Below are 144,179 nucleotides of genomic sequence, written 5' to 3' on the forward strand. Positions count from 1 at the left end.
TTGGGCAGAAAGCTGCAAGGAGCCGCGCTCAGTGGTGAGCAGAGCTCAGACTTTCCATTCACAGATCCAGGCCTGAACACAAGTCTCAAATCCTCTCTTGCCATGCGCAGAGCCACATGTTTGTTGTTCTAGAGGGGGGGAAATAACAGAAGAGGTACTGGGATAACAAAAGTACCTTCAACTCAGCAGAACAGACACTGTCTCATCCACATAGATGGAGCTGGAGGAAGGTAGAAGCTCTCTAATCAACCCCCAGACTGCATTTCAAGTTTTAAAATGTGGGGAAGACCCAGAGGGACGTCTGTCCCAGCTCCACATAATTTCCTCATGAGTCTCAGCAGCTCTGCTTCTCCACTGCCATTTCTCCCTGCTGGCACTCACCCCAGACAAATGCTGTCAGCTCACCTGCCCCCCTCACCCCTGGCACGTCAGGGAGACAACGCCAGAAAGCAAAACAGATAGGATTACTCATGATGCCGAAAGGAGAGAGATGTCTCATTTCTCTTCCAGCATCCATCCACTCCATTCCAGATGACTTCTCCCACTGGCAATCTTCTGATGAAGGCCCTGCTGTGGTGGCTGCACACAGTGCTGTAGCAAGTCCTGCTATATCCCTGCAGGCTGGCCCCACTCCATGTGAACGTGGCTCCTGCCCTGCTCACTGCTTCAAGGAGAACATCATGGAATCATAAAGGTTGGAAATACCACTAAGATCATCAAGACCAACCTTAAGCACATAATGATGAGCACATGGCAGTCGTGTCAGGCTCTGTTTTTTGGAAAGTTTGCTAAGATCCACTCCTTTCCTGAGGACTGGCAGCTGTTTGAGACAGTTCTGAGAATCCTCAGGTAGCATTTGGCTGTGCAAATTGGAGGGAGAACAACAAAAACAAACGCACCACAACCAGCACAGACATTATGATTGTGGAGCAAAGAAGGGCTGGGCCACTCACTGCCTTTGTGGAAAGATTTTCCTGTTTGTCCTATAAAGTGCTCTTCAGTCCTCTGTCACCACTAAAGAATCTCCTCAGTACATTCATTCTAGAATCAAATCTTAATCTGAAATCGGTGCTTTAGGAAGAGTGAATGGTTTTCTAAGAGGAAGCTCCTTTAGAAGTTTTATCCTGTTTTTCAGTCATCAGTAGCTTTGGACAGCCCTTGAAATTCCTCACCCTCATATCCTGTGTTTTGATAACATTTCTCTCTTACACCAACTCTCCTTCGGTATTTTGGGTAGACACTTATCTGGGTGGGGATGCATCAACAGGGCTGCAGTATAGAAGGAAATAACAGAGGCTGCAGTGACAGGACCAAGTCTGGGCAAGGGAGGAATGAGGAAGAGGAGCTGTCTCTCTAAATCATTACTTCCATGGGCAAGACTGATTTATCCCAGAACCATGCATCCAAAGATGCCTGCCAGCTCTTTCCTACATCCTGCTTGGCTCTGCACCGTTCCACCCGCTCTCACCACCAAAAGCAAGTGTGTCTCCTGGTGTCCCCATATGGGTGGCACTGAGCTGGGCTTGTGAGCGTGGCTGCTGAGCCCACTGCCCATTGCCTTGATAGGAGTTGCAGCTCTGGAGGCATGGTGAATTACAAATACTCATTTTAAGCCCAATGGAGTGGGATGTTTCTCTCCTCTCCTTTTTTTTTTTTTTTTTTTTATGATTACTTGAGATGAAGCAAAGAGCCAAGCTTCAAAATTAATCCCAGTTTCCAAATTACCTTTCATGTTTGCTGTTCTTACCATCAATATTTTCTGTTATTCCCATAGATACAGTACCAGACAAACATACACAGTTCTTGCCCCGAAGAAATTATGGTACAGATCTGAGCTGTGACAACAAACAAGTGCTAACAGAGCAGGGATTGGAAGGAATGAGGTAATGAGCGGGTGGCTGCTCATGTCAGACACATGCACTGCTCAATGGGCTTCTACTGAGAGATTAAATAACTTTTGTTTATTTAATTATTTAACTCAGAAGAATTTCTAGCAACCCTTACGGGACCTGGGACCACAGGTTTGGTTCAGGTCTATTTCTAGCATCTAAATTAAAAGCAAAAACCAGATGGTGAGTTATTCTGTGGCTGCAACAGGAGCTGACAGCCCGTCCTATCCCCACGCGCCACGAGCTGCAGGAAGGGAATGTTGCAATATGCAGCCTTCATTTCTAGCTGTGTTCTGCAGGTGTTGAGCCAGTGTCTCTGCACATAAATGAAGCAGCCAGACACATCCTCCAGCCAGGGCTCTCCATCAGCCGCTTTGCTTTTGAAGGTTACTCACAAAGGAAGAGGAAGAAGATTAAAGGGTACTGCTAATGTACATCTCTGTGTTTCACCGATGTTAAAAAACCCATATTAAAGGCAAAGCAGAACCTGTGTTGCCTGTAGAAAACTCAGGTTGAGTCTTCAGCATTTAAGAAACCAGTATATTATCAAATCCTGCTTTGCTGTAGCTGTTATCAGTAGAACTGATGAAATGCCAGTGATAAAAAAAAAAAAAAAAGGTCTGACTGCAGAAATAAGTGTTTTATGTAGCAAGAAATAAATCAGGTTAACGCACAGGGAGCAGGATTGGGCAGGGCTCTAGAGAGGAAATGGATACAATATCATCCATAAGGAATAAGGGAAGTCTGGTCCACAGGGTTCTGTTATTGGCTGCACAGTATCTCAGGTAACAAAACGTGGTGTCAAAATGACTTGTGAAATCATCAGGATCAGAGAAAATCAGCCCACTCTTCTGTTAAATACACATTTTACACATATTTCACCTTGGCAGAGTGCAGACATCAGACACCCTTTTGGCCTCATGTTTTATTTGTAACCTCTGCATCCCAATCTATTGTGTCAGGCATTTGACAAGTGCTTCAGATGTGACATAAATCCCTACCCCACGCTGCACAGCTAGCAGTCCTTTAGAAGACTTTGGAAACAACCCCCAGAAGCCAGCAGCACTTTCTGGGCCAAGCAGCAGTGCGTACCACCCCGGGGTGATGCTCTCCATTTTGGCTTAGTTAGCAGAAACCCTCGTAACAGGGAAATGAACATCTTTTGGAGTGAGCTGTCCCTTTGAAACAACAAACTCTGCCAGTCAGGTCTTCCCTGTAAAACCGGAGCAGCCTTTCTCCCTTACAAATGGATAATGCCACAGAAAGAACATCCCTGACTGGCGGATGCTGTGCAGATGGATAGAGCACTCAGCACAGAAGTGCTTCAAGGTATAAATACAACGACTGGACACTTCAGTCCCCTAATGCTTTGCAGAATTTTCCCCCTTTCTCTCGTGGCTGACCCTCCATGTGAGGCAGGTGGAGTTCTACAGCAGAGGCTGCTCTCGTCCTGCATGTCACAGCACAATGCATCCATTTCAATGTTCACAGATGTTTTTTTCTTAGCAGAAAAAGGCCGAAACAAACCGAAGACCTGAGTAGATTCCATGGAATGTTTTCTAGAGATGTTGATGAGGAATGTAGGACAGTTTCTCCCCTTCGCCTTCCTCAGAGCGGTGCATGGTACACAGGTTTTAATTCTCCCAAGCAAACAATGCTGCACAGTCACTAAAGCTGCACGTTGCTCCTCACCATGGCGTGGAGTGAAAAGACATTTCGTGCAGTCTGAGAACCATGAACTTCAGCAGGCATTCCCTTCCCTCCCAGCCTCTTGAATGCCTGCCAGGAAATAAACCCATCCTGTCTGTAGCAGCATGCATCTTTTGTTTGCTGCGAAACTTTTGAGAGGGAACATTAAACCTGCCTGAACAAAAAGAAAAATTAACATCTGGAGAGTCTCAGTTTTAAAACAGCAGGTAATGTGCTGGGCAAAGGACAAACCTGTGACAAAGAATTTAATAAGAGAGGGAGATGGGATGGCTCACGGGACATTGCAGTTCCAGCAGGGGTGTGAAATGGTGCTTACAAATGGCAAATGGAGGAATATTGCTATACACTAATAAACTTTGCATCACACCACCATCCTCCTAGTCATATATATATATATTAAAATGTCCATGACTTTCCTGTTTGTGTCTTTTTCTCTGAAAAAAAATCCTGGGAAGAAAGTTCATTAATGGAAAACTCATGCAAATTAAGAATCACATGGAAATACAGGACTGCATTTGTTTTAAAACGTGAATCCATCATCTGTGACCATTCACATTTTCTCAGGGAATCTTCTCCCAAGGGTTGTCGTTGTGTCATGCAAACATGTGATCTGCAGCCCCAGGGATGCTGAAGGGATCTGTGGTGCTCTGAAGTACGTAGCATACCAGGGGTGATGTGTGCACACAGAACTCAGGAACACTTCATCTTGCAGTTTGTAGGTAGATCTATGCAGACTGTATTACAGGAGAAAATCACATGCAGCAAGTGCCACCTATTGCACTGAGTGAAAGTTGAAGTTGCTTCAGACACACCAAAAAATCAAGTATTTTTTTCCGCAGTGTTCTTTTGCAGCTCTTACCAAATTTACATCCTGTTCTATTTGCCCATGGATACCATGCCCAGCAAATGGAAATCTGACTTTAAAGTTTCTGATTTATAATTTCTCTGGACAACAACCTTGGTCCTTTAAGCCATAGATTGCCTGGGACAGCCCAAGAAGGAAACAGCTCAGGTTCTTCCATCCAGAAAATTCCCTGCTAACTATGCCATAGAAGTACTTCTAGCAGCCACCTCTTTTGCAGCTTCTTGCTTCTTTGAAATGCCAGATAAATTGGCACAGCCCTTGTGTATTTAAGAGCCTTGAAAGCACCAGGAAGCTTACAACATGCCGTAAAGATTGCTTAAAATCTATGGACCAAATTCATCCTGGCAGCAATTTCTGGAAGCCAAGAGATTTCCTTGTTGGATCCATTTGGTTCCAGGTGCCTACAGTCATCACCGTGTGCCAAAAAGTGTCAGATCTCCCCGGATCAGATCTCACCAGGTTGTCCACACAGTCTTTCAACAAGAAACTGATTCTCCATGCCCTTTGCAAAGAAGCTACGAACTTCCAGAGGCCATCACTGCAGACTCACTGCAGACCAACCCGCAGGGTGAAGGACAGGTTAGATGGAAGAAGTCACAGCCAAGACCAGCTGCTGACTTGCCAAAGGAAAAGATGAAAACTGCCTTTTCTCCCTCTCCCCTTTCACTGGTTGAAGAGAGGAATAAACTAAATTGGGCTACAGAAGTGTTCCTCAGCCTTGAAGACCATAGGGCAAGAGAAGGAACATGTTGTGCCATCTGAAAAATCAGATTAAATGAAATGTTAAAACCACAAGATTTGTTTACTACAGGAAGCACTTATATTTCCAGACTTGAGAGTAGTTTCTCCACAACCTTGATTAAGATTACTCATCAAAACATTACACAGAATTAACTTCATTTCATGCAGTGAACAATTATAGACTTTGGGTGGAGTGGAACGTACCCATCATGTTATTAGTTAGTGTTTAGCAGAGGCATGTGGTAAAATGTCTTCTTTTTTTCCTGTCTTAACGCTGGATTCCAATGTAGGCTTCCAACAAGAAAAGCAAAGGTGAGTGTTGATGAAGAGGAGCTGTAAAGATTCAGCACTGCAGCAATGAGTAGCAGTGAAGCAGAGTTTTCAAGGACAAATGTTTTTTTTTGCAGTAACCATCTTGGATGTTACAGCACTAAGACTGAACCATGCAAAGTCTCACCCTGTGTCTTGACTTGAAGTCTTAACAGAGATAGGCTTTAAATGAACCATCCTATTCTCTGTTTATGCATATGCATTACTATTGACACATATAATGTTTGAATTTGGAGGAAAAAAAAGCCTTTCCATTTTGATTAAGCTGATCAGTGTGTTCTCCATCACCTTTTCTGTGCTTAGTAAATTAAAGGATTAGACTCCTCACCATCCCCTTTAGCATTTCTGTGTTAAAGAAAGCTTTACAAGCTGCTTACAAAAGAGAGACATAGAAAACAGAACTAAAGCACACTTGGTTGAGGCTGGGACCTAAGTTCTGCTGTGATTTGTTTTAGTTACACAGCACCAGAGTAGGACTTAGTATGCAACACTAATCCATAGTGGATTAACGTTTTATATAAAGTGTAATGGTTCATCATTGTAAATCCATCACAGAATTACAGCAATTATAAATTAAAATAATGATCTCCAAGAAAATAAACTGCAGAGGGGGAAAAGTACTTCTTTTTTTTTCACTTCTACTTGGGCACAAGGCTGAAAAAACCTCATGCTGACAAAGCATGTGAAAGACTTCACGTAGAACTCTTATCATAGCCAGCCCATGTTTGCTCAGCCTTTCAGTCAAATGGGTTTTACTAAAGGATATTTGAACAAGAAAAGAACCCTTGAATCAGGCAGACACTGCGGATGAAAGACAATTTTGACAGAGCTCATACATGCAAGCTTAAAACAAAAGCACGAAACTCCTCCAGATTTAGAGTCAACATTATTCCTTTCATAGCTCAGGCTTTCAAATACGATGTGAAAATATGTTGTCATAACAATACAGTGTGAATAGGCAAATCCATGTATTCCCAGTTGTTGTCCCAAGCAAACAAGAAAAACATTTCACACTTCACAGTTCATACAATGTCCCTTTGTCCCAACACATGAAAAGAGCTATTTAAAACAGCTAAACGAAGAGATAACACCATTTTTATTAAAGTCTGGAATTTCTTAAAATATTCAACTTATTTTCACATTTTCCTTTTGCAACTGAAACTTTTCCACCGGCTCCAACCACACAACATCATTGGAAAAGGCCAGAAAAGATGCAGAACAGCAGTGTGCTGTGTGTTCCAGTTGCCTGACATCAACTGAAAATGCAGGGAGCTGATTAAAAGCTGGTAAACCCCAGGGTCTCTGCCCTACAGTGATGGAACACTTGTCTGAAAGGCCAGACATTGTCCCAAGGTATCAAGTAGAAGTAGTTATTGATATATGTAGCCCTATTGACATACCATCCCAATGGCAACAGCTTTAGCCTCTTCCTGTTGAGCATTCCTGCTGTATCTACCCCCACAACATCACCATACGTGCCACCTAAAAAAGTAAGTTAGGGCTCCATGAGACAGCATGGCCACAAGGAACAACAAGGGCAGGAGGCAGATCACAGGGTTTGAGTTGAGACTTTGGAAAGAGTGAACTCCTCCATCCTTGGGCACTGCTGAACCCTGCCAGACACCAACAGGATGGGATTGAAGATCCCAGAACCAACAAGGAGAGACAGAACTTGATTACGAAAATATGCAAGCAAGCAAAATTGGTATTGATAAAAAGTTTGGCCTGCCTGCATCAGGTCTTAATGTTTCATCTTCTATCTTTGCTTGCTCAATGCATTCATTCTCTTCCTGGTATAACACTCCTACTTCTCTGTTGGTTAATGTCACACTGAGTCCTGCAATCACCCAGCCTTCTCCCCTCCCCAGGCTGCCCCGTAACACAGCACAACTCGTTTACAGCAGTGCTTACACTGTAGGCACAACTCTCCTCCAGGATCTGGTTCTAGAGCTTCTGGGCCATCAGACTTGGCCATTAGTCACCACACATTTACCCTCACCAACTTCCAACACCATTCCACTTTCCTGTGGCATTCCTCTTCCCATGGCTGGCCCAGGAGGCTGATATTTGCAAAGGAAAAACATGGGCTGAGCCAAAGGGTCTGAGCCAAAGGGCTTTCATGAGGTCTTAAGGTTTTGTTCTCTGAGCTGGTGCCTGTGGAAGCGTAGGTGCATAGAGCTGTAAGAGCTGAGTGTCAGCATCGCTGCCACCGTGACGGTGTAACACTTCTGCCCCAAACATTCTGCATCCGTTGGCAGAAGGAATTCCCAGCCCTCTCCTCATGCTCCTCACTGACCCACCCATAGACCAGCAGGGCCATGGGCTGAAGCACGGACGGGGCAGCAGCCGACGGGCCCCTATGTGTTAATTAAGCACAACTCAGCGAGGGCAGCTCAGCGACGGGCCACTACGTGTTAATTAAGCCAAAGTGGAGGGCAGCTCAGTGAGCCGCAATGGCGCGGTCCCGGCCCCTCGGCGGCAGTGGGTGAGCGCGCTCAATGAAGACGCTGGGAGTTCTTAAGACATCTTTTGAAAGGGATTAAACAGACCCCACATTGGATTAGAAAGATGATGCCTGACACATTTAGTTTCCGTTACCTTTTGTGTACCCGCTCAGTGCACAGACCTGGACCAAACAGTGCATTGTAATGCAGATTTCCTTGAATCGATTTGGGATTTCACAGCATCCGCAAGGCCCTCGCAGCTGGAAACCCTATTATTAAGCTATCTGCACATATCATGCGGTAAGCTATGCCTAAGGGCCATCTAGAGGATGCCGAGTTACAAGAAAGCAGAGGGGTCAGGGGTTTGTTGTGAGAAAAAGAACTTTAATCTCAGGGTGCCAGCGAGCGGGGTGTGGGGAGGCATTGCTGCATTCCTCACTTTTCCCCATCCCTCCACCTACCCGAGTGCATTGTGGAGTAAATTAGAGAAATTCCCACACTGGGACGTCTGGTTAGAAAAAATAATTTGCTCTCAGAGAAAACCCATCAACTAAAAATGACAAAGAATAGATAAAACTGAGCGGAACAACCCAGTAAAATAGTGAAAATTAAGTTCCATTTGGTGAAAATGCTGTAATACAGCTCTTTCCTGCGGTGCAGGAGAAAGAAGGCTCAAGCGAGGTCTCCAAGAAAAATGTATGTAATAGCTCTCATCTCTTTCTTGAAGCAGTCCCCTTTTTAAGGAAGGGGCTCAGGAAAGAACCACGCAACTCATTTATCTCACGCGCACTAACGAGAAGGAACAATTCCTGCCCTCAGCTCGCAACCACAGAGTTATTTTGAGGGAGGTCTGCTATTTGAGCCGTGCCGTTCTCTTATTTTTACTGGCACTGAAGAGGCAATAGGTTGTGTGTGGAAGGGAAAAGCTTCGCTGCCTCTGTGAGAAGTGCCAGCGCTCAGCTCCGAGCGAGCAGCGACTCCTGCCACGCAGCCCCGCTCTGCTCTACCCAGACAGGCAGCCAAGCTTGGGAAGAAGTAAACGTGGCCATTTGGAACCCCTGAGCTCCAAGCCCACCCAGCAGCCCTTTCCCCAAGCCCCCAGCCCTGCAGAAATACAAACCGCATGGCAGATGCTCAAATGCTTTTCTGCTGCATGTGCCAACGCAAACAAGCGAAGGGGAACCTATGAAGCCCTCCCTAAAAGTTTCACCTAACACAAGGTCCTTCTGCACACCTAAAACGTCAAAGAAGGTTGCTTTTCAGACTCTACACTATTCTTGCTCTTGATTCAATTCAACGTTCCAAGACCAACTGGCAGGCAGAAATGTTAGTTTAGCTCTGGGGAAAAAAAAAAATAAAGTGGAAGGGTTCATTTTCTCCACTCAGTCTGCAAAGAGACATTGCCATAAACAAAGCTTTAAAAATAAAAGAGCAGAGAATGCTACAGGTATCCATCACTACTAATTGAATTCAATGAGAATCAGAGAAGTTCTTTCTTCAGAATACGCCCATCAAAACCTAAGCAAAATCCAACAGGCCAAAAAATCACAAATCTCGGTAGCTTTGTGAGAGTTTCTCATCACATCTTCACATCTTGGGTACAGATACGTACCCAACTCCTTCATGTGCTGGTTCTGAGTGCCTTCACAGAGATAGATAGAGCAGCTTGATTTGAGGAACCACGAGAGCTACTTTGCTCTTATTCTCATGCTCAAAATGAAATGAACAAAAGTTGAGTGCAGTCTACCAGATAAACATAAATCTCTTCGATAAGTTGGGATTTGCATATTAAGAAGCAAAACGTGGTGATTCTGATAACTCTGTGGTTCTCTTCAGTAGGATGCTAATGAAAAATGTAAAGGTGAGAGGTACAGAAGGGAAGGAAAGGTATTTTTTCTGAGCCGAAGGGTGAGCAGAGACCAGCAGACAGGTAGTACTATAGGTAGTAGTAGTAGATAGTAGTATAGATTTCTACAGATAGCAGTATTACTATAGATAGCAGTAGTAGATTACTATAGACTTCACAATCCAGACCAGGCCTGGAAGAGGATGTAGCCACCACAGATAGTTACACTGCCTTACTACACCATAATAAAGTTTATGAAGTTTCCTTGATAATAAAGCACAATGCATTCATTTTATAATTGTTAGTAACATAGAACCCATTTAAGAATTCCCCTTTGATGTTGTTTTTTTTTTCCCTTTCTGGGTGACTGATCCTTATGAATTACTCTCCAATGACATTGCCCTCGAAATGCAGATTTTGTTTTTGAGACCGTGGTACGTTGCAGATTAGCCCAGTGGAATTCACAAGGGGCTTATGAGGGGTGTCAGAAAAGAGAGCTATTGTACCTTCAATGATTTATGGTAAGACTCCACCTTGGTTGTACTTTGCTCAGGGAAACTGGTGGTAGCCATGAATCAGACAGGGATGTTAGCAGAAACCAAAAAGCCAGGGTGGAGTATATTTTTCTGCCTGCAAAATCAAATCGTGTTACGTGCATACATGACAGCTTGTTTTACTTGCAATTGATTTGCAGGTACAGCAACACCATCTGGGTCTGATAATAAGTAGCTTTTGAAGATAAGAAAACACACAGTGCCGAAAGCAGACAGTGCCGAGAGATACAATTCCGTTCCCTCGAGATGCTCAGTAGGAAGGACAAATTAACCATGTGATATTAACACCTGAACCTTAAACTGCGTTTTCCACCGGTACCTGCAAGACCTTTAGCAAAAGAACTCAAAATAATTCATCCGGAATCTGAAAGATCATTTAGGAGACTAAGAACAGAGGTAGGCTGAGGGTTCAGCTAGTGGCTCCCACCTCCCAGTGACAGTCGATGACACCATGTCCTCCTTCCAGCGTATGGATGAATGGGGGGATTCAACTCAGTCTCCTCTGTAAGAAGGTTTTTCAGTGTCTCTGCAAGAAGCTTCATGCTGACCAAGCTGCCATCGGAGGGCCCTTTGTTTTACAGCTCCAGGAGCTCTGCTGGCAGCCCACGCTCCATCGCTTCGTGGAGCCGTGCCATGAGAAAGAGGGGAGAGAGGTAAAATGAACAATGTCTGCCCGGGAGAAAATCCAAGATTTATTTCTGACACTGGCCAAAGGGAGGAAGAAAATTATTGCTGGTGCCCAAATGGGCAGCACTGTGGTGAAGCAGAGGGCTTTTGCCTTCAGAGTGTACCAAAACAAGGAAACCACAGTGCCCAACACAAACTCCAATTCACTTGTTTGGTGATACACAAGCGCTGGGCAGACCATAATGTTCATTCTATTTTCTCAAAAAAAAATAACCACTGACATCCATCTGAACCCTATTCTTTTTAAAGTCCAACAACACAGCGGGAGAACTGAGGTCTTCATGGACCTGGGCAAGTTCTCCCAAACCACTGGTTCGAGGAAGAATATTATTGCTTCTCCCTAATGACAATCCAACAGAATGTAGCTATGAAAACTGAAATCAGAAAAAAAAAAAGTCACAGTCCATGCATTAGAAAGTAAGGAAACCTAGCTTATTGCCACTCTCTTCCTTGGAGGCACCAAGAAATACAAAGAAAGCTTTAGCCTGAATGGGCTCTCAGGTTCACAGTACATGTCATATGCACGTTGCTATTTTAGGGCTTCCTTTCCAACCTCCCCCCCTTTTTTTTTTTTTCCTTTTTCTTTTTTTAATAAATTGCCCTGTGGGAAAAGCTGGCTGCAAGTCAACACCACAGAAACCTAATTTTAACTCCAATGAATACAACTATTTACAAGGCCTCCTTTCTGCAAAGGAAAAACCCTCCCATTGCTGGCAGTTTTGATGTGATATGAACACATATTTCTAAGACATTCAAATGGACTGGCTTAAAAAAATACTTTTTTTTTTTTTTTTTTTTAACTCATGCATCTTTAATGCTCAAATTGTTCTTGGCATCTCCCAGTCAGAAGTACTGTCATTCAAAATAAGAGAATGACAGACATTAATATGGAAACATTCAAGCTTTGAACCGAGCTGGAACAGTAATTATGCCATCCAATTTTATTGTGAAGAGCACTGACCTCGGTCTCCATCCACACACACCGATCCAAAAGATAAAGAAAGGTGTTCAGGGAAAGAAACAGAAGTATTAGGCCATGGCACATCAAATCACACGGCATCACAAGCCGTGTTTGAAACTAAAAGTATACCACAAGATGGGCATTGAGGTTTTCATATTAGGACACAACAGTGAATCAAGTCTTTACTACAGGAAACACTAATGCTCCAAAAACACTGTGCTAACACATCAAGGAAACAGTCATCCAAAGGGGAACTTAACGTGGTACAATCTACACCACACTTTCCCTAAATGTAAATAAATTATACGAACATATGCTGCGTGTGCTGCTCCCAGATGCTGGAAGTGCAAAGACCAATAATGAAAACCAATGCCAGCAGTGAAAGTCTGTCGTTAAACACAACACTCGGGGAGAGTGGAGGGGGAACAGCTTTAATGAAACAGGTCACGACAGTCTGAGGGAAGCTGACAGCAACAGCGAATGTGGGGCTGATGTCTCCAAGTCTTCTCAGCACAAAACCATGGTTAAAAATAAGAGCCACAAACCCCTCGCAGACAATGAAATTGTGTTTTATTGCACCTATAAAAACACGCATGATTTTTTTTTGCTGAGATAATAAACAGATGGTTGCATTATGTTCAGAAGCAAATGGGAACGGGATATTTTGTATAGAGAGGAGATAGATTTCTACAGGAGAGATGTAGAACTGCTGGAGAACGTCCAGAGGAGGGCCACAAAAATGATCCATGGAATGGAACACCTCTCCTATAAGGACAGGGGGGCTGTTCAGACTGGAGAAGGCTGCGAGGTGCCCTGATAGCAGCCTGTCAGTATCTAAAGGGCAGCTACAGGAAAGAAAGGGACAGATTCTTTAGCAGAGTCTGTGGTGACAGAACGTGGGGAAATAGCTTCAAGCTCAGGGAGGGTAGATTTAGGTTGGATATAAGGAAAAAACAGTGAGGGTGGTGAGACTGGGACAGGTTACCCAGAGATGTGGATGATGCCCCATCCCAGGAGACTTTCAGGATGAGGCTGGATCAGGCCCTGGGCAACCTGATCTAACTGTGCTGTCCCTGTTCATTGCAGGGGAGTTGGACCAGATGGCACTCAGAAGTCCCTTCTAAGAGGTCCCAAGTTGAACATTTGCAAGCATCCTGCCATGTCTGTGGTCTGAGTGACTGACAGCCACCTCACATCACACAGCAAGGTAAGCCAAATGCAATTTTTTCCTCTGCGTGTGCATCTGCATGGCAGTATACATTTATTAATGCAACAGAAATCTTTGTGAAAATCTGTATTTTGTTTCCAAGTTGCGGCACACACAGATTTGTCAGGATTTGGAAGCTGATTCAGGCACTGGCCTTGTCTAGACGAGACTATCGTAATTCCCTGATAAATGGCATTTTTTCCAGCTGCTTAAACAGTCTTCACAAATTGCTGTCTCCTCGTGCTTGCCTGCATCCAGGACAAACTTGAAAACAATTCTGTCTCTCTCCCTTTTTTTTTTTTCATTGTGTAATCTTCTGGTTTGTAGACAGAGACTTAACATTGCCACACAACAAATGTGTGAGAGTAAATCACCAAGAGCCCTAATACTGAAAGCATTTCATCCTCAAGGAAGGAAGCAGTGCCATTTCCCTTCAGGATGCTTCATGTGTTTCAGCATACAACTGAGCATTTTGCAGAGTCAGGGCCAGGATGGACACCTTGTGCATATTCTTCTGTGCAGACACACACACACAAAAGACATTTCTGAGCCACGACTCAATGAAGCTATATTCCATGCATGTGGTCACAGTGCCAGGCTTTCCCAGATTGTCCTATCTGAGCAAACTCTCAGGACTCTGAATCATACTCCCATCACTTCACAGTTCAAGGTGTTCTTTCTCAGTGGTGAGGCACTGGAACAGACTGCCCAGAGGGGCTCTGGATGCCCCATTCCTGTAGGTATTCCAGGCCAGGCTGGGTGGATTCCTGGGCAGTCCAATCTATTGGTTGGCAGCTCTACCCATGGCAGGGGGTTGGAACTAAATGATCTTTCAACCCAAGCCATTCTATGATCTCATGATTTACTCTGATATACTCAGCTCCAGTGAAATTGTCTCTGAGTTTCTAGTTCCCTTTGAAGGCATATCCATATTATCAGCCAGGACAAGGCTCCTGACTCCTGTATGATATGGCAAACCTTTTAAGCCAACACTTCTGGCTCAATTCTACATTGCTGCAAAGCTGGAGGGGAAAATCTCTGCAAATCTCAGCATGCTTTCTATACACTAGAAATGCAGTTATCTTTTTTTTTTTTTTTTTTTTTTTTGTATTAGGAAAACCCTCCTGGTGACAAAAAACAGAGCTTCATCCTCCAGCAGGTGCGTAAAACAGATACCAAAGAGATCCAGGAAGGAGAGAAAAGGGGAAGAAGAGGAAAAACCAACACAGAAGTATTCTCTTGAAATGTTGAGAGGTTTACGTTTCCAGGACTGGAACCACTAAGGGATTACAGACTTTTAATGAAAAATCAGTTTCAATTGTCTGTAAGATTTTATTATTAAAAACCCAGCCCTACAGCGACCTGAAGACTCATTTCCCCCTCTAACCGTAGTTCTTAGTGCAGCTTGAATCTGACCTGATTCTTTTGTCAAACATTTCTTTATAACTGGCAAATAGGCTAAGCATATTTTTAAGGCAAGGGCATCAAACCCCTTGCAAAAAACACTGCTCTAGTTCTGTCACTGCTGTAATTAATGCAGCTCATCTTCATATGGGAAGGAGGGGCATAAGCCCTGAGAGTGGTCAGAAAGCAGTCGGTGTATCTCCTTTTTCTGCTGCTAAAAGGAGGTGCACGGAAAAAATGGAGTGTTTTAACACTTGCTTGCCTGCATCAGCTGCTCTTCTCCTGCTCCCCCAGCTCACATCAGGACACTTCCATTCCACTCTCAGAGCCCGGATATCTTGGCAGGTTTCCTGAGATACGCAGTTAACTATTTTCTGGGAAGGAGGATGGTAATTGGGGAGATATTCCCCTTTTGATGTGCAGGGCAATTAAATCCTCAGTGAATGGGGGAGAAAATGAAGCATTCGGTGTCACTTGAAAGAAGAGATGTGTAGTGCCATTTCTGCGCACCAGTGTGAAATACAGAGGGGCACAAGGGCAGAACAGAGCTCTTTATGTTGCAGCCGGAGCTGCCTGCAGATGGAACAGCACAACAGCCCATTCAGAAGGGAAACTATACAATAGGTCATGAGAAAAACCTGTTGCTCCTGATTAAGTTTGCAAATACTGTATCTGTAGGGATTCGGAGATGTGGCCGTACCAGATGAACGGTCCCAACTGGATCTGGGGTGAGCAGCAATGGTACACTGCTCCCCATTTGACCAAACAAGTATTCACCCTGTCATTCTCTCTTATTCCTTTGAACAAATTATCTAGGCACCAATTTTTCTATTTACTTGCTTAACTTTAAAGTAGTTATAAGAGTTAATAGTATACGAAAGCAAACTACCTGTGGAATGCATTCCACCTTCTGAAACTGTAGTACAAAGGATCAGAGGAATGGTAGCAGATCCCAAGTCTTCATTAGACATTGCAGATAGGATTTAAGGTCTGTGTAAAGCCAACTTGCTTATTAAACAGCGTGCAAATCCAGGAAAAAAAAAACATAGTGCTGCTAGTTTTTATAGGATCTTTAAGTTGCTTCTCAAGCTGTAAATGTAGGCACTGCAGGACAGATGAGAACCCTTGCAAAATATCAAAGGTGTGTAAACCACTTTTATTCTACGTGCAAAGATGAGAGGCCAAATTCACACACAGGACATAGAGAGTCTTTGGAAAGAAAATATGACTGCCAAAGAGACCTCATTTTGGCTTTTCTGATTTAAGCTCAATAAAGAAAAAGAAAAGTGAGAAAAATTTATTTTAAGAATCTGTTTCAAGAGTGCAAATGCCATTAACTCCCAGCCACGGCATGCTAAGTCTTACTCTCAGCATCAAGATTGCGTGAGCACAAGTGCATCTCAGTACAAGGTCAGATTCAAATTCAGCTATACACAGCCCCAGGTACCCACAAACACACTCATCTGAATTTGCACGTGTAATGGGGATGTCAGGAAATGCATGCTATGGTAGCTGTCTTTTCTGAAGCCCTTCTCCCTCCCTAACAAAGACAGCAGCTCCAGCAGAACGACTTGTGCCCTGCCAAGCTGACTTGCACTTTTTAAAATGTTCTTCCACTGTCAAAATGGCACCTGAGCGTATTTGCAAGTCACATCAGAACAAAAGGCCATGACTGTCGTGCCATCACCCTGAAACCAAAGGACAGCCAGCCAGTGCTGCCCAGGAACAGCACAAAGTCAGCTACAGGCTGAGTACATCTGGGAATGAGCTATGGAGAAACGCGGGATGCGATAGCTGCGGAGGAGAGCTGAGCCATAATGCTAGAGATGCAAGGCACGCAGAGGAAATACCACAGCCAGGCAGTTTCTGCTCACGCTGCAGAATGCTTTTCACTGGGGCCTGACGCTCCATGTCGAAACCAGGGGGAGATCTGTCACAGCGTGGAGTGGCAGCGAGGGGAGAGTCAAGAGCGCCAGGCACAAGAAGTGGCTTTGAGTCAACACTGAAAGGGCTAACACAGAAAGAGGTGATTCATTGATAGAAAGGAGGAAAAAATTATTTGTTCAATCCTATGTGGATTGGAGAGCTTGGGCTTTTAAATGGACACTGGCATTCTTATACCACAAAGTATTTACTTTTCCTGTCTAGCTCAGTTTCTTCACTACCAAGGACCCTCAAAGTCTTACCTAAATCCAAGTGGGTTTACACTTTAACTCTCAACGTTAAACATCTTAAGAAGCCTCACCTGCTCTTCACTGCTTCTGACACAGGGCCATGAGCAAACGCACATCCTGAATGCCATGAAAAAATGGGGAAAAATGAGTCAATCACTTGGTAAGTCAATTAATTATACAATTAGAATGAAATCCATCTGCCTCACTGCATTTGGTTCAATGAATCACAATTCTCTATGAGCACTATGGGAAAAGCATCATTTTCTTTGGAGTGTTGCTGCTCTCATTCAGCCTAGATATTAGCAGACAAGAACAACCAAGTGCTGCTTCCCAAAGCAGTTGCAATGAAACTCCTCCTGCTTTTTTGCAGAAACACAATGCAAATTGAAGTCACTGCAATTTGGTTACTTTCACTCATATGTTATTGCGCAACAGAAATGCTACGTTCAAACATCTCATGCATGAACCATGTGTTTATGGGAAACATAATGTCTACAGTAATAGTGTCTACAAAAAAGCACTGTGAGACTGATATTTTATGACGTGTCCTCTTCGTTTTGTACTTCCTTCCTTTCTTAAAATCAATCAGAAGTGGGTCAATATTCAACGGGCAAAAAAACACAAATTACACCATCAACTTGCTATTCTGGATAGCATTTTATTCACCAATCTGTTTAAAAACAGCAGAAAAAGTATGAATAGTGACCTCATTTTCTGCATCCAAAGTGACAAGCTTTTTGGCCTGTGCCCTACAACCTGCCTACATTTTTCCTCTCAAGCACTGCCAAGGAGGTATTCATACCTTTCCAAAAATGACATCTTGGGCTTCTGGATATACTGTTTCATGTACTGGTTAAATAAAATTAAAAATCCAGCCTAAGAGAAATCAAACAGGTCACAGACATCGAGACATGCTATTCCATTACAAAAGTCATTTGGAAGTGCTATGGTTTGATGCTATGGTTCCCTTCATTTAATTTAAAATTACCTCAGGAATGTTAATCATCTCCCAGCAGTAAATCCCCAATATGCCAAGCCAAGGACTTTGTGCTGTAGTTGTAGTACTACAATGCCTTCTCCACATCGACTGGGACCCGCAGGGATTAGGTGGTCTACCTACAGAAAGGCAAAAAGCGAGGGTAATTCCAACTGCTCTTTGAAGATCTCCATGTCTCATAAGCCACCATAACCCCACAAAGTGCTGCACAAACCTCTGGTCAGCGATCACCCTCACCCTGCCACGGATCCCCTCCTGCTGAAGATGACAACTTTCTGAGGAGGGCACCTCGCAGGGCCTGGATGCGCTCTCACACAGCTGCTAAGCTTCAGCCAAAGGCATTCCAGCCATCCACGCCTGCTGTCAGCCCAGTGCAAAGGCAAGTGATGAGAATTAGCAAAACATCCTTTCGTTGCAGCTTACGTGAAGATGAAATGCATCTCTCTTGCAGAAGGAGCGCACACAAGGCCTGCTCCAAATCTGTGTTGACGCAGAGAAATCTGATTGTGCCTGAGCCCTGGCTCTCATGTTAGCCAACACGCACAGTTTATGAACATGGAGTTCTCCTGTACACATCTGCCACGCATCTGAGGTGTGACAGAAAGAAATACAATGATAGCCAATGCTCTAACCATGGAATCTCACATAAGGTTAACAAGAAAACAAGTTTGGACTTGACTGCATGGACTCAGGCTGCCAAACAACTTGAATTTTCAGAGTGAAAACACTTGTGCAAGCAATGAGAGCAAGCACTGAGACTGACTTCAGAGCTCGCCATGAGGGAAAAGAGGAGAGAATGAAAGTCAACTTTCTTTCCTATCTCACTGGGAAGAAGAAGCCAGGAACGGACGGAGTGCCTTTGCCAGGTGGGATATTGTTCCTTTCACACCTATCCCTTCAAAAAATCATGGAGAAAAAGGAAGGAAGCATACTTGCATGGCAGAACAAAGCTCTCTGTTGCTCCGTGTTTAATTTGGAAGAGAAAACGGAGTGCCAAATAGGAGTGGGATCATTTGTAGGACACGGGAATAAGCTGTTCCTTCAGCAGAAGAGGTTTCTGAGAGGAACTGTTCTAGCTTGGAGAAATGCCTCCATGCTTCCATGGCAGCCAAAGAGTCCAGCAGGAGTGATAATGGTGGTTGTTTGTACAGAGCAGAGCAAGGGGCTGGAGAGGAGACTTAATGACTTGGATGTGGAGCATAAATGTCATATTCTAATAGGAAAAGCAGGATTAAAGTCCTAGAAAAGGCTATCCAGCCTTCCAGAAAAGGCTTCCTAGAAAAGGCTTCCAGCAGGAAGATGTGGTTCTGCTTGGGGAAGTGGTCTCCATTGCAGCTATGTGTAGATGAGAGCCCCACAACCACTCTGACCCATTCTGCAGTTCTATTTATCTCAGAGTGTGGATCCATGCCTTGTGCTGAATGATCACAACAGCAAAACCATTCATTTTATGGAACTGGCCAAAATCCACCAAGTGCCACAAGAGGTAAGGTGAGAGAGCAGCTGTGCATACAGCCCAGCTTTTATTTGAAGGAATACTGTAGTACTTTCAGTATCTTAAGGAGCTGATGTCACAATGTAGATAGAGCACTCAAACGTGAAGTGAGCCAAAGCTGAACCACTGATCAAGCACACAGGGGGGTCTCAGAGCAGCCTTTCTGTACCTAAAGGGGGCCCGCAAAAATGCTGATGAAGGACTCTTCATCAGGAGTGTAACAATAGAACAAGGGCTAATGGTTTTAAACTGAAATAGGGAAGGTTGAGATCAGACGTTAGGAAGAAATTCATCACAGTGAAGGCCGTGTGGCCCTGGCACTGCTGCCCAGAGCTGTGGTGCCCATTCCTGGACGTGCCCACATCCATGGATGGGGCCCTGGGCAGCCTGAGCTGGGAGGACAGCCAGCCCATAGCAAGGGAGGGGCTGGGTGGGCTTATGGTCTCTTCCAATCCAACCGTGCTGTGATCCTAAGGCAAAGCAAAAGGCAATATGAGCAGTGTCAGCTCCACCAAATGGCATAGCCCACACCGCTTCCAAGAAGTCACTATAGCAGACAGACACCTCATATTTTTGGAAATATACTTAGTTGCATACCATGCTTCAGAACAGCCTCCAGCTTGTTGTGCATCACCTACAGGGAAGATGCGTAAACCTCACTGACTTCCAGCTATGCAGCAGGGAAAAACTGCAGCGCTGCTGAACTGGCTTGTGTTTGCTTCTTCTGACCTCACAGTGAGAATAAATACATCAAGCATCAAGAGGAGTCCAGGTATTAGTCTAAGCAGACCCTATATAATTACTAAAAATAGATGCTATGGAAAATCCTTGCGCTTTAAGCATCGCAGTTTTGGGCCAAATTCCAGAGGCTGTTACAACTGACAATGTGCACATTTGTTAAGCAGCATTGCAGGCCACATCCAGCCGATTGGGGACTCTAAAAATGTATGTTTTACTAATGAATTTCATGCTAGCTGTGCCAAATCAGCTAGTTTATTTGGGCACATTCATGTAAATTGCACATTGAGTTGGAGCAGACATAAAATTCTTCAACTTTCCAGAGCTGTGGAATAAAGGGGATGTGTGCTCTGGGTTGAGGAGCACATTTGATATATTGAATGAGGGTCTTGAATGCTTTGAGGAGGTTTTATTATGCCTTGCTTAGGTCTCTGGCATTCTAGAATGGATTTTGAGAGGTTTTGTTTGCTGGAAAAGATGCTGACTGGTAGAAAATCATCTGTTGTCACAAGAAAACATGTTTGGAGTCCAATGCTGGGCTCTACCAATTCAAGGACATGTGAGAGGAAGGGCTGCTCCTCTGCCTGGCGCTGCCTGCATCCCTCTCTAATGAAGCACCTTCCTCCCCATGACATGTAATTCCCACATCTACCATTGAGCATGCAGGGAAACTCGCTGCTCATCTTCTTTGTGTAAGAGACAGGAAAATCCAGTCGTGCTGGGGTGAGCAGGGATCAGCAGGCACAGCGCCTGCACTTACAGCATCGCTCTGTTCCCTCCTAGGGACCTCAGCAATCAGCCAGAGAAAAAGCACAAGTGTTATTAGTTTGTGAGAGCAGTCAGCATTTCCAGCCGAAAACTTGTTTCTTAGGCACGGCGTAAGCAGAGAAATGCATCCCATTGCATTCAGTTTGTCACTCTCCTTTGATTAAGTCTTAGTTTTTTCCGCGCTTTCCCCCTCTTCGCCTCTCCATCCCTCACCCCTCCGTCTCTTCTCACAATTCCCAGATTGTGCTGCCAACAACAATGCCACAGCTGAAAGGCCATTATGCAGATTCATGAATACATAATTCAAAACCAAGCCCCCACCAACAGTTGCTCTTACTTTTTAACCCCATTGTTGGCCGAGCGGCGACGTTCTGCTGCGACGGCAGCCGAGGGAACCACGACACACGCAGGTTTTCCCACAGCCTTTCGGCCCTGCTGCAGCCTAATCCCATTGAGAGCATTGATGCCCGCAGCATAATGCTGCATCCCCACCGCAGGCGGGGACGGCCACAGCTCGGCTGTGCCAGCGAATGCCCAGCGCAGTTTGGGTCTGGGTTTTGGAGTGAGATGGACTTCTGGGGCTCTGTCGGGCCTTAACGAGGGAACTGCTGCATTTGGCTGAACGTGAGAAGCTTTTTTTATTCTTATAATGTTTATGGTATTATTGGGAATGGTTTTAAACTGAGACAGGGGAGGTTTAGGTTAGATATTAGGAAGTTTTTCACACAAAGGTGGTGAGGCACTGGAACAGGTTGCCCAAGGAGGCTGTGGATCCCCCATCCCTGCAGGCATTCAAGGGCAGGCTGGATGTGGCTCTGGGCAGCTTGGTCTGCTGGTTGGTGACCCTGCACACAGCAGCAGGTTGGAACTGGATGAGCACTGTGGTCCTTTTCAACCCAGACAGTTCTATGATTCTATGATATAACAATAACAATGATAGAACCATATTTCACAGTTACCGCTCAATTTTGAGCCAATAAAAACCTATTTCTGATTAGTGCCAGAGCAATTCAGCCCTCATAGCAATTCACAGGTTGCCCCAGACAGCTCCACTCTCCTCAGAAGACTGAATAAGGCTCAGTTCTAGGGTAACTTTGGCACTTCAGTTGAACCACAGTAATGAGGTACCTTTTGCCCATTTCCAGACACAGGCAACTACAGACCCTCTTGGTGCTCTGCAAAGATCCCACACAAGAGAATGAGATAACCAACTCTTCAGTGAGTGGATTAATAGATTGTGAAAAGCCTGTCTCAAAACCTCAGCACAAGCAGTTCCGATGGTCCACAGACAAGCGAACGATGGGCCGATTTTTATTAAGTTTTGCACAAAGGTGAATTAGTGTCTTTCACTATGGCAACAGCAATAAAAGGACACAGAATGACTCCGAAATGTCCCGGCTGTCTGGGGAAATTGGTTGACATTCTGCAAGCTTATTCAACCAGGAAAGGGGTTCATTGTGTGCACTTCCCCCAGGTTGAGTGTTGCAGTCACATGTGCCACCATGGTCAGCTGCTGGCCAGGGGTAGGGCAGGAAGAGTAGGAAAAGGAGAGCTCAGATCCCCCCATAATGGGGCTTTAGGAAAAAAAAATAAATCCTATTTGACTTCAATACATCATAGAGTCATTAAGATTGGAAAGATTGGAAAAGACCACTAAGATCATCCAGTCCGACCCATCACCACCAGGCCCACCAGGACTAGTCTTTCCCTATAAAAATTCAATGCCCTTTTCTAACCAATGATCATTATCATCGACAGATCTCAGCACTCAGAGTCTTGGCTATTGACACCAGAACTACCTAGATAGAAATAGCACCCTCATTCGTACTCTGAAAGGAGTAAGCTGGCAATAAACACAAGAGATTGAACATTTCAGTCAGTGAATGCTGTAGTGCTGGGCCAGGCTTTTGCCTTCACTGAAGAACCCTGCACCTGTGTAGCAAAATGCAGCCTTTATTCCCCCCCGCCCCCCCAACTTTAAGGTCAAAATGCCTTTAATTTGCCATTAGGACATGAATCTTAGCTCAGCCAGTTCCCCTTACTCAGCTTTTGCACCCCGTGTTTGTGATGCACCCAGCCAGGCTGCACTGCACCCAGCATCACAGCAAAGTATCACGACAACTCCAGCTCCATGGAACCCTTTGCTACCAAACGATGTTGGAAAACACTTCATCAAACAAACAAAAATCAGCAGCAAGCAGTGACTAAGAAGGGGACGAAAACAAAGCATTCTAGGTCACAGCCCTATGGCATTAATCAATAAAAATAAAGAGTAATTTCCCTCCAAGGAGAAATGTTCTGTACCTTTTCATTTTATTTCTTTTGGAGTTGATAGGAGCTGAGGGAAAAGGCACTGACTTCTCTTTTCAACCTCTTATTTACTCAAACCTAGTTGATGCTGTCTTAGCTCCGGCTTCATTACTGTCTTACCTTACTTGAAATTCTTCCAGACACTTTGATAAATGGATCTGCTAAGTGGTCCAGCATCACTTTTTCTTTCTATCAAGCTATCAACAGAAAACACTCCTGAAACACAGATCTCCCAAATATTGGGAAAAAAAACCTTTCAGAATAGCAGCTGCATGATGCATATGTGCTATGTTTACAGAAAGAGTAAACACGAAAAACAGACACATTTGGTTTTAATTCACTTTGACTGACCCACTGAGTACTCCCTAGAGATGACAGTCAGGTCAGCCCATAAATTTTCAAATAAGTATGCGTTATTTTAACTGTATGTCCTCTATTAAAAAGCCAGAAAGTTCTGTGGTTAAGTATTTCTGAGCAGACAACCAGGAAAAGCCCCAAACTGACACAGTTATAGACTCCTTCACCAGAGCGCAACCATTGCAGCAGCACATCCACAGCACAGTCTTGCATAAAACCTGCTTCAGGAGACAGAAGGACCTTGTGTTGCAGGAGGTGGAGGCTCACACACAACACACTGAATAATACCTTACTCTACAAGGAGCCTCCCTGCAGCCAACAGATGAAATCATGGACTTAGGTGCTACTGAACACAGCTATCACAATTTGCCCTATGCTTACAGCTTGCTAGAGAACATTCCCAGTTCTTCCCTCCATCCAATCCTCAGACAAGCTAAGAAATTTTGCCATTAAAGTGCGAGTTTTCCTTTTATCAGTGTTCTTTATAGCCACAAAAATCTGGAAACTCCTGAAACAAAGGTGCCAGAAACGTGGCCCTATTGATTACAGCCAAAATGTAAATTTCTAAGTCCCCAACAGCAAATTCCAGTGCTGGACCACAGCACAGTGTCCTCCTGGCTCTCACTTTGTTCACCCCATCCACACATTCCTCCCATGCTTGCCTTTCAGCATCTGTTCATGTGCTCTATGAGCCCAAGTATGGTGCTACAAGAGCTGCCCACTGCCAGCAGGTTGTGCAGTCCTCAGTTGGCTGCTGTTCTTGCTGAGTAACGCTTTGATGTGTGGTGGCTTGCATTTGGTGTAATTGTGGTTCTGTTTACCCTTCTGTCAATAATGGTGATTATTTTGCTTTTACTTTAAAAGATGCTCAAACAGTACCCAATTCAAGTCCCTACTTTGCTTTGAAATGCAAAAATGCTACCTTTGCTCTCAACAAAGAGGCAGCTGGAGGCGCAGGAGGACAGCCCTGATGTGTGCCAATTTATCTTAATTCCCCAAACTCAAGCCAACTGGTCTCAGTAATATTCAACTGAGGAGGTGATATTGATGAAACTCAGCCAAATACAAGAGCAAAATTCCTTTTTTCAATTAGATGTTTTTAACATCTCCAAAACGCAGTCCCATCCTATGACAACATCTTGAATTAATTGAGCTACAGGCAATTCTCATTCTCTTTGTGTACTATGAAATGTAGGAAACACAGATGCTGTCTGTTTAAACTGTCAAACAAGTTTCCTGATGGTAGCTATCATGTCTGCTGCAGACTGTTGGTTTAGCAAATGTTGTGAATGCAAAGTTGGAACATGTGTGCAAAATATTCCAAGCTATAAACATCAGAATCATTAGAAGCTTCTTGAAGGTTTGTACCCATGTTATGAGAAGAGCTGTGGCTGCTCTGGCCATTTTGCTGAAGGGATTCAAGCTGACCCGACCACATCTATTGCGAAAAGCCTCATTACCCAAAACACGAAACCCTTACTTAAAATGGCAGGCAGATTACAAAGCTGGTTGGAGTGCAAAGCCTTCCATTTTCCTTTGTTCGTATTCACAACAAAATAAATACTACAGGTAACTCATGGCTTTTCCTGTTGTTATACTCCTTTACAAATACAAGGACCAACTCAGCAAGAAAACAGTATCCAGACCTCACCTGTCCACACTTCTACAGGTTAAATTTCTGAGAAGCGTGGTGAGAAGATCTTTATGGTCTTCAGTTAAAGACCAAAGTCTTTAACTTTGGTCAGACACACAACTGGAGAAGAGAAAAAGAAGCACAGCCATATGAGGGCTATCTGAAAATGCATAATTTTCCACAATTAAGACAAATTCTTGAGCTTATGAATCCATGCTGCACCTCAGCTTTAACCTTTAAAGAACTGCAGGCACTCTATATTTTTGCTGTAGTTTCCTTGGCTTTTCCTTGACCCAGAAAAGTTTCCTATTCAGAGCAAACAAGGTGCAAAGACAGGTAAGTGTTGCATTTGTAGCATCACTATATGGTTCAGGAGGCTGCAGCCCTCATTTTCCCATGAAATACACTAATAAACAATGGTACAGAGAGGTTTGAAAATGATTCCAGATGCTGGCCAGGACAGGAGCAGGAAAACCTCTTTGTTATATCAGAATGAAACTTTTTATGAAGTATCCAACCATTAGAGCATAGCAGCAGTAACTGCAGGACCTCTGCTGAGGACAGACTGCTGGCTTCCCAGACTACTGCATCATTTCTGCTCAATGCAGAGTTTGAAGGAACAATTGCTCTCTGTGGAACCTGTTCAGAAGAGACCTCAGCCTGGCTGAAAGGCAGAGCAGCAGCAACAGATACCCATCTCCTTCTGCAGTGTCAACTAGAGAGAAAAATAATGGAGCTCAATCCTCAGTAGACACATTCTTGTGTCAACACAAAGGTTGGGGCATTTTCTAAAGTGAAGAAGCTTGGGTTTTAATGTGCTGAGGTGTGAGAAAACAGAGCAGCCCTCTCTCATTAGCAAGAAAGGAGAGCACTCCTTACATCCAGCAAAGCTGGCCACAATGCTTTCATCCCATTTCTGAAGCATATCTTTGGCAATAGAACATGCCTGGAGTGCGGACAGGGCATACAACTGTAAAGTATATTTTACACATTTGATTTTCATGATCTTACTTTTAAGAAAAGTACCCTCTAAAGTTCTCAGCACCTCTATAAGGGCATGAAGCCCTTCCACACTCAGTTGACCAGATTTGACAGCAGCTTACCTGCTACTTACACAACCACATGATTCAAAACGATGGGATATTGTGAGACTACCAGAAGCACTTTGAAGTGCCAGCAAACTGAAAAATAAGGTGCCCACGGGGAGAGTCATGACATTGTAAAGCTGCAGCTCTCAGACATTTTGGATCAATGTACAGTGTGCTGTTCATAAGACTTAATGAAACAATTACAGCTCTCCCGTTGATTGCCTTTGTTTTGTACCATAAATCAATAGATTATCAACTGTAAATGTCAATGCATTCTTTGCTTCCTAAGAGGTCACTCTGCAAGGTAATAACGAAGAACACACTGCCTAAATATGCTCTCGAATTGGATGTATCAGTTTCTAAAGAGTCTACAGAAATAAAAGCAGCTTCCATGTGCAGGGGAAAAACTGAGGATGCTGGAAAAAAAAAAAAATCAAACCAACAAAAGTTATGAATGGAAAAGTCAATTCCTAAAACTAAAAAAAAAAACAACAACATGCAAAGAAACTATTCTTGTCTGTACATGGGAAGTATACTTTGACAGCTTTACTCCTCTTGGTAGAGTGGGTTTACATTATGAGAGCTCAGCCATGCCAGGATCATCCGCACTTGCCCATGAACACAGAAGGATTTAAAGAGTTGCCACCTGAAGAAGGTATTGATTTGAAAGGAAGAGTGTCTGTAATGAGACCAGCAGGAGCTCACAATGTCCAAAGCTGGAGCTGGGTCAGTGGCAGACTGAAGTAACTGAAGACTATATGCCACTTTAGTGAAAGAAAAGCATTATTCAGCCCTTGCATGAACAGTTCACTCCTAAATTTGCAGGAGGCTGCTTAGACTTTGGTCCTGCTGAATTCACTGGCAGGGTTCCCAATGGTGGCACTGCTAATGATGCTGAAGGGTCTGAGTGTCAGCTACGTACTCAATTTTAACTAGGCCTCCAAATCTCAAGTGTAAATAACCAGGTCTGATTTCCAGAACTTACAAAATTTTAACCCTTCTTCCTTGTCCGTGTGACTGCACCAAAGGCAGCTTAGAAAGGAGGGTTTGCATCTGGGATTTTAGGGACTGCAAAAATGTCGGGGTTGCGGACAATCTCAGTTTGAGGACACATGAAGCAGCTGTCACTGCTTAGCTTTCCAAGTTTCTGGGCACCAGAATAATTTGTATGTATGAGGAATAATAAATAAAATTTGGAACTTTTTTCTTCTTCTTCAACTGCTCTGTCTTTGCTTTAATCTTGAGCAATAGAGACAAGTATCATATTCACAAAACAAATGGGTTGCAGTGCCCTTGGCAGTGAAGAGAAGCATTGCAGTCTCCTGACCTCTAAGTTCACTGTGTTAATAGAAACCTTATTTTGGCAACATTTCATTCCCTGCTTAGGTGAGAAAGAAATTCTGACATGAAAACAACTTAGGTTAAAAAGAAGAGGCATAAGGAAGAAAGAAAAATAATGAAAATTTGTTCTGGCTTTCACAATCAACACCCTGAAAACCTTGCCAAAACCTTGCTGACAAAGAGATTAATTTGTGTGAATTTTGGGGCAGGCATGAACTGAGCAGTAATCCCTTTTTAAAATACATATATATTAATATACACATATATATTATTAAAAGTCAGCTGCTGAAAAGAGAGGGCATTAGCAAGAGCACTGACAAGATATTACGAACCGAAGTGCAGCTGCTGAGTTAGTTGTGGATGAGTGCAATACACAATCTGTCCTGGCCCAGAAGATGTGAGCATGCAGATAGAATCACATGAATGGCAGGGGTTGGAAGGGATCTCCAGAGAACACCAAGTCCAGCCCTGCTAAAGCAGACTCCCTAAAACAGCTCACACAGGTTGGCATCCAGCTGGGTCTTAAATATCTCCATTGAAGGAGACTCCACCACTTCCCTGGATAACTTGCTCCAGTGCTCCCTCACCCAAGCACACTTGGTTCATTTTTGGAGATAGCATTTTTCGCTTGAGAAGTACTGATTTAGTTGGTGCAGTTCCACTGGCAAGCACAGAGCAGCTGTCAGAATGTATTCAGTCAACACTGTGTGAGGCATCATTAATGCTGCTAACTGCACATGGTCTGAAGCTACGTATCATAGAATCACAGAATGGCCTGGGTTAAAAGGAGCACAATGCTCATCTAATTCCAACCCCCTGCTATGTGCAGGGTCACCAACCAGCAGCCCAGGCTGCCCAGAGCCACATCCAGCCTGGCCTTGAATGCCTGGAGGGATGGGGCATCCACAGCCTCCTTGGGCAACCTGTTCCTGTTTGTCAATACAACAGCATCCAAAGCACTTTGAGGGATGCAGCTCTGCCACCTGGGCCCTCCTTATGTATTTCATGGATCTTTGTTTCGGAGTATATATGTACACATATATATATATACCCACAACATAACTTACTTAATAAATCTGATGTTCAAATACTTGCCTTGAAAATAACTAAAAGCTGTTGTAAAAAATTGCTTCATTCACCTTTGTCAGCCCCACCTGAATCTGCTTTTTCCCTAATATGCCACAATTAGTTCAGGGTAGAAAACGAAGCTCCAAATGAGTTAATAGAAGAGATGTAGAAGGCTCAGGCAGACAACGAATAACATCAGTACTTCACAAGCAGGAATGTGCCCTCTGGTGGCTGCAGAGCCTTAGAGGAGACAAGAACTGTTTCAGCGTTTTTTATTCTTAACATGTTTTACTAAAACATGGCTCTTCAGTCAGGAAGGCAGAACTTGCAATAAGAAGTATGAAAATCAAATGCCAGGCATTAGCAGCTTTCAAGGATAAGGATATCAGTCCCAGCAAGAAGTCCCTCTAAGGAACATAATGACCTGCTATCATTAGGGATCAGGAGAAACAGACCAACTGTCGTCAGTGAGAAACACAGCCCTGTTGGTTCCTTGCCCCAACCCGGAGGGGAGCAATGGGAGGAGCAGCTCAGTGCTTGAGCTCCATCCAGCAATGTTTTTTTGCTCCTACGCAGGCACAGAGGAAGTATTTCAACCTAATTAATCCTTAAATATGAGATTTTTGCCCCCAAACACCTGGGATGCTGACCTTAGCATAGTAGCAAGTTAATTCATAGAATTTCTTATTTAGGAATCCACATCACAACTACCACCTGGGTACTACGCTTTGTAGCAGCAAGAACTACCACACACTCATGCCCTGTAAACAATGGCTTTTGGCTTTACAGTGTATTTTGCACTAGATCCGTATTTCTGCAGTTCTATTCGTTGATCTTCTGTTTCCTAAGTACACTCATGCCCAGCCATTTAGTCATCAGGGGGTTTTAAAACTCTCATAAAAGGATGCATTTCCTATACTCAGCTTGGATGCCATATTCACTTGGCTAACAGCTACTGCTAAATTAGGTGGTGTCATCTCCACAATTGTCCCACAGTGCCTTTTATTTCTCTGGTGAGACTCAAAGCTGTCTCACAGATAAAGGCAAAGCACGTGGATACTTACCTGCTAGCTCTTCTTTGAACACTTTTTGCTCCTCTGCCACCCAGAACCACAAGCAGCCAGCTCAGCTCCTGGCCGTGCCTCCCAAGGGCAGCCAGAGTCCAGGCCTGGAAAGCTGCCACTGCTTCAGCTCACTGAATAAAACAAATTATTTGGGAAAAGTGGAAATGTAATCTGACTTTTCTTTATGCTCGGTATATCATGTTATAAGCAAGCAGCTCTGAAGGTCCAGCTTTATAAACACAGTGGGTACAATATGTGGCTGCAGTGCTTCTGGAAGGTGATGATGGTCTCTGTCCTAAGAACTGTCTGCATCCTTCACAGTGCAGCCCTGCAATGGGATCAACTGAGGGAGGAGAAATGTTAACACACATGGGAAGGCTTGGGTGGGAAGGAAAGACTGCAGAGAAGAACACATCACACATGACTGAAGGATAATCTGGGATGAGCAGAATGAGGGAACTCAGCAATACACAGGCAGAGTGGCTCAGCTTCAAAAAGAGTGACAGCTAGAGAGGCCCACTGAGAAGTAACTGTTCCCAGGACTATGCAGGGACCTGGCAGCACGTCGTGCACTGCATCACTACATGCCTTGGCACACCAAACTCTGAGCCATGGTGGCACTGCGTTTTGATGAAAGCTAACTCAGGAACCCAGAGTTAGCTGGAATTCTGCCCCATCCAGAAGGAAAATGAATCAGTGTTTGGTCATCGTTGCAGAGAATAGCACATAATTCCTATTTCTGGGCTGCTTATTTCAGCCTATTGGAAATAGTATATATAACCTAATTAGTCAGTAGCTCTATTTACTCTCCTTCTGTGAAAAGCCTACAGCTTTATTTTATTCTACTCAGAGGAAAAAAATAGAGCTTCTGCTCCAAGGCATACAAGTCAACTCTTAACTACGCTGCCTACATAGAGGTAAAATTTAGTTCTAAAATATGGGCAAACATTTTGAATTGATTTGCACACCTTCTAATTGCTGCTGCTCTTTGACTTCTCCAGTTCTGCTGTTCACCGGACGCTTTTCAACAACCAGGATAATTAATTCCTACAAAGTAAGATGGAAGTCACACTCAAAGCTGTTAATTATTTATGATAACTCACAGAGACTAGAAATAGCTTTATTTGCTATACTTACAAGTCAAACAGGTCTGCTGAAAAGCAATTACAAACTCAACATGCAAATTCTTTTGCATTCACTGAAATGTGTTGATGCTGGAAATGCATAAGCTCCCCACTTATTTCCAATTAAAACAAAGCATGATATTTTTTTTAGCATTGGTCACAGCTCTGCATTTTCTTACCACCATTTTATGCTCATTTAGCAATAGATAACAAGGCAACCTTACTTTAGATATTAACTCTCACAAACTAATTACACTAAAACAAATCCTTATAAAGTATTTGGTACTAAATTAAATATCTTTAATAATTCTATGTGAAATCTCAATAAGTAAAATTAAAGTAGTGGTGAATTTTCAGCTCCACTGAAATCAACACCAAAGCTTAGAGAGTTTTATCTTCAGGACTCTGTTCCACCTCTAAAATAGCCCTGGAAAATACTGGGCTAACTTCCTTCTAAAGCAACACCAACAAAGCATGTCAGATAGCAGCATGCTGCATCAGATGAGCTCAATTTCTGAATTCATCTCAATTTTGACTTTTTTTTTTAAATTTTACCAATAAGAATCAAGAGCCCATCTTGTTGCAGTTTCAGTGGAGGTCAGAAAATGAAAGCACCATGTTAGAAACTCACAGGAAATGGTCGTTTACATTTTGTTGTCGCACTAACGACAACTTCAAGTTGTACTCCATTCTCATTTTTGTACATACCTCACTTTTCTTTAACTGTAGTCCCTAAAAGCTCCTGATGAGAAAAGAGGATCAGAAAAAAAGTCTGTTACATCCATGGAAGGCAAATCACCAATAAACATTGGGCACAGGGGACAGAGCTCTTCCAAGCTCTGGATGTTAACCTAAGTCTGCTTCCTTGTAATTCAGAGAATAGCTTGGGTTGGAAGGGACCTCAAGGATCATGAAGCTCCAACCCTCCACATTACATGCAGGGCCACCAACCTCCATATCCAATACCAGCCCAGGCTGCCCAGAGCCCCATCCAGCCTGGCCTTGAACACCTCCAGGGACGGGGCATCCACAGCCTCTCTGGGCAGCTGTTCCAGCATCTCCTACTCTCATAGTAAAGAACTCCCAGGTTCAGCAAATCCTTCAGTAAATGAGTTTTATTACCTTTAACATTTTGAAAATCATAGTGGATTTTCTTTGTGCCTTTTGACTGATTTTATATCAAACAAACAGGTTTCCGTTTTGTTTTTAAGCTCTACGAGCATCACCACATTTCAACACACAGCATAGGCAGAAAATGTTACACTATTCCAACATTTCACCAAGTGGTAAGAGGTATTTTCCCCACAGTAAACAACTCCTTATAACGGCCATAAATAGCAGTTAGTAGTCTTGTAGCAGTAGGCTTAGGTGAGATGTGGGCAGACACAGATTGTTCAGCACACAAAAACCTTGCTGTTCCAGATAACGCACAAACATCCAGCTACAAGGCTGGCAGAAACAACCAATTCTGTTGCAAAGTGGCAGTAGATTGATACAATACAAAGCAATTAACACATTTTAGGGTTACTGATGAACCTGCACTCATCACCTGTAATACTGCAGTGACCAAACTGACATGGGGAAAAATAAATCCCCAACGCACTTGAATCTCTACATTCCTGTGGCTGTTTCACATAAAAATCAATGATTAATGACACTGGCCAAGGGTTCAAAATTAAATCAAGCCCACAACTGACACAAGACATAACCTTCAGAGATTAAAGTTGAATTTGATTTCCTTCTGGGGAAAAAGAAACGTGTATACATATTTTCTTGAATAAGATTCTCCTTCAAAGGTTAACAGGAAACTTCAGGTTGATTCAGGGTAAATCGTAGCTTGTGTCACCCCAGATAAGCAAATTACAAACACATTTGGATCGTTATAATGTTGTTGGTGAATATAAAACCATATTATTTCCCCTGTATGACTTGATACGGATGCAGTTCACTAATGAAAGCATTAGTATATGAGCAATAAAGTGCTTTGGTAACACATCACATCTTTCTGTTTCCAAGATAAATATTCAATTGAAGATGTTAATAACCCGTGGGCCACTGTGGCACAAGCAGAACAGTCACAAAGACCAAGGAATAGGATATGCAAGTCTCCCCATACAACTCTGCTGAAAAAATTGCAACGATCATCAGCAGTGGTACCTCATGTTTTTAGCACAGTTCTGAAATGCGCACTGAAGAGCTGTAAGATGAATATCCCAAACTCTATTGCACATCAGTGCCGTGCATTAAAATACCCACTCTTTCTAGATAAAGGATAAGGCTTAAAACAAATAACCAACAACATAAAACCTCACAGAACTCTGTGACACTTGGTTGCATCTCTTTGGTAAATTTATAGTGCAACTACTCTGTTTTGTCTCTGAAAGGGAAGGTTTTCCAAAGCGCTGCATCTCCTGCCACTGAGAATCAACTATGATTCCATACTCAGTAGATGCTCTGATGCTAACCTGCTATATTAAACAACTGAAGAATTTGCAGTGAAAATAATTTCTTCCTGTTTTTAAATACAGTGTTGAAATATAATTAAATCATGCCAGGTTTCCAATTGGAAAGTAACGAAATCTCAATTCTCTTGCAATAGTTTAAGAGCATTTAAATGTGAGTACAAATTTAATGGCAATTTTATATAACAGATAGCCAAGCTGCTATTTGAAAACACATTTAATTCTCATTAATAGAAATTTATTAATAGAGATAATAGAGCCAACCTTTGTCTGCAGAAAAAAAGCCTGTTTTTCATTTTGCTTAGATACTTAAGATTATTCAAAAATGCAAAGAAAGGCAAGAACTATTTAATTAAAATGTATTGCAAGCACGTTTTTCTAAGCTGATATTGCTAAAGCCTTGCTGTATTGTCAAAAGATTCATTGGAGTTGTCTTTAAACACAGTTCCATGTATTCACACAAGCCCAGTTATATACCTGTACTGTTACTTTAGTAGGGATACCAACACACAACTACATTACATCATCCCGTGGCAGTGCAATCAATGATGGTTGTGCCATCAAAATGTCATTCAATGGTTTCTCAACTTCTAAACAACAACATTCTTTCTGAACATGTCTGTCCAACCAAACTTGCATATTGCTGAACGCTGGCTTCATCGCTCGGCCCCTTCCTCCTCTTCTTGTACACACTGTAAGGCATTATGGTTCTCTTGTGAAGTACTCTAACTCTGCCCAGTTCCTTAATACCATCTTCATCAACTGCAAAGAGAATCAGAAGCAATAAAGATTAGTTACATAAATTGTCCCTATGATCTTAATTTTTGCAATTAACTTCAATATGCAGAATGGAAACTACCTGAAGTAATAAAACCAGCCCACAGATGAAGAGAAGATGAAAGCAGAGCTGATCTGCAAATCTATTTTCTTGAATTATGGTTGAAAATATAGTTTGCAAAGTAATGTGTGGGGAAAAAAAAAAAAAATCAAGCATCAATCATTTCTAACAGCAATGTATAGTATTATTGAAAGTATCTCTACTGCTTCACTTTAGAATTCACATTCATTTAATATTCACTGGAGAGCAATGCCAGAAGTGAAACTTTATCTGGGAAATAATTTCAAACAACTGACCAGAAAAGTCTTCCTGCTGTTGCCACACTGCATTTCATTACTACACACTTTTACAAAAACCACCAGCCCAAAACACTCCCTTTCTCTGACAGGGGAAATGGGTAAAAAACAGCAAAATGCTCCATACTTTTTTGTGTCAGGTAAACATGAGATGATAAATTATCTTTCCAGGTTCACGCCCTGAGCCAACCCCTTCTCTTCCTCACTTATACGAGGTTTTGAGCTTCCCCAGTAGAATAAGGCTGAACATAGGCCCTTTGCTCAAGCCTGACACCAAGCTCTACAGAGGCAGGAATAGAGGCAGCAGTGCACACAGTAGCTCAGTGGGTTCAATGCAATTCCTGAAGCCTTCAGGTGTATGCACCATTCTTGAGCCTCATTAACTCAATCCACAGAACCCTTAAGACTTCACTCAACCAGAAGTCTAAGAGCAATGACGAACCAGTTAAAACTTTCTCATTCTTATGATTTCAGATGACATTCATGAATCCAACTGATTCTACTGTTGCTAAATAGTAACTTTATACAGCTGCTATGTGTCAGAAAAAACTGGATCCACAGTGCTAGAAAACTCCAAAGTAAATGAGAGAATGTGTCTCACATACATGCCTGAAGCAACTACAGGATAAATTCTACAGAACCATAGAATGGTTTGGGTTGGAAGGGACCTGTAAGATCATCCAATTCCAACCCTCTGCTCTATGCAGGGACACCTCCCACTGGGTGGCGAGCCCAGGTTGCTCACAGCCCCATCCAGGTATTGAAAACTTCCAGGGATGGGGCATTCACAACCTCTCAGGACAACCTGTTCCAGTGTCTCATCACCCTCACAGTAAAGAATTTCTGTAGAAATTCATAATATTATTGCAAAATGCTGGTGAAAATCTTGAACTTTTCCGAACTTCAGATTTAAATAGCCATCAATGTCAGCATCAAACACAGAAGCTGAAATATGACTACATAAACAGAACTACAGAAATTCAAACAACAGCAGAAATACTAGAACATCAGCACCCAGAGACAACTCAAAAATTCCTTTTTTGGGGGGGGGGGGGGGGGGAAATCAGGACATCATTCTGACTGAAGAGACAGCACAGGTAAGTATAACCAGCCAGCTGTAAATACTGCATCAACCTCTGCCCCATGATACAACATGGTGTGTGTTCATGTTCATGGTTAAACACATCAGGCTCCCTTGACTGGACAAGGACAGTAACCACTGCACCAAGCTCCACGCGACTCAACATCAAATCAAACCAACTGCTGTGCAAATCAGTGGCTACTTAATGGGCAAAAACTGTCTTTATTTAGAAGGGAACAAAAAGAGACAGAACTTTTACAGCCTGTTTCACAAATGGCAACAGACCTAAAGCACAGAAGGCACCAGCTCTGGGAAGCAAACTGGTCACCTACTGCTGCCTTGCCTTAGTTTACATACCTGAAGCTTACTGAAGACCGAGAAATAGAATTCACCTGCTTTTCATATGTAAGTATCCTTTGAACTCACCACATGTAAGCTAAACAAATAGTCCGGAGGAATACAAAGAGATTTCTAAGGCAAATCTCTATTCAAATGTAACCCTTACTATGGAAAAGCTTAACGCTCCCTTCTGGCTCTTCTTTCTGCTCCAGTAAAGACAAAGGGTGTCATTAAATGCTTTTTGTAGCAAGGCACTCTTAGAATGTACCCCTATTCATCCACAGTAACTCCCACTTTTCTGCTGATTGCTTGAATTTACTATGTGAAACTTAATGAAGTCTGTTTTACAAAGTTGGGAATGACTTCATTTCTTTTATCTGTGTTTCGATTCCTAACATTAAAAGTACAATGTATTTCTTAAAGCTTAACTAGGAAAAAAAGTGGTTTGAAGGAAGAAAATCTGCGCGGTATTTGCTATGATTGCATTCTCTGCTAATTATGGTTGGCAATCGCTTTAGATAAAACACTAAAGTCAAAGGCACTTCGCTGTAGCCCTCTCCGCCCCTTTGAAAGCCATCAGGTTTTTGATGTGCTGCCAATACCTTCCTGACATCCCAACAGGCTCCCCGTCCCCACCACCTCTTCTATCACATTCTCCGTCTTTCTCAAAGTTCACCGAGGAAAAACGTGCAAGTGTAGCTCCTGGAGGTGACACGGCCATAAAGTTATTTTAACTTCTCAAATTGGAAAGTTTATATTTACTGCACTTCTAGGCTGACTGTAAGTTTGTGTCCTGACCTGGATTTCTGCCAAGCCTTCATAAAGAATCTCCTGCCAAGAGCACTTTCAGAGCTGCTCACTGCTGATGTTCACTGCTTTTAAATAATTCTGAAGCCTGATACTGTGGATGAGTTCATCTTTTGGCTCGCAAGCGTTCCTGGCCCCAGCTTCAATTTCTTACAGTAACTAAAGCTACTGTACCTTGAATTCCCCTATAGACTCACTGGCTCAGCTGAACTTGGTTCTTGTTTGGCATATTTTTACACACTTTGTCTACTTTTACTCATTACATCAAGCACAGTCACTGCATTATCCTCCTTGGAATCAGACCCATGCTAGCACTAGCTCTATAGCTACATTAAACAGTTATTACTGCCCAGGTTCTAGCAAATTTGTTGAACACTGCAGCCAAGTGCTTGCTGAAGCAGAGCTTGCCAAGCCATGCTGCAGGTCAAACCTCCTTGGATTGTGGCACAGCTGTAGAGCACTACCTGCAGGCAGCAGAATGCCCTCCTGAGTAATCAAGGAAACACCAATTATCTTGAAAAGTCACTGTCATATGCATCATGCAGACTTTGAAGCTAAAGATGCAAAGCACAAGCTGCATGCATAGAGGCTTGGCAATAAACAAAGTTTATCATCAGAAAAACTTTAAGCCCAGATATATTCCATCCTACCAACTTGTATTTGACTGGGCTTTTCTACAAATGTTGATTCTTGATTCATAGAATGCATTTTGAAAGGAAGGATAGAGTCCTCAGTTGCCAAAACACCTAATAATTTGCTGGTTTAAGTGAATGTTTTTCCACTGATTTCAAAAATAAAAACTTACATGATAAAATAATCTTCTGCAAGAATAATTAAATACATAGATATAACTTAATCCCATCCGAAAAGGGATTCACAAAATGTTATCTGTCAGCGAAATAACCCCAGGCATACAGTAGAGCTTTGAAGGAAGGTGAATAGGAACTTCTGTTGCCACAATACCAACCCTAAGTTTAATCAGCTTTTGGTTGCTTATGCTCTGGGGGCAACATCAGGCATATGTTGCCTTCAGTCATAAAGACCCCTTCAGTCATAATTTAAACCCAAGCAGAATGGCTTTAAATAGAGAATTAAATAGAAAATATAACTAAATTGGGCTCCAACATTGTTATTGAAAAAATAAATTAAGATTAAATATGTTCTGCTAAGCAGTACATAATAAAGGTTGCTTTATATTTAACACTATGCCAGCTGATGCCTGACACCCATCCTCTGTGTGTTAGATATTAGGAGGAAGTTTTTCCACACAGAGGGTGGTGAAGCACTGGAACAGATCGCCCAGGGAGGCTGTGGATGCCCCATCCCTGCAGGCATTCAAGGGCAGGCTGGATGTGGCTCTGGGCAGCCTGGGCTGCTGGTTGGTGACCCTGCACACAGCAGGGGTTGGAACTGGATGAGCACTGTGATCCTTTTCAACCCATGCCACTCTATGATTATGTAAAGCAGTATGTTGAAATGTGCTTTTTTGCATATTGCTTCTTTCATACTACGTTCACACATTAAGAAAGACCAGTATGCCTTGGGGTATACAAATACCAACTCAGATGAAAATAAGAGTACAGTTAAAATGAAACATGAAAAAAAATCAGTTCCTAATTAAAACCCAGGAAGCACAAGTCACAAAAGCCAGTACAGTGAAATGGTCAGGATATTCTCCATCAGCCAACTTTTTGCTGTTCTGTTACTCTAGCAAGAAAAAAAACAACTTTTCAAATTGTTTTTCAAAAATAGAATGTTTCTAAGAGGGAATATGTTCTTATCTAAATATTATCAATGATTCTTATAAAATACGACAGAAGAATTATAGCCTTGAAAGTAGAATGAGGGCAACTCTTGAAGATACCTCACAAAAAACAGCTTTTGGGCTTTGTGCCTGAAATCACTCAACTGGCTTATGATCTGCAGTTCAGCTTTTAGAAGCAAGCAGACTAATCACTTGACAAATGCATTCAAAATCTGCTAACCGTGCTGTGCCATGCGGAAACAATAAGTCATTGTGTTTTGATTCTTATTATTCTAGAAGTAAACATGAATAGGGGCCAATGGAAAACCTTTCTTGTGCGTACAGAATTCATAGGTTCTCAGGCATAACTCACAGCAACCTGCAAAACCTTCTGCTTACCTGCAAATGCAATACGTTAAATATATTGTCTATATTAACAATGCTCAAATCCGAGCATGGCTCACTGTTCTGGAAACATCTGAGGGAGAGGCACATAAAACAGCGAGTATAAAATCTTAGAGAATTTCTGAGCCCTCATAAAATTTGATTATTCTAATCTACTTCAGTTTATTATCCTGTAATATTATGATGGAGAACTACCTGCCAAATGGATAGATTTAAATGATAGTGATAATTCTCCAAGGACTTGCTTTTCAGGGATGCAATACAAACAAATCTAGCCGTTCCTGGGAAAATGTTAGTTCATTGACACTGAAACAACTTCTTATAGCCATATCCAGTTTATCCTAAATCAAGATGCTAAAACCATGCAAAATGGAATATAATCCTAAAGATGGGAGGTCAACAGAGATATTATTTCACTTTTAGATGCTCTTCCAGAAGACAAAACGAGCTACAACAATTCCTTTGAAGTTGTACCTCTGAAGACAGCGCAATTCTTGACTGCTTCAGATCCAAGAAGCCAGAACATGAACTGACAATTAAGAATATTAAGTGCATACCCAGTACGCTTCTGGGCTGTTTCAAACACCCCTTTTGGTCACTCAGGCAACTTTTAATTACTCACTGTTGCAATGCACCATGCATACCAAGACTAGAAGCACAACTGCAGAAGGTGCAGAAAGCAGCTCAGATACTGCTGGGAGAGGCACATTAACATGCAATCGTGAAGTGAAGTTAGAGAAGACTCAGGGATGAATCTTAAAAAGAAAGATAAGCAATGAACACAAACTGCATCATTCCTTATGCAAAACATGAATAAAAATTTTTCTTCAAAAATGCATAATACCGTGTTACCAAGTCGAGTAGAAATTTAAAGCTACTAAGTAAACTGACATCTCAAACAGATTATTCCATCTATTTCCTGAATATATTTTGCATAAGATTACATTCAAGTTACTGCAGATTTAAAAGACAAAAACACTACCTAAGCTGCGTTTTCATTTCAACAGTTTACTATCCTGTAAACCAGTACAGTTCACTAACAAAGCCAAATACTCAACTCCACTATAAGCAGTAATATTCTTACTATAAAACAATGCTAGTCAGTCTAAGTTCTGTATTGTGACCACTGCCTAAAAGGCCAGTGACCTTAATGAGAGCAAATCATGAATGTCATGCCAATTATCTGAATTTCAGCAACTTCCAAGCATTGCAAACCTAGCTTACACTTATGACACGTTAATGTGTTTTAGACTTCATTTTTAAGGTCAAATTAATTCTACAAGGGCTGACAATGCAGAAACAGAGTTGTTGCCTTATTTCATACATGTCTGAGTTATTTATTCTGCATTGCACAATAAAAATCAGAAAATACTGTGTAATATTAACAGGCCATGGTGACTCTGTGGATTGTGAACTCGATTCCATGGAGCTAAAAACTTGCTTGTGGCCGAGACAGAAATATTAGACCAATTACAGTGAATTTCAGCAATCCGGCATGCTGTTTTCTTCCAGTCTGCTTTATAAATATTTTTCCACATACTTACTTTCATCATATTTATGCAAGAATAAAACATTCTGACAGCTTTATTTTTTTCTCTGAAGCAAAATCTTCCCATGGGACTGACCCTGAGCCAGCTGATGACTGAGGACTTCAGACCTTCACATGAAGGCTTCCCTTCCAGCTGCAGAGCTGATCATTTTCAACCAGACTTCCAAAGACTTTTAATCACAGGTTTTAATGGTGCCTCAAGACCCCCCCAACAAAATGGAGTACTGAGCAGTCAAGCTTGCAACGACAGCAAAAGCAGAGGGATTAAGACAATACAAAAGATAGAATCACAGAATCATTCAGGCTGGAAAGGATCTCTAGGATCCCCAAGCCCAACCCCAGCCCAGTCCACCATGCTCATTACCCCATGCCCCTCAGTTCCATGTCTCTGTGGTTCTGGAACACAGTCAGGAATGGTGAACATCTTCCTGAATGGCCAGTGCCAGTATGCCAGTGCATGACCACAATTTCTGAGAACAAATTTTTCCAAATATCCAACCTAAGCCTCCCCTCGTGCAACTGAAGGCCACGACTTCTCAACCTGTTGCTGTTATTTGGGAGAAGATGTCAATTCCCACCTCACTTCAACCTCACCTCCTAGATGAAGAGTTACAGGATCATGCATTTGAGAATCACAGCTCCAAATGACAGGATGGGAACAGGAAAACTTTTCAAAAGGCGTAATTGTTAAAAATTATTGAAATATTTGAATTGTATTCAAGTGAAAATGGCAGGGAGCGATAAGAGGACTTTTCAAAGGAAGGGCAAGGAAAGGTCCTCATCAAGCCTGCTTTGTCAATTGCTTGACAGAAGTCAAGCAGAGAACTACAAGCACAAGCTTTTCCATGAAACAGGCAAAACTGAAGCTACTGGCAGCAGCTTATCAGCTAAGGAAATCAGATTCCAGCAATCGATTTACTGGCTAAATTAATTAAGACATGGAATCAATTATGTTCCCAGCAGCTCCATGTGTAAGGCCCGGATAACCAGGTAGTACAGCAGAAGCAAACACACACAACCAAGATCCATCATTTCTATACATAAGCATGAAAAATAAGGATATGCTGGCAAAGTCCTCAAAAATTACATAATTTTTTAAAAACTCTAGGCTATTACACAATCTTCATGATGGTAACTTTGGGTTACAGCTTATTTTCATGACTCGTGCTGGAAGTCAGATGATGGTGCTTCCTGAGGAGTGTTGGTTTACTCTATCAATGTCAGATGCAGATACACTTAGCATAACATTAAACATTGACTTTTAAACAAATATTTACCAAACTTTGAGATTTGTTAACAACACTAAATGGAGTTCATAGTGTAATTGTACTTCAATTACAATTTAAAGTCCTTTCTTTCTTGGCAATTGTTTTGTGATACTCCAGAGCTGATGATTCACCCTAACTTCCAATGCTTAGTCCAATTCATGCACTGCTTCTGATGCATAAATGGTTCCAAACCATTTTCAAAGCTGCAGTACCAGCTGTTTAGTACCACAAATTAACCAAGTGAATAAAGTTTGTTACCTTTTTACTACAGAATCGCTGGAGGATTTGAGTGTATTTTTGAGTATTAGACCAAAATCCCACACCAGCCACTGCAATTTAATCCAAGTATAATAAAAATGAGTGAAAATTTGCCTGGCTACACCTTACTGGCACTGTCTACATTGCCTATTGCTGTTATAAGAGAGCAAAGAGTTATTGGGAATAATTTAGCTGTAAATCTAAGAGAATTTACTAAGATGTTTTCAAAACTCTCTGCACCATAACTTTAATGGATGTTGTTTTGAGGAGACCAGCAGTTTCTCCACAAAGCAGATGATGGCACAGTTCTAAACAACTGGCTTAAAGTTCTCCATGTGCGATATCTGTGACCACATATAATCAACAACTTTAATGCATTGATCCCCTTGTTCATTAACCTGCACTACACGACGCTTACGAACATTAATGCATACTGGCATTTATGTTAATTCAGCTGATGAGATTTAAAGATGTGACACTGCTCCAATACATTACTTCACCACTGACCTAAGCCATCAGAAGTGAACAACCAGCAAAAAAAAAAATAATACTCAGTGTTCACAGATGCAATAAATGCAAAACATGTTTGAAATAAGTCCTTTTTATTAGCAAAGAATAGTAGCTAAACTGTAAATGGAACGTGTTGAAAGTTGGCACTAGAAACCAAGGTTGTTGAAATAGTTATTTTTCTAGATTATTTTTCTAGTGAGAGCATTATGTATACAAATACATATTTAAAATAAATACGCTTTTGTATAACCCAAGCCTGCAGATTTCTGGGTAAGAGCTTTAAGTTTTATTTACTAATGAACTAAAAATCCCCCAGTTCCTCTCAAGAAACATTAATACGCATAATCAAGAGGATCAGGATTCTGAAGTTATTAAATCTCTGGAATGTTGTTTGCCTTTTACTGCTCTAACTTATTACATGCAGCAGAACAATGCAGCAAATCTATTAAAACCTCAATTTTGTACATAGCAAAGAAAATGGAGTGGATGGTTCTGCAATACGTGGGAAATATCTACCACAAAAACTGGAGTTGTTTCTCCGTTTCCTTCTACCATCTTTTAGCACCCATGGTGTTTTGTGTTAGACTATTGTCTCTGGAGCAAAATGTCTTCTGTCCATGAATTTGCAAAGCCTACACAGAGGAGTCTGTGTCTCTGCCACGTGTGTGTTTCAATACTAAAAAAGGGGCTTGGGTTTTAATTGATGTATAACGTTTGCATTTTGATTTTGTTCTATTATTAGTCAGTTATATAGGACACTGAACAGATGTGTACTAGCTAAACAATTATTAATATCAGTAAGCAAACCTGTCCAGATTAAAAAAAATCAGTTTTGATCTGCAATACTCATAGACTTTGCTCCAAGTACTGAACACGGAAGGTGGGAAGCAGATTACAACTGAGACTTCTGTGGGCCATGCCCATCAACCCTGATCAAATACTGCCTTTACTTATGTAGAAAAAAAAAAAGCAAAAAACAAACCACCCTGCTTACAGTGGTTTGCACACACACCCCAGTTACACGACACGCTGAAGGCTTAGAAATCACTACGTTACACCAAGACTGGATCTATCCTTATCTGGAGTTGCTTCTTGAAGGTGTTGACAGTCCAGTGGTGATAGGAAGAAAGATTTGCAGTTTCCCAGTAATTTAATTACCATCCCCAAAGCAGATTATCATACTTCACAAAAAACTATTTTCACAGTCTTGACTTGGGCGCAACAAACCAAAATTCTCAACAGATGTTTGAAAAGACATCAGTGGGTTAGATTCAGAAAAATGGGAAGCAGAAAAAGTATGTTGAGATACCAAGTAAATTATTCATGATACTTTTCATACTGTGCTTATTCCATAGCCGTAACTGCTAGTGAAAGTACCAGTGAGGTAAAATGCTGAAGACCAGTTCTGCAAAGAGGTAGTGGACTAGCATGAAAGACTGACCATGGCCACACAATCACGTGGCTCTGACACTAGTTTCAATGCGTTGTCCAAGTCACAGACAAGTACTTTCCTGCAGAGTAATCTTGAATTCATTTCTACTTTCTTCAGTACAACTCCATCAGTATTGGCAGCTCTTTTTCATATATATTTCTTTCTTACAAAGTAGGAGCACGTGGCCTGTACATCACCTCAAGAAAATGCAGTTTAGCATAGCCTCTATTTTCAGAGCTCATCACTATCCAAACCCTCAGTTACTGCCCTGCCTCACTAACTGCTGATTTATTTGTATGTAAATGACTTGTTGTTGCTTAATAATAAACACATCAGAACCTTCATAAAGCTCTTTCATTTATAAGATGATGCCAGGCAACAGAAATAAAAAAATCTGTTCAGCATGTGTAATCTGCACGGCATGTGTAATGTAGGTAAAATTGGTAATTTAGAAAAGAACATCTGACAAAAAGTATAACCTTTTAACCACAAATGTTGTTTTAACATTGCTATGCAGTTTTTTTCCCCCCTAAAGTCACTGGTGTTTTCCAATACAGGCTAGGAACTGCACACGAAGAGGCTACCAGCGTGGTTTATTCAAATATAAAATCTAAGAGTTTGCTGGCACAGCTCATCATTTTCTCTGTTTGACTGGAGTGTTTTCAGTTTAAGTAAGGCTGAATCTCAGCACACTGGCCAGAAGTCAAGAGCTGGATCTATTTCAGCTGCTGGGCACCCATGATTTACCACCCTAAGTAATAAAAAGGTGAGTTATTACAGTGCCTGTGGTTGCTTTATTCAGTTATTAACTGCTAGACACTTTTCTAGACTCATCTCTGATGTATAAAGAGTTAACAACTTTGTTCAGTTCGCCTCTCCTCTCTTCATCCTCCAACTGTTAACAGAAGTATTAGACGTCAGACAAGGACATGGAAAACAATACTTCAAAACATTTGAAAACACTGAAGCATGGGACAACCAAATAATGTAAAACAGGCACAATCCTCCATAAATAATGATGAATATTTCCTAATATTTCAGAAATTTTCTACTATTTTCTGTGAATATCTCTGTTTTTTTCAGAAAACCTGATAATAGCAAAGAGCTCTGAGTGGTAACGGGCATGAATACTCAGCAACACTCCTCCCATCACTGAGACTTGGCAGGTCAGAGTGTGCAGCACTCTCTTCTGAAGTAGCACTTTCATAACCTGCAACTAGCACATTTATTAGCTATCTTTTTTTTTTATGGGAGGGGAAAAGGAGTTTGAAAATTGCCAAATATGATGAACAAACTGGTGTGAGGTAACATTTCACAAATCTTCTGGCATTACAGACCATACTAAAAGATGACCATTTGCAGTGACCGTTTTATCGCCTTGGGCAACGGTGCAAGCCACACCATTCCTCCCAGTTGTTTAGTGGGTCTGGTTATTGCCCTCAGATTGTAAGTAGGAAGTCCCAACGCTGATAAATCATGACCTACTTAAGTGACATAGCTGAGGGCTGTGTTACAGAAAGCTATTCAGGAGGAATAAAGCACATCATCGTTTCTATCGCTCATTTTGTAATTTGCCGTAACTTAATTAAACTCATATTGCTGACTATTGTGGAGAGGAAAGGAAAGGAGGAGGAAACTGATTCTGCTGTTGAGAAGTAACTTCCTTAAAGCTAGCAAATCTTTAAACCTCAAATGGCTAAGCTCTCAGCAGGCCCAACACACTTCAACACGTAGCTATGTTTTAATTTCCTTTAACCACGGGACATAAGTCACAGCTCCAGTAATGTCTGGAGTGAGATATTTTGTGCTGATAACGATGCAATGTTTTATACCCTGCAGTTTCTAAAAGCCTGGTATCCCACAGGAATTTCACAGAATTGAGAAGATGATACCCCTTAGCTGCTATGGGGTTAACATCGTCAAAGGCAGAGTAATTTAGTTGTCAGTCTTAAATGAATACACTTCTTTTCCTTCTGCATAACAAAAATATCTTTAACACCGGTAGCCTCCAAAACCATTCCTTATTTTACCTCTTTTTTTTTCCTATTTCCTTTCACCAATCTAATGGCATATCTGGGTGATGATGATATGACGTACCTTAAACATAGAGATCTCTAATGGTTGTGGTTTTTTCTTTCCAAAGTGCATCCAACCACATTCCATATTCCCAAGGCTATTTCCCACCATATCACATGGCTACCTGCAGTCCTTCTCTATTTGTACAGTACAACCCGTATAAATTGGACCCAAACTTTAAATCATTATCTGTGTATAGCAGTGTATCTGACCTGACTTTTTAAAATAATTTTGACCTTTCAATGCAAATCAATAAGTAATTACTTTACAGAATGTACAACTTATGTTCAATGTAATTCAAGATGCTTGTGGCGTTTCTACTGTTGTATTCTTCACAATTTCAGCTAGACTGAAAAGCTAAATTAGCAGTCTGTTCCTTTACACCTGATGCCTTTATGCTTCTTCACTTTCACTTTCCTGCACTGATTCTAACTTTGCCTCCTTACGAGCTCATCAGACTAGAATCTAAGGAAGGAGTAAACATTTGTTTTTGTTCACAAAATAGTATACAAAATTACCTGAAAAACACCAAAATGTCAATTCTGAATTACATACTACCTGTAAAACAGAATGGATTTAAAACTTGTGTTCCATGTGTGCAGAGATAAAACAATCTACTTGATAATGCTCGCAGAAGTTGTGAATTTTAAACTTTCTTCCCCCTTAAAGGCAACATTCCTACAACTTTTCAGAAGCAAACAATACCAACACGCAGTAAATATGAGAAAGACGGTTTATATCGTTTATCATCACTTGTGTCCTTACCTGCTTTTGCATCCTGGTTGAAACGAGAGTATTTGGACAGCTCGAGCAGCGGGAGACATTGCTCAATGGGGGTCCAAACGTAGGTCTCTGGACACAACAAGTCAGAGGGTCTATACTGACCCTACAAAGGAGGAAAGGAGAAAAAGAAGAGTCAGATCAGTTGCACAGATACAGTCTGGCTACACGTTTCCAGATTTTCCTACAAGCAAGGAATGGTTTTAATCTAACCTAAACAAACTGAGTAAGAAACAGCTTCACTGTAAACACAAGCTTATTCCTTTAGTAAATTCTGCATTAGCTCAGGAATACAGACTTAACCTTGGCACTTGAAAAAAATAAAATTAACACAGTATATTTTATGTTATCCAAGATGAACTCAAGAAATTTTGGCTCTCCTTACTGAAACTCTGTGTTTAAGTTATCCTCTAGTGATCTGTTGAGCTGGTGCTGACACTAAAAAACTCAGCACCTCAGAAAGCAGCTTGTCTCAAATGTTCTTCATTCTAGCAAAGTAAAAGCGACAAAAAAAAAAAACCAACCTTTTAATAAAAAAAGAACACTTCACAGCAAGTAGGATTTTATTTTTACTGCATTAGTGATAGAGCATTTTGTCCATTGAACATTAAATAGCAATAGTGTCTTGTCAATGCACGGAATTTTTCCTGGAATAGCTTACAGGTAATCATTATGAAATTCGACTATTTTGATTTATTGAAAAGATATTCTTTGCAGACATTCCCCAAAATTAAACAGTGATATTATTTTCCCTTCTGCTATACAGAAAATCACCACCTCAGCAATAACAACCTAATCAAATCTTTTTTTTAATTATTTCAAATAAGATTATTCATTGGCCTATAACTTAAAACAAAGATCTATCTTGGAGCCATTATTTATTTAATCCATTTACTCTCAGTCCCCATAGCCATATGTGGCAATATTTAATTAACTTTCAAACTGGAAATTCACTACATATATCAGCCTGGAAAAACAAGTATACAGTAAATAGATTGTAAACATCTCAGGATTTCATCATGCTACCCTCAATGCAATTAAGAGTTCTTCATTTGAATTAAATAGGTAATGATGATGATCATCATTTTGTAAAGAAAAAATTCATATTTTTGCCAAGTACTAAAGTCTAATTGTTGATTTTATTTTCAACATCAATGAACATAATTATGTTCATTATATAAAATAAAACAATGAACATAAGGCTGCGGGGTGACCTCACTGCAGCCTTTCAATACCTAAAGGGAGCCTACAGAGGGGAGGGGAATCAACTCTTTGAAAGGGTTGATATGTGTAGGACGAGGGGAAATGGTTTTAAGTTGAGGGAGGGGAGATTGAGGTCAGATATCAGGGGGAAATTCTTTACCCAGAGAGTGGTGAAGTGTTGGAACAGCTGCCCAGAGAGGCTGTGGATGCCCCGTCCTTAGAGGTGTTCAAGGCCAGGTTGGATGGGGCCCTGGGCAGCCTGGTTTAGCATTAAATGTGGAGGTTGGTGGCCCTGTATGTGGCAGGGGGGTTGGAGATTCATGATCCTTGAGGTCCCTTCCAACCCTGGCCATTCTGTGATTCTGTGATTCTATAATTCTGTAAAAAGTCACATTCACAAACTCTGCTGTTCCTTTACAGATCCACCACAGTGCAACAACACTTGATTTTGGAGGCCATTTTCTGGATGTTTACAGAGATTCCAGCTTCTTTTAATTCTCTTTCTATTCAACTCCAGACAATATTTAGAGCAAAGAATGAACTTTTTCATTATTTATGTCCTATCAAGTTTAAATTGTTCAGTCAGAAATACAAATGTTATGTCTGATGGAAGTTACAACTGTCCACATGAATAAAAGAATAATTTTGTTCCCATTTCTATCTGAAGTGAAAACAATATTCCTTCAGTTCCACAGAACAGCTTAAACTTCATGGCATTAGAAAATACTCAACCTGGCATTGAAGTGTTAAACTACCTAAGCAGTTGAAAGAGATGGGAATGCAATGCCTAAAGAATGTGCTTAGACACTATTATTCAGATGAAACAGATTAAGGGTTAGGGAAAAAGTATTCCTTTTCATTAATGGGCAAAAAAAATTAAGCATAGTTACTTGTGGATTTAAAGACATTTTCTCAGTTGGCCAGAGGCAGAAATAGCCAGGCAAGCATCTCAGAACAGCCACCAAAGCACAAGCACAGGGTGGCCTCTCCTGCAAGCACAGATAGGCTCCTACATGCGTAGATTGCTCACTTATTGTCCTTCTACAAGATCTTGCCACTAGACAGTAAATTACGATGGCTGATCCAGAAGCAATGCCTCCCATCTTATTACCTTGGCCCACAGTGTCAAAGGTGGATGGTGGTGGTTGACAGATGGCACCAGAGGGGCAGTCTGATGCAATGGCATCTGACGTGGAAGTGTGTAAGGAGCAAAGGTGTGGAACTGAATTCCTAAATGTGGAAAAAAGGCACTCATTGATGCTCACCAAATGCGTATGGAGACCAAGCAGCAGATGTGAGCACAGCGAGGTGTGGGTGGTACATTTCAGCAGTGCCAACTAGTTCCAAGCCCCAAATCCATCACTGAAAATTCAGTATTTATTTGGGGGATCAAAACACCTAACTTAGGTGGCAAAAACAAGCAAACAGTTCTGAGGTTTCCTCTTCCCTCAAATTTAGAATTCTGTCAATAAGTTCCCCTGAAGATGAGTGACACGGAGGCGATGACGCAGAGAGGTCCCACCAACCAACCAGAGACATAAAATAGAGTTAGAGCTAAAAGTTAAACAAACCATGGGTGCTCTTCAGTATCCTTGCTTGCTTTTTAAAACTATTTCCAAACATGATAGAAGATTTTTTTTTCCTCCCTTAAAGGTATTTTATTTCCTCTACCAGTTAAACCCACATCCCATGAATCATTCAGCAGAGGAAGTGGGAACCCAGGGACACACAAGGGTGAGTTTTCCAGTCAAGTGTTGGCACTCTCTTTATATTGACATAATTAAAAAGGCAATCCACAGAAACCGCTACATCAAACGGAGTGATTTCTAAGGGCTTCCACTCCTTTTTTTCCATTCCTCAAGTGATTGCAATCAATTCATTTCCTTCTCAAAAATGTTAAAAACTCAGTATGAAAGTAAATGATAATGGATCAATCTCTTTTCTTCCCTTATCCTCTTATTCCTAGGCTGTGAAAAATTTCCACATGAGGATCCAGCCAGATTAGATGTCATGTACAGGAGGGCCTGTATTCAAGAAAAAGGCACACTTCAAAATCATCATGGACTCAAATATTTACATTGTCTAAAAAAGCCCTGTCCACAAGAGTACTATTCATATTCCTCCTTCTTACTCTTAATGCCACCAGTTTGCAGCGTACACCCAACGTACATCAGTAAGAGAAAGGGGATCTCCTACAGCAGAGCTATTATCACAGTACAACTTTGTAAGGATTTTCAGAATTTGCTTTTCAAATATTTCTCTTTGGCTTCAGATTGAATTAGTGTACATTTCAAAAATCAGACTACAGTTAAAAACCCACAACTGAAAACATCTCGCTTTTGGTCTCACAGTATAGAAGTCCCCATAGCACTGTTTGTACTGCTCAAACCATCCTGGAAATATTCAACTACAAGGTTTTCAACCAAAACAATCACCTTGCAGACCATCCCATAGCACTTCTCTTCTGGTTCAGCTTCGCAGACCCAGTAACCACCTGCTGATAAAATGCACTCTGTCATGACACAACTGCAGATATGTCCAACAGTTTGCTATACGGATGCTTCCATAACTAGCTGACTTTGGAAACAATGCATTTGGACAGCCATTTCCTAACCCTGAACAACTGCTTTTAATTACTGCAGCCTTTGAGCTGTAGTTTCCCTCAGTGACCACTACTACCACTGTGATACACGTGCATGTCCAATCACTGTGTTTTCAAAGCGCCTCCCATGATCTTACAGTCACACAACTCTAAAAGGACACGATATTTTTTTTAAAACTCATTCCTCTAACTAAATGTATGGCTGTTCCATACATTTAGTCCTTCTCAGCAGTCTGATGTCTCTAATTTTGCTTTGTGTTCTTTGAAATATAAGGAAAGGGTCACGGGGGGGGACAGACACACAGACAGAAGCATCTGTCAAATAACTTGATTAAAAAGATCAACAGTACTTGATTAAAAAGTAGTATAGCTCAGGAAATCCTGAGTACGTGGTTTCTTCTACCAAGTCAACTCATTGCAATATAAACACGACCATTTACTTAATAAAAAAAGCTACAAGACTTCATTTTCTGAGAAGTCCGGGACACCTTCCCTCATATAAACAAAAAAAAAAAACCCTTAAGGTGCTTTCCCCCCCTCATACTACTAGATATGCTGCATTTTAATTGGAAACTTCTGGAAGCATATTTTACAGTGAAGCTGCCAAGCCTAAATTAATATTTCACACCGTGATATTTTTTGTTTTACTGTTTCCAAATCAAAATCGACCAGAACTTCTCTGAACTTTTGTCCCACAGGAAGGGCGAAGGTTTTAATGAGACTTAAGTCTGGAGATTACTTTTTGAATATTTTGTAAAATCTAAGGGATTTGGTAAGCATTTGAGATGGAAAACATCAGCAGAGTTTGTTTTTGTAGTCCAAGTGGAACTTAAAATGTAAAACTACCAAGAAAGAGAATAGTCTGGAAAACAAAAAAGGTCAAGCACCAGTAGCACTGAAAAAACAAGAAGGGAAGGTTAAATACACATTTAATTCTTTTATCAAGTGCACTTTACATCTGTATCCTATTTCTTCACAATAAACTCATTGATCTTTTATTAAAAGTGAATTAAGACTGTCTTCATCTCAATTTCCACCCAGCTGCTTAAAACAAAGCTCTCAGACTACGTAAACAAAATAATTCCAAATCATCAACAGCAATCCGTTAGAGCTAAGCAGCACAACAAGAGAAAGAGTGCATCAGGTTTATTAAATTCAGCCCTTCCACTGAAAGACAACCCCACTGGAATCCCAGCAGCTCAGTTCTCCAGCAGACCCTTGCTCCCTGATTTCATTGCACAAACAGAAAAGGTCCCTGCTGACCCCAGAAGAGTAACCCCAAAGCCCTGCTTCGCAGCCAGCAGGACTGAGCTGGACATCTGAATCCATTTGTGCTTCCAGTCCTCAGTGTCACTCCTGTGTGCCCTGTGTGTCTAAAGGGAGGAAAAAAGAAGGGAAAAAAAGCAACCTGCACAGTTCTCTCCCACCTCCCAGTTGCCATGCTGTTTTTACTGTTCTTTTTGAACCAACAAACAAGCCCTCAAGATTAATACACACAGAATGAACAAAGCTTCATTTTATCCAGGAAAGATGGCTGGATGCTTCAGATTTATCGTCAGAAGTATTCCACTTACAAGGAAGTGTATCTCAAAAAGGAGTTCAATCAGCCAAGGTATGGATTGCGGATAATTTGATGAATAAATAACAATTTGGATTTAACCACAGCATCCACAATTGTATGTGCAAAGGCTTGTCTGACACTAACGAAAACATGAGTGATTTTATCCAAACTTGGCATTCATTATGCAATCAGAGCTTTCAGGGCCCAATTGTATACCCTTGGAAGCTCTGCTACCTTTTGTTATCAAAGAACAACAAGCTGTAATCCCCAAACAGTATTATTCATAGTAACCAAAATTGATCTTGTAGCCCAAAAATCTCACGCTACTTTTGAGAAGTGGACAACACATAAGGGAATTATTCACAGAATCACCAAGGTTGGAAAAGATCTCCAAGATCATCCAGTCCAACCATCCACCCTACCACCAATATTTCTGATTTCAAAATTAAAAAAAAATAAAAAAATTAAAGTTAATATTTACTGAAAATCACCATTAAAGATCCAGCAAGTCAAATTAAAGATGGCACCACATGGACACAGTTCTGAAGCTGGAAGCCAGTAACCATCGTACATTCCACCATAGGGAAGCTACTCAAGAATCCTAGAAAAAGCAGCATAGTTATAGAGAAAATTTATGGGAAACCAATGGAAAAAAAAAAAAAGAGAAGTTAAGCTTGTACGTGGTCAGAACACAAATCATCTGATTACCAAAATGGAGCTGGTTTACTTTAAATCTGCTGCAAAAATTCTTAAGGAGACCCTAGCAATAAACTTGGAACAAGAGATTAGGAAAAGCTATGACAAAAGATAAAACCCAAGGCAGGGCCTCAGGAGGAATGCTCCATTAGAAACACACCAGCTATGCTGACATCAGTCTGTCTTAAAAGGAGTTTATTTTGGCAGCTGTGAGAAGTGGCAAAAGAAAGAAAAAAAAGGTGAGCATTACAATCATGGGGATCCCGTATCATTCCCTTAAAGAGCTGCCACGAGCTCACATTACTTCTTGTAATTATTAAATACTTTATTTCACTTCGTGGTAAATATAAGAAAATGTACAAAATTATCAAAAGAAGACATACACATCTCAGTGTGTGTTGCATTAACATTCACCAGCACAACCAGAAGGAGTGAAGGCATTCTGCACAACTTTTACTTTTATTTATTTTTAAACCACTGAATGGAATTACGATGTGCCAAAAAGTAAAACTAGGCAAATCAACTTTTGAATCTTCTGTGACATTTGCAAAAAGAGAGACTAAGCCCCAAGCCCTTACCCTCATGATTCGCTTCAACTCAATTTTTTTTTCTCCTCCTTTTAAACCAATAAGACCCTTAACAACTCAGAAGAACTACACAAGACAAAAGCATGTGTATTCTCCAAAAAGACGAGGATTCACTGCTTTGCACGCACATTGCTCTCCAGCTCTCCCAGCTGCAGCCCCGCTGCCTGCAAACACAGCTTCCTGCTGCTGGGTGCATAGCCCCCCATTACCTGCTGCCCAAGAATTTCTCCAAATCTAACCCTTTGGAGCATGCTTTGTCCTTATGTCTAGCCCCAAACTCCTCATTATAGCTGCTGGTTCTGTGGTTACCCTCCAAGCCTTCTGCTGTTTTCCCTGGCATTCACTCATGCTCAGCAGCTCCAAGCCTTCCCCATCTTTCCCAACATCCCTCAAGCTGCTCTTCTCAGACAGTTTTCTTTTCTTCCAGCTCCAGACCCAACCCTCCACGCCCAACCACTTGCCCCAAAGCCCCTCAGTGTCCATAAGATCCACTCTGCATTACCTCCTACACCCATCGCAGCCTTACCTCTCTCCTTTTTATCGCTGGCCAAACTCACATCGTCAATGGGGAATAATGCCTCCGTACAAGATTTACCCAAAGCCCTGTTTCTGCCTTTTTCCAAAAGCTCAGCCAGAAATGCACAGAACTTGCCAAAATTCTCCCCAGACAAGGCTCCAAGGGCAAGAAAACAAGCCGTGCCCAGGAAAGTCTGTGCCTGCTGGTCGCCTCGCACTGAGTCATTCCATATTTCACCTCCATGCCCAGCTACTGACTCACTGTGCGCAGTATTTGAAGGCATAATAAATTAGAGGATTAATTGACAGCGCTTCATAATTGTGGATCGCTGACGTTCAAAGGAGTTGAAGTGTGCTCCCAGTTAAGAATTCAGATGAGGGAAGCCGGCTTATAGATTAAGCTATGCTATGCACATAAAGCAGGATTTTAAAAAGCATTTACAGTGCTCATGCAACTATATCACATTAAAAAACAATGCAGCTTTAAAAACTGCCACTCCAGCTTTAATTTCTACTTGCTGCACGCATTTAAGAACAAGAAATAATACCCTGAACCAATATTCCAGAACTGGAAAGGATTTTTAACTTTGGAGCTTTCTATTAACGTATGGTACATTACGTCACCAATAGAAAGAATAACCCAATAAGAGGCAAATACTTAACCTTTGACTATTCAACACTGAACACATACAATAGCTAGGACAGTTGCTTCCCTAAGTATTCAAACAGAATCTACATTTCAACACTTTAAAATCTCGAATGTTTACATACAAATTTGTTACATTGATCAAGACCAATCAAAAAAGAAGTAGTCTCAAAACCTGATGCATTTGGCTTAGCATTCTGTACCATTGCATGGACATTTCAATGGCCTCATCTGTGCTTCTGCCTGAAGATTTTGGTGGCACTTCACACAGCTGCCACGGCAGATGAATTTTCCTTTCGACCTCAATTTTATGTTTGGAAATGAAGCATTTTAATCTGCACTCTACCATACACATTTGGTCAGACTAACCATGGGAAAACACACGTGCATTACAAATAAAACCTGTAGAATTCTGAGCAAAGGGGCAGAGAATATGGCAAAGGAAAGTTAATTAGTAAAACATATCTTTCTATGGGATATTGGCATTGTGAAAATCAAATTAACGCATTCATACTGCACACAAAAGTATGTGAATTATACTAAAACTCTAAAGGAAAAAGAATTAAATCTCAGCGTTCAAGTGCCCAGAACTCTTTATCAGGAACAAAGTCACACACTGCTGTCAGACATTGTCACACTGCCTTTCCACCCACAAACAAAAAAATGAGGTTTGCTCTGTCAGAGTATTCCAACCATGTGTTAGAACTTAACAGTAAGTAACGCTACAGAAAAAAAGCATGTACAAAAATCCGGACCAAAGTAGTACTGTTTAAAAAGAACTTTCTTCTGTTGCCCATAAAAATGTTTATTTTCACTGTAAGTTTTCATTCCTGAAATGAGCATTCTAACTTCAGGTCAACTGAGCTTGTCAAGCATTTGTTAAACAAGGCTGATTTGTTTGCTGAGAGGGGAGCATCTGTGCACAAAGTTCTCTGTGTTCTCCAGGAGCGCCTTTAATACCTCACCTTGTGCCCATCTCAACACCTGTAAGCCAACATCTGAACTGAACCATCCTTGGTAACAATGGAGCAGCCTCAATGAGATACAAACCTGCATCACCAAAAAGTTCGTTTTGTCACCATAGAGATGTTTGTTGTCTCCACAAACGAAAAGGTACAAAGCAGCTAGGCACCGTGCCCCCCTACAGAACACAAACACCTGAGCTGATATTGGACAAACCAAAAAACCAGCCCTGCATTAAGCTGACACGACTCTCGGTACAAGCTTCTGATCATATGCTTAATCTTCAGACTCAAAACTGAATTGAAGAACAGGTCAGAGCTCCATTTGTAGCCACAAGAAACGCTAAACTAAGACTTGTAGTATCCTCAGTGTTCTAGAGCCTCTCCAGAACTGGGCTAAAAAGAAACAGGAAGGAATCCAAATACAGGAACAGAGAGCAATCATAGGGTAACACAAAATATGTCCAGATGGATTGATGCATTGAATTTTTGTCAAGTTATTCACAGGGAATGGTAACTGCAAACATACTTTACAAGAAATAACAGCATTTTTCATCTTTTTCATGTTGACTTGCTTTCATATCTCTCCTTATGTTAACAAATTATTTCTCCCTTATTAGAAACAATATTTCTTGTCAAGTCAGTCCAATTTTAAGTATCCAAAATTGAACAAAATGAAATTACAGTACCAAATTCTGTAGCAGTCATTGTGCCCACAGGCTTTGCATCTGCTAGCTCTGTAAATGCATGTGTGTGTGCTTCTGGCTCCATAAAATTGCCCAAGTTCAACACTATTCTCATAGCTGGTTAGAACAGATTTGCTATTATGCTTCCATAGCAATAATTCAGGTGAAAAGGTACAGACATGTCCACTTACATGGTAAGGAAAACATACTGCTTAACATTAACGTATCCCCAAAGTATCCTTTATAATTGCCTTAGAAGAAAACAAGTTTGAGGACTGGAGTCAGTAACTAAACCCACATATACAGCACATATGTCCTGATGGTACCAAAAGCTGGTAACTCAATGGTATACTAAATGTACGCCTAACTACTGGATTAGGGACATATTAAAAGTAGAACTGCATTTATAGAACACCAAGTGCTTGACCTTAGCAGTTTATCATTCCCACTTTTCAAAGTGAAAACAATAAAGCTTCATAAGAAGGTGGAGTTGTCAGCACGGGGGCCTGGGGGCTACCAATTCAGTCATCAGTGTGATGGAAACAACATTTAACACCCAGTATTCCTTTACCAACACCCAGTGATTGAAAATAGCTTCTTGATGACAAATTCATCATCAAACAGTGAATCAGATAAAATTCCACGAAGGAAACCAATTTATCTTCCAAACTAAGGCTTCAGTCTGGGTTTCCAAAACAAGCTCTATCAAAACCAAATAATACATGAGATACATGCAGCGTTTTACTCAGCATCCTTCACTGCCACTGGGAGATGTGACCTGAGGATACAAAGAGCATCAAGTCCTCCCAAATGGAATGTAACACAAAAATGGCTGCCAATCCTTCTGGAAGAGGGAATGGAAGATAATTAAGAAGGATTAATACCAAGTCACACAATGCCACCCAGTAAAGAATAAAATGGAAAGAATGTAAAAAAAAAAAAAAAAAAGCATTCACAAATGATGAATAAACTTTACTGAACACATTAGCACTAAGTAGCCCTGCAGAACAGTAGCTTCAGTATCTTAAATAAAATCAATAGATTAGTGGAACAAAAAGGTCATCTCCTCTTCTGTCCATTCATAGAACAACAGTGCATTTGTGTTGGGATCAAACAAAGCATTTGGTTCCTGTGTACTTTTGCTCCATGAACCCATTCTTCTTTAATTAGTTAACAATGGGATCGTTTTCATTCCCTTTCTTCTGTGTCATTCTAGCTCAGTTTTACTTGTGAAAACATTTTCAAATTACCATTTTCATTCAGAGAGAGAATGGGAAGAGAAGCAAACAGTGGAACACGCTATTAAAAAAAGATGATCTGGTCCTTTGAAAGCCTTCTAGTCAGAATCTCGCAGTCATCCTATACATATAACACTGCAAATAACTACTATTAACATCTCCCTGTACAGAAACAATTTCATTTCATTTAACTTCTCCATTGGCTGTTCTGCTAGGGGGCCCTACCTGGACTCAAAGAGAATACAGATTTATTTTTAAGTGACACGTAACTGAAAAATGTTGGGGGGTATCAGGATAGCATGAAATAAGCTCCTCCTCTACTGGTCATACTTGTATTGTGAAAAAAACACACCACAAAACAATTAAATACTGTCATCTGCAATCCAATATTAAAGCTATTTGCTCTGGAGTTTGTTTATTTTTAATTTGTTCCTTTCTTTGAACAACCTCTTTCAGCACTTACTGCAGTAAAGATGATAAAACTCATCCTAAAAGTTTCCATATATCCTGCAGGGAACAACTATAAAACCCCTCCCTCGATGCTCTGCCATCTTGTTTAATGCAGCATTCTCTCTTAAACGAAGAAAACAGGAACTTGTAACAGATAACTTAGTTAGAATGGACAGAAGTGAGATTCAAGGTCGTCTACACTGTGCTCTCACATTCAGCCACAACTTTAGCACCAAAAAAACTCAGCAAGTTCCAATTTAGACCATTCTAAAAAATTCGTACTCAATTCCCATCTTTTCCTCCTTGTCTTCAGAGTCTATGCATCTTCTTATATAAGAAGAATTATTAACTTCATTGTGAATAATGTATGTCCTCAGCATTTGAAGGCCTAATTTTAGACACTGTTCTAGAGGAAAGAAATGGATCTGCTGAAGAAAATCCAATGGACATCATAAAGAATGGCAAGAGAATTAAAAAATGCAACTGGGAGAAAACATTAGAAGTAACTGAGGGGTTTATTTTGGTGAGTGGATGGGCAGTTGGAAATAATATTGTTCAGGAAGTTCACGTCAGACAATCCAATGAAAGATAAAGCACAAAAATATATAAGGATATAACTACCAACATATGAAGACATGTCAAAGGAAACCTTTGGCAGATACATGTCCCAGTGCATCCTAAAAGTGCGATTGGACCTGCCTTGGAGCAAGGTCTACAAAATCCCTTATGGACCCTGACAAGTCTATTTTTCTATTTCTTCCAGGTTCCAAATCATTCCCCTCTACAGCAATTTGGGACTCTAGTTCATATCTAAGCAACACTGATGTACAAGCAATCGTTGTCATAAAATACAGAAAGCTTTTTACAAGCTGACTCTTGGAAGCACTGTGGGTAACATCAGGATCGATAACAAATAATAGAACCTCATTAATATGCTTCCACTCAGTACAGTGAGCAGCTAAACAAACTCAAAGAAAATAATCATTCAAAATAAAGAATAGTTGCCTAGATTAAGTGTAACGCTTCAGAGAAACACACTGTGATAATTCTGTAAAATATAGGCTCCTAGTAAAACCAGACCTCATTAGAGTATCTACCATTAAATCTTTCCTGTAAAATTGGAGAAAAAAAATCTGTGGATTAACTGACCTGTCAGCCAGCTCCTACTGTAAAGACTGCAAGGTGAAATACAGCAGAGCCAGGAGAAGCAGGAGTTCCTGGCTTCCAGACCAAATAAATTCCTCCTGACAATACTGCCTAATTAAAGCAAATTTCATCAGTGAAAAGCAAAAGTCAGAAAGAATACAATGAGAGCAACCAAATTCAGCCAGAGTTCCAATATTGCAGGTGTCAGCAGGTTCAAAAGACCTGGTGCAGAGATAAAGCTGACCTGTGTTTCAATGGCTTCAGTGACAGATTTAAAGGGCTGTTTGTTCTCCAGGACAAAACACCTTTGATATTTTGCCCAGAGCTTGAAAACTTGCCTCTGAGCAGCCTCACACAGGGACATGGCTGTGTGGGAAACGAAGGCATTACCCTCACTGCACCCTGTGCAGCAGAGCATCGTAAGGTGGCTGCCTCAGCATATGCTAAATTCACCCATCTTTGGGAACAGCCAAAGAGACGGACCAAGCAAATTCAGGATGCTAACCAGCATCCAAGAATAATTAAGTCAACAAAATACACAGCAAAGCCAACAAAGCAGCACCTCATTAACTCACTTGTTAGAGACTTGCAAAAAGCACACAGACTTGCATGCAACTGACATTTTTCTAGCACTGACCAGTGGATTTATAGAATTGTAAATGGAAAATTCTGAAACACGAGCCATGACCTCATTGCTTGGATGAAGAGGAGAAATTAATGACGTGAATTGCAAAGAAATTATTCCTCCTCCCCCTCTCCCCCCACCAAAAAAACAAAACAAAACCCACATGACTTTTGCTTATATATTTCACAGTCCACAGTTCTCACTTTAATTGCTGAAGGCACAACAAGCCCCCTTCGAATTCAGTCGAGGCAGCAACAAGCAGTGAATCTGTGACCATGCAGAGCCATGAATTAGACATGATACATTTCCAGCAGCTATTAGCATGCAGAAGATGGTTTGTGTCAGGTTTATTAACACGATCTTGAACAAATCTTTTCAGCGGCTCTTTTTGACAGAGGCAGTCAGGTTACCTCTAATAACTCCAAAACCATCTGGTGGTACAGAATTAGCCTACAATGAACAAACCGTCCCCTTCCTTGGGTGCTTTCATTAAGGTAGGCTTAGATTTTTGCTTATTTTGGCTTCATGCAAATTAATTATATTTATCAAAGAAACAGTATAGGAAAACCAACTCAAATAGAAAAAACTAATGTAGCAAGTGATACATGTACAACATATTGCTTCTGATGTACACATGTAGGTGATTAATACCACCTCTACCATGTTTTTATTCTTTAGAACATCTGAACTATATACACGTTTTTATATCTATTTATACACAGACAGAATCTCATTGTACATGAAATAGGAACTTGTTACTGATATTAAAATCATTAATAGAATGAATATTATCATCAAGTATTTTAATGTTGTTATTTTAAGTCATGTCATATTTGGAATTACTTAAAAGATGTTGAACATTTCTTTCAAGTAAGCTATATGGGATCTTGTTCCCTCGGGATTGTTCGGCTCGGTTTGTATTTTCTTACTGATTTCAGCTGGTGGAGGTTGGTTTTTAAGGACTGTGTGAAGATGGTATAAGGGCATCCAAGCAACAAACTGCAAGATACACAGTGGTTTAGGAGGGCATTTTAATATTATTTATTCAGTATAGAAAGGTTACAAATTTAAACATTAAAAAAAAAAAGAGAAATTTACTAAATTGGAAGAATTGGTTTTGTAATTGGAACTGTATCAAATAAGAATTACAGGTGTACAAGCAAAACTTTAGGAAGGCCATATCCTGCATGTATATCCTGCATGTCTTCTGCAAAATGACTTTCAGATACAGTACCAAAGTTTGTATATTGTACACCCCCAGTGTCTGCACGTGTGTATTCCCCCAAGGGACAGTACAGCAATGAAAGAGGTTTCAGAGATCTGCTGAGCCCTGTTCAACAGTCATTTCATTCTGTGCTGATAGAAGCCCACAAACAAGGCAGGCAGCCATGAATACGCATCATGCTTGCACCTGAGTTCTGCTATGCTTCAATCACCTACAGCTTGAAGTAAACATCTGAAAAGGAATCCACATTTCCAAAATTAGAATAATAAAGCCAGAGGAATATTTTTGCATTTTTCCCCAAAGGAGTTCTAACTGACAAAAAAAAAAAAAAAAAATTCATTGCAAATATTTTAAAAAAATGGAAAACTGGAGTTTCTTAACTTCAAAGACTTGGCTGAGCTCTGCATTTGTTTCTAGTGGTAAAGTGGATTCCAACTGGTTTTTGCCCTGCAAATCTTGCATGAAACTCAGCACAGCTTCAACACACACACACACACACACACACACACACACACACACACACACAGAGCATAATCTTTTACCAATTACATACGCTATGGAGCGCAGCAGCTTAGAGGAAATAATAATAGTAATTGCATTCATTATCTTGAACTGACATAAAAAACAACAGGGAAATGGATACTCTACTTTTAAGCAATTTTATTTGCATTGAAAATCCACTGTCAGCACTCAATAATGTTGTTGCTATTCAGAACAGAGGCTTTCAATGCTCATAACACCACCGTTGTCCCAGTTTCCACAACCTGGAGAGAAATCTGTCCAAAGTCAAGAGGAAATACTTGAAAATATTCACCCCTAGCCTAATGTGATCCCTGTGGGTCCCCTCCAACTCAGGATATTCTATGATGAACTGATTTTTGTCCTCCTATGGTACTTTCCACCCTTCCCTGTGTTCCCATTGCTTTTCACTCCAACATGCTCAGTACCATTTACTCAGTGTGTGCTGTAAGCAGCTAGGAGAAGTCTTCTGGGCAATGAGAAGTGCAAGGAAAAAGCTTTTATGGAAGAAAGCAACAAATGAAAAAAATAAAAATAAAGATAAAAGAGGGGAACAGCAAGCTCTAAGGGACACTGCAGTATGAATATAACAACATGTGACATATTCGTTCATGAAAGACCACCAATCTTCAAGTCAACACCTGGGGTAATATAGATGTAGATGATGATTTTTTTTTTGCACTAGTTACATCCTGAAGGAAGATTATGGCAATTTGATTTTTAAAAGCATTCAGCACGCATACAGTTGAAGAGAAATCCCTTTAAAATTCTTCCCCCGCAGCTGAGTTCATCATCTCAAACACCATTGCAAGTCTTGGCCAGCCATTTTAAAGGAGTTCTGGAGAATCCCTTTGGGTTTGAATGCCAAAAGCCAAGCCATAACTCAGAGTGGTCTTTTTCCCCTGCAGTCACTAACCCAAACCATTAGAAGGAACACACAGAGCACATTCACGGCTCCAAGAAAATGAGAGCTTGGTTTCAGCTGCTGATACCAACACAGAGCAGCAACCTGACCACATAGGAAGTCCCATGGAGAAGTGGAAGGAAAGTACAAGTAACGTGGCTAAAAACTGTATTAACAAGCTAAAGCTAGATGCCATTGAAAAGCAGGGAGACTTTTCACTCCATTCTGCAATTTATCATTTTCAGATTTTACAGTTGTTATTAATACATGTTTCAGTCTTTGCTTTTCGCTATCTTGTTTGTTCTTAAACAGTTTTACAAAAAAAAGAAAACAAAACACCCCAAAACTACTGCACTGCCAAAACCTGTATGGCTTTTTATGAGTATACATCAGCTTTTCAACCTATGTATTTACAATCTTTACCAAAAAGTAGCATTGCATACAACTACTTCACAAACCATAATAAATACTGCCTTGTCAGAATATTTAGTTGACTATACATGACCTATCCGTAAACACATTTTGAATTTATTTCTATGTATGGTATTCCTATGAGCAAAATTAACCCTGGAGAAGCAACTAGTACCAGTGCAAACAGACCCAAGCAAAGCAAGTCCAATTCCCTAATTTGATTCATCATCTGTTCCCACTGTTAATAGTAACAGCATGGAGAAAACCAGGCTTACAGCTGGTGGCAGCTTTAATACATGCTAAATAAAAAGATCGAGCACAGAGGTATACCTACACCAGCTTTTTCTAAGTGATGCTTTTCAAAGCTATTTCAGTGGCAGAACTGTGGGAGCTTGTGCTTACAGCCAGAAATGATGGAGGTTTCTATTGAGACGCATTGCAGTAAGTCACTTTCCTCTGCGTGTCTCAGCCTATGCAGGAAATCCAGGCTTTTTGTAAAGGTTAACTGAGTTCCAATGGCCAAGAAGGGTGAAAAAGCCCCAGGTGGGAGGCAGACCAACATGGGAGCTGGAGATGCAGGCTGCTGCTACATCATGCTGCTGCGGAAGGAGTGATGCTGAAATTCCTAAAATGAGCCAAAGAAATTGGCTCTGGAGCTCTATAAAATTCCAGGGGCACCACTTACGACCGCAGTCAGCCTGAGGTATTCAGTTCAAGAGAGATTAATCACAGATGAATCAGCCTTTTGTTTCTTTTTTGACATTTCAGAACCCTTTCTAGTATTCCATCTATCTGAAGTCTGGCCATGCCTTGATACCAAAGTAGACTGTTTGAAATAATTCCATTTACTTTGGCCTGCATACAAGTCTGGATAAAGATTTCAGTCAAAACATCTCTTCAAATCACAGAATGGTCTTCAAATAGCACACAGATAGTGAGGCAAGGAGGCACTAGGTCTCAAAGCTTGCTGATGTTATTTATTTACTGACTTCATGGGGCAGTGTCAGGGCAAGGGGATGGTTGGCCAAACCCACAGACAATAGGTGCCCCAGTTGCACTGTTTGTATGTAAATATTGACATTGAAAAAGATTTAAAAAAAAATAAATAAATCACAAAACAGCCACAACCAGAAGTAGAGAAACTCAGGTAGCAAACTACCAACAAAATCTGTCTGGTGTCACCCACCAACAGACTCAAAACTGGTACCAAAGAGCTACGACAGAAAGACCAGAAATTAGATTAGCGTTACAGGGAGCTCAGAAGCAACTGGAGAATGCAAGTTTAATAACATAGAACCACAGAAAAAAATTTTGTGGGATAAATCAGACAGAAGCTTGGCACAATAAAAACAATCCAAAAGCTCCCAACTATCTCTCTGATGTGGCCATTGGTTTAGTTCTGAAATTTTATAAATCTGTTTGTAAACAAATGTCTTCAAGCTGAAAATACGTTTAAAATTAGATACAGAATGTAAACACTTGAGAAGCAATCCTGAGTCCAACATTATCCTAAAATAAAACACCTCCTTGTACTTCAAGTTTTAACACAGGCTCCAGAACGCATTAGGAAAAAGACTTTGCATCTTACAAGTGCTGGAAATTTTTCCAGAACACTATTTTCCCAACCTAAGAACTACCACATCTAACAAAGCCTGAAGAGTTTAACCACAAGGTCGTGAATTTTAACAGAGAACCATTTTAATCTTGTATGTAGCTGATCTATCCTCACCCCCAAAAAAATGGAATAAAGCCATTGCTTTGTGTTTTTCATCATATTTTTCCATATTAATATAGTTCATAGAACTACAGAAATCCTTTTGTCTCAATTTAATGTATATTTTATTGTACTGGTACATAAATATTAACCCACTGATGGAACAAGTCTAGGAAGAGCTGGGAACTGAAAACTAGCCCAAAATTGAGATATATTCCTTTCCCCATTTGCAGTTTCCATGGCTCTCTGCCATTACAGAAAATGCCATTGCAATCAAATGCAAACTGCTTGGGAACCAAAGGCACAGAAAGGAAAGGGGTCAGAAGAAAGCTCATTTTTCAAGACTTGTGTAATTACCAATCTGATCCACTGTGGTGGGTGATGCTCTTTACCCCCATTAAGCTTGCTGCTGATAATTCAACATTTCTCAGCCCTATTCTCAAGCCACTGGAATCCTCCCCCCCTTTAGGATCCTCTTCCATGACATTCAGGCCCCTGATCTTCACTGGACATCACATCACACACCATTTACATCAAAAATTGTATCATTTGTAGAAGCAGAAGATGAAAATGTCACAGGCTGACCACCAAAAACGAGCTGAGTTCTGCCCCAATGTGCTCAGCAGCAGCCACCCATCCAACAGCCGCACTGCTGATTGGAGAGGAGATGTCTACAATTTGCATTCCAAGGAAGTACTCATGTAGAACAAGACTTTGACATTTGCTGCTAGATATCTATACCTCCAAGCTAGGAGTGGTGTATTTAAAACTAAAGCATTCTGCTATGTCCTTGTGCAGACAACATTAATTCATCACTCTCGGATTATAACATAAATGAGCAGAACAGTCCGTTGCACAGATCCCCAATTATTTCAGCCAGGTCTTGTGCAGGAGACTGAGATTGATTAATGCAAAGTGGAACCCTGTCAAACTCCTTAAATCAACATCACCAAGTCGCTGTTTTTTACACATCCCCTGTCAGCAGGAAAAAAGGCAGCTTCACAAGCATTCAGACTGACAAACGTGAGCTCCAAAAGACAGTATGGTGGAAACCAGTATTCAGACTTAAATGTTTTTGCCAGAAGCATTCTTAAAAAAAAAAAAAAAAAAAAAAAAAATTCAATCAAAATGTCAGCTTAGGCATTTCTACTGATCATAACCTCTGGCTCGAAGGGAAATTTCCTAAGATTTCCCAAATCCTGTGATGTCACTGTAATCAAATGTAACGTGTGTGTTCTTAGAACACATTGCTTATAGAAAGATGCTGTCCCTGGCCTCCATTCCTAACCATTCAAGCACAGACAAGTGGCAGAGAAAATGACAAGCAGAAAACAAACAGTGGTTAGCTCTTTAACCCATTTAATTTGCTTGTATGGCACCTGTTCAGTAACACTTACCTACAGCCTTTCCTTCTCCCACACTGAATTCACTAAGGAAAAGGAGCCTCTAACATCCCTTTAACCTTTAAACCAGAACCAGGCAAAGCCTTCAACATGTAATGCCCCTAAGCCAAGCTGATGTTGCTTGAATTGGCAGGTTAAACAAGTCAGTTCTTCCCCACTCTGCTCAACCAACCCCTTCACAATGGCAATAGCATTATCCAGAAGCATTTCATTGCTCAACTTCACAATTTGTTTCAGTTTTTAGGCTCTTCTTTCACAACCATCACTTCAATGAGCACCGCTGCTTTTTGGTTATTTGAAAGCAAGCTGAAAATGCAGGTTTTCAGCACGTTTTGAGGACGAAAAAAGAAAACACTAAACTCTTGATCTAGATTTCATTTGCTTTCTACATTTCCATATTATTAACATCCATCATTATTTGTAGACGTTCAAATTTCTATCAGTTTTCACTACTCTGATATTGTGCAGCAATATTGAAAAAGCAATGGCATCTTCACGAAGAATAGATGAGATCTAACAAACAGAAGAGATGGACCCTTGGGCATATAGGTCTACATAAAGTTGAGGCTAACAGAGATTACAAAGCAGATTTGGTGACAGACTGGTTGTGCCAAATGTTCTGGGATTCTCCTCACCCTTTTTGCTACTTGATCCAAAATTCCTAACAATCTGGCTTCTCATAGTTTTATCTGCAGAGTAAGCCCCAGGAAGTCATGCTATCTCTGCCTACAGTCACTAAGCAACAGCTCCACAAATACTCACTCAAACTCAAAGAAGGGAGAATTTCAGTCTGTTGGCAAATATACCGTAAACACGAGACACCCAGGTAACCAAATGACAAACTATTATCTGACAGCCTTGAAAATCTCTCCAAGTGAACAGCTTTTAAGCCAACTTGTAATAAATACCACATGCAGCTAAACTTTAAAAAAAAAATAAATAATCCTGAGTCAAGTTAAAGAGTAACCAGCGCCCACATTTAACCACGTAAAGTCTATTTTGAAATCCAAAGTGACAATTACAAAAATATTATGCTACTATGAGAACTGTCAAATGCTTTGAATAATTGTACACAAAGGAAAGAAGTAAAAACACACTTTACCTTGTAGCGCATTTTGGGGCACGAATGAATGTAGAAACCCATATAATAAAAACAGAGATCAGGAGCTTTCTCATGAAGTTGCCTAGTAAAAGCAATTTCCCTACGAAAGGAAAACAAAAAGGACTAATTATTTATGAATACAATTCCTACATTCATTTCATCATTCAAAGAAATGCTTTCCAACCACCTGGCTTTTGACTTACTTGAAGGACTAGACTTCAATCAGACAATGAAAATAAACAAAATGTTGTCTGAGGCTTAAAAACACTCATTTTTGCCTTTTGCCTTGCCATGTGACCAACTTGAAGTTCAGAGAGAAAGTGTCCAAAAGCCTTTATTTAGCATGTTCCCTGTTAATATTCATGCACATTGGCATGCTACAGCAATCTGACACAGCTATTGTACACACACAGGCTAAGGCAGCTCAGGAAAACATCAGTAATTCTAAAAAACAAGCCTCTTGTTTGTTCTATTCATTGCAATGCAGTAATTTACACATAAAAACATCCGTCCTCGTGCAGCAACAGCCATTTTTCACTTATCTCATGTTTGTTTGTACAACTTTCTCATTTATTTTCAAAGAGAACCATGAGCATATTCCAAAATAAGTTTGCTTATTATTTTGCTTGCAAGAGGAAAGCAGTGTTTTCAAAGCGAACCTGCCAGCATTTCTACTGCAACACTCATTTTTACAGTATTTGTAACATTGCAGTTCACACTTGCATCAAATTTGATGGAACTTGGATGCTGGTTCTTACTTTCAGCATTGAAAGGAGAAGATCTGAGCATGGTCCTATGGGAAGCATGTATAAAACCTATTTGGGTTTGTTGTTTTCTTTTTTTGATCTCTTTAAAACTACAATAGTAATGAGAATGTTTAAATATGCTGAAAATCTGACATTTCAGTTCCATGTACTTTGCTGAGACCACTGGAGTACATTATAAATCTACACTGTATCTGCTGAAAAAGGAAAATATCTCCAAGTTACTTCCTATCTGAAAACCCAGGTAAATAGAACAGATTGCAAAAGTGAGGTTTATATACTGCCAAAAGTGTACCAACATGACAACATCTTTTAACACATAGCATGAAGTCAAACATCCTTACCATTCCAAGCCGATTATCCCAGATCTAATTAAATATATACATTTGTGCAATTGTACAATCCTGGATGACTACAGGAAAAGAGCATTCTTTGCATTTGTAAATACCTTCGACACTCTTTGCAATTGTTCTACATTGGCATCCCAACCTCATTGCCTTATGGTCAGCAGTAGCAGTCCTACAGGCAGCTCTATTGTCTGCTGCAAGTTTGCTGGGGGGTCACAGCAAATTAATGCATGACAGCAGTGATACCATGCTTAGAATTACTGCAGGTGTTTTCACATAAACGGCAGTGAAGAAATACACTCCAGGAATGACAAGCAATACTGGGGAACAAAAAAGCATGCTTCTGTCTCCCACCTCCCACCTTGTACTTCATGGAGTACAATTTGACCTTCTTTTCAGATTCCTTTCTTGCTCCCTAGGTCACTGACCAACTGACCATGTGCAAACCTACGGTTCCCAAAACCAGGAGGGAACTGCAGTGCTGCACAGGAATGGGAATTGTACCACTGCAGAACCAAACTGAGACCTAACGCAAGAAAAGACTCTTCCATCACACCAATCTGGCAGCAGCAGTGCAGCACTACACTGCACAACTCACACCTTCCTGCATTTTCTTCTGCCTAAATCATTCTCCTGGAAAAGGGGTTATAGACTTAAACTTCTTTAAATAAGGCTTTCAGTTAAGATACATGTTTAAGGAATTATAATGGCTGTTAATGCTTGGCAAGAATAGGCAACTAGTGAGCAATAGGAACACATCAATACAAAACTCAGTATTTCAGTGCTAAATAACCCAATTCCAAAAGAACTTTGAGCATTTTTTTTGTCTTAAAACAGATAGATTATGAATATTATGGTTACCTGCTGCTAATGATTGTAGGTAGCAGGGGGAATGCTGAACATTTTCCTAAAAATGACAATAAGAATCACTTCACATGTCCTGGTCAGCTTCTCCCAACCCTTCCTCAGACTCATATATTACATGTAGCCTCCTCTCCTCTCATTCTGTACTCAAATGCCTCCTTATTTCAAAAGATGTTCAAACTGCATCCTTTCTATGACTCAGAAGCAAAAATACTCAGAGTAGCATGAAGTAGAAGCCATAGCATTGCAGTGCAGTTTAACCTCATCAGAGTAAAATTGGCAACAGCTTTTGAAGTATCAGATACCTTTGCAACTTCCTAAATCCTCCCCAACTCTTAAGGGCTTTTTTCCCCCTTTTTGAAAAGGGATCAAGACTGCCCCCCCCCCCCCCCCCCCCCAAGCCTACTGAAAACTCATTTTTATTGCCTTAAATGCAGCAGAATTTACAAGCTGCTTTTGCACGAGTTGAGCCATACAAGCATGCTGCAATGACAAAGCTTTAAATTTATTAGGTAGAAAATTTTAAATCATTTCAAGAATTCATAAGCATGGATTATGTCAGTCTATTATTACATAAAATAATGTGATACATAAAGGTACTGAAAAACAACTCTTAGAATTTGCTTATGGCAATTTGCATTAAAAAATAAGACTAATTTTAAGTATCAAGTGTTTGCATTAAAATCCAGACCACTAATAGAAACAAAGATCACTTCTACAGCACAGTCATCCCAATGTTTTCTACCTGTTATTTCTGATTTGGAAAAAAGGTAACTCAGACACTTAACTACAGATCAAACGAGATGCTACACATCAACGTAACTGACAGTTACACGAATGCACATGACAACACAGAAGTTACCCCTGATCTGAGCCAGGACCAGACTAGAGATGCCCAGAGACCCTTTCCTGCCTAACCTTTTCTATGATCCTACAGTTTCTCCTTCATAAGGAAAATCTCCAGAACAAGGTGAGGAAAGCCAACAGGAAGGCAGTGTTATCAGCTCTTGCCAAAAGCAACGGGAGAAACTGCTCATAGAGCTTAACCGACCTAGAAGCTTACCAGAGTGGGAGGTTCTGCACTTTGTCCAGCCATTCTCAGCTTCATGGCTCCACCATAGCTCTTGCACCAGCTCCAGTACTAACAGCTTCTTCACTGAGAAGAAACTCAGCTCACTAACAAAGTTGCTGAAGCAAAGTCTTCTACTCAGTAAACTAACCTGGCTAAAAGTGTGATTGCTTCTAGCAATCATACATGGTAGATAGGGAGGAGTGATTGCAGTGATTTCATTTCAGCAGGAACAAACCATTAGACTGATGTCAGCAACTGAGCAGTGAACTGAGTGAGACTGCTCTTGATAGATGCATTTGTGTAATTCATAAGTAGATTATTCACAAATCACAAAATTCATCTCTACAAAGAGAGGAATACACTCAAATAGGTTGATAGTTCACCTGAGGCTTCAAAATTCACAGGATTACTGTCTGCCAGACAAAAGGTAATGAGATTAACATACCTGGAAATACACTCAGAACTAGTATAGCAAGAAACCACTAATTCAGAAGACAGTTTTTACAATCTCACTGTGCACACAAGTATAAAAGTGATTAATTTCATTTGGTGACTAAGCTAAGGTAAAGGAAGAATTATTTCCATCCAAACAAAAAAAAGAGGCTTTTCTCTGCTGAAATTAAGCAATACTAAATTATTTTCTGGAGAATAAAGACTAGGTATTTCCTTTGAGTTTTTCAGACTTTTTAAATCTTTAAATGTATTTCACTAATTAGAAAGATTAGAAAGTTTAGGACATATTTAGATAAGCATGCAACTGTTGAGAATTTAAAAAACAATTTTTGATAGAGACAGTGTTAGCAGCATATGTTTAGAATGGAAATCAAGTCTCAATTTAGGAAAAAGTGTCAATTCTTACTATTTTGCCTAATCAGAAGATAAAACCCCTCTTACCGTAATGCAGAGTAAACTCCCAAAGATAAGAAGGAATAGTCTGGATCATAGTACAGATAGACAGAGGACACGCAGCAGGGCAGGATATCAATGACACCCACAGCTATTATCTTCCCATCCAGCCAGTACTGCTGGTGAAAAGAGCCATAGCCACAGTCTGGTCCATTTGGTGGATTCTCTGCCTGAGGAAAAACAGGATATCATTATCAGACTGGTAGATTTCCAGCATAAAAAAACAACAATTTTAGGGATTTTAAAAGAAAATACTGTGAGAAGTCTTTCCTGCTATGCACGCTTAGAGAAAGGAAATCAAAAACTTGAGAAACAAGGGAAGCTATTAATTCTCTCTATTGTTTTTGACTGTTACTGTAGAATAGAATTGTAGAGTCACAGAATAACCCAAGTGGGCAGGGACCCATTAGGACCATCGAGTCCAACCCCAGCTCCACATAGCATCACCCAAACCCAGTGTCTGAGAGTGGTGTCCCAGGACTCCCCTGAGCTCTGGCAGCTCGGGGCCACAACCACTGCTCTCTGGGGCAGAGCTTTTCCCTAACCCTCACCTCCATACCATCCCTCAGGCCCTGTCACAGACCCCATGGAGCAGAGCGTAGTGCTGCCCCTCTTTACCCTGTGAGGATCTGTGGGCTGCCATGAGGGCTCCCCTCAGCCTGCTCTGCTCCATCTTGGTTGCGTATCCATGATCAGCCTTTGGTCACAGAAGTTCAGTTTCTCAGTGCAGCCACTGAGATTCTTTGAGAATAGGTTTATAAAAAGCACTTATCAGCTCACTATGTAGGATTTACTCTTTATGACCAACTAAAGAACTTTTATCTAAAAGCCTGGAGCTCTCTGTTGCCTCAGAACTTGGAGATTCTTGCTGTCAGCCCACAAAGAGCAGCTCCTGCCAAATCACTGCTGATGTGCACTGGGCTTTGAACACACAGCAAAGTACACTTCCACACTGGGTAGAAGCACCTAAGCCAGGATGCCTCAAATTACAAAGAAAATTATCTCCTAATTTAAATTGTATTGTGCAATCAACTCGGCATGCCTTTTCCTCCAACATTAAGATACTTTAATCCTGAATTTCGCAGTGCTGAATTTAATTACCCACCTAGTTGTGTTTTTCACTGTATTGCCAGATCTTCAAAAAGCAGCTTCTCACTCAATAAATCTGACAATACTACCTGCTATTACCAACTGTTCTGCATTACAACAGCAGGAGGAGGGTTTAATCAAGTATTTTGATACAGTAGCGTAGACTGAAGAGATGACGGGCAGTAGAAGTTATTCTAATTGTTACCATGTGTGTCAAAAGAAATCAATCACTTGGACAAAAATCATTTCGACTGACTTACCCAACCAATAAGTCCTAAAATAAAGGCTGTACAATAAGGCATTTACATTTTTATTCATTCACATAGCGTAAAACTAGATATGTAGCTGAAGATACGAGTGAAATGATCAAATATTTGAGAGCTAAACCTGTAGAATCTTAGGATATTAGAGGGGGATACTGAGATACATGAAGCTGAGGTTCTTTTCATTTAGGAGAAGCCTACGCATTTGGTAATCACTGCTTCATACAGTATCCTCAACTTTTCACTAGAGCCAAATGAAATCACACGGCCAGTATTAAAGTTTTAAAGCTGGGACACAGTCAGAGTTTGAGAGCTTGGAATAAAGAGATTTTCTTTAGGAGTAACCTTAAGAGACCAGGTTAAGTTCTTAACCACCACAGTGCAGCAGGTGACTTAAAAAAAGGAAGAAATCCTAGGGGAAATGTCACTTGTAACTTAACACAGGCTGATTTAAATAACCAGATAAAACAGGTCGCGTTTCTTTTTCAAAAATTAATTGTATAGAAATTAATAAATGTGATGAAAGATTGTCTGCAATAACATGGAAAAGATTTTCTTCTACAGGTAAAAGACTGCTGTGTGCACGGGAGCTCAACCTTGGAATTGCACTGCATGGGTTCAGTCACATCTGCCAACTGCAGCATCAGCTCAGTTAAGAACTTTCAGTAAGGCATGAACTGCAGTATTATTCCATTAACTCAATTACAAAGAAATCCACAAACATAAAAGAGGCTGTGTTCTTTAGCAAGGATAACAAGCACAGTACTCATTTCAGGCAAAATGTTCAGGGATCTGTTACATAAAGTAAATAACATTTTTAAAAAGCACGTTCTCCTCCTCCTTGAGAAGTTTTCATACAATATAATCCTTTGTAGCATTTGTAAGTACTATGTTTTCTCCAATTTCTCAATGAATACTTGGCTCCTTTGCCTTGATTTCTCACATACCATCCAGGCCATTAGACACGTAACAGGCCCAGCATAGGAAATCCTCCCTATGAGCAGGTTATACCATTTCACATTGCTGATACAGCCACAGGGGACCACGACTGTCAAAGGCTATGTAAAATATACACGGGACATCACGCAGTTGAGTCCCAGCAGTGAAGGGAGCCCTTATCAACACAAAATAACACATTACCTTTATACTACAAAAACACGAGCTGCTCTTGCCACTGAGAACATCACCATTTCTCTGAGTAATGAATCAACAAATGTAACGTGAGAGATGTTACATAGAAAGAGATCAAACCCAATATCCTCTTACTTCCTCACGCAATTAACGATCAAATGGTAGGTGCTGCTTGTCATCTGAAACAAAAGCCCCACTATCCTACAGAACATACATAAAGAAGTACAAACATTTGAAATTAACTGTTTTGTTTATATTCATACAACTTATTTAATGCATATAATGAAAGGACTAAACACTAAAACTAGAACTAAAACTCAGGCGATGCGATTCAAGGCACAATTAAATGTGCTATATTAGGAACTATTAATACTCCCTAGTTTTCATAGCTATTTCTCCCCATATTTTCTTCATGAATGGGCGATTGATCGTAATTTATAATACGTTATTAACATTTAAATATTTAATACTGTCTGGCATTACATGTTGCCCTAATTAATACAATTCAATGTAATAAGTGCTTATAATGAAACTTCAGTGATGGTGAGAGCACTCAATTTTCTTCAAAGCACATTGGTCTTTCACTTTACTTCTAATACATTTCAGTGTTATTAATATAGAAATTAGACTAGTTAACCCCTAACCCAGACTGGTGTGCAACTACAGAAGGCACTGTACCATCCCCCATGAAAATGTGTCTTAATCCTGATAACTACATGATAGTTTTTCTCTGGGAGGTTTCATGAAATCTCCTACTTGGAACATTTCCATTTTGCTCTCTGCTGTGGATGGAAGAAGGAAAAAAAAACCTGTGAAATCCATGTTACCCTACACAAAGAAAAATTATAAAAAAGCAACCAGGAAGCTCTTGATTTCTACCTCAAGTGGAAATTATTTGCCAACGTGAAGTGATAAATTCCAGTTCTTCTCCCAAAGGCACGCACACAAAACCTACCATATGGTAGTTTTCTATCTTGCTTGGCTATTAACATACCTCCAGTTCACCACTGTCTCCTCCTTTCATTAGGGATTAGTGGAGATGCAGCCTACAAACATAGGCTGTGTCAGCAGAGATGTGGCACTACAGGCTTCCATCCAAACAAGAGGGGGAAAAAAATAAGAAAAAAAGAAAACCCAGCAATGCACCCTCAAATCAAAACAGTACCTACAGCACCAGCAGCTCAAGGGAGGTGTTGGTAGCTCTGCTGCATACTTCCCCCCTCCCTATGCCACACTGGTAAAGATGCAACTGGAACACTGGGTCCTGTACAGGGAAATACAGACTGACTTGTGAAGGGCCATAAAAATGATTAAGGACTGGAGCATCTGATGCACAAGGAGAGAGCTGAGATCCTTCAGCATCAAAATCAGGTGACCCAGGGGAAGGTTTTGTTTATATGTATAACACCTGACAGGAGGGAATAAAGATGAGGGAGCCAGACTCTTCTCACTAGTGCCCACTGACAGGACAGGAAGCAATGGGCTCTACATAAAAAACAGACAAAATTCACCCTGAACAAGAAAACTTTTCTATTACAAGCATGCTTCAACACTGCCACAGACTGTGCCAGCACGAGCTGAGTGCAAAGATGCACAGAGAGATCCTGTAATGCTGAGTGATTAAAGAGACAGTAGAAATACCAAGCATTCATAAATACCACATGAAATGCACTAAAAAAAACACGTTGCTATATGCACATCCAAAACAAAGGGTGATTAGCCATGCTGGTTTTTTTGTAGGGAGCCCTGCAAGGTGCTCAAGGCCAGGCGAGATGGGGCCTGGGCAGCCTGTTGTAGTGAGGGGCAGTCAGACCATGGCAGAGAATTGTAGAATGATGACCCTAAGGATCATCAAGTGCCAACCCCCTGCCATGGCAGGGCCACCAACCTCCAGAAAACCATCCAGAGGATTGGAACTGCATGGACTCTAAGGTCCCTTCCAACCCAACCATCCTGTGATTCCAATGGTAAGCCATTCTCCTGTGCTGAGCCACTGGGGTAAAAGACAAATATTCAGATATAGCTTCTAAGAGGAAAGGAACGCCAAACAAAAAACAAAATCAGTTCTCTACTGTACCCTGTTTACTGCTAGAAAATGGCATGGTTTCCTGCTACTACATACTGTATCATTTTTTTAAAACTATTCATTTTTCTTTATGCCAGAGCCCATAGCCAAAACTGAAACTAAACACAGCAGCAAAATAAAGAAATAAAGACAGGAAGAGTTTGGGCATCAATACTTATTTGCAGTTAATAATGATATTAATTTTTTTTTTTTAATTACAAATTGAAATCATGTAAGGCTTAAAATTGATTCCAAATTATTTTTGTTCCAAAGAGTAAACAGACTGCTCACTACTAGATTTCCTTGTGGCAACTGTTTCAGAATAAAGAATTTCAAGAATCTCTTGGCCTCTGATACAAAACCCCTTTTATTTAACTTCATCTAATTGAAGACATCTGTAGTGGTGCCACACAAAATTTAATTCAAGCTTCAAAATGTCAATAAAAAGTGTCTGTAAGAAACAATACTGGCATAAACCTGGCGGGGAAGCGTGCATCAACATCTACGTAGCCATACAAAATTAAGAATATAATAGCAGTCTGCTGCCTGAGTTGACGAGGTGATAAAAGCCCTTTTCCTATAAAGCCTAATGAGCTCTATTACTCTTCAGCTTTCAGGAATGCAAAGGCCAGTGGACTCAGCAGAGTAAAAGCAACAAACTCTCCACACATGGATTCATTCAAACTGCGACATATCGCATTACCAGCATAATTACTATAACCTGACAATTTCATTACAGTCACGCTGTACTTAACTCTTTAAGACTAACAAGAAAGACAGCGAAACAGATCTACAACGGTTTGCTTGTTGGAAAAGAAACAGCAGCATCTCTCCTCAACTTTTAACTCGGACTGAAGTCAAATACAAGGTCAGTAAATTACTTAGTAATATTTCTTTTAAAGAAAAGAACATAAGAGTACAGTAATTCCTGCCTTTTTTTTGTTTTTTTTCCTACTGCAGTGATATGAAATTCAGCGTAGCTCATTATTCAGCTCCTCAAACTCCTTTACAGATTCAGCGTTACCTTCCTTACTGGCTGCTGATGATACAACGCCGTGACGCCCTCCCGTGCCATCTATACCCACGATGCACCAATTACAGCAAATAAAAAGGGAAGAACACACTCACTTCACAGCTCATGTCTAGAATTAATGCTTACCTCAAGGGGAGAATCACAGAGGAATCGTGTGAACTGCATCAAGGTAGATACATCAAAAATGTGCCCCAGAAGACGGTCCAAATATGCAAAGTAGAAAAACAAGAATATTAGTAATACTTCAGGATACATTGCAGCTCAGACAAGCATATGCTCTCAAAGCATTAAAATTACAAAAAAAAACCAACAGATTTTAGGAATTGAAATAAAGTTTCCCAACAAATTCCCACCTTCTGTTTTGTGAACAAGAAAACATCTAATTATCCAAGTCACTTAACTTCTATAAGATAGAAGATATTTAGAAGTGAGATGAGAGAGAATTATCACCCTGTAACACAGATCTGCCATTTATTCTAAATTACACACTGCTTTTCTATGGGACCCCCTGCAACAGGAAGCTCTTTCCCATAGTTCCATCGTGCATGTCCCATCACTAAAGGATGGGGCTTAGGGCCATCACGTCTGTGATATAAATTAATCAAGGCTATTTGCAATCACAATCAGAAGCAAGCCTGATCAAATTTAAAGTTGGAAGGGAAAAACAAAAAAAATCAACTTCCTGAAAGTGCAAATATTTTCAAGACTAGATTCTTTACTCAGTATGAAATGTTGTGCTACAAATAATCAAACAATAGGCAAGCTTTTAATGAACTGGAGCTTGTTCAAGATTCTAAGAGCAGTAAAATATAATAGCTGTTTACTCACCAGCATTTACATATTTGATACAAATACTTCCTTACTGGTAGACTCCACATAAAACATATTAAAAGATATTACAAAGTTCTGGTATGTATTTAACCCCAAAACATTCCTTCGTTAAACAGCTAAGTTTGTGTTACACAGTTCCCTCCCCTCCTGTAACGAGCTGAGTGATTTAATAAGTCAGTGGTTAACAAACTGTAAAGAATAATAAACAGGAACTTGAAATGTTCAGCTTGATAAAAAGAATATAATGATACCCACAAGAAAACTAACGACAAGATTTTTTTGGTCAAGAATCCTACAAATTCCTCAGCTAAATGAGAGGAGAGTTTTCTTCTTAAAGAGTTGCATCAAAAGGCAGGGGACTACTTGCAAAGCATTTCACCATCAGAAAGCTGTACTGCGTGAGTACTGAAGCCCTGGCACAGGTACCCAGAGAGGCTCTGGATGGAGATCTGCAAAGAGGAGACCCCAAACCCACCTGGATGTGGTCCTGGACACCCACATCAGCCTCAGCCACCCAGACTGCTCACTTCTCCCCATGCAAGGGACAAGAAGAAACAAGCAACACTAAGAAGTGCCAATACTACAAATAGCTGACTTAGGACGGAGTCCCATATACAACCTAAGCAGTTATAACTACTTCTTTTCTTCCAAAAGTGCTATAAATCAGGTTTTATTAACAAAAACACAGCCTCTGGTATATATATATATATATATATATATATATATCTGCTAACATTAAGTGGACCATTCCCAATGTAGTTCAAAGGGAACTTTAATGTCCTCTCGGATGCACTGAAAGGTATTCCAGTGCTGATGCTAAAAGAATCAGGGCTTCACAGAGTCAGCTTGCCCCCTCAGATACACAGTAATATTCTAGCTGACCTATGAATAAGTGATAAACTTTTGGGATAAACACTGAATTTCTACTGAGCTGCTACTGAAAACAACGTAATGTGCATTTTCCATAATTGGCAGTTTAGATGTGTTCATCACAGAGCAGCGGATACCCTAAATTACTGAGTTTAGAAAAACAAGTTGTTGCGATATCTGAATTCAGTTCCAAAATTTTTTATGATTTGCTGGATAGGGACAGAGAGCACGATGGGAAGAAGCCATAGACAGTATTTGAGGAGAAGAAAAGTAACTCAAAATTTGAATTATCGAGTTGTGCTCCCATAAATAAAGAACAGACATTTACAAATTCCTCCGGTGCTCGTGCATCAGTCACTACAGCCAATGCCTTTAGAATGTGCAGGCACCAGAAGAATAAGCCATGTGTTATTCATTTTGATGTCAGAAGACCCCCAATAGTTCTTAATCTGTAACTTTAGCTTTATAGTGCAAGTCAAACCCTATGGGTGAGAGAACCGAGCCAACAACACTTTTCAAATAGCTGTATGGATTCTCCAGGCCCCACATTGGGTGGGGGGGGACGTTCCAAGTGTTCCAAGCATAACTTCTGCTTGCAACCGTCTCCACTGGTGGCTAGAAAAAGAATTTACTGCACTTGAATTTGTACCACAGGCTTAGCGGAATGAAACACTGCAAGTTTTATTACAGATTAGTTCATCCCTTTATATTTGTTGAAGTTCTCGGGTCAGATCGGTTTCTTAATCAAAGTCGAGAAAGCTTCAGGAAATTGTGAATCAAATGAAGCGTTTCATTTGATAAAGAAGAATTTAATTCACACACAAAGTGGGAAAATAACAGCTATTTTAGATGTGCTGACCTCTGTTGTTGTCATCTCAACCCATACTCTCCCCTCACACCACCAAAACCACAACACCCATTGTAACTTAAGAGTACACCTTGTCTTCATGTGTACTTAAACTCAACTATACATGAGATTCATTTTCTCATGTGACAAACTCATTTCTATGACTGCAGGATTATTATGAACACAACCCAAAAAACAATCCAATGAACCATGAAAGAAATGCAGTCAAAAGCTGGTGTTTATGTAAAATAAATCAACCTGTCACACAGGCACAATTGAAATTCCTTCCACAAAGTCATACTTTTCTAATTTTAATTTCAAATTGAATTATGTAAGCTTCAATCTTGTAAAAACCATATATGTGAAACAGCAAGATTCTTTCTTTGGTGCAAATTAATTTCAGTTGCCATAAAGAAGCCATCACAGCGACAAGAACACCAGGAAAGAAGTTCAAACAAAAGTGAGAGAAGATGACAATGCTAAAGATTAAAATTGAAAGGAGAGGGCAGAAAGACAACTGAGTAAAAGCACATGCACACCTTTAAAAAGCTGCAATAAAACTGCAAGGCTGCACAGGCAAAGGAAGCCATTCAGACGCTTTGGATGCCAACCCAGCATGGGTTTCACCTGGTAACTCAGTAACTTACAAGTTTAAATAAATACATCTTTGCTGTCAAACATGAACTCTCCTTGTTCATCTTCACTTGCAGAGCAACAGAAATAAGAAATATGCAGTTAAAAAAAACCCTTTAGTAGCCACAGACCCAAAGCTGAAAAAGGAGCATTTAGAAGACAGTCAATAGGGAAAGAGTCAATTTGAAGTTTTGGTTGTTTGTCTTAAGTGCAGTTTTCATAGCAAGGATTATCAGACTGATGAAACAAGTAAATGTTGTCCCATCACCAATTATATTTCAGAATTACTATTTCAGTTTATTACGGAGTGACCAAAATCACTGTGACTTTGTCTCCTAAGAGAACATTATTCTTAAAATAATGGAGATTTGTTGCAGTAAAGTGCTTATATGGAAAACTCAGTGCCAACATAAGGAAAACCATGTAAACTGGGATGCAAAAACTAAATTGAAATGCTATGGGCAATTGGCTTAGTTGACTGGACACCTAAACGTTTGGGCTCTTACAGGCATTTAAAGAATAAAATTAATGGATCCACAGCAGAAGGCCATAGAGAATGGAGCAGGCAGACAAGCACCAGCTCTGTAATCAGCACAGTAAGAGACCCCCATGGCAAAGGGACTGGGCTCACCATGAGGAGCCAGTCAGCAGTGAGCACTGCCATTGACTCCAGTGACTGAAGAAGTCATGCAAGAGCATTCTAAAAGTGTGCTGCTGCCTAGGCAAGCTGAGGGGGCTACAATAACCACAAGGACATGGTTTGTCTTTCACACATTCTCTCACTAGCCAAAGAAATGGGAGACTAGGTTAGAGTGACCTAAGGGTTTGGAGCTTGCTGCTGATACCAACTTGGAGTTGATCAGCTTGTGCTCCTCAGCACTTCCTAGGCTCCTTGCTCAGTTTCCAATAGTAGCTCAAGTGTGTTTCTGGGAGGCTATGTAAGAAACTGGAAAAGAAAAAAAGCAAACATTCCTATTTCAGTAATTTTTTGCACCTTTTCAAACAGCGTATCTTTTGTGTGTTGCTAAATTCTTTTCTTCCAAGACAAATATTTGGTTAAGCACAAAGTAAAGCGAGTGTCCAGCCAGCTCTGCAGAGGGAACTGACACAGATACACTATTCTTCTACAAGCTTGTCATTATAAAACGCCCATGAAAAGTTAAATAACTTGCTCCAGTAGGTCCAAACAACAATAAACTGTTCTCTCTGGCTCCTTGTGGTAACTACTGTAGATTTTTTTTTTTTATGATTATTTATGGAAAATTGTATTGCTGCACATAGCTTGTTTCAGTCACACTTCAGCCCTTTTCCTTAGAGGCAAACACTACCATAAGACTGAAAAATCATATTAATGAAGTAGGCATATAGTGCCATGTTTCAAAGCTCACACAACAGCCAGTAAGTGTGCCAGAAAAGAGGCAGGGAGAAGAAAAATGCTGCATTTCTAATATTTACGTGGCAAAATATCATGTAAAAACTGCACAGCACAAGAACTGAATACAGCTTAGGAGCAAAAGCAGCCAACAGCTACATTGTGTATATATTTTCAGTGCATACATAAGGTGAAGTAGATACTGTGTTGACAACTTGTACTCCAAGAAGGATGTTAAGGACAAGATGGGAACAAAAACGCAATGCTTCTGGTGAGATGGAAACTTAGCTGTTAGGAGAGATCCCACGTTCTGCCCAAATTACCCAGGGATTACATCACTGCAATCAGAACTTTGCTTTCTTGTCACAGAAGGGCCAAGAAGTTCTCAGTTGTATCCGTTCTGTTTACAAACTTTGCCTCTGGGGCTGGCCAGCTCCACATCTGCATCCACCATTCAAAAACCAAGAAAAGCACTTTAACAGTTTGTGTATATAAAACACCGAAGCTGGTAGCAAAACATTCTGAACCATTTCTGTTAACCATCCTAAAGCTGGGCTATTTGAATCACAGTATCTCCCACATTTACACTCAGCAAAGCCCTCCTTTCAACTGCTCCAAGGAAAGCCAGGTATCAGGCTGTCACGCAGAAGTAGAATTATATACAAACACAGCTTTCTCTTAGCACAGCAGAATTCAAGCCAGAATCTGTTCCAGGCAGTGACACATCAATGGAGAAAGCTGCCCCAGTAGCACTACTTCACACCAATGCTTGATCCAGTCACCAAAGTGTTTCTGTCTCAGAGTCTGTACAAACATACACAAAACTCACTCTTCTACCTTATTCTTGCAACGTTATTTGATAACATTAACCTGTACATTTTCTTAAAGTGGCCAAAAATAAAAGGAAGTACCATCAGAACAGCACAGCCCCACAGAGCATGAAGCATAACCTTTGCTGAGTTGGTAGTACAGCTGCATCAGGGATGCTAGCAAGGAATTTGGACCCAAAGTGCCTGGAACACTTTCTGCCAGCAGTCCTTTAAATCAGAATTTGTGATAAATGATAGAATCATATGCTCATATTCCTTACTCCAATTATTTGAGAACATATTAAGTTTTCATGGGAACTCATGGAATCATGGAATTGTTTGAGATGTGATGCCTTCAAATGCTACCTGGTCCAACTCCCCTCTGATGAACATAGACATCTACATCTAGATCAGGGTGTTAAATCCGGGTTGTAAAACCAAATCCAGATCCCAAACACCAACAGAACCTACTCCTAACTTCTGATTCTTCTCAAGTCCCACAGTGCCTCACTTCCCAAGCCCTGTCTACAGGCTCCCTCCATCTAGCAGCTGTGCAATGCAAGGAATCCACACCTGACTCAACCTGAGCAGCTGACACAGGTATGGCTCCATCACCAGTCACAGCCCTTCACACTGCAGTCAGAGCAATGCTGAACAATGGAAGCTATACACTGAACTATATACTATGGTTGTTCCAGTGAAAATTAAGGCAGTAGCCATCAAGCCTGCAAGTAAAAAATATTATTTCATATTAAATTGGAAAGAAAAATGTGTTTCAATTGTGCTTTGTTTGGGGATAAGAGTCGATTTAACTGACTGCCTGTAGGACCAAGACCCAAGGAAAATACAAGCTGTCAGAGCTGATGAAGTTCACTGTGTGCATAAATCAAGTCTCACTATTATAACAAATAAATAGCCAACATCTCACTATTTTTACAACACTAATGGTACTAAATAGCTGAGAATAAGTGTTTGCAATAGCATTACAGCTTTTTTCTTCTCTATACTGCATCAAGTTCAATGCAGACAGAGCAAGCTCTGCCAGATGGAAAAGAAAAGCCACAAGGCAACAATAACACTGTAGTTCATAGAATCACAGAATGGCCTGGGTTGCAAAGGCCCACAGTGCTCATCCAGTTCCAACCCCTGCTGTGTGCAGGTCGCCAACCAGCAGCCCAGGCTGCCCAGAGCCACATCCAGCCTGGCCTTGAATGCCTGCAGGGATGGGGCATCCACAGCCTCCTTGGGCAACCTGTGCCAGTGCCTCACCACCCTCTGGCTGAAAAACTTCCTCTTAATATCCAACCTAAATCTCCCCTAAATGCATATGTATGCATCAGAAGAGAACAACTTGGGATGAACCAAACTTGATTTTAAAATACAATGAACAACTTTGATACCTCTGCTATAATATTTTAATATAAACTAACTGCAATACACAGTCTTGCATGCAGGAACTCTTATAAAGACTACTGACAAAAATGCAGGCCATATTTTACTATGCCACCCAGAAAAAATAATCCAATGCTATTCAAATGCCTGTTGCTGAATTTCAAGACCAAAACGCATTTATCCATTTCATTATGCAGAAATTATGACAAAGCTATATTCACACACACACATGCAGGGTAAATCTATGATTCTATGATTCTAAATCTGGTTGCTGCAGTACCCAGATTAACTCCCAGAATGCAAGTCTGGCAGACTTGCCCAAACAAGACATCTTCCTGTGTAAGTGGGCAGCAAAGACATTACCAAACTGAATTTCATGTCACCCAGCAGCACAAAGAGGAGGCAAATAGCCCTATTCTTTTTTATACCTTTTATTCCAGCCTAATTCAACACACCCTAGGAGTGAATTCTAGCAAGCACAGAGACATAAAGATGTCCTTATTGATGAAGATAGTGTTGAGAATCCAACTCGTATATACTTATGCAAGGACTAAAAAAACAAGTGTCACAAAAAAAAAAAAAAGACACACACGAGTAAATACAGCAAAGCATGCATTCATTATCTAATGAGGTAAATCAAGGATGTGAGGGCTTTTTTTTTAGCCTTTCTTCCATTAAGAAAAAAAGCAAAAACAAACAAAAAACCCTATGGTCTCTCTATTCTCCACTTGACTTCCTTTTTTTGTAACTTAGAAACTCTCCTGCTCTATCAGTTTGATTGATATTTTTCTGTTGTTCAGATCACAGATAGATATTCACTATAATTTTATCTCTGCTTCTTTACAAAATGAGACTAGAATTTGAGAATTACAGAATTAGCTAAAACAAGCAGAATTTCTGCTTTAAACAGCACTGAAAATCTCATTTTAGACCCATTTCTGCTCTGAAGGAAGTGGTGGAAACATATGAAGTATTTCAAATTTCACAGAATCACAGAATCACTTCTTTACAAGGAGAGTGGTTAGGCCCTGGAACAGGCTGCCCAGGGAGGTTGTGGATGCCCCATCCTTGGACGTGTTCAAGGCCAGGCTGGATGGGGTCCTGGGCAACCTGATCTAAATGTGTATGTTTGGTGGCCCTGCTAGGCAGGGGGGTTGGAACTACATGATCCTTGAGGTCCCTTCCAACCCCGGTGATTCTGATTCTGAGACAAAGCTATATTATCAAGATTCATTATATTTCTTATGACAGCTAAAGAAAAAAGGGGACAAAGTGCCATTCATTACATTTATTTGCATAATCATGGTACTCTGGATCTGCTGATCAGCTTTGTGCTCCAGCTGATCTTTCACCAGAATACAGGGAAACAATGCTTGCTTAATGAAAGGATGCTCAGCTTACTGTCTCTCAGCTCATTACAGAGTTGTTCTTATTCAGGTTTTCCCAGGTTTCATTATTGTAATTCTTTTTCCCCCATTACAGCTCAATATTTTTCCCTGAAAATAAATGCAACTTTACCACCCAAGCAGAAAAAAAGAAAGTAACTTGTAAACATACAGACTCTTGTAATCGTTTACAATAGGGGATTTTTATAAGTGCAATATGTGAAATCGTGTATATAACACTGAATATAATCTTCCAGTACCTCTGCAAGGAAAAGTTTTATGGTAACAAGCAATAGCTCTATTTTATTCAGAACAGTGCACAACGACTGCTGCCCTGGAGTGCAAGGGAAAGATCTATGTACACAACTTCCAGGCAGAAGAAACACACAGGATGTGACAAACACCCTTCCCTTGCACATTTTCATCTCTTCTAAAAATGAGCACTTCAGGGATTTAACTCATCCAGGAGCAGCCTTGGACAAATTTGTTCAATAGGCAGCAATACACCGATTTCTCATGTCTGTATGTTAACTCATTCATTTACTCATTCACTGTTAATACTTTCCCACTTAATAGTGTCACAGAATCACAGAACCCTTAAGTGTGGAAGAGACCACAAAGATCCCCAAGCTGACCCATCCCCATCATGCCCACATCTCTCAGTGCAGCATCTCCACAGGTCTGGGACACCTCCAGAGATGGTGACTCCACCACCTCCTTGGACAATAATCTCTTGGGATTGCCTCCAAGTCTTTCAAATTTTCCCAATAGCCCATTTAAAGATAAGAATTAAGTATACTGGAATATCTCAGTGGTAAAATATACCCGCTAGTGGTCTGTATAAAGCAACAGCTTGTATTCTTGTCATTAGCCTTCATAAGAGTTCCTGCATACAAAATGCATATTAAGATATCACTAATTCGTAACACAGGCACAAGAGAGAGGTGAGTGGGTGCTGTCCTTTCAGCCAGCTTGATTTTCTGGAGCTTCATCACAGAAGCTGGAACTCAGCAGCCCAGCACAAAGCAGCTGGCTCAGAAGGAATTCTCATATTTTCTCTCTCATTCCACCGTTTCCAAACTTGGGATCAGCTTTAAAGATCATTATCAAGCACCTGCACTCTGCCAGGATAAGGATAGCATCCAAACACCACGTTAGGGTGAGCATGAGTCAGGTTAAAGAATAAACAGATAAGGCTTTGGCTTTTACCAAAGCATTTAAAATGCACAATCCTGCACTATCTTAAGTTACTCAGTGCCTTCAACAAGGTTATCAGAGTAGTAAAACAAGTAAGATGTTTGGGGTTTTTTTTGGGTTTTTTTTGGAAAGTATGGCCTAAATTAACACAAGGGACAAAACACTGTTTTGTTCAAGAGCCAAAGCATTCAGCAGGGTACAGCTGGCCAAAGTTAAATACAGTTTGCAAGGAGGTACTGAAGATAGCATAGTTGGATTTTTGTTCAAGAATCATTTGTATAAAGATTAAGAAAGGCAGTTTCAGAAATAAAAAGTAGATAGCATTACAACAATACGAGCTGTGCTACAGAAAGCTGCCAGAACATTACAGAAACCACCATCTCAAACATGAGACCACCACTGCAGGATGAGAAAACAAAAACCACTGTAGTGACTGAGTACAGGAGCAAAAGGAGAGAACCAGCAATGCATTTTTAAAGATGCATTTTCAATAACAGAAAGCCAGGGACAGGACTACAGGATGCTGAATCAGAAATAATTGCATTTCTTTAAAACATGCAAAACACTACCAAAAAATTGCAGATAGCTTTTATGTAGTTATTTTGCTGCAGAAAGTATTTTAATAGACCTACTAGAGGTTGACCAGTATCTGAACCCAACTAGATGTTAAGAGCAGCATGAACAGGACTTCTAATCTGCACACCTTTAGTCACAAGTGGAACTCAATCTTACAGCTGCTGCTGGAGTAGAAATTGCCAGCTTTGGAGTAAGAGCTGATAGCCCCACATGCATCAAAAACAAACTTCATCCAGAAAATCTTCACTGCTAGGTGAACTCAGTCACAGAGCTCTTTCCTATTTCGTTTATACTATTAAATAGCTGGGCTGGACAAACCTGCATGCTTCAGAAACACAGCCTGCTGGACTTGGTGCCGTTCCACAGAGCAGGAGGCAGAAGTGCTTTTCATGGGCCACTAAAGAAGTTACTTATTGGGAAGGCAGTTTGTCTCCTTAATTACACGGAATGTTTATTTTCTAGCATTTCATTCAGCAGTTAATAAACTGCTTTACAACCTCAACCATAACATCTTCTCACTGTCACGCACAGACAAGCTCACACTGTAAAATCACAGCCAGACATGGCTTTGAAGGGAGCACTATTAAAATGAAGGATGCAGGGGGTTGTTAAAGGTTTGCTGACAGCAAAACTTGGATTTACAAACCTGGAAGAGAGGTTTCCTGCTTCCCAAACGTCACACTTTGAAAAGAGAAGCATTACTGGAACTATCTCTTCTGCCTCCTCACTTCAAATCTTGATGGAAAATTGTATACACGTTGCATTGGTGCAAAAAGACCTTCTTCCATATTCACTGAGCAATAATCAGCTTCATGGTTCACGTATGTTAATACTGTGAACCATTCCATAACTTTCCATATCAGTGTTATTTTAAATTAACCACCAAAATTATAAATTCCTTCCCAAAATTGCTTTTTAATGCAATATAGTTAATATGAAAACTAGTCTAGCTAATGCAGGCAGTTGTAATGCCAACAACTTCAGAATATATTCCAAAGAGGACTTGTTAATATATCCCACAATAATCTTTGTTGGATTCTGAATTTAAGTGTAGGCTGGTTTCTGAATACGAAACGTTCAGCCAAATATAAAATTGAATGCTTTTCCTAACCTAGAAATTCCCCACATATACAAGAGTACAGGGCTCTCTCTGAAAGAGGCTCAACAACTCGGAGGTTCATCTACCATACACAGATATACGTGCACAGATTAAAAGCTAGATTTCAGATCCAAAGAAAAACCCGGGATATTTGCCATTTTAAGAGACCCAAAGCAGACCTGTTAGTACTCTGAGAAAGCCCTGTGCATAATACAGAATTTCATTTTACCTATCCTTGAAAGAAATGCCTGGCTCCATAATGTCTATATGGCATAAAGTCTGAAAAAGAGCAAGAAAGAATTAGGGCTTTCAGATAGCACTTCCCACTGTCCTTCTAAATAGCTTGGAGCAGTTTCACCCTACTCAGTATCGTCCATTCTTAGAGGTTCCAATAGTTCTCCTCCACAAAGATTAAGTATTAGGGCCCCTAAAACAGATTAAAATACTTTGTGTAATGATGAGTGATTTGGACCATCAAACCCAAGCCTAAACCAAGCCATATACTCTTCCCCAAAAGGGATTAGATGAACAGGGCACCAGGTGCCATTCAGAACCGAGCTGTAAGCAGTTATTGATACTGTCCTTGATTCATGATGAGCCTTTTATTTAAAAACCAACTGAACAATTAAGTAGACATAGGAAGTTCTTACCACCCTGTCAATGCAACAACACAATTTGAATAGTAAAGGCATGCTAGTGTATCTAAGCCTTAAGGCTAAAATACAATCACTGTAGCAGACAAATGAAGTCACAGATCAAGTAATGCTTCCTACAAATCTATTAAATAGGTCAGAATTTCCTGACATATTTCCAATGTTTGCCACGTTAAAACTAACTCCATTTATATGAGAAATTGAGAAAAAGGCAGCAATTACTGTTGTTGTAAGTCTCACTATGTTACAAAACAAAGTGAAATAAAGTTTATGGCTTTCCACAGTAGCGCTGCAGAGATCTTACAAACATGCTCCCCTTACATTCTCTCCAACTAAAGCCAAAAATGGTTATGTAGTTTTATTATTCTACCTGGAAAGCAGCCACAGTTTGCTAGATATCACTTCTGCAAGTCTTGCTCTTAAGAACCAAAAGCTCTGGCAGATCAATACTCAAGCCTTACATTTGCATAGAAATGATGGATCTGAGGTACCAGCTTTGTTAATTTCGCTAATGGAAACATTGCAGCACCTGCCAAAGAACCAGAAGATGGCTGCTTGCTCAGAACCCCACTTGTCTTTTTGTTTTAAGCCTTGTTAGATTTGGATTAGCATCCTACAAACAACTTTTCCTATTGTAGAAGGCTCTTATTCATGCTCAATGCACTCTGAATCGAAGGCAACCAGCCCAGGTAGTATTTTTGCACTATTCCTACTGCAAACTTGGGTTCTAGTTAAGAGCTATGCTTGGCAGTAAAGCAGGACTAAAACTGAGATTTTTAAAGCCTTAACCTATTACAGAAAGCAAAGAAAAATTAAGGAAAAGCATGAAAGTAACAAACAACTTTAAAGCAGAAATACTTGTCATCAAAAAGGCACTTCCATACCCTTATCCCACTTCCAATAGAAATATTGCAGTTCCAAACCTCTTTAAAAATCCTGTAACAACAGTTCTACTTGACATGTTAGCGTTGCATGAGAACAGTGCTTCCTCCTTTCCCTCTAGTTCAGCTTTTCCTTATTAAAGCCTACAGCAGAAGCTTACTAAAAAACACAGAAGCTCCCTGTTTGTTTACATTTTCCCTCCCAAACTGAAACTCCAATATTTCAACAGTTAGAACCATTCTAGCAGATACCATCTCCCACCATTTAACTGCACAGTAAAAGTGTTTTCATAAAGGTGCATGCAGTGAACTGTACCTCATTTTCGCCACATTCAGAAGGTGTGTCCTTGTGTACAGCCATCTGATACTTGGCAAATAAAGTGGCTGACTGGTTGAAGGATGATTTGAACTGTGGGTCCTCAAAAGAGACAGGTACTAACCTCACCTTCAGAGCAAGGAAAATACAAGCATACTGTTTTGAGTGCATATAATCAGATAATATGCTTCTGAAGGTAAGGCTAGTGGAAGATCTTCTCCTATCCATTTCAAAGCCTTTGAAGTCAGTATTCTACTTTAAATGTAATAAAAAGTAAATCATCTATAGGGGAAAGTATATTTACATGGCAACTAACACTAACCTTAAGCTGACTGTTGATACCTCCATTAAAGAATAAAAATTATATAACACTAGAACACTCCAAAGCACCAGCTTACTCAACCTATTTTTTTTTTAGCCATGTATCTAAAAAACCAACAACAAATTTTTCAGTGTACAACTCCAAGAACTATTTAAAACTTTTAATTTCTAATGGCACATCACTTGACCCCAGTTTAGCTATTACATATTCTTGCTACGTACACTTTTCCCCCAAAACTCTGAAGTTTTTTTTCCCCTCAGTATTATTTGAGAGGTAATATATCCAGCACAGGTAACTATTACACATTGCCTGGTCATCACAAGAGGCAGCAACAATGTGTAATTTAGATAGAGTGAGCTGATCACTGCTTGAGGTGCTTAAACGGAAAATGAAGAGGTTTGCATAATTTAACTAACTAACCAAACTAACAACTTGTACGTGTGATAATTTCTCCACTCCCATGTTGGCCCTGATCATGTTTGCTCCTCCACATATGGATGCATTCAAACCAAAACCAATGAGACTACTTATCAGGGCAAGCATCCAGCCATTTTCAGTTCCTGGGAGATTTATATGTATAGGATCCATGATATTTTACCTCCAGAGCCTCATCTCTTTCATCTCTTATTCAATAGCACAGCCATCTAACTCTCAGCTTTTCCATCTGCAATTAAGACCAAATATCCAGAGCACTCAAAAAAGAGATGTCAAAGGTTTGCACTTTCAGAACGTCGATTGCACTTGATACAGTATTTTACATGCTCCTGAGTGTAAGATGGATATAAAATCCACAGTTGCTTCTGCTAGAATCTATGCAAGATGCATGAAATGGAGGGGGAAGCTGAGCTTTGCATACAATTCATTTGGCCTTCTGACCTGATTTATAGTTGGTTTATCAGGTGGGTCCTTGTGAATAACCATCTGGTAACGTTTATAGACCTGGTAAGACTCCTGAAATGTGGCTTTGAACTGTGAACTTGGCGGAGATGATCTCACCACCCTCACCTTCAGAAGAAGTTAAACATTTATTATTACAGTACCATGCAATAATTACACATTCATAACATATACAGGCATCACAACAGAGAGAATTTTTCACTTCCTGAAAAAGAGCCCTACCACTTCAATTAATATTAGACAACAGCCTTTCAATTTTTCTACTCATTTGACATTATTGAAGGCTTTTGTACGTAATTCAGTGTAAATACAAGGTTTTCAAACGATGAATGAACTGAAATGCCTATAGAAGAACCACATAAGTGGTTTTCAGGAACTAAGACCCACAAATGGGAAGCAGATTGACATTTTAAAGAGATTTTTGATACATCTTCAAATCTTCTGTTGCTGTGTTTTCTCATTGATGAGAAAATACTTGAAGGATTCATGCATTTGAAAGACTCACATCTGTCCTCTTTGGATCCAGACAGACCACATTTGCATTGCAATGGTCCTAGGAGGATTTCCAGGTATTTTTCAAATTAAAGGAGGAAGAGGAAACTCTGTTCCCCTATTCAATTACTAATTAATTTAGGTAGGAAATTGTGTCCTTCCTACCACCACCCTTACATACAAGAAAATAAATTTTAAAAATCCATAAATTAAACTGTTCTTAGTAAAAAAGATTGCTTCCTGACCAAAGGAATGCTATTATATGATGAATGGTGAATTTTCATTATGGTCATTCTCACAAATACCACTGGCTATAACATACAAAGAAAAATTTATCAACAACAGCAAGGAACAGTCTGAGAAGAAAAAACTGCTAGAATCATTCTCCTTCAAATTCTCCCTGCATCATCTTAATGAAAACATTCAGACAGGGCCACTTTACTTGTTAGGTGACATCACAAACCTGGAACAGTTAGCAATTACAGATCAGTTCCACGGTTTCTTGTCAGTTATTTAGAGTGCAATCTTTTAAGTCAGCACCATCTCAAATAAGTACCAGAAATACAATTCAAATTCAATTTTTAATTCCATTAGTAGCTAAAGGAAAAGGTACATATTCAGAAAGCTTTCCAGCTTCCTGAGAAAAAAGCATGTTTACAATTAACCAGCGTCAGCATGTCCAAAAGCCTTCCAGGTAACTACTTTTATAGTAAAAATGATTTAATTGCAACCAATATATTATGCTGGTTTCGACCATAACTTTTACAGTTTCTAAAGACATCAACACATAGCACAGACATTTATAAATAAGAGCTATCTTCTCATCTGTTCAGTTTTATCAACAGTTTCTGCTTTCTAGCCAAGATTCAGTAGCATAGATAATTTAACTGCTTATATGCTGCAAAACTAAATATTGAATGTCTCTCATCGTTCAACACTCAGTTAATTCAAAGTCTTTCATTTTCAAGTCACACAGTATGAAATCAATTTACAAGTGTTTTGTTCCCTGTACTGCTTTCTTCTACAACTGACTGCAAGTGCAAGATTACCCCCTTGTGGTAACACTCAGCTGTACCAAAAATATCACCATGTACCATGTAAATTCTAAGATTTAAACTACAGCCAGTTAATAAAGCCGCAGAAACTAAACACCCAAGCATTTGTCGAGTTCCAAATTTGCCTTCCACAGCAGTGAATGAGCCATTACCTCCAATTTGTGCGGTGCATCATCAGGTAAAGGAACAAAAATGAAGTCTTCAATGCTTTTTGGTTGGTTTGCTGTAGACTTCGAGTTTTGCAGGAGTAAAGCTTGATGTTCTGCTTGAAGTGGAGAGCCTTCAAGGGTGCACCTCTGGTTCTGAAGGAGCTTCTGCAGTTTTCTTTCTTTTCGTATGTCCTTTGCTTTTCGACATGGTGGCTTGCTCAGATCAGCCCCTTTGCCTGTAAGGAAACAAGCAAAGAATTAACACCATTGTGCAAGCAACAAGCAGCCCTCACACGATGACTGAAAAGAAATGGTTAGAACTACCAGTAATTGCACACCGTGCTCTGAGCATAACACAGTCCTCCACATTACACAGCTAGTGATAATACCCTGTGTCAAGGGAAGTTACAATGATTTTTTCCTCTGCAGCTTTCTAATCCAGAGTCAGGAATATGTTTAACAAGTAGTACAAGTAGAATTCCTCTCAAGTTTGTCCTTAATCCCTCGCATAGAACAACAAAAAGCTCCTGTTTAGCACACAATATTATGCTGCCTCGTATCCAAACAGCACCAGGATCAGCTTGAAATACTGAAAGGAAAAAGCACAAAACCAAACCCACAACCACAAAACCTCACTGTCAAATTCATAAAGAATTATTCTACTGCATTAAAAACACAAGCACTATAAAATTAATACTCCACTTAAATCAAGGAGAAAAAGATGCCCGTGGTCCATTCTAACCACAAAATGTGCTGAAAGGACAGTCACCAAATAAATAACCCATTCCCAACCTGCAATCATTTCCCCACATCTCATGATTTTAATTGATACTGATTTTAAACGCATAAATCCAGATTTCTACAAGTTTACAAAAACAAGATTTTTTCCCCCAACACTCAGTTCTTTCACCTTCACACCCTGTTATCAGCCACTCCAGGAAGCAGAGAGAAATGACTATCATACTTCATTCCAGAAGCTGTGTTAAAGCTATATGAAGCTGCTGCATTGCTGGAAACAGTGGTGGAAGAATTCATGAATTTTCAGGGAATACCTGCCTGATACTTGCAGCTGCTGTACAAAGTTCCATACAGAGGGAAAGCTGCACTCACAATTGAATTAGCAGGCAGTTAATCCAGTTAATTCTTATAAAATTGACTCTCGTTCTGTTTTTATTTATTTTACATGCAGTGGTAAATGAGCTGGAGGCCAAAAATAATCCATAACACTAATGATTTCAGGAGAGGAATAATGGAACAAACTAGGCCCACAGAGGGAAGCACAGAATCATATATCTTGCACAGAACAAAAACTGTAACAAATATTATGACAAACTGCTGAAGCAGTATTTTATGCTATTAGCTTGCTCCTGAAATCCATATATTTGCGAAGGACACACTGGCAACTCTTGAAAGATTTAGTGGGAACGTACCCAGAATGGCGAGCTGCTTTCATTTGAAGCATTAAGACAACGTGTTTCCAACTCAGCTAATATTTATGAGAAATGAGGAATAATCCAAATGCAGACTTAACTACGCCTTATCCCACTTCACTCTGCAGGAGGGCTGCAAACTATGTGGAAATCATTTCTTCCTGGAGGCCTAGGAAAATATGGTTAGAGATTCCTTCTCACCAATAACTTTGTGGCCAAAAATGACATCTTCCTTTTGCCCTCTACTTCAAACCTTCCCCATGGACAAGGGCAAGAAGCTGCATCCTTCTGCAGACTGGAAATGGTAAAAGCACTGGTGAAAGGCTCACGATGTGCTTAGGTTCACTTCATCTGCATAGAATTGCAGCCTTCAGAGTCACAGCTTCGTCTATTGCTACCAATACACCACAGAAGTTGTCAAAATACTTCCTACTGGAACCAACTTTCAAGCATCAGTAAAGCTGTAAACCATTCTTCCTAATGCACATACCATGCAGGATGCAATGGCTTCACTTACTCTGGGTATGCCTGTTTTGGTTCATACTAATATACTGAAAAGCAGTATTTTATTTGAAGGATAAAGCACCACTTTATCAGTTTTGTTTTTCCTGGTGCATTTAATCATTGTAAAAGAAAAGAATGGTCACCTGTCTTTTTCCAAAATGTACATTAATCATTTTATTTAAACCCCAAGCACAAGCTCTAGTTAGAGGTACAACTTAAGTTAGAGACCAGAGATGACAGTTTTATGAGAACAAGATAGAAGAAATAGCAACTGGACTAAGGGAAGCAGATTTTACTCCTAAGCCAATGAAAATTATTTGTTAACATCTTGCTAACTGCTTTCTAGGACAAAGCACACTGCATTTGGTTGCAACAAGCCAACAGTTCAGCCCATAGGGAACTGTGATTCAGCTTGGAGAAGAGAAGGCTCCAGGAAGACCTCCTTGTGGCCTTCCAGTACTTGAAGGGAGTGTATAAACAGGAGGGTGAATGGCTGTTTACAAGGGTGGATAGCAATAGGACAAGAGGGAATGGTTTTCAAATGAGACAGGGGAGGTTTAGGCTGAATCTTAGGAGGAAGTTTTTCCACACAGAGGGTGGTGAAGCACTGGAACAGGTTGCCCAAGGAGGCTGTGGATGCCCCATCCCTGCAGGCATTCAAGGCCAGGCTGGATGTGGCTCTGGGCAGCCTGGGCTGCTGGTTGGTGACCTGCACACAGCAGGGGTTGGAACTGGATGAGCACTGTGGGAATCCAGTGTTGTTTCTGCATTAGAATTGTATAACATTATTTTCATTTCATGATCTCCGCTATCATAGTTCTTTTTGGGAGTCCTTCTACTTAACTTGGGAAAGATCTCTGGTAAGCTTACATCACTTATCCTCTAGACGAACCTTCCCAGGAACGCACACTCTGTATAGAAGTGTATAGATGTATATTTTGTCATACACACTGCAAGAATATCCTGCACGAGAGCAAACCAGAGAACAAGTCATGGCCTGCCCGAGGAAGTGCCTGAAGAGACTAGGAAGGCCTGGCATCATCCCCCAGTGCTCTTTGTCTAACGATGACTTTAAAGAAAATCACCATATCAATACGTCAAGAACAACGAGACAGCTTGGAAACAACAGGATGACTGCTGACTGACACCAGATAACAAATTAATTAACAAGTAAATAGCAAATGTCAACCTTCTGATAAGATTGTGAACCTGGAGTACCCAGCCATTGGGGAAACAGGGGAGGGGGGAGGCAAGGGGGAGAAAATAGGGTATAAAGGCTGTCATGTTGTGCCCATAGGCGCTCCTGCTTGCGGGACGCCGTCATTACAATCGCAAATAAATTCTGCTTTTATCAGAGATACCGTCCTGACAAAATTACTTGGATATTTCCAACAACCACTGTGGTCCTTTTCAACCCAGGCCATTCTATGATTTGTAAATGCCACAAGGAGACTTAGGAAAGGGATGGTCATCTCAAAATATAGAGCTACCGTTACCAAAAGTGCAATGAGAACTGCTCAGAATTTACAGGATCCCTAAGACTTCCACAGTGCCACTGTCTCAAGTGCACAACACCAAGATTCTGTTTTGGATATCGACATATAAAAACAGAACAACGAAGGATAACACCTGAACTATAACAAACAACAGGACCCCTACATGTAAGCACTTTCTGCAACCTACAGGTTACATTTTTACCAATGTTTCTGGTTCTCATTTAAAGACTTTCCCTATGTGAGCTATGGAAAACTCTTGAAAACAGTTTATAACTACAATGCTGGCACAAGTCCTCAGGTCTCACCCAGTCCAGTTGTTCCACGTGGGCTCCATGAAAGCTGAAGTGCTGAGAGCATTTCAGAAATAAAGCTAATACCACTTCTGCACCCCTCGGACTTCCTACAGATGAACAAGCAGATTGCACCCGAGCATCCTTACCTCTCGCCTACAGTCTTTGGATATTTGTCTCATTCAGACAAAAATATTCACCAGAAAAGGACAAATATCCTGAGACCATTACAGATGTTAGGCGATCTGACCAGGGATAAACAAGTCAGTGGATGAGTTTATTTAAAATACTCATGATAAATCTGAAGAATGTTACAGCACTTCATCTGCCTTGGGCTCTGTTTCTCATCTCATATCTTCTATAAGCTATAAGTTAGCTAGAAAAACTTTTTAAAACAATGGATGTGCATGCAGACATAAGCAAACGTTTCCCATCTGAAACTGTGCAGAAACAGGCCATTTTTTCCTATAGGACAATGAGCTGTTTATAAAAGAATAAAAATGCAATTAAACAATCTTATTACAGAATAAGTCTACATTTTCCAAGATGAAAACTAAACACCTCTCTATCTGGAAAATTTTGAACTAAGTTTGACCTGGGACACCACCTACTTGAAACAAAAAAACTTCTGATGAATTTCTTATTGCCTTTTAATGAATATTTCTCCTCTATAAGATTAACCCTCCTTTTCTGAAACACTCAGTGAAAACAACGTTTCAAACACCCCTTACCTGCACTGGCAGTGTTTAAAGTTACTCGGTGTTATTAACATAACTGAAGACTGTTTCTCAGCCTTCTCCAAATCAGCTCTCCTTACCTAAGACTGCCACCTGCTGTCCATTCCTACATAGTTTGTTTCCAAAATGAAGTTTACATGACTCAAAACTGATTATTTTAAAAACAAGAGGGGCTTGGAAATTTGCACAGCACAGCTACGTGATCAAACTAAAACACAACCTTGAAGATCCCAGGCAAGCTTCCCAGGAACTTGCATTAGTTCTGTGCTGCACTGCTGGTTTTCTGACCAAGCTTTTCTTTTTGTTCAGGTGCAAAACCACTGCTGAAAACCTGATGCTGTTGCTATGAGTGATGGTTCACATTCTTTTGAAGTGTCAGCCTTAAAAGTAACCAACCCACAGGAAGAGGCAAAGTCTTTTGAAAACAGAAGTACTGTGATGCTCTCATTAAACACCAGCTCAATATAATAGGTGAAAATTAGGAATTAGTATGATGGCCCAATGTATGCAGAAACCACAAAGCATCCAGTTCTCACCAGGATTTCAACCACTTTCAACCATGCTTGTTACTCCACATACAACTGCAATCCAGAAAATACCCTCAATGTCTGAATCATTTTGGACACTGGGCAACACTGAAAACATTACCTGCAAGATGAGACTGCCTCACCTGCAACCCTTGGCCCACAAAGCATTTATAAGATGCACCCACTTCCTTCTCCCGCTCAGGCTGTTACTCAGATGACTTATGCTGACAATAACCCACCTACCTCTTACCACATCCCACAAGAACAGGGCACACAAGAAGCTGTAAGAGTGGCAATCCACAGCACTCTGCATGAATGCCCCAGCAGCAAAACTTCTGTCACAGTCAGAAAGGTTAATGCAGAGGAAGGGCAATACAGGAGTGTAAGAGCAGAGGGACCAGCGCAGAGAAGATGGTATTTCAAAGGAAAAGTAAAGGTGCTCACCCATCCTTGAAGATCTAGGCTTGCAGGAAAGACTCCACACAAAGGAGGGATCTCCAACCAGAGATCCTTACCCCGTGGTAGTGTAAGAACGGGGTTTCAGAGAGGTGCAGCCAGGCTCCAGCCCTTCTGGTCACACAGCTGAACTGCCCTCACCTGTGCTCCCAGGGCTGACCAGGTCCTTTCCCCAGCTGCTCAATCAGCAGTTCAGGCCATGTCTCAACAGTTGCCATACAACTTCCCTGCGTTTTCTTTTTATCCAATGACCCTCAAGGACTTCTCTGCAAGTGCAACAGACAGGGCCACAGCACACAGTATACCAGCTGTGACATTTGGTGTCAACTGTTAAGATGCTCAAGGTTCAAGGTTGCCTTACTTAGTACACACACTTACCATACTTCCTCACAGAAATGTAATTTTAAAGTTCGCAGTAAGAAAAAGGTAGAAATTATTACAATTTTACAGTTTCATATCTGCTTATGACATTGCTTTTTTAAGCCAGTTATCAAAAAATCTAGAACAAGGCAAGCTCCCAAAGTGATGAAAAATCTCAACTAGGAAACAGAAGAACAATATCTGTACTTTTCTTCCCCCGCCCCCAGGAAAGCTATGTAGTTTCCTTAAAGCACACATCATTAGACTGGGTGTATTTCTACTGCCAGTCAGGTCTACAGCAAACAGGCTATGAAAACATTATGCAGCCTTAAGCCAGTTATTAGTGGAGTATAATCATGGGGTGTACACTTTGCATAACAAGACAGCCTACAGATACAAAGAAGTGTAAAAACAATACTTACTCTTATTAGATCTCCAACTGGTTTCCCACTGCTGCACAAGGAAATAATGTTAAGCCTTAACCTGACCCCGCAGCTAGCACTCTTGCAGCACAAACACACCTCAAGGCACTTAAGTCTGAGTAACAGCATCCCCATAGAAGAAAGAGAAAGCTGGATTGTATGTCTTTCTGCACAAGAAAAGTATTCCAAACTGGAAATAGATCCTGATGTCTGATGACATTCAGTCACCTTGACATAAAACTACAATCTACACAGCTTTCAAACATCAGAACTGTCAGTTGTATATAGGTATTTTCAGTAACTATACTGGAAAGCTGAGCATGATGGAAATCAGTGCAACTTCCAGGAAAAACTACAAGAACAAGTAACATGCAGCATCTATCAATACACATGTTATAATTTCATAGATGGGCAAGGGTATACAGAACAAGAAACAACAATTTTCTGAATTACTAAGCAAGATAAAAAAAAAAAAAAAAAAGAAGGACTTTAAAAACCCACAAGTAATGCAAACATGTTCCAATTACTACCAGAAACGTAACTACCTGGCTTTGGTGGTGCATGAACAGTTTTAGTAGAAGATGATGGTTCTCCTGGGACTGCTGCATCTTTATCTCCACGTATCTGAAGAGAAGCCAACTCTGCCTTCTTCACATTCACCTCTTCTTTTGTTTCTCCTTTGTCCTCATCTTCCTCCTCCACTCTGTCTGTGTGATCCTCATTTAAGGGAGTCAGTTCAGCCTCGCTGACATGAGATTCACTTCTATGTACAAAACCATATGAGACTGCATCCTCTACATGGGAATCCATCGGCTCTTCTGTAAACAATTACAAATTGCATGAGTTGACTTACTGCTGTGTAACCACAACTCACACCCTGCACCATCAACATCGAGATCAACTTATTTCCAATTTTGCAGCTGTTTTCCAACAGATCTGGAATAGTCCAAAAACAGAAAGCTTTTTTGCCATCTTACTAGCATTATCTTACAAATAAGAGATTCATTTTTTCCCAATAAAATTGGGTGGTCTCCACTAATTTCACACTACAAGTCCTTTCAGAAGAGGGAAATTAGGCCTCAGAACTGACACGACAGGTTCCACCACAATTGAAAGTGTCTGGTTTTGGTGTTGGATAAGCAAAGTGTCACCTCTCAGTCACTTGGAGGAAAAACCCTTCTTCCTGTTTCTGCTTCCTTTTCACTGCCCTGCTTGGTCATCTCCCGATTATCACTTTTATGATAGCTAATAACAGCCTGATTCTCTACAGCATCAGCTACAAAGCAAGCTTGTGTCTAGATGTAAAACTGGAAATACACTGGTACATGCCAAAAGCAATGGAATATCCTCCAGTAGAGCAAGGCAGCTGCCACAATTTGTTCTCTACACTGCATTGTGCCCCTGATTCAAAATACTGTAAAGACATAACCTAGTCAGGCCTTTACAAAGGGGACTGCATGCAGAAAACAAAAACAACAAATCACACTGATGCCATTCAATCAGTCAGTCAGCAACTTGATCCTCATTTCAAACACCTGCCTTGCTTTTTCCAAATCTAGGAGTTTCTTACCTTCACTCACTGCTTTTGAAACATCTCCTTTCGAAATGAACTTCAACATTTTCTTCAGAACTTTCTTGTGAGATTTGGAGGTCTGAAAACGCAGTGCCTGGCACCTTCAAAAGAGTTATGACTGCTTCATATATTTCTTCAAAATACAAGGAAATTTATGAAGTGATAAGTGGCCAAATAGCTTATCAACAGTCTTGATTTGATCATATTATGCTCTCCTGTTCTCCATTATATCATTATTATAGCAATACACACACATTCAATAATCACAGAAGTATACCACTGTGACCTGAAGCACTACAGAAAGAAAAGTTCTCCCTAGGAGGACAATACAGTAGAAATTTTTAACTTAGTTATCTATAGACACAACATTGAATCTAACCACTAGTGGCAGAAAAGCATACCTAGAATCATTTATACCTATTCAATTGACAGCCTCCCTTATTTGGGCTACTAAAGCAGTTTTGGAGAGACAGGCATTCTGGTTCACCTGCACCACCAAACAAAACAGCAGTCATTGAACTCTTGCCTTGGACTGCAATGCAAAACAAAAGGGAAGGGTACAGACTGCATTCAGGAAAACATTACAAAGCCAATGACAACATCACAGAGTTACCAATGTGCCTGCGCAGAAACTCAATGGAATATACTTGGTATAACGAAGAGTAGATGAATTTAAGTCCTGTGTGTTTAAGCCAATGAGCATAATGGTTGCACACACTTTAAATGCTCAAACCACATACAGTACCATAAGCCAACTCTCTTACCTTATTGTGTATTGAGGACAACATGTTTGATTCATGATAGGTTTGTAGACGTATTTTCCACTTCTAAAAATAATAAATACTGTTTTCATCATCGTTTATCTTACAATATTAATGTTAACCAACATTTAAGTAACAACAAAATCTAATAGTATCAAAAGCTGAAGAGGAAGCTCCACAGCTTCTTGCCATTATATCAACATATTACCCATCCAGAATAAATACATTTTCATTAATGAAAGTTCACCAGAGAGCACAACTTAAAAAAGCATGTTGCATCTAGAGCGCTTTCTATGTATCAGAATAATACCCTAGATTCTCCAGCACATTCCCCCCTGAACATCCTCACTTATTCCCAAGAAGTGCAAGCAGCTGACAAGAACTGCCTGTACACTGTCACAGAATGGAAAGTGGAGCAACAGTAGCAGAGTAGCCAAGTCCCAGGCTGCAGCAAACAAGGATATGCTCAAACACAGCACCCACAGACACAGAAACAAAGGAAATTGCTTACTCTTGGAAAGTCTCTGTTAGGCAGGGTTCTCCAGTAAGATCCCCTCACCCCCACCGCCAGCCCTTAAATGAGGTCTGGGAGGGGGGTGGATGCTGGCTCCAGCCTTTCCAGTCACTCAGCTGCATTGCATGCACCTGAGCTGCCCTGGGTTGGCCCTGCCTTCCACCAAGTGTTCAGTCACTGCTTCAAGCTGTGACTTTGTGTTTCCACTACACTCCTCTTGCACACATACTCTTTCATTTCTGCTTCTTATTCTGCAAGCATAAGCTCCAGTAATGACAACAAAATATCTACCCACATACCCCTAAAAACAGACCTTAGGAAAAGTAGCATTTTCTGTGGTCAAGGGATTCTATTAGAAAAGGAGACCAAAAGGAGAATGAATTTAAGCTGGTGATGTTTTGGTATCATTTTATACTTACCTTCGCCATCCTCTATCTATGAGGTCCTGGTAATCTTGAACCGTCATTGAATGTGCCCACATACCTGAAGGAAACAGTAACACGCTCGATTGGCAACAACAACTACAATTCAACACAAGATGTAACAAGTTCTACAGAAGTTACATAAAACTACACAGCTAACAGGACACCAACAGATGTCTCTCAAGGACATGGCTACATGTGAATCTCATCAGTGATTAAAAGACAGCAACAAGTTTTCCTCTCCTCCCATTTCTTCCCCCGGGGCTGCCCAAACATACACACTTTAAGCTGCCAGCCTCGCCGTGAAGACAAGCTGCCTTTCTCTAAGGAAATCACCTGCGAAACACGAGGTTTTAGCCGTCTTAAGCACAGCCATGCCTAAGCAAGCAGGCTCACCTCAGTTACTCAAAGAGTACAACAACCTGTAACTTCTGCAGGCAGCAACCAAACACCAGCACCTGACGCGCTTGGGTCACATTTGGGTCAGGAGCCGAGCATTACTACCAGCGTGTAAGAGCTGGACGCGGCCCTGTCGGGGCACTCGTGCCCCAGGCAGAGCACGGAGCCGCAGAGACGGCCCTCCCTCAAAGCGGCCCCCTCAGAGCCCGGCTCGCTCCCCGCCCGCCCGGCCCGCACCGTGGGAGAGGTTGCCGCTCTCGTTCTTGCAGTAGCCGCAGCGGTACCCGTCCTCTCCCCCGAAGTACTCGACGATCGTCGGCGAGCTGCCGGCCGCCGCCATGTTCCCCGGCTCAGAGCAGCTCCCCGCCGCTCGCCGCCTCACACCGCGCTCCGCGCCGGCCGGAAGCGGCCGCCGCCGCCATCTTTGCTGCGGGCACGGCGCGGGCGGAGCCCGCCGGAAGGAGCAACTCCGCCATCTTCACCGCGCTTCCCCACGCAGACCGCCGAACTCCTCCATCTTTAGTGAGGGCGGCCGCGATCCCACAGCGGCGCGGCTCCCGGCACCGGCCCCGTCCCGCTTCCCCCCGCTCACCGGCGGAGACTTTCCCCTGCGCCGACGCGCAGTAGCCGCAGCGGTAGCCCTCCTTCCAGCCGCGGTACTCCACCACGGCGCGGCGCATGGCGGCCCGGTCCCGCCCGGAGCGCCGCCCCGCCCGCCTCAGCGCTACCGCCAGTCCCTGAGCGCGTTTTATCACCGCAATCAGCTTAAAGTACCCCGATGTTTGAATAAAAATAAATTTAATATTGCAATATATACAGATAAAATCTTAATTCAAGAATACATTTTTAAGTATCTTTCTTTAAGGCACCTAGAGGGGGAAAAAAGAAGAAAGTATTAATTAAGATATAGAACTTACCACAGAGATAATACAGTAATTCAGTGCTATTGTTTAAAGGATGTGGGAGGGAACCAGACAGGTTAAGCCCTTCTCAGACTACTCTTAACCAGCTCAGCTGTCGGCATGTTAGAAGAAACACTACAGGAACTGCAGTGATTCTTCACAGCATAACATTTCAGGAATGTAATTCAATATAACATTCCACAATTGAACTACCATCACCTATGAACTTGTCAGTTAATTACCATATAGAAATTATACGACCCAGGAAGAGATCAAGAATGTAAAAAGCCATGATGTCACTCAATTACCCAGCTTGAAGTGCTTTTACATACATCTCCCTGCAATTCCTCACATGCATAAAGACCTCAGCACTGTATCTTTTGGGTCTAAGTATCCACGCTTGGGGTCTAAGTATCCACGCTTGGGGTCTAAGTATCCACCCTTGGGGTCTAAGTATCCACCCTTGGGGTCTAAGTATCCACCCTTGGGGTCTAAGTATCCACCCTTGGGGTCTAAGTATCCACCCTTGGGGTCTAAGTATCCACCCTTGGGGTCTAAGTATCCACCCTTGGGGTCTAAGTATCCACCCTTGGGGTCTAAGTATCCACCCTTGGGGTCTAAGTATCCACCCTTGGGGTCTAAGTATCCACCCTTGGGGTCTAAGTATCCACCCTTGGGGTCTAAGTATCCACCCTTGGGGTCTAAGTATCCACCCTTGGGGTCTAAGTATCCACCCTTGGGGTCTAAGTATCCACCCTTGGGGTCTAAGTATCCACCCTTGGGGTCCTTACCCGAACAATTAAGCTGTCTCCATTTCATCTTCAATGCTATCAGGAGGGCTGATCATCGGTTCTGTTATTTCATATGTTTCTACAATTTCCTAATTAGAAGTGACAGAAAAGTATGTCAGTTACAGGGCTGAACTATTTAAATACAACTGCAGTTATCAACAGGTGTAAATGAAGTTTCTCATATTAAAGCACTATTTTGAATGCCTGTTCTGAACATTCTGAGGAGAAAATTTTATCTAAGAAACTTTTTATTAAAAAAAACAGAACAGTGAGGAAAAATGTACTTCCCCACTAGGAGCAAATATCATGTATAAGGGGAAATAACAGATTATGTGATTATGCAGTCCTCAGAAAGTAGTAAAAAAAAAAAGCCATTAAAGTCAAAAGCACTTAAACTGGCAGGGCTTCATGGGTTAAAGATGGAACTGCCATCCACTTCTCCATCTTCTTGGGGTTAAAAACATTCATCAGATTTGTGGTTGTTCTTGAATCCATGGAATTAAATGCAGTAATATATGAAACAGTAATAATCGTATATGAACATTCATCCTCATTGGAGTACGTAAGAACACAGCTCTCAGGTATTCTTAAACTTCAGGGAAAATAAATGAATCAAAGTTATCAAGTATTATACCCTCCATTCTTCATGGCTCAGGGAGATGACAACTTGGTTCTGTGCTCGAGCACTGTAGTCATCATTTTTTTCTTCGTTCTGTACAGGCTCTGTTCAAAATATTGTATTTTCATTATCTTTACAGTGGCCTTCAGGAACACAAAAGCTTCACAAACATCAATATCACTAACATGTACTCTACTAAATTCCTCTCTTACAATAGCCTGTACTACCTGCTGCCTAAGGAAATTTCTCTAGCCTTACTTCCTCCAGATTCCCAGAAGGGTCTGGGTGTTTTTATCAAATCTCACCAAGTCTTAATCCCATCGATACCCTGTGAGAATGAGAATTGGAGACCCCATTCGTACCGTTTCCTTTCCAACTGTTTTAAAGCTGCAGCACTTCTTGTCTTGGATAAACAAAGGAAAACAAGTATTTTCCTCAAAACATAGCAGTACACACATACTTATCAAGCAAAATATCACTTTGAAGGTAAGAGAATAACTTTTTATTACTGGTAATTTGTGCAAGTCATCATAACAGGTTTTCCATATTTCTACATTTAAAAGTCTCAAACTTTTCAATTAGTCTTATAAATCTCTTTGTGCCTTCAGTTACATTCACTGCTTACCCCTTAATTTCTGCTCTTTCAGCTACACATCTGTAAAGCTTTGTGAACACATTAAGATACAGCTACTTTTCAATGTTATGACAATAAAAACAGTTTTTTAAAGCTAGATTTACATACCTATTACTGGCAATTTATCATCATCCAGCTTTAATCTTGCTAAACCATCCTAAAGACAGAGGATTGAAGATTTCAGATGTTATAATGCAGTGATATACATAAATAGTCACTACTACAACATTACATCATCATAAACATACATTAATAATCCTAATTAGCAAGAAATAGCAATATATTTAATTACTGTGCTTACAAAGGCAAATGCATTAAGTGCAGTAAATATTGACATGTAATAATTCTTCAATACTAACATATGCATGCTTGAACTCTTTTTTGAAAAGATGAATAGCAAACATTTAACCATTGTGAAACTTGCTGTAATAGCAAGAAATATCAGTACAAAAATAGTCTATTTTCTGTTTTATTCCATTTCCAAAATATCAGAGTGTTTGTGGAAACCTAATCAGGAATTCTAATATTTAAATCCTACTATTTCAATATCACATAAAAACAAGAAATCAAGATTTCCATGTAATTCCAGCAACTCAAGTGAGATTTCAAGAACTTGTCTTGCCTTACCCTTACTATGAAGGACACATGGAAGATGTTTTCCACAGTGCGTGCAAAGGAGTTTGGATCAACCACAAGATCAAAGAAGAAAATAGGAGTACGAGCTGGCAATGTCAAAATGGTTTAGTTAAAAACAACAACAATAAAAAACAAACAAACAGGTGATACCTGTAGAACTAATACACAAACACAAGTTAACAGCACTACTCACTCTAAAAATTAAGGCAGTGCTTACAGTGACTTAGCTATAATGCTGACTTCACAACTGCACACATGCAGAAAAAAGCTTCCAGAGAATACTTCATTCCACCTTTTGGCCCACGTATACACACACGTGTGTACAGAACACTTTGTAGGTACACCACTATTTGATTTACCTCTTAAAAACAAAGACACAGTTTAAACTGACTTTGCCATCAAACAGGTTGTGGAACCTGTTTCAAGAGCTGGATGTGGTCCTGGGCACCAGCTCCAGATGGCTTTACATCAGCAAGGCTTGGACTAGATGACCTCTACACGTCCCCTTCATCTCAACCTTTCTTTGACTAAAATGAAGCCTCAACCAATCAGATTTCATAAAGAATACACAGTCAGTACACGACCTTCGGAATAAACATTTCTACACATCAACTTCACCTCATTTTGCTTCTGTAGTTTAACAGCTCTTAACCGTGGAAGATAAGAGCACTCAGTCTCAAACTGATGCTGTAAAAGCTAAACTGAGCCAGACTTACGATCATTTCTGAAATGAGTCTGTAACAACCTCAAGATCCTCTCCACTTCTTTCGCTGTAGCTTCTTGATGAGACTCCTCCATTTTTTTTAACTGTTATAAGACAAGAATATGAAACTGACCTTTTAGGAACTCATTATGTAACAGATAGCATTTTCTCTATGTCACACATACAGCTACAGAAGCTCATGCAAGCATCTGAAAACTTACAAAGGGATTTAGGAATGAATTCCCATTGTACAGTATAAGCAGTGAACTTTCAGTTGATATGTTTTCAGCCTCTCCTGTCAGAGTCAGAGCAAATAAGTTGATTTGAACTTGTCTTGGTCTCTTTGGATGATTACTGTCCCAGGCATTTCAGCTTGGAATATGGCCAACCATGCAAATGAATTGGCTGGCAAACAGAATACCGATTATTTCCTTTTTTTTTTTTTTTTTTTTTTTTTTTTTTTTTTTTTAAATTCAATCAATTCAACCTCCTTCCTCTTGGAGAATTACCAACATCTTAGGAAGACACTAAAGAGTCTAAGAAAAACATTTCATAAATATACTATAAGATCTGCAAAATCACAGTAAGCTGGAAATTCTCACTCTTCATGAGACGTTTGTTAACATCCTTCTCTCTGAAAACTGAGCAAAAAAGAAAACCTCTCCATTCTCTGCTGTATTTTGACACAGTTCTGTGGGTACAACTGGGCATTTGATACCTCTCCATAAGCAGTAATGCCATACAAGCTCCATTGGTCTTTTTATGGTTTTGGAAGATCTGTCAGTCACTCACTGTAGATATTTCTTACATTTATACAATGTTTTGAAAGACCATTCTTGGAAGTGAACGTTTGACAAAAACTAGAAACTAGCAGGGAAAAATGAAAATAGACAAACAGTCCATAAATCCTACTTCATTCCACTCAGTTAATGAAGTGCTGTAGTCCACACAAAACAAATTAGGAGGCATAATAGTAAAGTCTGAATCTTTTAGTGCTATACAGGTAAGAGCTACAAAATAATAACAAAAAGATTTCTATGTCATTTGAAATTATTCTCTTATAACAAGTCATTAACAAAGACAGCAGTGCACAAACCTGAGCAGGCATTGCCCGCTTTCCTTCCCCTCCTGGAGCCTTTCTCTGCCTCTCAATCCGTTGCCTGGGCATGGGAGGTTCAGACTTGAAAGACCCCAACCTAAGCAGAATAAAAAGAACATATATATGTGTATGAGAATTGCTGAATCACAGCCTGAACCACTGATTGAGCACCTGGGGAAAGGACCTGGTCAGCCCTGGGAGCACAGGTGAAGGCAATTCTACTTTATGACCAGGAGTGGAGCCTGGCTGCACCTCTCTTAGACCTCGTTTAAGGGCTGACTTGAGATTAAACTCAACTCAAGTCCAGGGCATTAAAGGTAATTAATCAGAATTAAAACCACTTAGGGTTGTTAGCTTGTGCTGCAATAAACTTACATGTAATGAAAAGAAGGTGCTCTCCTGAAGTACTTTTCTGCTTCTTCTCCCAGCTTATACCAGGCGCTGCTAGGTAAATAGCCACCTGACGTGTTCTCAGAATCGCTATCGTTTCCCTCTGTTTCCGTGCGATTTATGCCCATGAATGTCAGCTTCAAAAGGCAAAAGAAAACTGCAGTGAGAATTCTCATCAAGAAAGACTAGCAGACAGACCAATGGTGAAAAACTGTATTGGTGTCTGTCCTACTAGATTTCTATTTAATGTCACAGTATAGCAAAAGAAATTTGATTTTCCTGAAGGCTCAATCAATACAGAAAAAGCACAGACTCGTAACTTACACAGGCAAGTCATGCTGTATCTAAACAGAGGATTTAACATCAGATATTTTCATCTACTTTAGATGACAAAATCCAGAATCAGTGTTTTGCAGTGAATCAATTTCATATAGAAATGAATGAGCTGTAGTTGTCTAAACCACTGTATGGAAAAACCATGGGGTGGACGGTAAGAAAATGCACCCAAAATTTAAATTTCATTTCAAGAGATCTTAAGCTTCAAATACGAATCAATCTAGCATTTCCAGACACTTCACTAGACCCAAAGAATTGCATTTTTCCCCCTTCAACAAACTTCTCTTTCTTACATTACAAATGACAGCAGACACTGTAGAATACACACAGCCTCTTATGTTTTTCATTGCTTAGATTATCATCACTCCTAGACAAAGGTCACATGAGTTTCTGCCCTCTAATTATCAGTGGAACAAAAATGGAGCACAGTGCTTATCCAGTCAATGGAATCAAGAACAAGAGTTGACTCCTGCCATAACCCTACTGGTTGCAGCAGCAACTCCCCATAAGCTTTCAGCTAATAGTGATTGTGAGCCCCACTATTTCAATAGCTGCATTGATAAAAGACTCACTGATTTCTGTAAGGAGCTAACATGGTACATCTCCACTTACACATAGTATTTTTGTTTCCAGTAATCACTACACAGCATCAGTAATGCAATGAAAAACTATGGGTAAATAAAACCAATCATTAACAGTCTTTAAATTACGTATGGAGCAGGAATGCATTTTGCACTAGATCTCAGTTTCTGACCACCACATAGCTCCAGGAAGCCTATCATTCCAAATATCATACAACAGCTTATTTGGCCCAACCTTACATCCCCCAGTCCTTCCCCAGGAATCAGCTTTAATAAAGAATTGAAAACTGGGGGGGAAGGGGGAAAGAGTCTGCTTCAGTGGTATCGTAAAGCCACTCTTCCATCTGGCCACTGCAAAAAAAACAGATAAACTGACATCTCTAAAAACATCTGAATAATACACGTGGAACCTTGAGAACTCCATTCAAAAACACATAAAGCAGCAGACTAGATAAAGAAACTGCTTAGGGTGAACCAAGAGAACGCTGTCTATCAAAGAAAGCGTTTAAGACAACCCTAAAAGCATGCACTACTAAACTATGACAAAGCAGCAGCAGTACAACAATGGGGAGAGGGAAATGCCTACATTTGAGAGTTAAGATTCTCACCTACACAGATTGGAAATGCTGAACCCACTGTTTAAAGCAATTAGCAAAACTAACCAGAACATTAATCAAGGAAATTCAGAGGAAAACAGTTATGTCCCATCAGAACTGGCAGGTGCTGCCTGACAATCTCAGGCTTTTCTTTTATGAGTCTATAAAAAGAAAAAAATAGGGCAAAGCCAAAGTCTGGAACTTACCAAATCTTCTGCAAATGTTAGTGAATCAAACGTTGTGATCTCTGAGCGCAACTCATTGGCTTTCTCCTTTCCTAGATTTGATGCCAAGACAAGAAATTGGGCATCCAATGCAGCTTCTCGTGCACGGGAAACTGTTACAGAAGAAAAAGACTGTGTGTTAGCAATACACAGTTGTCAAAAACCAAATTCAGCATACAGGGGATCCTCAGCGTGGAGCTTTGTAAACCATTCTATTGCAATGACCTCTAACACAATTACTTACATAATACTGCCATTTCCATTAGAAAAGGGAAAAGGAGAGGATGGCTGAACAAGGGCAAGCACAGAGAACCAACGTGTCATCTTGTAACAATGAAAAATGCATTTCATTCAACATTTGAGGTCTTTTTCCCCTCCAAGTGAAACAAACCCATCTACAATTATATCTTTTGGGTATTACTTCCATCCTACATAGTCAAGATAAAGCACGAAGCATTTCTAAGCACAAACAAACATTACTGTAATTAGATTTTCTTCTCATAACACCTTATTCAAACAATTCCTCTTTAGCTTAACATTATGTTTTAATATTTCTGATAAAGTACTTGGATGTCAGCTTCATTCATTTGCCCTTCTTTGTTTATTAGAGTATCATCTCCTCACATTTGGCTGTTAATCCATCATCTCTGACAAGGACTACAGAATTTGTTACCTCCAGTGAACAGTTGATTGGCTTCCTCCAAAGCTTCCGTCAGCCTGTTGCTTTTGGAACTCAGCATATCCTCACGATTTTCTAGGGGAAAGGACACAAATGAAATCCTAAATTATGTAAATATAGAAGTATCAATACATACATACACACACCTTAATCAAAACTGTCCTGTTCACGCATCACATCTTACTGAAGTTGTGTTAATTACACACATCCCATGAGTTTTACTGCAAAGCTCAAAATTGATAGATCCCAGGTTCCTCTTAGCTGCAGCTAAACGCCCATATCTGTGCCAAAGCAGCCACTAAATACTGCTGGGGTCTCTGTGTTGCTCACCTCATCCATTTCAACTAAGGACTTCAGGAAACAAAGGGATAAAAAACAAAGGCAAAAAGATACATGCTTGGTGATTTCTGAATGTCACCAGGTCAAACACACTTATATTTGAGGTATACACATGATTTAACAAGGCTTTCAGATGTGCAGTTCTTAGTTACTGCCATTCTTTTAGTGCACTGGCATAGACAGCACTGTTGTTTTTTCTTAAGCACAGACTGACCCATCCATAAACCATGCTGTATTCTTTTATAACAGCTCTACACATTCAGCCTGCAGGAAGCAATAAGCACTAGACCTCGCTAAGTTTGGCACTGCTTACTAAACCAAATGCCTCACTGAGAAAAGCAACACAGTGCAAACCTCTGTGGAGGAAGCAGAAACACAGGCAATTATCTGGAGAGCTGCTCATAGAATCACTTCAGCTGGCAGGGCACCTTAAAGGCCATCTGGTCCAACCCTCTGCAGTGCACAGGGATACCCACAGCCCCATCAGGTGCTCACTGCTCCATCCCCTCATTCTGGCTGTCTGCAAGGCTCAAACACCACCACCTCCCTGGGCACCCCATACAGCGCCTCAACACCCTTATCATAAATATCTTCTTCATTATATCCACTCTAAATCATGGAATCACTCAGGTTAGAAAAGATCTTAAAGATCATTGAGTGTAACCGCGACCTAACCATGCCACCCTAACTCTAACAACTGTCTGCTAAATCACTGAGCACCACATCCAAACGGTTTTTAAACACATCCAGGGATGGTGACTCAACCACCTCCCTGTGCAGCCCATTCCAATGCTTAACAACCCTTCCTGTAAAGAAGTTTTCCTTGATATCCAACCTAAACTTACCCTGGTGCAACTTGAGGCCATTTCCCCTCGTCCTGTCACCACTGAGAAGAGACCAACCCCACTCTCACTGTAGGCACCTTTCAGATATTGGAAGACAGCAATAAGGTCTCCCCACAGCCTCCTTTTCCCCAGACTAAACAGCCCCAGTCCCTCCTGTCTCTCCCCATAGGCCATATTCTCCAAGCCCTTCACCAGCCTTGTTGCCCAACTTTGGACCTGCTCCAGCACCTCCATGTCCTTTCTGTACTGAGGTGCCCAAAACTGAACACAGCACTCGAGGTGAGGCCTCACCAGTGCCGATTACTTCCCTAGTCCTGCTCACCACAGCATTCCTGATCCAAGCCAGGATGCCATTGGCCTTCTCGGCCACCTGGGCTCATACTCAGTACTGTCCATTAGCACAACAAGGTCCCTTTCCGTCAGGCAGCTCTCCAGCCACTCCCCCCCAATCCCGTAGGGTTTCCTGGGGTTGCTGTGACCTTCCGCACAGCCCCAGCTCAGCCTGTCCTCGCAGGCAGGGGTTCCACCCCTCTGCTCACTTCTGTGCCCCTGCTCTGCACTGCGCTCCAACAGCTCCGCGTCCCTCCCGCACTGAGCGCAGCCCATCCGGACGCAGCGCTCCAGGTGAGCCGTCCCAGCACGGAGCAGAGGGGCGGAAGCACCTGCCGGCCTGGCTCACGGCTCACATCCCCCGGCCCCGCCTCACGCTGCACGCTGCAGATGAGCTCTCGGTACTGGTTGCGGATCATCCTCCTGCTGCGCTCATCGCCGCCGCCTTCGGAGCTCCCCGGCGGCCGCGGCCTCTCGCTCTCCGGCTCCTCTCCGTCGTCCTCGTCCTCCTCTTCATCCTCCTCGTCTCCTTTCTCGGAGGCGGGCGGGCGGCCGAGGCTCGCCGCGAGCCGCCGCCGCCTGCGCTGCGAGACGGAGCCGTTGCGAGAGGCGGACGGCAGCGAGAGGCGGCCGCGGGCAGAGCCGGAACTCCGCGGGGAGAAGGAATCGCCGCTTGCATCCGACTCGGCCATCGCTGCCGGGGCTCGGGCCCGCGCGGCCGCCGTAGGAGAAGCGGGCGGGGCTGAACCGCTCTCGCCCGGCGCAGCGGCGGGGCGGCGCCTGCCCTGAGTTGGCGGGGCCGGGAGTTGCGGGGTTGTGGTTGGGGCTGGGGCTGCGCTGCGCTTCCCTGCCGCCCACCGCGCTTCTGTCCCTCGGCGGGACGGAGCTCGAAGCCGGCCTGAGCCCGTTCGCTGATCAAACCGCCCGTAGCGGTTATTTCCGGTGAATGCCGCCCGCAGCGCGTGTCATCATCCGCTACAACGGGTGAACCGGGAGAGGGCGCAGATGCGCCGCAGTCCAACAGCCCGCGCACCTCCTGCCTTAATGAAGGTGCTCGCTCCTGCCTTAATAAAGGTGGCAGCCTCTTGCGTTAATAAGGCTGATCGCCTCTTGCTGTCGCGATGCCGATCCGAAGCTTCTTAGGGCGACCGCTTTGTTCAGGACTGAAAGTTGTGAAAGGCGAAGCGGTGCGCGGCTCAGTGCGGCCTGCCAGGCTCAGGGCATTGCAGAGGAAATGCATTTATCCAGCCTCAGACAAACATCAGTCTTGTGCTTCAGATGATGCTTGCTTTCTTGGAATCCATGGCTGACCTTTCTCGCAGAGCCTTTTATTCATCGGCTACACAGATTGCTCTTTGTCTCAGACATGCCATAACATGGCAAAGTGTTCTGAAAAAGGCAACACGTTAAAAATTCAGCACTAAAAAGCATAATGAGAGCCTAGCAAGCATTGTGCAGCATAACAACTTGTTTCTAACAAGAATACTGTGCAGTATGAAAGACTTTCAGCATTTACTGCTACATTCCTCCTGCTGGCTCACCTGGAGGAAGAAAATGTGTGAGCACTGAGCATAAAGATACAGCATTTCCAAAGGACAGGGTTTCAGGGGTGGAAGCGTCAGGCAGCACGAGTTCAGTGTGTTGTCTCATGACAGAGTGCCACAGAGCCACTGTGCCAGCACTGGTTATCCGGCAAGTGGAACTCAGCTGCAGTCTCCAACTGAATTCTCATTCTTAGCAGCACGTGCTTTGTATAACTCACAACACACAGAAGCTCAGACAGATGCTGTATCTCAGGAAGCAGCTCAAAGCAGTCCCTACTGACATCAAATAAAGAGAGATGATGCTATTTCATATGGTGCTGAGAACTTAATTACCAGTGGTGTTAACTGTGTGTCTTGGCTAGGTCAAGGTCTGCAGTCTGCTTGCTTTAATGGAAAAAGACACATCTTACATTGAGACAGCAGTCATGCCTAGCAATGTTGCATATGGTTGTAAAGCATCAACTTTCTTCCATTTCCCTTGAATGCTCCAAAATAAGTGCTGCTGTTCAGGATGAAGAGAGAAAGCAAGCTATTATTATCTAACAAAATTGCAACATAAGACCAGACGCACAGCGGTAATTATTCCTGAAATAAAGATAATAAACATAACGGGTGCTAGACTAACTGAAAACATGAGAAATGCAGTGTCTGAGATACTTGCCATTCAGCTGCCAGCTCTGCAAGCAAATACAGGTGAGTGGACTTTCATTAAATGAGTGTGACTATCTTAAAAAAATAATAATAATAAAAAGAATTTTATTAATGTAGAAATGCACAGTTATACATTATACATTTATACACGAGGTTCTTGCAGGAGCTTTTCTTTCCATGTTTACAGATAATGCTATGGGAGGTAACAATGTGGCACCAGATATCCTTCCAGCACAGTGGGTTAGGTTACAGCCCATCAGATCACAGCGTACGTGGTGCCAGTGCAAGAAGGTATTTTCAGAGGAACAATTATTAATAGAACTCTGCAAAACACGTGGGACCCAATCTGCTGTGATGTCAGGGGGAGAAAGCAGACAGGATGAAACCTTTTTTGGCATCGGGAACCCTTCATTGATTTGGAATGTTTCATTAAGTGAAGGACTGACACAATGTTGCTCCATTAACACGTGAGAGTCCTGCTTGGCACAGACTAAAACACCCAATGCCTTCCACTTTCTCATTATACTCAAAGAGTAATTTATTTAAAAAGAAAAAAGTACAAAACAGAGCTTTGAAAGCAGGATCAAGAAATATATACATACATCAATGATGCATCAGAGTGGAGAATAGCCAGACTGCTGCTGCCTTGGTGGTCTGGCCAATGCGTTTCTAATGGAAAAACAAAGGAATTAAAATCAAATGCAGAACGTGTTTTTGCAACAACAACGATGAAAAGGCAGTTAGTGCTCTGTGGAGTTGTGGCCACAATATTGTGCATAACTGTATGCAGTTATTTGGACACTGAACTTCTGATATGGCAGTAATTTCTTCTTCAGAAAATCCATAGGAATTCCCTTTTCCTTATGGCAGTCTCTGGCAGTTATCACCTTTCAGACGTTGCCAGCACTATGCAAACAGTGTTGTTAAACCTAAGTGCTTCTGTGATTGGCTTTATGCTAACAGTTCAGTCATTTCTTCACACGTTGCACTGAATTCATTCTGTTTTTATTATGTGCGGTTAAAGGCATGTAACTTAATCTATGAAGAAAGGAACAACTTTTTCCTGTCTGAAATAATATATTCCAAGGGAGGATCTTTCAGAGGAATGATGGAACAGAGGAAGTGTTCTACTTAAAGTCATTTTGGTGTTTGGTGTGGGTTTCCTTTCTTTTCTCTCCCACCCCTGGTATGGGATTTTATAGTTGAGTCATCTATACTGCAGCGGCATGTATTTTTCCTGAAAGAATCACAAAGATAATGTTCCAGTTGTGGGTAAAGTAGGTCAGACTTGCTTCCTCTGGAGCAAAAGAAAACCCAGTTGTGCGTCTGTCTTCTACTACTGCATTCAGACAAGTGGGCTGAGAGATCCATCTTATCCGCAGTGAGAAGAGACGGGCTGCTTTCCCTCTTTGCCAAGTGTGTGGACGAGAGAAGACTAAACACTGGCAAAGAGGTTTAGAACGGAATGGTGGTGGAGACTTTTCTTCTGCCAGGTACTCTCGTAGCAATCCCAGACCTCGAATGTTTGTTCTGAACTCCAGCAACGCATTCCTCAGGAAATATGCAGAGCAGTGCTGACTTGCAGTGTTTTTCTTGATGCAGCTATCGCTTCCAGCCATGCTGTGGCTGTGTGTGTTTTAGTGGTGAATAGTTTTCCCAACTTACTGAGTTAGTTGGGTGGAGAGGCAGCCTGACACTTGGCACTGCAGTCCTGGAGTGACTGCCAGAGGGGAAAATTCCAGTTACAGTGGTGTATCACAGAACTTGTCTCACTGCCTTAGGCAAAAGGTTTACTAACATCAACAATGACAGCAGACTGCACGCCGTGTACCGGACCTATCTTGTGTTATTCTCAACCAGCAACTGAGAATTCCTGTAAAGAACTGATGTGTCACAGCCCTGCAGATCCCTGGGTCAGATTCCTTACACTTCATAGCTCTCCAGCATAGTGTTCTCAAACATAAGCCAATTCACATTAATAGAACACTTTCATGTGATCCAGGGAGAAAGGGGATCCATACACCGGCTAGGAGAGAAGGAGTGCAGAAGGTTATAAAAATCAGTGGTAAATTGAATGGTGTATTTTCATTTTTAGTCTAGAGGAAAACTGGTAAGTAATATTTTATTAGTTCTTTAAAGTTAAAAATGTCTAGACTCAAAGCAGTTTGCTAATTATGCTTTAGACATTACTAAAAGGTGAAAGGAGTGTCTTATGAGTAAAAGAAACTTTTCTGCTTACCAGAAAAAACACAGTAGTTCCTTTGAGGTTCTATAGTTTCATGATCTCTCGTATAACTTGTTTTACAATCCACATAACCTATAATGTAGACGACAGGATGATGACTATTTAATAGTATCTTTCTAAGACCAACAGACTGATATTAGCATGCATGTCCTAAAACAGCTATTTTAAAAGCATGCTGCAACATTACAGACTGTAATAGCTATTTGCAAATGCTGGAGTTTTTTTAATATGGCACTCTTCCATGGTTCCCTTTTTTTTTTCAGAAATAGTTCTAAGGATTTGTTTCAGAAAGGATTGCTTGTTGATTTTACGTTGCCATGTAACGACAAGAATGTGTTTCATATGCAGAATTTCAGAGATAAAATTAGCTGGCTATTCTCTAGAAAGATTATGCAGATGTTTAACCATGTTCCTAAGTGAGAGCTGACCATCATCCACACCTACAGGTGGAAAATTACCTCTGGTGACCCAGACCTCCTTCTTATAGATCTTCAGGTATCTGAAGACACTTCTAGCCTTTCCTGCTAAGAGGACTAAGATTAAAATAGTACTTCATTAGTTTGAGGCTAACAAGGATTTTATTATTGTGTTATTATATTAAAATACGTTGCTAACACGTAAGGCCGGAGGTACTTCAATTGTTTCTGCATTTTTCTAATAAACAGTGTTTATATTGCCATTATGTTTTGGTAGAAGGGCTGGTAGTTGGCCAGAGGGTTCAGATGGGCCCATGGACAGAAAAGCTAAGCCTTGTTGTCTTAGTTTCCCTTACCCTGCCTTCCACATCTGCATCTGAATCTATATCTACATTTACATGCATGCATTTTTCCATCTTTGAAATAGAGATGTGTGACGACAGGTTTGGGCGCACAGCTCTTTGGACCAGTAGTCAGTTTGCACGTGCTCCCAAATCAGCTAGTTAGCATTTTTCATCAAGCAAACATTTAGACAGTCCCAAAGCAGACTGTGGCAAGAAATTTAAGTCAACCTCATTCAGGAAAAAGGCCTTAGCTGGTCTATGTTATCTGACAGCTTGCTCATTTACCAGTAAAGCAAGTTGTCAGTGACTGGCTGAACTTGAATTGTCATCTAGGCACTGGTTTGTGGGACAGGTTAAGAGGACACCTGTCCAAAGGCAGCTTGTCAGCCTACAAAAAGAAAAGAAAAGAAAAAAAAGTGACACAACTGTCTCCAGGTCCAGCAGTGTACTTCACACTTAGAGAATGTGCCTGCAGACCATTTCTCCCTTATAAAAAAATCAACTTATTTTGTAAATTGATGGTTAGTTTGTGTTGCATGATGTAGAGTGAGCGGAACAGGAATAGAAAGAGAAGCAATCGTTTGGAGACCTTACAGATGATGGGGATGGCAGAGGGAGCAAGAGACATCTGTGGAAGTTCAGACCGTAGAACAACCTCCAGATCGAGGTGGGCTCCCTACATTCATTTCCAGCTTCCATTCATCTGGAGGGTAGGAAGGAGGATGGTACTTGTGAAGAATATCAACGATATTCCTTTTGTCACTTGAGGCTTTCTTTAAAATCCTCTTACACCTCTCATCTTCTGTGGCAGTATTAGAGAATGACTGCCCTGTAGTTCTGGGCAGTTTTTAATCAGTGTTGTGCTGCTTCTTCTCATGAGGAAGGTGAAAGCAAGCTTTCCTACTGACAGCTGACCATTCTCAGGAGAGGTGGGGAGGTGGAGTCACCTCAGAAAACTGTCAGATCAGCTTTTATGTTTTGTAATGCCAGTGGAATAAACATATAGAAGCCCCTCAACTCCAGAACTGAAGAGAGTGAACTTTTGTCCCGTGTCTCTGATCTAAGCTTAAACCCAACTAAAGAGCTTAAATTCAATTGATTCTACATTCAACCGCCGCAATTAATGACAGAAGAATTGCACTGCTGACAGCCAGACTTCACAGATTGTAGTTTTTCTTGACACGATCCTTTTTAACTATGGGCTTCTAAAGATCACAGGGTGAAATAAAAGTTTGACTTAATTTGTGTTGTTTTCCATTAGACACTCTTGCACATGGGATGCTGTGAAAATACGTCAGCCATCAAGACAGATACAGAATGCATAAGGCTCAGCAAGTCTGACACAATACTGCACTATACATTCTTGCCAAAATAAATTTGTCATAAAATGCTAGTTAGGACTTGACAGACTCATGTAGTTCTCTGGTTTCACAGTAAGCGTATGATCCAGCTAGCACCCGTGGTGCTTGGGCAAACCAAGGCTCAGCCAGCTCTGAGTCCTTGCAAATGGATCAGGCTGTGTTTGTTTGCTTCATATTCAGAGCAGCGGTGTGCTGTGGGGAATTGTACAGGACTCCTAGCAGTAAAGTCTGTCTGCATGGGTGAAAGGTAAGAATGATTTAATTTATCTAAATGAAATCTGCTTTTCTGAATGTAAGTAATCAGAAAAGATTCTCTTGATTCATGCAGGCTGGGTGTATAGCATAAAAACTTTTTGTAGCTATCCAACCACAATGAGATAGGTGTCATGCTAATAATTCTTTTGGCTGTGAGCAATTGCTGTATTTGCAACAGAAGAGTTTTAGAAGGAAACAAAACCAGTATAAATGTGATTAAGAAAGCAAGATGATCTCGTTAGTGATAATGAAGGAAAACAGGAATCTTTAGGAAGGAGGCAATGCAATGGCAGTGCGTGCAGAATAGATCTGACTGAAGTGCTCAAATTAGACCAAGTGGCAAGGATTTGCTAAGTAGATCTTCAGGAAAAATAGCTTAAGGACATTTTCTTCCATTCCCAAAATATGTTTCCTCTATAAAACCTGGAAGAAAAAAAAAAACCAACAACTGGGGGGAGATAAACACCTCCTTAGCCCTATTTTCTGTGACTCTGTTGAGCTGTCAGCCAAATAGCACCACCTCATGCTCTTAAGGTTCAATGTCAGCTTTTCTCTCACCCTCTCAAAGAGGCAGAGCTATGTGTAGGTCTCCTGCAGCACAGTGATCTTTGATACTATCAAACTCTTGCATTATGAGCACCTGCTTGCAGCAGCCAGAAGCAGACTGCTGCAGAAAGAGAAGTACAAAGCAGCAGCTCCCAGGTATCAAAATCCTAATTGTTAAAGCACAGCTTAATAAATCTGCAGTTCTAGACCTTGCACGCCTAGATTTTAATGAGCTCCATTTTGGTTTTGCTTGGTACAGATTATGAATTCTCTAACACTATGTATGTGATGTATTATACATAGCTGTCTTTCACTTTTGTTATTATTATCCTAGGATAGTGTGAGCTGTTGTCCTATTTTTCATCCTCATAGAAAAAGCTTTTGATTAGACTACCATGATTTGAGGCTTTTTTTATATTTCTTTGTGTGTACTACGTATGCAGCATATTGAACTGAAACTACGGTAATTGCCACTAGCTGTTGGAGTAAGCTCCATGCCTACTTGTTGCATTGTCTATTACTCACAGTTTCCATGCCACTTCCAACTGTAAACTGAAAATTACACTTAACCACTTTCTTTATGAGAAAAAGCTGCTTTTAGCCACAGATTTGGAGCGCTGCACACTTTTATGGAACCCATATGAAAATCTCTGCACGATGCAGTGAGATGGGGGGCGTATAAATTCATGAGCTACCTCAAGTCTTTTTTTAGTTTCTGTGATGGGTTTCTCATTCAGTGCTCTCATCAGAGGTGATGTGCATCAGGAGCACGGAGCATTGGCATATTTTTACTCAAGATGACATTCTTGCACTGTAATAAACTAGCCTTAACATTTCTTTGTTGTTATGCACATTATATTTAGGCCCAGCATTATTTCAGTGTTTCAAGAGTTTTGGAAATGGTGCTTAAGCCTTTTGCTTTAATGAATTCTACAGTCTCACAATAACTTTCCATGGCAAGTTCTGTTCTTACGTAGCTGAAGGTTGAAGAGGTTTGGGTCAATCTACACGTTCTTGCACTTATCAGAAATAATGCTATTCCTTCACCATACTTGGTGAATTCCAGTATATGTATGTTTGATCACACCAGAAAAGAATAATCACATCTGGATACAAGAAGAGACAATCTCAGTTCAGTTTATCCCAGTAGCTACAGAGGGTGCATGTCCTCCAACCTTATATGACCTTTAAACTGGACAAACAGCTGTGAGCCTTATTTTGTGCTCACTGCATTAACTTAAAATACGGTTACTATCCACTCTTTGGGTACAAGAGATGATCACGGTTTCATGCTAGGACTAGAGTTGTTATTTTTTCATTCAGTGGTATCTCCACGTGCTTTGTGATTCATTAAAAACAGCTGTTGTGAATGGGAGAATTATCATTTTCACTTTGGAGTCCACATCCAAATATGACTCCAGTCACTGGACTGAAGTGACAGAGCTGTTTACATACATCGTTGTTGCAGTTGGAAGAAAGCTGGACCAATGTTACTTATTTCCATTCTCTTTATTACCTTTTTTAATTTTCCCAGGGCTGAAAGAACAGCTCAATGACAAATAGATAAATAGCAGATAAATAGAAACCAACTGTGGAATCAAGTTTCATCTGTTCATCTGTCAAGTTCCATCTGTCATAATGACCAAAACCAAAATAACTACAGCTGATGTTCGAAATGCATAATTAGATTTTGGTGTTAAAATCTTATTGAGATTAAATGGGGAATTGACATCTTGAACTAGACTGTTTCCAGACTCAGGAAGCCAATATTGCAGATGATTTCTGAAGATTTTCTTCCCAATTTTACATTCGGTATTACAATCTTTGCTTAAAAATGTAAAATGTAAATTCAGCACCTAGTTATACGTAACAACAGTTATTTTTTGAGCCTGGTCTCCAGGAAACCCCCCCAAATCAAAAGCAAGACTGAGGTAAAATCCTGCAAAGCCTGAGCCCTGAGTATTTGCTAATGATGAGGAGACACTAATGCAGAAAATACAGCTGTAAATGAAGAGCAGAATTCTGAAACTGGATATTGTTTGTATTATTGGAAAATGATAACACGAGTATAAATAGTGTAAGCCCAGCTGGACAAGGCAATATGTTATATGAGTTTAAATCTGTCGTTAGGAGAAGCTGATTAGGTTTATGTCTGTCAAAAGGATGAAGAGTTGTGCCATCTGTAACAACAGCGAGCGGCTTAGTTAACTTTATCTCCACCAACACCCCAGGATTGCTAGGACAGCTTCCCACCATTAGATCATCTCTTAAAAAAGACACAACCACAGGAGCAAGCATCAAGAGCTCCAGTTTAGAGTAAATGTGTCTTTGGCACCAATCATTGTCACCAGATCATCATCATCATCACAGAGAATTTGGACACTGTCTTTAACTGACCTCATTGTCTTGTTTTGCATGCCTGCTTAGTTGAGTCAACAGAGTCAAGGGGAAAAATGGGTATATAACTGACATTCACCTTAAGCATTCACTCATTACATTAATTTTAAAAACGTTATAAAGATGATGGAAGAGTTGTAATGCCAACAGGGAAGCACTCATTATTATGCTGTTATTATCTTTAGCATGTCAAATGGATTTCAGCTTTACTGCTTTATATGTTTATTTGTTTGTGATGTCTTTAATGATACCTCTGTGACACTGCTGTGCAGAAAAACGTTCTTGGCTGGCACTTACAAATGAGCCTACAGGAAGTGTTTAGGTCCTGTAGCCTTGAAATGCAATGGGGTCTTTCTGTGCAAGGTTAAATCAATGTAGCATCATTGAGAAAAGTCCCTCAAGCAGTCCATGCACATTGCTTTGAGTGCTGAACACTAGTCCTGGTTTCAAGCCTAGTACAGGATTATACAACATATTGATGCCTTGATTACTCAACCCCTCTGTTCCTCAGTTTCCCCTTTGGAAAGTGTTGTCATTGTCACCCTGCTTTATAAATCAGTAAAGGACTTCCATCACCAATCCTACCTACCTGCAAGCATTGTGCCTATGTAACGTAACAGTTTTCATAGAACAGAAGGTTGGTGTTACTCCACAAGTTTCATTACAAAGTAAATATTTTTTTTTCAGTTGCCCTCAGCCTATTTGTAGACAATGACACATGGCTTTCCCAACACTATCTTGAGTGCAAGATTGTTTCAGAGGCCAATGACTCAGTTCCCAGCATTAGCCCTGCTGTGACCTGGTGCACTTGCTTGGACGAGAGTCTGAAACCAAGCCCAGGACGTGCTATTAACAAATTATCTTGACATACCAGTCTCCCAAGAGACTTGTTTTCATAGCTTGTTCTCATGACTGATAAACCACAGCACATCTTGAATGAGAATAATGTGGATTTTTGTCTCTGAGCTGCGTACCACCACTCCAGCTCTGTGCTTGGGCCCTGCAGCAGGACAACCATCTGTCAGTGCTTCCAGAAATGTGCCCTTCGCTCCAGAGGTGCCAACGCTCCTTCCAGAACTCACCCCAAGTCAGAGGAATGTTTCTCTGCCTCATCTTTGAGCTTTAGGAGCACGCATCCTTCCCTTTGAGTCAACGACTGTGCATTAGAGTGCAAAAACAAACGTGCGCTCTGCCAAGTTGGCTATGGACCTGGGTTATACAGTCATGAGTGTCTCGTGATTAAATATAGGTGAGGTATTTGTCATCAATCATAATTGGCTGTTTACAAAAGGCAGGCGGTAATAACAAGGAAATCACATGCAGCCCTGTGTGATGATAGGCACAGACCAGCAGGTGAAATGTGGGGAAGCCTTGTTCACTGCCTTGTGGCATTGGGAACCTACCTGAGAAGTCCTTGTCCTCATCTCTGTGCCCAGAACTGGCTGTGGACAGTTGGAAAGTCAGTGCTACAGTGCAGGGCTGCATTTCCCCAGCTCCAACAGCCTTCAGTTCTGTGCATGGAACCTGGTAAAAAACAAAAATGCTGCTGTAAGTGTGGTTTGGAGAGAGAAGTGCTGCTCCAATATTTAGACTAAATTTTTTGGACTCTCAAACTGCGCCAAATACTTTTAGTTAAGAGCTGAAATGAAAGGCTTATTTTCAGCATGAAAGAAATATTCTTGGGTAGAACGTAAACAAAATTAATGATCATCTCCATGCTGCTTAGGGAGGGGTGCTATGCCTAATGACAGCTTCTCAGTGACACTTTATAAAACTGTCACTACTGCCTTAACACTGCTTCACAGCCCTGAGCATGAATTAAACTTTTCAATACCTTGAATCCCATCAGAAACATTTTGGATCACAATATCTTTTGCAGCTTTCACACCGTAACAAAATCCTTTCCCTCCCTCTCTGCAGCCTGACCGCTGCTTGTGCCCAGGCAGATCCCTGCTGCACTGAACCCATGGCGTGGGAATATCCTGAAGTACTTCTAATTAGAAATAATTCTGCTTAAAAGTACTGCTAATCTGGACAGCCTGATGGGAAGCGATGGTGGAGTGCCATAGATCAGATTTTTTCCATGCCAGGTTCTTACACTGCTGGCAATTAGCTAGAAATAGGAAGAATAGTTTTGAACTTCCTTAATTTGTTTTTAAAAAAATAAAATCATAGCAGGTGCTCAGAGTCCCCCTGTTCCTCCTCCTGCACTCTTGCACACCACGCACCGCCTGGCAGCCCAGGCTGCACTGCAGAGCTGGACCCACGGAGCCACCTTCTACCTGAGCATGCAGGCCAGTGAGTGAGTTCTGATTCTTTTTGGGAGGTGAGCAGCAAAACACCGTTTCACAAGTCTCACGAAAGGCCAGCTCAGCTTTTTTTTGTTGTTGCCAAGCAGCAGCACGATTTTACAGCGGATCCAGCTGCTGATGTTGCTAAGCAGAGCCAAGTTGTGCACTTTTCAATCATTACGTGTTCACCAGCTGTCATGATCGGATTATGATTTCCCTCCCACATCTTGATGGTTGCACTTCTAGAATTGGGCAGGAAACAAGGGCTGAAGGGCATCAGTCAGTCTCAGAAGTCTCTACAGTTTTATTCTGATACGCAGAAAATACGAATTATTTTATAGCAGTGATATCAAGATTGGAGAAGAGTAAAATACTGAGCACTCCCCTTTTCTTTCCTCCTACCTGCAAGAACAGCTGGTGCATGACTTCATGCTCAGTGCTCCAGCAGTCTTTTATTGCTTGGTGTGTCACGTCTGTCATGTACAAATGAGAAACATTAAAATGTTCTGTGTTGTTTGGTAGCACTTCTGCCATCAAGCAAACTGAACTCATACTGAATTGTCCCATATAAATACTTCAGGTAGCATTTACTCTATGTATAAAACTGAGGTATCTGAGTAGTGTGTGGTTGGTAATTATGCCAAATATTGTATGTAGTGGGATTAAATAGAATAATGCATGCCAAGCTATTTGGATCTTAATGAAGTGCTTAATTCATTAACCAGATACATACCTCACCTTTCAGAATGAGCTGTGCTTTCCCCTACTCAAAGTCCTCCAATCCTCCTGGGTTAGATCCTCTTTTGACCAAGAAAGATTTGGAGTTCCCTGCAGGAAGAAGTGTGGATGAGGGATCACAGGAAAGCAGCCCAGTGTGAGTACTTCTTCATCTTCATCTGCCGTGGAATCAAAAAGAATAAATTGAGACATCAGAGAATGAAGAATGCTCTCACAAGTCATGTTTTATGCAAACTGATTTGACTTCTCTTACCGGTACAGAGCAGATGAGCAGCATCTGCATAGGTTGGAACTACTAGCAGTGAGTAGAGGCTGCTTGGCATAGTTGGGACAGGGCCTGAGACACCAGAGTGGGTCAGAAAACCGACGAAGCTCTGTCAAAGGCCAAAATGTAATGTCAGTGTTGTCTGACAGAGCTGTTCTGGGCCCGGAGCTCGGAGCAGTTGCTGCTCATAGTGCGTCTGTCGCTCCCTCGTGACTCATTGCTGGCAGCAGAGCAGCTGTCTGCGTGGCTCTGAAAACTTACACAAGGTTCACCCATCAGAGAGAGGGCTACTCCCTTGCACACATGTTGATAAAAAAGACAAATATATAACCAGAAATCATGAGTGTCTACCAAAAGGTTGGTTTCCCCAACATGTTGCCAGATGGCTGTTTTGCAGGGCAGCTGCCTCGCTCTCACCTCGTGGCATTCTCTCGCCTTAGCTTTGGAAATGGAATAGCACCAAATATGAGCTCAGTTTCTGCATGAGGAAATAATCCAACTAGCAGAAGTGAGGATATATTGTCAGGCTTGTGCTTCCCTGAGCTCCCACAGGATCCTTGTTCTTAAATTCATGGCAGAGAGCCTAAACAAAAACATTTCATTATGTATTGTCTATAGGCAATGAATATCACCGTGGCTCTATTTTGTTTTCTAAGGCAGCACGTACTAAAACCTTAATTTGATGAACTTCAATTTTCTGGGTCATGAAAAAGGATGGGGAGAACAGAACAAAGGTGATCTGACAGCTGCTTTCATGTATTTTAGTTCCAGAGCTTCACTATAGACTGTGACTTTTTCATTTTGAGCTCTCTGAGATGTAGCACAGATTTATGTGACACTTTGTCTTAGCCCCATGCCACTAAACCTACCCACATGTATACCTCAGCATGAAACCTGAAAAAGCTCAGGAAATACAAATAATTTGTTTCTGACCTGCAGAATTCTGACCGGTAACTGTGGATCAAGGTGCTATCATGGTGCTGGGGGCTTCACTGACTTCATTAAGAAACACAAGCTTGTAAAGGCACAGCACTCTGGCAGCTGTTCATTCCAGCCCTTCACATACCTCATGCTCTCAGCCCAGATGTTTGTACACCAAGACAGAGAATGACCACAGGAATGCCAGACCCAGCACAGAGATGCCACATGAAATTCCTGCCTCTTATTCATGTTGGGTAGGAACTGAGTGTGCTGGACTCAGTAATGCTGCTGTGCAGCTCTTCCAGGTACAGGAACCCAACAGTTTGCTATTCCTTTGCTGTGTGTACTATCAAATACCACTGGTGAGGGCAGAAACACGTTAATCCCCTGGAGTTACCACTGATGAAACACTGCTGCACTGCCTTCTCTTATCAGCTGTCTTTCTGAGAACCCCTCAATGAAGCTGTGCTTGAACAGAAAATGCACATCAATAACAGCAATTAGCTTGTCCATGAACCAGTACTTCTTGCAACATCACATTTCAAAGGGTTTCTGTCACATCTCCTCCCTTCCGGACAATTGTATTGGAAATGATTTCATCATAACTTGAAAAGGAGCACCTATTAACAGGTATTTCAAAGCATCACAGAATCATTTCAGTTGGAAGGGACATTTAAAAGTCCAACCAATGCCCTGCAATGAGCAGGGACGCCCACAGCTCCATCAGATGCTCAGATCCCTATCCTCTGACCTTGGGTGTCTGCAGGGAAGGGGCATCACTGTCTTTTTGGGCAGCCTGTGCCACTGCCCCATGGCCATTATCATAAATGACTTCTTCCTTATATCCAATCTAAATCTCCCCTGTTCTAATTTGAAACCAATTTCCCTTGTCCTGTCAAGAAGAGCCTTCAACAGTAGTGAGACAAAATGAAGGGCAACGTGAAATAGACAAACAAAATGCAGGGCAGATATTCCCCCCAGTACTAATTTTCCCTTGGCAACACGTGCATAACTGCAGTGCAAGAAGCACCTCTCCTACCATAGACCAAGGGACACCAGCGGTGAAATATGCTTTGACCAAAGGCTGCTTTCTCCAGGCTGACATATTTGAAAACCATTAGCAGAGGATTTATGGAAGGCAGAGCCACAGCGGCCCGGCGGAGCAGGGGGAGGCCGGGCGGAGGAGGAATAACTCGTTTGCTTTTTGCCTGGGGTGGAGGCAGGCTGGTTGCAGAGCAGGTTATGAAGGTGGGTCCCTGAAAGAAAGCCTACATTTCGTGTTGGGCCGAGGAGAGGCAGGAGGAAAATAAGGCGAAAACGCACGAGGTAAAGATGGAAGAAAGGGTTTGAAGACATGCTCTGAAAGCATCGCTGCACCCAGCACTGCCCGGTTGTGCCAGAACGTAAGTGCAAAGCTAAATGGTCTCCCTCTCGTTTTCTGGGAAGCGGTTTTTCTGCTGTATAGATACAGAAGTCCCTGTAGGCTGATGTCCAAGTTGGTACCAGTGAGCCATTTTGAGATACGTGGTGCTAACAGAATTTTAATAATGACATGTAAATTGCAAAAGATAGAGCAGGAAGATGAGAAAGATTATCTTTCGGTGAACCCATGTTTATTTTATGAATGGATTTTTAGCATGTTTATAACGTTGATTTGAAATTCCATACATATGATAAAGCTCACGTATTTTACAATGAAAGCAATGCTTGTGCATTGAGAAATGATTTTAAAAACAATGTATGTAAAAAGGATGGAAATAAGATTGTAATTTGAAGAAATATCTTTGTTACTGTGCAGTTCTCTCACTTATCATTCTCACATCTCATTGAGGGTTGGACTGGAAGATCCTGGAGGTCTTTTCCAACTGTAATGATTCTATGATTCTGTGATTAGTGGAGAATATATGCATTATTCCTTATTGATCACTTTTATCTTTATTATTGAGAAAATTTTAATGTGCAGTTATGTGGCTGTTGTGAAACTTCATACTCTAAGCAGAGAAAAGAGTAGGTAAAAACAATGTGATACATTGGTGGAAATTTTCAACAGCTAAACTTCGAGCCACGTTTTTTGTAATTTTATATTCAGTGCCTGAACATTTTAATAAAAAACAATAAATACAGTATTTTTTCTTTCAAGTGATTATGACAAATTCAACTTCTATTTGTTGTTGCTGTTATTAACAGTCAATATCGTGGCATTGGTGCAGAAGCCTTGAAACCATATTATGCACTGGGGTGAATTTAAAATAAATAGAGCAACACTTTATCATATGCTGCCTAATCCACTGAAGAACTTGACAAATGCTGAAAAACTGTAGAATTTGCATTTTCCATCAGTGTATATGATCCTATTGCACACTGAGGTACACATGAGGACTTGGAGAGCTGCGTTCTTTCCCCAGCTTCTGTTCTCGCTGTGAGTGCTCATAGGAGGAATGCTGTGAGAGCTTTTGGTTTCCACACGATGTCTGTGGGAGCAGAAAAGGATCAGGGAAAAGAAAAGCTGGTGGGTCAGTGGGTGGAAATGCCAGCCTGTTCTCTCCTAGGGAAGCATGTGGCTGCTGGGGGAAGCTTGTTGTAGAGAAGTTGTTTCCCTCCTGTGCATTGTAACCTCAGTTAACTGCTCAGTGGATGAGAATGCTGTCATAACAACACCCATTTAAAATATTATAATCTTAACCTGTTGTCCTGGAGCGTTTCGCTGAGCTGCACCTGAAAAGCTTTGCACATTCACGCTCTGTGATGGAGCACTGTGTGCTTGGAGAACAGCGACTGGGAAAATATCGCCTATGGTCTTCCATGTACTTCCAGGACTACTTTAAAACAGCAGAGGATTTGGCAGTAGTCATAGCAGATAAAAGCTGGTGCTGCTAATTAATCACTAAAAGTGCAATCCTGGTCCCAGGGATTTCAACAGGAGCAAGTTCAAGCACCGGTATATCCCCTGCAGACACTCAAGTTTAAACAGAGCATAGCTTATAAGCACAGCGCTCAACTCCTCTCCCTCCAAGCCTCCTGTGAAGAAGAATAATCTTTCAAGTTTAGAAAAAGTGTGCTGCACTAATAAGTAATAGCATTCCTTAAAAACTTATATGGTTTTCTTGGCTAACAATGTGCAATCTTTCTCTGGCAGCCTGGCTTTAATGGAGGTTTTCTTGACATGTGCCACGGACCAATCTCACATTCTTTAGAAAAATAAAAATAAAAATTGAAGGGAATATTCACCTGATGATACAATTACAGCAAATTTAAATGCCTGAGCTCCAAAATGAAATGTCTACAACAAGAAGTAATTGTCTGCAGCTCTGTTGTGCGCACTCTTTCTGAGCAGCCTTTAAAATGCAGCGAAAGCATGGAGCCTGGGGAGGCACTGCCTGCAGAGCTGCTGCTGACTGTTCTGGAAATTAGGTAATTAGAGTTGAACCAGTGTAAAACCAATAGCAATTAAAGCGAGCAGATCCTGTCAAGTGTAAAGAAAATGCGTTTTAGGTCATAAAATTGTGAGCAGAATATTACCTTGGAAAAGCATGGTACGACTTCAGCAATAAGGATTTAAAAAAATACATTTTTCCTTTTTTAAAATTGAGGGCATGCGTGGGAAATTGTTTCTGTTACAGGAACAGCCAGGTATAATGTTGTGGTTCTAGGCAGAGTGAGCCTGAGGCTCAGTCCAGAGTCTCCAGGATAGAAAAGTGGTCTGAATACAGTTAACATAATAAAGTTTTCATATGGGCTGTCCATCCAAAGAAGGTTTGGCAAGGAAAATGCCTTTCTGCTCAAATGACATGGGATAATCCAGAAGCAGAGCAACAAAGCTGAGTTTCAGGGAGTGTCCATCAGCATAAGCAGAGCCAGTGTGGGAAAGGCAGCAGGGAGAGATTGCAAAAGAGCTCTCGTCCCTAATCTGTGATTTAAAATCATTGTAAAACTGAAGGTCAGGAGGGGCAGCAGACAAGGTGACTGAGATGATGCTCCTCCAAAATGTATAGCTTTTAGCATTTTTGTTTTGTTTGTTTAACAGAAGACTAAGAGCTTTTTCTTTTCTTCCAGTGGTCTCTTTAATTGCTCTGTGATACTGGACGTCAGCATCAGAATGGGCAATGAGAACAGTAGTGCAGAAAATCAGGTGAGTGTGGCAGCATGATTGCCTTTCCTTCCCTACTGCCAGAGAGCAAACCTTGCAGAAATCTTTTTCACCAACCATTTGCCTCGTGCTTATCTCCTGCTCCCAGTTACACTCGTATCTAATTGCAGTCAGTGATAATTGAGGGCAACTTTTTGTTTGTTTGCTTTTCAATTTGGTGATGATAATGCTCCATCACATCTCAGCACCGTGCAGGTGGCTGCTGCCTGCAGGTCAGGAGCTGTTGGGATCCCAAGGAACGCTCAGGGCTGTCCTCAGCACCAGGAGCAGGGCAGTGGGGACAGCCCCAGGCATGGGCCCTTCCAGGGGATGGGGATGGGCCAAGATGGGTGCTGGCTGTCAGCCCATGGCTGTGCAGGTTTGATGTGGAGCATGCCGTGTTGGCCCGGAGTGGGCCCTGGGGCCATGGGCAGGGCGAGGGGAGGCTCTGGGGGCCAGCAGTGCCTCCGAGTGCCCCCAGGGCTCTGACACACAGTAGTTCTTGTCAACAAGGGACCTTGGTGTGCTGATTCAGGAGTTCATATCTACATGAGAAGAAGGGTGCTTTGTTAATGCGTGTTGCTGTTTGGTCATCTCTCCTTGAATTGCTGGACTGAAGGGAAGCCGTGTGCTGTGGTTGGCCGTGTCCGATTGTATCAGAAGATATTATGTTGCTGTGCGTTTGAATAAAAGTTGTGATTTGTTAATCTCAGCAGTTAAGGTACCAGAACGTTTCATCCTCTCTTTGTCCAGATCTTATGGTAGATGGCAAAATGCATTTGGGTTCATTGCGCTTCCTCTTGAGGTCTGAGTAAAGCCACTGTACCTTGTGCATGGCAAAGTGAGCCCTCTTCAACAATCTGTGTTAAAAGTTAGCCAAATTTTGTCATAAAGAGGTATTTGAAATAGAGTTCTGCTGTAGCTGTTGGCTGTTCTGGCCAAGTGGTATTATTATGGCAGAGTTTGGTCACAACATTTTTTAAGAGTCAGGGACAGGAAGATGTATTCATTCAAGTCAACACAAGTAATTTCACTTGCATGCATTGGTGATAGGAGGATGGTTGGACTGGATGACCTTAGAGGTTTTTTCCAACCCTGGTGATTCTATGATTTCTATGATTTACATAAATAATTGGAATTTCTTCTCCTTCACTGAGGATGTTTTTGAAACTCAGAAAGTAATAACAACGTCTTAAAAGCTACTGAATCTGCTGAACGTTCATTGAGAAAGTATCCCTTAAAATTAGTCAAAATTGTTATAGTGACTGGAATTTTAAAATGCATTTATTTTTAGTCAGAAGTTCCCAATGCAGATCGAGTCATCCTTATGCCGCCAAGCCAAGGAACACAGCAGGTAGTGTGTGATGAAACTGGTTTGCATGGTTTGCATTTCAGAATGTTAGCATCAGGCTTGGCTGTTCTTTTTCTCATGCATCTGCTTTTGGCTTTTGTTTTTTGACACTAACTGCAAATTTGCTGGGCAGTGACATTTAAGTTTTCAGCAAGTTGTAAAAAGAAAAAATCTGGTTTCTTTTAGCTTTTTTCTTTGGTAGCAATCTATGCTTAAGAACAGCAGCCTGTATTTGACCCTCTTTGCATGTTGGCTTCCCTTTCCACTCTCCCACAATTGAAGTAGAGCAGTGGATGTTGTTATAGGCAGTGCCATTTGACATGAGTTGTTGTTTCTGTTTATGTATTTATCAGAGAACACCATTCCCCAGCTCTAGCTCTCAGCTGAGCCCCTTGGAAGCCATACACATGGTTTGCATTAAAGTTGAGAGAATCTGTGCTAAGTTTAGAACTTATTTAATAAGAGGGAAGATCTGCAGGATAAATATGCTACTAGGAGGAACGTAGTAGGCACTTACAGGAAAATAAATACCCAATCTGTCTTTTAAAGACCGTATTCCAAGGAAAATATAATGTAAATTTAATAGAAATGAGCAAAGATAATAAACAGATACAGTGAGGCTGGGGCCAGCAGTATATTTAACAAAGTGACTTTACATACACTAACCATGCTCTGTTTTGCTCCAGCAGTGCACAGTCTGAACTGCTGAGAGATTCTAGGCTTGTGCTCTGCCCTATTAGCATGACACATCTTGCTTCCGAACAAGGTCCTGTCAGTGGCAAAGCATGTTGGGCTTATGCTGAATTAAACCTAAGTGCTTTATAGGATGCATTCTCCTTGAAAACAAAACTCCATGTGAAGACAAATACGTTTAAATTGAAAAAGAAGGAAGCCAGAAGAACAGAGATTCCCTGATTTAGCAGAGGAATTGTATAGGAAAGAAAGGAAGTATTCTTCAGTGGGAAGCTCTCAGAAGTACTACAGTTTCTGGGACCCTTCAAGACCCCAGCAGTTGTGTCGCCCATCAGACACATCTCTCTTCAGCCAACCGTTGGTACTGAGGAATGGCAAGGCCAGTTCTTGGGTTTTACCCAAAAATTCTGGAAAGCCATGTATTCAAAAATCACCTACATAGCCAGAGCTAGGCTCCTGGTTTCATAGAGATTGATGTATTACTGCTGGCCTAGATGTTTGGATGGGCTCAGGTGCCATCTTCTAAGCACCACTTATAAGGGAAGGCAAGCTTACTGCAACAAAACTAACCAGTAGCTGGGCACCACAAACCTTTCTAGAGCTACAACAGGACAGATTTTCTAACATGCAGTGATGGTAGCCAAGGCTTTTAGCTCTTGCTACTCATAGTTATGAGGAGGAGAGCCATCATCATCATTCACAGCCCCTCCCATGACTCCAGAAAAGCCCAAGTCACCCAGCACTTGTAAAGCCCTTTGAAGGTGCTGCTGAAATGAGCTCCTGGCAGCCAGCACTCTGCCCCACAGTGGGAGAGGGAATTTCAAAGTCAGTTACCACAGAAATCATTTCTATCTATTTTGCTTTATCCTTTCTTCTCCTCGTTTTCCGAGTAAGTAGGGAGCCAGACAAAGCTGGCTGTTACTCATCTATGTTGTTGTTCATTTCATTTTACTCATAAATCCTAATGTGTGGTTATCTTTTTTGTGTGCTCTTGTTTGCTTTCTGCTGCAAGATGTGTGAGACGGGTAACACATGCATACTTGCTGGAGGGGCCGTAACTTCTGAAGGGTTTATTTGTTTGTCTCGAGCGTCGTGCTGTGATCCTACTAGAGTCTTTCCATTTAATTGTTGCAAACAAATCTGACTGCTGCCCAGTTCTGCAGTTAGTATGCCTCATTATAACTTTTCCCATATTTCAACTTACTTAAGCCAGTGGATCTAGTTTAATTGGCACGGTTCTTCTTGCACATCCCACTATTATGGGATTAGCACAGAATGCAGCGAGTCCTCTAGCAGCTTCCCTGCCCTCAGTCTCCATTCCCATGGATAGCTAGGCAAATTCCTCTGGGCTGTGGTACTCATGCTGTGTGTTTACATGCTTCTTGAATAGTGCAATAACATCTGTATACATTCCATTGCTTATTTTCAGTTGGCAACAAACACGCATTCCCAATTTTCCACACAATTTTGTGCCTATAGCATTTTAACGAAGTACACAATCACCCTACACAGGATACACTTATTCTACTCTACAAGTTATCATTTTCTTTCACTCCTTCCATTTCACCCATTGCACATCAAGAGTGCACAAAACAGCAGGCCTGCTCCACATCTTTTTAGTCAGCACTTGTCTTCTACGGAGTAGCAGTGGCAATGTGCCCATTGCTGGTACTTATATAGCTCCAGTTTATATGCAGTCATTCATTAATGCTTACATCCAATAACTACTACTGCTCTAATGTTCTTGGTGAGTAGCACCAAGCATTTGTTCCAATTCACACAAAAAGAACACAGTCTGTTTTCTGAGAATTAAGCATCCATATGTACAAGTGCAGCAAATTCTGGGGCACTTCTCACAATAATGAATGATTGTACTTGTTCTCATCTTCTCTTTAAATGAATGAGGGGAGATGAAAGAAGAATAAAGATTCAGAGTTGCAGAAGAGTTCTTCATTTGAAGGCATTGTGAAAAGGAAGTTGGGAGTCTATTCCTTCCCTTCTGAAATAATGGTTAGAGCTGTCTGCACATCTGTAAAGCCACAACCATTTCTAATGGGAAATGTATATTTATAGTATAGATGGAAAAAAAAAATATTGCACAACTATAAAGAAGTTGTATAATTATTCCCTACATTTCACTACTTAGAAATGGCAAGAAAATGGCAGAACAACGTTTTCCACTACTGTGGGTTATATGGTAACTGTTGAGTCGTGGCCTGAACCACTGACTGAGCACCTGGAGAAAGGACCTGGTCAGCTCTGGGAGCACAGGTGAGGGCAATTCAGCTGTGTAACCAGAAGGGGTGAAGCTTGGCTGCACCTCTCTTAGACCCCATTTAAGGGCTGACTACAATTAGGAAAGATCTCTTCCTGGGGGTTCTTCCTTGGTAAAGCTTTCCCCTGTGAATCTGGAATTTTCTGATACAGGTGAGCAATCTTCTTCCCTTCCTTTGTTGCACATTTCTATCGTGTTGGTCCTTTTGTCATCACGCCTCTGTTGTAGCCCCTTTCCCATTGTTTTGATCTGTCCGTTGTTTCAGGGTATGTAGATAGCACTAGGCCAGCAAATGCTGCCAGCTGGTGAACAGAGCAGAGGACAGATCTCTCATTGTGGAGAGGATTTTCTTAATAGTGCTTCACATAAACCAATCTGCATCTTCTCAAAATTGTACCAGTTCTTAATAACTTAGAAATAATTTTAACTAAAACAACTTTGAATTACAAATGTTGAGATAAATTTTCTTTTCCAAGTTCATCAACTTGATCCCCTCTCTTTCTTGGCATGTCTTGTACACATGGTGTCCATAAGGAAATAATCTAGGTATTCATTCAACCCTCAGCAGAGGGATAAAAGAAGATAAAAAAGCTGTGGAGAAGCAAAAGCACTTACGAGGAGAGCTACAGTTTCTCCTTTGTCTGCTAAACTTCAGTGACATAAATGGGAAGATGAGGTGAAGAAGAACCATGAAGCGAGTTGTGTAGCATGTTCCACTGAGCTCTGTGCAGGCCCATGCTATGAATGTGTCTTAAACACAAGAGCAAGACATTGAGAAGACATTTACACTGATATTAGAAGGACCTGAAGGTAAACTGTTAATGTCCTCAGTGGGTTGGAAAGGTTGCAGTGTGAGCTGTGAAGCCTGAAGGTCTTGCTGTAGCCCAGAGGAAGTTGTGTATTCTGTAAAGCATGCCAAACCAAGGGTAGCATGGTGACATATATATGAACATGTGTATGTAAATATATGCATGAAAAAGCTTATGCTTGCAACTAAAGTGTTTAGGTTTGGATTTATTTCTAAGGAAGAAAGCAGCTCTTTTTCTCTAGGAAAAGCTCAGGTGCCTATAATATTAGAAATCTCAAATGTTACTGTTATCATATTGTACTTCTCACACATGTTTTGTTTGTAGGAAGCAGGTTGAATGAGACTTCCACCAAAAACCAGTATTTTTTATTCCTGTCACTTGGAGGATTTTAATTAGAAAAGGCATGAACATAAAATACTGCTCCTGAGAGGGACAAATTAACTGAGCTAGAAGCAACAGCAAATTACACCATTACTGATGATGTAAAAAAATCCACTCCAGTTGCGAAATTCTCTGTGGATAAAATCTCCCAGAAAGAGATTTCCTGTCATGTAGTGCTTACATCCAACTAACCAAATAGTTGTGATGCTTGGCATACTGTCAGTTTGAAGACAAACACCAAGAGATGGTCACTAACAGCTGCCCTCAGCAATGGGCAGGTGCTGAGCCACGCAGGCTGCTGCACAGGTTGTTCATTAAAATCAGAACTTAGCTCTATCACCTTGTGACAGAACCAAGTTGTAGTGTAATTCTTCATATCTCAAATGGCGTTCTAGTTTGGCCTGATGCATCAGTTACCGGTCAGTTCCTGTGCTATGAGTTGTACTTCTGCTGGTTTCACTGAAGTTCTGATTTTTAAAAGCAGGGTGCATTCATTATCTAATTTGGTACCATTTCTCCAGACCATTAAGGACATAAATATTGAAAAATCTAATTCAGTACTTGGTAACTGTACTGGAACCAAAAGGGAGCTCCCAAAGACTGCTTTCAAAATTGCAACAGCCTGTCCTGATGGGGATGCTTGGAGCTGATGAACCAGTGTTTGCCACAGCCTCACCTTTAACAATAAACTTTAAAAAGCATGTAGGGGAAGATGTGGATTAGTGTAGGTTCTGGTTTATCAATTGAGATGAGTTATGGCTTGTTTCAGCTTCTCCTCTCATAAACACAGGGAGCTGCTGAGAGTGGAAACTTCATGTAATTTTTCCATGATAGCTTTCAGGTGCAGCCAGAGCTGGGCATGCTTATGCCTGCCATAAGAGCAGCATGCAGCAAGGGATGCTGTGCTTGGAAGCTGGAAAAGGAGCTGCTGCTGTGCTAAAGGAGAGAGGGAGGCAGCAGGGTGGTCACTTGCTTGGAGTGTGACTTCAGATGTAAGCTGTGTAGCGCTCCTGTTTGTGTATTTTCTGTGACAAACACAGCTTAGTTATTTTTTTAAACTAAGCTAGATGCAAAACTACTGAGAGCCCACATATTCTGATTTTTAACATAATTGTTTCATTAAGTCTTTCAATTACTTTTTTCATAATGAGAATCCTTTAGAATAGGAGCACGCTACATTTCAACTGACTGCAGGGTGGATTTAGCTGCCATCTTCTGCAGTAAATCACTTCAGAGACTGCATGCATTGAAACATCAAAAATAATTCATTTGACATCAGCTTTCTGATGATCCTTCTGAACAAAAACATGCTCTTGTTAATTGTTTCCACAGATGTTCATTTAAAAACTAAAGAAATATGCTCTGTAAAGCAAGTTCAGCTCCTGATTTGCATAACTCTTAAATTAAAAAAGCTTGATAGAAAAATGGAATTGTTTTCCCATTGGCTGGCACAGATTCACAGAGCCTATGCTTTTGTGATTAATTAATTAGTAAGCTAAATGTAGAAGGCCAGTAAGTTTTTGTAACACATTACTGTTAAAATCCTCTCTTGAGAACATCATTTCCTAGCTAAGCGTGCTGCTGGGTGACAAGACAACAGCTTTGTTTTTTGGTTGTTCCTGCTTGGGCAGAGAGCAGCTGTCAGTGGTTGAACCCCTTGCTGCTCTAACAGGAGCCACGTTGCAGAGATTGTGTTGATTATCTGTTAAATTTGGTCATGTTGGGGACTTGAACGAGGCTTGGGTTTTTCAGTGACTGGTTGCAGTTGTTTAAGGATGGGTGAGAGGTGGATGATAAGTTATTAATTAAACAGGAGATCCTTGGAAGCACAAAACTGTCAAGATAATAGAAATAAAATAATTTTTAAACAGCCCACTGCCTTGACAATCCACGAGAAGTGTTGATGTAGTCTTCAATATAGCGCACTTAATTACCTCTTGAACTGAGATTTGTTGCAGTTGTTCTCATCTTCTCAATCTGCCTCTCCCTTTGTGTTTTTCTTTTAATGTTAGGGCTTGGCAGAACAGCAGATAAAAGTCACGGCATGTAGGTGCTGTCTAACAGGGATACACCCTCGTTGTGATGAGGAGGTGGCTGATCTCATGTAAGAGCAGTCACTGGGAAGCACTGTGTAGTACTGAGAGCCTAGTGCTCTTCAGCTGAAGGAAATACAGGTGCTGATGGTAGAAGGGCAGAAAAAACATATTTGGTTCCAGCGTGCTGTGTATGGCCCCAGAAATACTATTTCCACCATTTATTGTTTTCCTTGATTGAAGGGAGTGTATAAACAGGAGGGCGAATGGCTGTTTAGAAGGGTGGATAGTGATAGGACAAGAGGGAATGGTTTTCAAATGAGACAGGGGAGGTTTAGGTTGGATATTAGGAGGAAGTTTTCCTCACACAGGGTGGTGAGGCACTGGCACAGGTTGCCCAAGGAGGCTGTGGATGCCCCATCCCTGCAGGCATTCAAGGCCAGGCTGGATGTGGCTCTGGGCAGCCTGGGCTGCTGGTAGGTGACCTGCACAAAGCAGGGGGTTGGAACCAGATGATCATTGTGGTCATTTTCAACTTAGGCCATTCTGAGTATCCATATGATAAATACTGCATTTTTGTCAGCTTGTTCTCTCTGCACACATCTGTGCATGCTGAAACCAATTCTCTGCAAACTTTCTCATGCAAACAATAGCAAATCTTCCTAAAACAATGTTGCAAGTTCAAAACAAAAGCCTGTATGCTAACTAAACTCTATTTTTTGTTGTTGTTGTTGTTCTGGCTGGGAAAACCAAATTTACTTGAGTGTACAAGAAGTTTTTTGCTATATGCTGTGGTTTTGGGGCCAATGTATATAGTTAAATAAATACTCCAAATGCCAGATATCAGCACATGCTGGGTAAGTGCTTGACAACCATGAAACCCGGAGCCCTTGGACTGTCCAAACGGAAAGCACTGTGATAAAGGGGACTTCTGCAAACAGAGCAGTAGTGAGGAGGTTCCTCTGGGGGAAGGCAGAGGATATGAGAGTTAATCAAATTTGCCTTAAATATGAAGAAAGTATTTTCATACTGAGTGCCCTGACCTTTTCAGTTGCTCATTACATGGGCCTTTCTTGTCCACTCATTGTCTCCTATTCCTGGGTCTCATCAAGAGAAGCCTTTGGTTGTGTGAGAACATGCCATGTTTACAGAGAAACATAATTTTGGAAACAATGGCTTTCCACCATGGGAAATCTACTGACTGTATCAAGAACAAAAATAAACTTCTCTTTACCTTTCAAAGATGCTTCTGCAAGCCATAAATAAAATACCCATAAGTTGTCTGCTATGAGCAGGCCCTGTGGTAGCACCCTGTGGGCACTGCTTACCCCTGCAGGACTCTTCTCCTCCCAAGAATGAAACCAGCAGTTTGCATTAGTGTTGTGGATTTGTATGTTTTATCTATGGGTGACGACCCTACGTAAACTGCTGTCTTCCAAAGCCTGAAAGGTGCCTACAGCAGAGTGGGGTTGGTCTCTTCTCACTGGTGACAGGATGAGGGGAGATGGCCTCAAGCTGCACCAGGGTAAGTTTAGGTTGGATACCAGGAAAAAATTCTTTACAGGAAGGGTTACACAGGGAGGTGGTTGAGTCACCATCCCTGGATGTGTTTAAAAACCATTTGGATGTGGTGCTCAGGGATGTGATTTAGCAGAGGGTTGTTGGAGTAGTGTGGTTAGGTCATGGTTGGACTCAATAATCTTTAAGGTCTTTTCCAACCTGAGCGATTCAATGATTCTAAATGCTTACCTTTGAGAAGAGGGTTAGCTTCACCGGATTTATGTAATTCATTTCCACAGCCACACAACAGAAATGACAGTTTGTTATGGGTGCTATCACAGAAATGCAGCATGGCAGTGAATCAAGCTACCTGCCTCACTTCAGAGACATTCTCAGCATTGGTGAACTGGGAGGGGAAATAATTTGGGCTTAGATTTGAGTGTTGGAATGTCTGATATTGGCATTGTCTCTAAATTGACTCCAAAGATACTGAGCAAGTAATTGCCAGGCTTGGGAAAAGAGCAGTGATAGGCTCCTTGGGTCAGGAAGGCCCTGAGCTACTTTACAACAATTGCTGCATTCTTCTCTCCCCATTCTGTCCCTTATGTTTAATTTTGGCTTAACCACTTCCTTCCTTGTTTCTGCCATTAGAAAAAAATGAAAATAAAAAAGCTTGGCTTTGGAACCTGCAACTTCAGTCAAAGCAACAGCATGTGCCACAGGAGCTGTCTGTCAGAGGGCATGGCAAAACTGCACCAGATCCTCCAGGATTTCCTGTGCTCCAAAAGAGCAGTACTGATCTGAATTGTCCTGTTTCATTCCAGAGTGCTCTACAGGACTCAGAATTAAGCCAACCACCAGGTGATGAGCACAGCACAAAGAGGAGCCCCCAGGAAAACAGTGTGGCAAGAGCTGGAGGTCAGCATGTCTCAGATCATCTTCCTGCTGCTGTGCAACCAGATGGGAGTGAATCTCCTCTGACTGCAGGGCCAGCAAGGTAAGAAATAAAGCTTCTTCCTGTTAATATAACCAAAACCCTGCTGATAGCTGGGGCTTGTCTGCTTTTTTTTTTTTTCTTTTTTTTCTGCTATTCAAAATCTATCATCCTGATGGATGGTGGTGATGATGGTCTTCTGAAATATCTGACCAGAGCAAGACTGCTTGCTGCTTGCCAAAGTGACATTCTCACCTTGCTGCATAGCTGTAAACAAGGCTCTGGTTGTTGGAGAAACCATTGGCCTGAACATTCTACGCCTGTTATTCACGCTGATAAACTCTTACCTGAGACAGAGGAATGTTGACAAGTCTCTTGCGCAGTCATATTGCTGTGAAGTAAGGCGTAACTGTAAACAACTGCAAAATGCCACGCTCAGCTCTGTGTAGCTCAAAAGTATTAACCCAGCTGATATTTCTTAGTATCTTTTCTAAATGTCTTCCTTCACCTGATGAAAGCAACAGATTCACTTTCAGAGCTAATGTAACCTTCAGTGTGAATAGGGATGGCAAAAGGCAATGTGATTTGGCTCCTATTAAATAACCCCAAGGGTGAACTTTCTTTGAATCATTAATACTTCAGCACTTGGGTTTCCTCATGCTTCTAAGCTTCTCATCTGCTGTGGTGAAGCCCTTGTCTAATACTGGCTTGATCTTAACATGGGACTGAATGCTTTCCTAATCATCGGTGCCCCTCGGGATAGAATGATAAATGCATTTTAGAACAGAGAGCTGTAATCTGCTGGTAGATGGGCAGGGCTGTTATGTTGTGGGCACCTCTTTAAGGGTTTTCCCAAACTTCTGTTTGGATTGGAGATTTCACTGCAGAATGACTAGCTGCATCTCTTTCAAATGGATGTCACCAGAACACATCAAGAAGCATGACGGTCTTTGTTACTTCATGTTCCTGCTCCCCTATTTGGTTGTTGAGATATAAGGAGTTCAGTCATGCCAAACGAGATATGGAGTGTGAGGTCTTGGCTGGAGAGCTCACTGTGGGCTTCAGTACAACAGGGAATGGTCTGTCCTGGTAGGGAGGTCTTCTCTGAGAATGCAGATAGCCATGAATGTGTTGCAAAACTGAGCAGTGAGTTTTGTTCCTTGGTTTGTTTTACTGATCTTTGCCTTGCTGTGATGGCACTGGGAGAGAGTAGAATTGATTCAGATGAAGTGCCTGTAATCTTCATACTGATGCTTTAGTATCTGACTTCCGTGTATGGGACTGTAACAGAAACACTCAGTCACAGCCTGAAGCAGTGATTGAGCACCTGGTGAAAGGCAGGGCCAACCCAGGGGAGCTCAGGTGTATGCAGTGCAGCTGAGTGACTGGAAGAGCTGGGGCCAGGATCCACCTCTCCCCAGACCTCATTTAAGGGTTGGCTGTGGAGGCAATGATATCTTGCTGGAGATCCCTGCCTACCTGAGGCCTTCTGAAGGTGAACAGCTTCTTTCCTTTATTTCTGCATTCGTGGCTGCTGCATTTGGCCTTGTACTCATTTGCTGCAGCCTAGGACTTTGCCACCCCCACTGTTATCACTCTACTTTCCATCACATTATGGTGTTACAGGGACTCTCACAGCAGCAGGTTTTAAAAGTATTTTCTTGCCTCTGAGTAGAAGATATCTCTTCTTCCTCTTCTTGTGGCAGAGATAATGGGTTGTCAGTCTGACTGAAGGCCCAAATTTTCTCTGCAAGGAAATGAGGCAGAGCCTTCTCTGTGGGTTTCACTGGAGGCACGAGCTCAGACTCCAGCTTTAAGGCTTGAGAGTAGAGAGCATGAATGGACAACTAACAAACATGGAGCTAAAGCTGGGATGGTTTACATTAGTGTCAGCAGCTTTGAAGGACTGTTATTTGGAGGAGAGAGTGCTCATACAGTGCTGCTGTTTGAAAGCAATGGGCTGAGTGCAGTGCATTAGCACAAGGCTGTGCTGTTACTCCCCAGCGTGGTCAGAACTGGTGTTGGGATGGACAGAATAAGACACAGGCTGTGGGTCTGTGTCTACTTCTATAAATAAATACATAAAAATAGGTATTTTATACTATTGTGATTCATTTGCACTCTTAAAGAAGCATTGCTCACAGAATGGCATAGCTAAAGTCCTTTAGGGAATCCTTTCAAAATCTACATACTTCTAGCTGGCTAGATCAGCTTTATCCATCAACATCCAAAATCCATTCCTGTGAGATGAGTGTTGTGGGTGAGTCACTGAGTCATTCTGAAGAGATCTGTGGGACTGTTGTTTCGGGAAGCATTTACTGGGCAGGAGCTCAGGCGGTCGCTTTCTATTTAGCTGTGCTCCTGAAGCTGCTGGCACACGCCTGGATCTGGGTAGCTGCTGAGATCTGGGCTGCCACAACAGAAATGGAGACAATGAGCGGAAGCAGCTTTGAAGTTTCAGATTCCAGGCCGTATGTTTCAGCTTTCACTCCCCAGTGCTGCTCTGAATGCGTCTTTTCCACCCGGAGCTGAACTGATAGGATCCTCTGACCTATTGTGCTCTGATGGAAGATCTGCTGGCAGGAAACAGCTGTGTGCTTTTTTCCAGTCTTCTGGGTGTCTTCCTTCCATCCTCCACAAGTTCTCAAAATGTTTCCAGCCAGCCTTAAACCCTCATGTTTTAGAATTGAAAATCACAGCACTGTTCAGGCTAGAAAAGCCCTCTTAGATTCCCAAGGCCAACCCCAGCCCATCTCACCATGCCCACTGCCCTCATGTGCCACATCCCCATGGTTCTGGAACACACCCAGAGATGGTGACCCCTCTCCCTCCTTCCTGGGCAGCTGTGCCACTGCACCACTGCTGTTTCTTAGGATATGTATTTCCTAATATGCAATGTGAATGTCTGTGACTCTACCTAAAACACTTTAGGTCTGTATCTTTAATTTCTAGTCACTAGTGCTGCAGGTTGAAAAACAGCATCATCAGCAGTGAATCTGTTAGTGAGATGCTTATTTCATAGAAGTTCTCTAGCACTGTTAGCAAGCCCCAGGCTTTGAGCTGGAGATGTCGCCGTGCCTCACTGCTGGTGCACGTGTCCAGAGAATCCCAAACTGGACAGCCCAGGAGAAGCACAGCTTCCTGCAATTGAGCAGGCACACACCCAGCAGCAGTGCAGGGGATGAGCACTCTCCGTGGATGGACTGGCTGCATTCCCAGCCCCATTGCTGTGCACGCATCCCAGGGGACTCGTGGGGCGCCGAGCTGTGGCTGTCCACATCCTGCTGGCTTTGAGGCGGGGATGGGGCTGAGGCCTGGCCGTGATCCCCTTTCTTCATGTTAGAACAATCTAATTTGGTCATATCCTAAGAACTGCAGGGCCTGTCTTTCGTTCTGCACATGGGATGGGGAGGTGAAAAGTGACTGGGGGCGAGGGGAGGAGAGGAGAGGGGACGGTTCCCAGGAGGATTATAGATCATTTTCCTGCTTCACTTTTTTCCTGAAATCTTAGATACACAGAGAGGGCGGGCGAATCTGGCCGTGTTAGCAGCTCTTTGGGGATGATGGCTTTCTCATGTGTTTGTTTACAGTGAAAAGTTCGCAACAACTCTGCCTTTAAAGCACTGACTTAATTTCTTATTTTAGTATTTTTTATAAGGGAATGTGGGAATGTCTGTGTTCCTCATTCATTTTCAAGATTCTCTAAGTGAAATCCCCCAGCACTTTGTGTCTGTGTGTGTGTGAACTCGAGATGCAAACCTTCATCTCTGGTGTCTCGGGAGAAACAGAACAGGAACCCCTGAGAAGCAGCCAGACCTGTGCCATGGCCACAGGGTGCTGTGTGCCCATCCCCTTCATGCTCAGATTTTGGGTTGCTGTGATCCTGGGAATGCAGCCATTTGGGCCATGAGTCACATCAGTTATGGATGGCAACTGTGTGTGACCTCTGGGCTTTGTGGGCTTCGGCATGTGGTGCTTTTCCTTCACAAATTGGGCCGGGCTAGGCAGGCAGAATGTCCTTTTAATGTTTGCAATATATTTTGGAAGGAAAACAAAGAAAGAGGGAAAGAAAATCTTCTCTTATCTGTGATCTTCAGTTGTTAGATCATCTTTTTGGGGAAGGTTTAACCTCTGGGAGCTCCTCACTTCCTCCCATGCAGAACAGGGAGCTGCTGCCTTATCCTGTCCCCTCACCTTTGCTGTGGAAGGCAGAAGAATGCAATGGGCTTTGTGATGATGGTTGCTCGACAGGGGCACATCTCCCTGTCCTGATGTATTTATGGGAGTTATGAATTTCTCAGCATCCTTTAGGGTACACATCCCAAAGAGAATCCAGCCAGCCCTGTCCCAATAAACATCCCA

At 41.3% G+C, this 144,179-nt stretch overlaps 2 protein-coding genes across 2 annotated transcripts; both read right to left on the minus strand.

The window, feature by feature from the left end:
- Nucleotides 1-33,840: 33,840 nt before the first annotated feature.
- ATE1 (arginyltransferase 1) lies at nt 33,841-102,377 on the minus strand (the record flags this gene model as incomplete). Its single annotated transcript, XM_079535216.1, has 13 exons — nt 33,841-34,019; nt 46,626-46,746; nt 66,837-66,936; nt 70,778-70,959; nt 76,497-76,529; nt 89,232-89,360; nt 90,430-90,558; nt 92,150-92,382; nt 98,914-99,186; nt 99,939-100,042; nt 100,706-100,768; nt 101,636-101,699; nt 102,275-102,377. The coding sequence occupies 13 exons, from the start codon at nt 102,375-102,377 to the stop codon at nt 33,841-33,843; spliced, it is 1,713 nt and encodes a 570-aa protein (XP_079391342.1).
- Nucleotides 102,378-103,729: 1,352 nt separating this feature from the next.
- Nucleotides 103,730-112,433, minus strand: NSMCE4A (NSE4 homolog A, SMC5-SMC6 complex component; the record flags this gene model as incomplete). Its single annotated transcript, XM_079535645.1, has 10 exons — nt 103,730-103,819; nt 104,365-104,453; nt 105,092-105,140; nt 105,611-105,705; nt 106,336-106,426; nt 107,419-107,518; nt 107,797-107,948; nt 109,531-109,661; nt 110,222-110,302; nt 112,118-112,433. The coding sequence occupies 10 exons, from the start codon at nt 112,431-112,433 to the stop codon at nt 103,739-103,741; spliced, it is 1,185 nt and encodes a 394-aa protein (XP_079391771.1). The 3' UTR covers nt 103,730-103,738.
- Between the last annotated feature and the right edge of the window lie 31,746 nt (nt 112,434-144,179).

The sequence above is a fragment of the Tetrao urogallus genome, assembly GCF_951394365.1.
Source record: "Tetrao urogallus genome assembly, chromosome: 5".
Classification (NCBI taxonomy): Eukaryota; Metazoa; Chordata; class Aves; order Galliformes; family Phasianidae; genus Tetrao; species Tetrao urogallus.